The 118829-nt window shown below is 26.9% G+C and overlaps 6 protein-coding genes across 6 annotated transcripts in view; 3 read left to right on the forward strand and 3 right to left on the reverse strand.

The window, feature by feature from the left end:
* Positions 1-2985: 2985 nt before the first annotated feature.
* On the reverse strand, positions 2986-67392 carry LOC132803583 (putative F-box protein At3g58860). Its single transcript, XM_060816819.1, has 4 exons — positions 66924-67392; positions 66443-66670; positions 3133-3279; positions 2986-3011 (listed from the first exon to the last, which is right to left on the reverse strand). The coding sequence occupies exons 1-4, from the start codon at positions 67390-67392 to the stop codon at positions 2986-2988; spliced, it is 870 nt and encodes a 289-aa protein (XP_060672802.1).
* A 6667-nt stretch (positions 67393-74059) lies between these two features.
* Positions 74060-76442, forward strand: LOC107405905 (zinc finger protein CONSTANS-LIKE 2). The gene is made up of 2 exons (XM_016012995.4): positions 74060-74991; positions 75849-76442. The coding sequence occupies exons 1-2, from the start codon at positions 74185-74187 to the stop codon at positions 76206-76208; spliced, it is 1167 nt and encodes a 388-aa protein (XP_015868481.1). The 5' UTR covers positions 74060-74184; the 3' UTR covers positions 76209-76442.
* A 14066-nt stretch (positions 76443-90508) lies between these two features.
* LOC132803455 (protein GLUTAMINE DUMPER 5-like) lies at positions 90509-91535 on the forward strand. Its single transcript, XM_060816560.1, has one exon. The coding sequence runs from the start codon at positions 90818-90820 to the stop codon at positions 91178-91180; it is 363 nt and encodes a 120-aa protein (XP_060672543.1). The 5' UTR covers positions 90509-90817; the 3' UTR covers positions 91181-91535.
* A 17709-nt stretch (positions 91536-109244) lies between these two features.
* Positions 109245-111049, forward strand: LOC107406678 (protein SOB FIVE-LIKE 4). Its single transcript, XM_016013849.4, has one exon. The coding sequence runs from the start codon at positions 109931-109933 to the stop codon at positions 110276-110278; it is 348 nt and encodes a 115-aa protein (XP_015869335.2). The 5' UTR covers positions 109245-109930; the 3' UTR covers positions 110279-111049.
* Positions 111050-113343: 2294 nt separating this feature from the next.
* LOC107406679 (6-phosphogluconate dehydrogenase, decarboxylating 1) lies at positions 113344-116333 on the reverse strand. Its single transcript, XM_048471963.2, has 2 exons — positions 116174-116333; positions 113344-115172 (listed from the first exon to the last, which is right to left on the reverse strand). The coding sequence occupies exon 2, from the start codon at positions 115162-115164 to the stop codon at positions 113701-113703; it is 1464 nt and encodes a 487-aa protein (XP_048327920.2). The 5' UTR covers positions 115165-115172; positions 116174-116333; the 3' UTR covers positions 113344-113700.
* A 1162-nt stretch (positions 116334-117495) lies between these two features.
* Positions 117496-118829, reverse strand: part of LOC107409338 (probable galacturonosyltransferase 9) — a 2751-nt gene continuing 1417 nt past the window's right edge. The window contains exons 2-3 of the mRNA XM_016016773.4: positions 118261-118829; positions 117496-118030 (exon numbers count right to left, since the gene is read on the reverse strand). The exon at positions 118261-118829 is cut by the window's right edge and continues 670 nt beyond it. Of these exons, the coding sequence (XP_015872259.1) occupies positions 117755-118030; positions 118261-118829 (845 nt within the window). The 3' untranslated portion in view covers positions 117496-117754. The remainder of the gene's footprint in view (positions 118031-118260) is intronic.

Genomic DNA, 118829 nt, shown 5'->3' on the forward strand with positions numbered 1-118829 from the left:
AAGAAAAGCTCTTTAGGTAAACAAATAAAACACCGATAACATACAAAACTACATGGTAATAATTTAGAGCATGTCATATAAAAGAATAAAGCAAAAGGTCATCAAGTTATTTTCTCTCATGGACATGATCAAATCCAATTCCTCCAAATCATAGTTAACATAAGAGAGCTGCATTAGGAGGATAAGATGCTTTAAATTTTTTTTTTTTAAAAAAAAAGTAAACAACCAAGATATAGTAGCGTATTTAGACTTTGAATATATGAAACAACTTACATAATATATTAAACAATATGTGAACAGAACTATGATGCACATTATATGTGAGTCTACATAAATATGAATTTTGGGGACAAAGATATTGCACATGTGATATACATTATGAGCTAATTCACTTAGAATTTTGCTTTAGCTAGTTGATCGAGAATATGTCAATGTCACCATTCATATGACCTTGTAATGCAAATAAACAAAATAAAACTTCAAGTTAAATAGAATATACAATTAAAAAACCAAACAAAACATACAATTCTTCCAAAACTTCAATTTCTATTCTCCACAACTTAGTCTTCAATCTCCATACTTCTAGCATACAAAAAAACACAACATATAATTCTTCCAACATAAAAAATCCACATTCCTCAACATAAAAAATTCACATTCTTCCGTACTTCATCAAAAATAAAGACAAAATTAGGGAGAAAAATTTAGGCTATGTACCTTTGAAAATTTATGCCACTGCCCAAATTTAGTCAATCCTTCAATTAACTGGTTCTTCCTTTCTTCATATGTGAGCTTTTTTAAGTTGAACCTGTCAAACAAAGAAAGAGAGCAACTATCGTTAGATTCTTTGTTTATAAAAGGAAAAAACAAACAAAGAAAGTCATTCATGTAACCAAGTTACTAACTTTTTTTTTTCTAACGTTATATGATCAAACCTAGCTACAAAGAGAAACTAAAGGTAGTTTAATCTCAAATTAGAACAAAATAGAATAATTATAATATACATAGTATATATAACCAAAATTGCATATTATCAGTATAACTTAGCATTTAGCATATATAACCAAATTATCTCTAACATGCTCGTTATCTACATGTTAAGTTATACACAAAATGCATTTATTAAAGACATTGTATTAATTGCAAGTTCACAGATATTGGCATAAAAAAGTAAGTTGGAGCTCATTGTTTCTATACCAAAGAAAGAAGAATAAAATGAGGGGGATTAGACCCCCATAATCATTCATCACACCATCAACACATGTAACAAATCTAATATTGATGTTGAACTTCACCAGTAACAAAAAAACATGCATGACATTCTCCAATGGCCTTCCACGCCCATGTTCAATAAGAATTCGACTTTCGAAGGAGACAATTTCATTTCTTCGATCAAGAAACACATACTGTCTCCTATCTATACATATATATATATATATATATATATATATATATATATATATATGACAGATAAAAATAAGAATATCTAGGATTTGACTGTAAGGCATTTGAAGGTAAGCCTTTTAAATAGTAATTTTAGTAAAAAGCTCTCTACTTGTCGTATATATTCTGCTAGCATCTAAATAACAGTAAATTTCCAAGCATATCAAAGATAGATACCCAGCTAATAAAACATGGTTAATGAGATTATGATTAAAACATGGTCAAAGAGATTATGATAAGATAATATTAGAATGAGTATCCATTATTGGCATAGAAACATAATCAGATTGGACAATAGAGTTAATATATACACATATGCCTAGCTACTTCAAGTGTGTGTATAGATATATATGCATATGATATGGTAATCTAATGTAAGAAAAAGTAAAGTTGAACCAACTCACACATATAGAATAAAAACAAGGTAATATGTACATGTTTTGTTTTGCCAAGGTTTGAAATGGAAAAAAAAAAAAATCATAGCTTGCCCTAGCTAGACATAACAATATATTTTAGCTGAGAAATGAAGCTCTTTATGGAAAGCAAGATGCACTGAACAAGCAACAATTGTAACAGAAACACATTTACTCCTACATATATCTATATATTAATATTTAAAAGATATGTATGGATGTGGAATGAGAAAGTTTGACCATACAAGAGTCTTTCATGGCCCATATGCATTTGGTGAGGTTTACATCTTGCACATATCTATATATTATTCTTTCTGCAAAAAGAGAACAAAGATCGATCTAGAAAACTTTGACAATGTAGCTACATGGTAGCTTAACAGACACAAGGAATTTTGACTCACTAGTTCACAGTTGATCAAGATATTGGCAAATACCACATACGATCAAGAAAAGAGTACCTATAATCACATGAAAACCATGAAAGCCAGTTGCTAAGAAAAAGGTAGAACCATGAATACTATTCGAAATAGTGAAGGGTGCTTGATAATATTCCATTCCTTGAAAGCCAGTGAATACTAGAGCCAGTGAAACGGTAGCTACGGAATACTCCAGAAGGGAATTTTGCTTTACTTCCCTCAATCTTCACTTTACACCATGCCGACTCCCCTTTCATCATAAGGCGTGGAATAAGACCCGGGGGGAATCTCCATGGGACTCCAGAATTGCATCTATCATGGTACAATGAGGATGAGTTTTATCTCCAACAGAAAATCCATGAACTCTATTGTTAAGCTCGATCCAACTGTGCCCAGGACCCTTTTTCACTTCTAAGTCTCTCAGTCTCTTCCTCACTTCCATCTTCTCACTCCACTTCCAACACATATGTTAGGCAAAATTAAATATGCAGGTATTTGCTTAGGATTTAAACTAAATATCTTCTCTGCTAGACAACATTATATAATGTTAAGACATTCAAACACAAGACCAGATAACATTCAATAATTATCAACCTCATAAAAATTTAAACTTTAAGAAAACATATACATTTTAGCAAGAATGAAATAGTAAATGGGATTTTTGTTGTTTATTGTTGTCATTTTCTCTATTCATTACCATTATTATGGTTCTTTTAGTCTTTGCTCACAAAAATGGGGTCTGCAATCAAAAAATGAAATAGCAATAAAAGATTGAAACAAAAATTGTAAAGCCTTGAGAAAGTTCGACCAATAAGTGGTAGGTTTTGAATTTTTGATCAAAAAAGTGCAGGGAGGTGTACCATAAACGTTTATAGTGTCCTGGGGTGGTTCCTTATCAGATTTCTTCACTGTGAGATCAGCACAGACGACAGCATGAATTATCTTGTGTAATTCTTCAAGGTTATTTGCCTTAATTCCTCTTTCTCTGTACTCACCAAAGGATTTCACTGAAAAAAAAAAAAAGAAGAAGAGAAACCCAGTAAGAACTTCAAATATGATTTTGACAGATGCATACAAACAAACAATAGGTGGCTTTGAAAAGAGAAATAAAGAAATAATTACCAAAAGAAGAATTAAAAATAGAGAAGGATTACTAGGAGAAGGATCAAAGTTTGTGATAAATGAAAAATGAAGAACGTGAACAAACCCAACAAATAATCTCAAATAAACCTAACCCTTGAACTAAACCCAAAATTTACAACAAGATAAACTTACCAATGATTGAGAGAGAGAGAGACGGGATCACACCCAGAGAGAGAGAGAGAGAGAGAGAGAGAGAGAGAAGAGATCTTAGAGCTGTTTTGTCTTCCTTCTATTTTTCTTTTGATATTTGAAAAGGATAGTTTAGGAATATTGAAAAGTAAGAGGGTAAAAGAAAAAGATTGAGAATCAAGTGGGTAAATTTCCTTAAGGGTCTTCCAATAGGTGTCAGGACCCGTCCAAAATTCCTCACCGGAACCCTAGACAAGCCCTGATCCCAGGGAAACCCTACCGGACCCTCCAATGGAAAATCCGGCAGAACCTCCCCTAAGGGTTGGACTTACCACAAATTTCCTGCACTGAAAACACATTTCTATATTCATCCCCTTATTCCTCCCACTTTACTACAAGTTGATTCCACAAATTTACAGCACTCCAAATGAATAACAGTAAATCAGTGCATAATTAATACTAAATGTCCAATACAGTATACAGAGCATTATACAAATAAATATGAAATTAATACGATGACAGATAAAGAAGTAATACAAGATGGAGAGGAAAAAGGGAAGAAATGCTTCTTGGACTTTCAGCAACGAACTGAGACGTCGGGCTCGCCCCGAACGATCAACGTCTCCCAACCTGGACCTAGGGGAACGGAATTTAAAAACGTGAGATGCTAATCATCTCAGTGAGTGACCCTATCTACTGTACACCTTTAATATTTATAATATAACAAATAAAGAAATTTAATTAATACCAACAATTAATTAAATAAATAAATAATAATAACAATTGAAGTAATACTTTCTCTCAAAACCTTCACTATTCACTCCGTTGGAAATGTTCCCCTTTTAAAATATTTTCACAAAACCCGATATTCGTATTTCCCAAAAACCAAGGGATCCAATTAATTTAATAAACAATAGATAAATACCCCAAATATAAATAAAAGTAATAAATTATAATAAATAATTTTTGAACACTTTGGGATTTGAAATTTCTATCCGAAAATTTATACTTGATGCACCACACCATATATCAGTGATGCCCTCTGATACCCAGCATCCTGAGCACCGACTGGTGGGGAGGTTAAAGAGAGAAACTTGCATATGGCGCTTCGGCTTCCAGACAGCGCCGCTGCTGAAACCGTCATCCCGGCCAAGGAGGGGGGCGGCTATGTGCACTATATAAAACTTGCCTGCCCTCGGTCAAATGACAACTCACGGGAGACATAATAACTTGCGCGCTAAACCACATATATACCGGAACACCAATACTGTATGAGTGCGTCTAAAATAATTATTAAATCTCTTAATTATTATCGTACCGATTTTCCAAAAATCACCGTGGGAAATATATCAGTTTTCAATTTCACCATCCCACATATTTTCCTTTAACATACCCGGTACGAAACCATCGATAACAATATAAAAATAATTTTTTTCGTAACACAAAATCCATCAAATAATATTCCACGGGCATAATTATCAAATTTGAAACCACCAATTTAAACAAATAATTTCCTTAAAATATTTAAACCAATTATGCCCAAAAATAATATTAAAACCACATATGATTTATTATTGAAAATACCTTGCTCATGCGTAATAAATAAAATTAAATCATAATAAAATAATAATTTTTCACAATTATTATTAAATTGCACCACATGAGCATAATTTCAAATATCAATTATACACCAATTAAATATAATTAATTGCCCCAAAATATTTTTAAAGGTGGGTCACTCACCTGGAACAGGCAATTAAACCATGATCCACCATAGGATCAATTCCACAACGCACACGTGCTCCTAGAACAACGATTCACACACAGTCAAATAAATTAATATTTTATTCGGATAAATAATACCCGGTACCCGGGGAGTCTAACACAAACGTTAACCAAGATTGACAAATTATATACCGAATCGAAGCTTGAGTGACGAGGATCACGAATCCGGTCTTACTTCCCGGAGATCGGACCGGTGGTGGCCGGAATCTCGCCGGAAAGCTCTCGGCCTTTAGAGCCTTGATTCTCCCAAACCGTCGCGAATTGGAGAAAAAGGACACCGGATTTGGATTTAGGGGGTCGGAATTAGTGGGGAAGGATCAGCGGTGCAACTGGGTACTGGCCGGAATAGTGATTTCCGGCGAGCCGCCACGGTCATCGGCAACCATCGCCGGCGACGGCGCGTCCGGTGGCCAATGGCTGAGATTTTTGGGGGTTTTGTAGATCAAGGGGAGAGGGTTCCAACGGGACCGGCGGTGAGGTAAACGGAGGCCGGACAGCGAAGAAATCTGGGTTTGAAGATTTTCGGTCCTTCGCCGGAAAATACACCGATCCCAGCGCATTGAAGGTCCGGTGGCCGTGAAATTTGGTGGGCTGACCGAAAATGAGGAGGTGGTGAGGGGTGGCTGGCGCGTGTGGCTTGAAAATGGCCGGAAATGGGTCAAACGGCGGTGGCCGGTGGTGGAGGGGAAAAATCACCGTCGCCGGAAAACGCTCTGATCCGGGCGCGTCGCTGGTTGGTTGGCCGTGAGATTTGGGTGGTCAGTCGAAAATGGAGAGGCGCCCCTGCCTGGCCGGGGCGTGTGGCCCTCCGGTGGTAGGACGGTGGCCAACAGGTGGTGGCCAGTCGTTTCTCTCTCTAGCTCTCTCTCCTTCTCTCCTTCCCCCGCCGTTTTGCCAAAATAAAAGCCACCGTGGGTGACACTCTTCACCCACGTGGACCTCTCAGACGTCGACACGTGGTGTTTTCCTATTCATCGATTCAAAAATATTAAAATATTACGATAGTCGGAAAACTTCACACGTCCATAACTTTTTAACCAGATGTCCAATTAAGCATGCCACTAGTCTATGAACTCGTATCGACGAGCACTTTACAACCATACAAAAGTCAAAGCAAAATTCTACAACCATAAAAAGTCAACTCCCAGCACCTTTTGGACAATTTGAATCTCGACTTGTTTTGCCCATATCTTTCAAACCGTAGTTCCGTTTTCAACTTGCTACTAGTCTACGAACTCGTGCCAACGTGTACTTCATAATGGTACCTCAGTCAACCTAGAATTCCATCCGAGTCAAAAAGTCAACTTTTGACCCCTTGGTCAACGGTCAATGGTCACCCTTGGTCAAATTTGAGAAAATTCCAGTGTACTTCGGGATGGGATGTTACAATAGCGGTATTGGACCAAATTCCCCTTTCTGTTTTCATAAGAAAAAGTTTCGTGTTTCATGGATAAGGTTTAGATTGATTACAATGATATATTATCAATAATATATTTATCTATATATATATATATATGATATTTAATATATATTTTGATATATTTATTTAGTAGTTTTAGTATTATTTTTTTAATATTTTTATAACTAAGTTATCTATTTCTATCAAAATTTATTAAAGTCCATCAATGTCTATTAAAATTCACCATGAATGTTTATCAAAATCTTTTATAAAAGTTTGTTAAAATCCTCTATATTTCTGTAAACTTTATAAAAGTAAATAGAAGTTCACAAAACTCTAAAAAAGATATTCATTTAAAAAAAATTATAAAAACCATCGATCTAAAAAAACCTATAAAATCTAGATTGAATATATTTAATAAGTTAAAATTTTATAAAAATTAACATTATATAATTTATAAAAATAATAAGTGATTTACTTAAAAAAAATAGCCTATAAAAGTCATTAACTTAACACCAAAAGGAAAAATAAATAAATAAATAAAAATAAAAATAAAAATGTTTTAAAATCTAAAGTGGATACTGTCAATAAGCTAAAATATTAAAAAAAAAAAATACTATAATTTATGAAAATAATAGTTACCATATTTTTATAGATGTCATATATTTTTTTAATTGACATTATGTTGGCCAATATATCTCAAGGCAGTTTGCTTATTTTATCCTTTCCCATAGTGATAAAATTTTGCCTTCAAAAATAAAGATAAACAATTAGAATATGATGTAGCTTATACATTGTAATTTCTCAATGAAAGAATAGTTACTTCAAAAATATGCTAAAATTATATGTTTGAGCATATTGTGAACAAAATATGTACAAGAAAAGAGGAATATACAGCTCAAAAAGTGAATGGTCATGTGAGGGTAAACTTGTAAGTTTCGTGCCTAAGGAACCCTTTTATCTTTCAAACTTTATCAATTATGATATGGCACTTTCAAAATTTTATTGACATCTAAGTTTTTGTGTTTCATTAGCATTTATTATTAACAACAAGATGTAAATTTCCATTTCCAACCATTTGTTCATCCAGTTTCTATAAACTATCCAATATATTTGAAGGTATTATATAACATGGTTACAACTGCTTTAAATTAATTTTAATTTTCTTTTATATTTTTTAAATTTATACCAAATCATGAAATTTGGAAATATAATTTGTAATGTACGGTGTAACAATAACATTTGAAATAATTTATTCACTTTTCTAAACATAAAAAAAAAAAATCTTAAATATTTATGTTGTTTTTTTGGCTCAAATATTATATATATATATATGTTATTTAAAGGTTTGGCATAACAAATTACTAAACATATCAATATATAATATGCATCAAATAAATGAGAAAAAATGGAATTATATCATACTAATTAATTCTATTTTTGACCCAATTTTTATTTTTATAAGTTTTTGATTAAAATATTATTTAATAAAATAAACTAAAGTGATCTTATAAGTTTTCGAAGGCATTTCATAACACGGTTACAACTGCTTTAAATTAATTTTAATTTTCTTTTATATTTCTTAAATTTATACCCAATCATGAAATTTGGAAATATAATTTCTAATGTACAGTGTAACAATAACATTTGACATAATTTATTTACTTTTCTAAACATAAAAAAAAAATCTTAAATATTTATTTATTTTTTTTGCTCAAATATTATATATATATATATATATATATATATATATATATGTATTTTAAAGATTTGGCATAAAAAATTATTAAACATATCAATATATAATATGCATCAAATAAATGAGAAAAAAATGGAATTATATCATATTAATTAATTCTATTTTTGACCCAATTTTTATTTTTATAAGTTTTTGATTAAAATATTTAATAAAATAAAATAAAGTGATCTTATTTCATCATTTTGATTAAGCTTGCACAACTATGGAAGCTAGAGGAGAAGCGTAGAAAGTAGGAATCTTAGAGAGTTTGAGAGAATATAAGTATTTGTATTACTTATAGAAATATTGGATGTATTACAAATGAAGGCACATATCATAAGGATCTGCAATATTCTAAATATGTACATTTGCTATTTATCTAGTTAAAGTCAAGATTATTTTAGGCTTATAATCTCTAGCAATATATCAGATGAAGGCACATATCACACTTGTTATAATCTCTAACAATATATCAGATGAAGGCACATATCATACTTGTTATAATCTCTAACAATATATCAGGCACATATTACACTTGTTATAATCTCTAACAATATATCACAAGGACTATATGTGCCTTCAGACTATATGAAGACACATATCACACTTATTACAAATGAAGGCATATATCATAAGGATCTATAATATTTTGAATATGTACACTTATTATTTATCTACCTAAATTCAAGATTATTCTAAGCTTATAATCTCAAACAATATATCAGATAAAATATATATATATATATATATATATATATATATATATATATATATATATATATATATATATATCTGAATGTAGTATGAATTCAGGATAAGTCTGTTTACCCAGTTAGATAGATTTGAAGCTGTTTTAGAGTATCAGATTTTGTAAACACAGCATTTTGAAGGCCTATAGTGTATGGTCAGATCTGATAGTATTTAGTTGGTAAGAATTAAATCTTTAAATCCGGCATCTATTTGCAAATGCTTAACGTGGAGTTATGCATCTTTATAATTGGTTTCTTGTATAGACGAATTAATCTCAAATCCGTTCAGAACAACTTGTAATTATCTTTTGTAGCGTCTCACCATTAATGCCAACCAAAGTCAACTTGAGAATTGAAATCTTTTCTAATCCTGTGAATCCCTTAGGTAGCTCGATTTGACACCCATAAAGTTCCAAGTGTATTAGAATTGAACAGCTCCATATAGAATTTGAAAATTTGAAAGAAAGGTAGGGAATGATCTTAAAATATTTGAAAATCAATTTTTGTATTCCAGCTAAAAAATCTATAAACTATTGTTTGTACAATTATCTTGATAATGACTATCTTGTAAGATAATAACACCAATGTTATCTCTATCTTGTAGATAATAACATTAGTGTTATCTATATCTAATAGTTAGTCTTTATTTTTGTACTTAGCTCCCTTATAATTAATCTTTATCTTTATACTTAGCTTTTATCTTTGTAAGTCAATAAATATCTATATGTAGTAGTGACACACTTGTTATAATCTCTAACAATATATCACAAGGACGATATTAAAGGAATTACTGCACCAAATATGGAAGAACTCTTTTTTTGGCTTTTTTTTTTTTTTCACATTCTATGTCTAATAAACGTTAACATGTTTAAGTCTTTCATAGGTGTGTGATAGCAATCAACTTGCATTGGACACCTTGAAAGAATTTGTAAGAGTGGAGAGGAATTCAAAATTTAAAGTTTAAACATCTTACACTAGTGAAGGTGATCAATATCATTAGTGTTGATAGTTTTGAAGGTGATACTAATCACCTTCACTATTGTAAGATGTTTAAACTCTAAATTTTGAGTTCCATCCAATTTACACTTGTCATTTATCTATCTAAAGTCTAGATTATTTTAGATTTATCTATAAAATATTTATAAGAAATATTCTAGAGATGATTATTCTCAGGGATTCCATCCTAGAACCTTTTTGAAATAATCTTTATAAATATCTTGTAAATAAGCCTAGAACAATCTAGACTTTAGTTGGATATATGATAAGTATACATATCTAGAATATTATAGATGTTTGTGATATATGCCTTCATTTGTAACACATCTAAGAATTCTAACCTCTTTAGAATAATTAGGAATAATATACAAATGATTAATCCAAATATAGATTATTCATCCTATAAAAATGCAAAGGATTTAAATTCTTTAACAAACTCAAACTATCAAGTACTTAAATTATTTATCCTATTTTATATGGGTAATCATTTTAGTATTATGTTATTATGTACGAATGATATATGACTTTATATGTATAATATATACAATAATTTTCTCATCTAGATTCCTAGATAAAATTTTGTCCGAGATAACATGTATATTTAAAAAGATACAAATGTATATATTTTTTTTTTTCTTTTACACGTGTATCCTTCAAGAATATGTGTTATTCTCTGAACAAAAATTTATATAGGATTTCCACATAGGAGAAAAATCATATATATATAGAGGTATTTTTTTTAGAAAGTTTATTTTATTTATCTAATATACTGTCAACTTGGGTTTCCCTCACATGTTATTGGGCTTAGAATCAGCTGACTTATCACCAATAGTAAAGATTTTCTATAAATTCATGAATTTTGCATAGAAAATATTTTTAAAAAAAATGTATTTCCCATTCGTAGATAGCAATGTTTTTAACTCATTCAATGTCAAGGATGATCCCTACTACCTTCAAAGGGAGGTTGCTTATTCCATCAGAATTCTTATCCATTTTTCTTTCAAGATTTAAGGGAATTAATGTAACCACAGCTAGCTTTTTAAACATTCAAGAAAAATGAAAATATATAATCAACTTCGATACATGATGCACCAATTCAAAAATCAAGCATTACATTATTTCTCTCTATCCCTTTTCTTTACCCCAATGATTATCCCACACTAAACGCATAATAAGTGAAAGACCAAAAATCCAATTAAATAAAAAAGTACAAAAAGCAAATCCAAACCCCAAACCAAAAAGCAAAAAAGATTAAAAAGTTCTCCACTTTCAACAGCAATGGTTAATCACCAAAGAATCAACCAAACAAAACCCAAACCCAGATAATTTCTTGGAAACCCATTACAAACCTGCACTAAAGACTTAATCAATAAGAGACCAAAAATCCAATTAAATAAAAAAGTACAAAGAGTAAATACGAATCCTGTGAAGATATAATCCACAAATGCATCTTGCAAAGATCTGGTGTATGCATGAAGTCAACATTTGGAGAAGACTCGAGCTAATTCAATGGATAAGCTTCAGAAGAGCAAAACGCATCGTTTCATTTACTTGGAAATAAAGAAGGGCAAAGCAGTCATTTCCAGCATATTGTAACAGAATAACGGCATAAGTTGGACGACGTCGTTTTGAAGCTGGTGTGTAATATATATATGCACAGAACTCTTTCCTTTCGACAGAAGGAAAAACAGAAATAACAGAAACCAGTCTTTTTCAAGCTTGTGAATGAGAGAAGAGCTCCAAGATTCTTCTTTACCTTTTCTTTAATTGTATTCTTTTCTGAGTGAGAAATAATCTCTAAGTGAGATTGAGTGATTGTTGAAAGGGTGTATAATGGGGCTTTGGATTTTGGTGTGTATGTTTTCTATGTGAAAACCTGTGTGTATACAAGAAGGGATAGTTTGTGTAACTACTGCAAGATCAATAAGAGACCAGAAGCTCTCACCGGAGCAACGAGGACGTAGGTCATCTTGACCGAACCTCGATAAATTGTATTGTGTTTGTTTTGTTCTGATTTCCTAACAAATCCAAAACCAAAAAGCAGAAAAGACTTTAAAGTTCTCTATTTTCAACGGCAATGGTTAATCACCAAAGAATCAGCTTAACAAAACCTAAACCCAGATGATTTCTTGGAAACCCATTTCAAACCCGCAGGATCGAGCCAAACCCCAATGGTTTATCATCATTTATTTAGAGTCAATTAAACAAAGCGATTTCTTGGAAACTCATTTCAAACTCTGAAGACTTAATCCAAGCTCAAATCTAAAACACCAAAAAGATTATAAAGTTTCCCACTATCAACTATAATGGTTTATCGTCAATCATCGTTTTAAAGCATGAAATCCATTTGTAAAAGCAATTATTATTTTAGAAATAACATGAAATCCATTTTTCTAAGGAGGCAAGAGCAAAGGGGGAGAATAAAAGTATTACTTGGAATTGATCACGGTGGCGATTGATAGTGGGTATGAAACTCTAAAACCCTGAATTGATCACTGAGGTGGCTATCAAACTCTGATGTTACTCTGCAATTGCAAGCTAATACTACAAACCCAAGATTTCTTTTCCTAAAAAGAAACGAAATAAAGAATGTCAAACGTAGAAAGTTTGAGAGCTTTGAATGAAATCTAATGGGGGAGACAACCACAATGCTGACAGTATAAATATATATATATATATATATATATATATATATATATTTTTTTTTTTTTTTTTTGTTTACGTGCTCACTTGATTAGGAATGGGAATATAGATCATGACATGGTGACATGACTAAAAAACGATACGAAGTTAATAGATTTGAGTTTATTATAAATAGGTTTTGGATCAAATTCGGATCAACCCATTTAACATTATTATTAACATGTCAATTTCGGATTGACCCACTTAATCCGAAATTGACACAAAAATTGATCCGTTTTAATTAAATATGTCAATCTAATTCAATACAATTATAACTTGTTTAAATTATAACTTTAATATATTAAATTTTCCATTAATAAAACTTTAACTAATATTTTTTATTACTAAATTACAAATTTATTTAAAGTTGTATTATTAATTTTATTTTATTAATTAAAAAATTAAAATAATATTTGTTCACTTAAATATAATATGATAATACATGTATGGATATATGGACATTGAAAAAATAAAAATTAATATGCCTAAGAGTATTGAAGATGTAGAAAATTAAAAATATGATTATTAATAAAAAAAATTTATATTATTTTTAGAGAAGTAGTATTAAGTTTATTATCTGGGTAATATATATATATATATATATATATATATATATATGTATAATTAACTATTATATGAGATTATTATATTATCATATCATATGTTATATTATTATATATATGTAACTATAATTATATGATTTTACATATATATTTTAATTTTGAATTAATTAATGACTAATATTTTATATGAAATAATTAATTTAAAGAAGTTAATTTATTTAATTTGATAAATTTCGTGAAACGGATTAATTTTGTGTAAGTGGGTCAATATCGTGTAAATGGATTAATTTAGTATAAACAGATTAATTTCATGTAAAAAAAATCATGTTATCCAAATTGATCTATTTAATAAATGGATTATATAGATATCGAGTCAGGTTACCTGTTTGTTAAATGGATTGTATTTGAGTTGAAAATTTTTTATACGATTAATAAACGGATCCGAATTTGGATTGAGCAATTTTGACATAATTAATAAATGGATTGATATGAATACGATATACTGATAAGAATTACCACTTCTAGACTTTATATATGACTTGGAAGAATGTGCCAAAAAGAAATTTTTGAATGGGATTCTAATTGATGAAAACAAAAAAAAACAAAAAAAAAAGGGATTTTATTTCTAATAGATAAGACTTAGGGTTTTTTTGAAAACTAACCATCCCGTAAATGGTTTTTTGAAGAATAGAAAAAAAAAATTTTTTTTTAAAAAACTAGCCACCTTTTAGGACATCCGGACTAAAATATCCTTTATTACTATTTTTTTTTTTTTAATCTTTTTTCCCTACCAAAACACTTATTTTCTCTGCTTTCCCTTTCCCTTTCCTTTTTGAAACACAGCAAGGCCTTCGAACACACTAGGGCTTTAGCTTTCCCATTTGAAACATTCCATTCAAACACAGCTAAGGCTTTCCTTTCCCTTTTGAAATAGACCATTTGACCCTACTCACAATTCCTTTCCTCCTATCCATTATTGAGGTTGAAGAACCAACCTCTTCTTTCACTAGTCCAAACTACGAAGCTGAGGACCCAAAAATCTTCCTCCTTTTCCATTGTTGATGCTGCACAATCCAACTTCTTCAAAGGTTAGTTTCGCTCCCTTTTTCTTTTAGCCTTTCCCTTTCAAAATACACCATTCGACTCTACTCACAGTTCCTTTCTTTCGATTTGTTATTAAGGTTGTAGAAGCAACCTCTGCTTTCACAAGTCCAAACTAGGAAGCTCAGGACCTAGAAATCTTCCTCCTTTCCCGTTGTTTATGCTGTACAGTCCAACTTCTTCAAAGGTTAGTTTTGTTCTCTTATTATTATTATTATTTTTTTACCTTCACTTTAACATCTCCGCCTACTCCCTGTAAAAACTTTCAATTTGATTCCGCTTCTCAACTGGGTTTTTGTTTTCCTTATTATTCCCTCTTCATTTTTATACATTATGTACCAAAAAAGTGGTTTTTTTTTTTTGGGTTTTATAGGTTTGATAAGGAAAAAAGTTTTCTACATATAATAGATAATGAGACGTTGATGTCTATGTCTGATAAGGAGATCTCTAGCGTTGGCATTAATGGTGGTGATGGTGAAGGTGGTGGTGGGTGTGGAGGTGATGATGGTGATGAAGATGACGATGAGAGCGGTTGTGTTTGTGTCTGATATGGTTCTGAGGACATTTTGTTTTGGATAACATGCCTAAATATTTGATGTTGACTGTTTCATTTTATTGTCTAAGTTGGTGCCAATTACTCTCTCTAGTCTAGCCCACATGGTGATGATTTGAGGAAGGGATTTCATCAATGCTACGCATATATATCTGGGAAGTAGTGTGAATTGAGATGGTTAGGATGTTCTATAGGCATTTGGCATGTTCTTCTCCAAGTACCTGAATAAGTTTTTAGATGTGCAACTCATCATTTATAGTTGAAGCATATAGGTGAAGAAATCATTCCTTTACTCTCTACAGGCCCTTAGCAGATACCATAACTTGATTTTAAAAGCTTGATATGCATAATATTATTCTTGGTCCATGGATTTCTTTATTTCTAGTTCCAAGAAACCTTTTCTTGATTTTTGTGGGAGACAAAGCAAACACCTGTAGCTATTAATGAGATATTTTCTTGAGTATGAGAAGATTTTGATTGAGAAAATCACCATAAGAGTATCTTATAGAAAATTATTTCTGCTTGCTTAAGCATGTAAACTTTCTGGTTTAACAATGCAAGGAAGATCTAGTTGTTTACTAATTTTTTGGATAGCCTCTTGCTGCATATCTGCAATTATAATATGCATGTCTTTTATAAACTTAAGAGGCTATGCAAACAGGATGTCGTTTAGAAATTAACCTCTTTATGTTTCTGTGGCTTAAATTCAGATGTCGTTTAAAAATACATGTATAGAAAAAAGAGGTTACATAAGTTGCAAATATGGTTTTTGCTCTTAGAAAACTATTTGTATATAGGATTGTTGATCCTGTAATTCTAATTGGTTTTTCTGAATTAGTAACCTGTTCTAATTAAATTCGTGAATTGTAGCTGTATTATATCATTGAAATTGCTTGTCATTGTTGTGGTCAATACCTCTAGGGTCTAGCCTACACGTTTCCTTCTCTACTTTTCTGGGATTCATTAAGCATACATTGAAAAACATATAACTTGTTGGACTTCCTCTGGCCTTTCCTGCCAAGTGACACTGAGCTTCTCACAAGGTTCAAGATGATGCTTCCACTGTTTAATGAATTTTGCTTCAAGCTTAAAGATTCAATTATAGAAAACCATTTATTCAACAACAATGACAAAAAAAAGAAAAAAAAAAGAATAATGGACAATCATTAAATTTCTTGATGTGTTTTAGTTTAGGAGGGCATATAGAAAATGCACCAAAAATTACTGCAACAAGAAAAAGAAAAAAAAAAAAAAAAGGGAGTAGAGTTGGGCAGCAACCAAATAGCTAAAGAAAGTTCGAAAAATGTTTAGTTACATAAGCAATTTCAAAGATCCCTATATAAGAGCATAATATTACAAATGAAAAAGTCTCAAGTACAAGGATAAAACCAGAGAACATATTCTTACATCAACACTAAAACATTGAAATTCCTAATAATATTATTTACAATGTCATTTATCTTTTTATCTCTTATTCTCTTTCCCTGTTATAAAGAGTTCTGCTGAAACATATAATGAAGTTTAGCTTTTCATGCACATGCTATAACCTGTTTGAAGCCTTCCCTCATTATGTAGTGAAATGAAATTTAACTTTTCATGAATATGTTGATTGTTTTTGTGTCTTTATGGTAGCATGTTGCAAAGGATGGTTATAGATTTTTCGACTTCCTAGTACTAATCTTTTACTGTTAGTTCTTCATAAGCTGATTTTTGACAAATGACCATAGAGTACAGGAGGTGAGGAGTTGTCAATGAAATTGTCAGTTGCTCTTCGATGTTGTCTCTTTGGTGGTAAAAGTGGAGCCGATTATTCTCATTACACTGCAAAAGTGACCATAAAATTTCCTTTTCACATATGCATTTTTTCAATTGGAAATATGTATGAATTGTGTATTACATTTATTTTTCTACCCTTGTTGATCTTATATAGAGGTTGTTGTAATTTGTCTTCAGGAGCTGGAATTTCCCTTTCATCTTTAGTAGTTGTCGAAGGAAATATTTGTTGGGATCCTTAGTAATATTGATTTTCTATATTTTTCAACATTGGAGGAGCAAGTGATGGACTGAGCAGAAAATTGAAGCACAAAATTTGCCATCGTTAGAGTTACAAGTGTTTGCTGAGAAAATTACACACACACTTACAGAGATAGAGAAAGAGAGAGAGATATATATATATAAATAGATAGAGAAGCATTGGTGGCGGTTTGTCCCCCATTAATGTAAGTTGCTTCTTTGAACAAAACAAAAAAAAATATTGCAAATTAATTTCGCTTTAATGTAACGAGCTAATCTGAGAATTTTTATTTGTGCTGTATTGAATGGTTTTTCAGAATTATCGATAATTTCCATGATGGATTATTTTAGAGATGATAAGTCATCTCTTTATAAATTGCTCAATTTTGAACCTTTGTCATTATGAGCTATGCTTATAATATTGTGTTATTTGGTGTGACAGAAATGTTTGTGTTGCATGGTTAGAATGTGAAATGTGAAATTAAAACTATTATGAAGTTGTTTTTTTGTTTGAATTTAATGGGAGGTTTGAATGTGAAACCATAATGATTAATATGTGTTAGAACCATAGGTTATCCTTAGGAAGCAATGTCACATGCCCATGGTTGGTTTGTTGCCTAATGTATAATGTACACTAATATATAAAAGATATTGTAGCTTTCAAATCCACATATGCGCTAGTTCAAAAAGATTCTTTAGCCATTTTCATTAAAATTTTGCACAAATCTCGTTAGGTATATGTCATTTAAGTTCTGGAAAATTTTCCGCTTGGCGGAAAACTTTTCCTCCAGGAGGAAATTTTTTCCTCCAAGCGGAAATTTTTTCCTCCAAGCTTTCCTCGTGTCAGAAAAAATTCCTCCATATGTTATGCTTTGTTGTATTTGATTTGCAGATAAATGGATTCAGATTACCAACGAAGGTTTTGGGACTCGGAGATATCGAGGGTAAAGGTTAATTGTATCATTTATTTATGTGCCTTCTTTTATTTGTTGTGCTAACTGAAATCTTGTAATGTATTGACAGTTGTTGATTCCACTAAACAAGCGCAACATACATTGGCTTCTAGGGCACATGGACTTGAAAGAGCGTCGTATGACTGTATATGACTCAGATAAGGCTGGCAACCAAAACAGGGGAGAAATTTATTTCCAGAAATTATGCATTATGTTACCTTATTTACTGCGGTCTGCATCTTTTTATGAGCAGCGGACGGATCTTGTAGACTCTGTTGATGAGTTTACATGTGAATTGGCACAAAATTTCCCCCAGCAAAGTAACGGGTAAAGCCCCTTAATACATACATGTTTGTTGAATAAATATTAACTATTGAATATGGTTCTAATAATACTAATATATGTTATAATAATTGTTTTTTTGTAGTAGTGACTGTGGCATGTTTACACTCAAGACCATCGAGTTTTTACATGCTAGATTACCAATGAATTTCACACAAGATGACATAGAGTTCTTTAGGAGGAAGTATGCATATGTGGCTTACAACAAAGAACTAAGCACATGAGCTGGGTGGTGATGCATTTTTCTTTCCTTTTGTCATGTTTATAGATGCATATTCTTTATTATATTAGACTTTTAATTGTAAAGATAATGGTGGCTTATAATGTTCATTTAACAAAGATAACGATGTGTTATTGATGTAAGAATAACTAATTGACCTTATAGAAAATGTGCCATATTTATTTATTAGAATTCCATTATGCACAAACAACTTACGAGCTCAATTGCAGATTCTAAAAAATTTTCCGCTTGTCGGAAAATATTTCCTCTAGGCAGAAAACTTTTTCTCCTGGAGGAAAAATTTTCCTCCAGTCGAAAATCCTATATGGAGATCAATTGAACCCTCTGGATAATTTTCCACCAGGCGGAAAAGTTTTCCTCCAAGTGGAAATCATTTTCCTCTGGTTGGAAAATTTTTCCTTCAAGCGGAAATCGTTTTCCTCCTGTTGGAAAAAATCATTGAATAATTTTTACTCCTATCAGAAACTAATTTCCTCCACTTGGAAAATCAATTTCTAATAGATTATTTAAGTTAATAGTGGGGTAAAATAATTGAGAGTGGAGACAAATATTATAAAGATGAAGATGGATTTAACAAAAAATGTATTGTCATTTAAAATCAATAACCATTTTAAAGAAAAGAAAAAATGATATATATTTGTTTTTCTTTTCAAAATCATTTGGACATTTCATAAAATGAGATGTAAACTAAAGATTTAAAATCAACTCCAGAAAGCCTCTTTTCATTTGGGATTAAATTAAAAAAAAATATTGCTAAATAATCTTCTACCGTCGAGTAGAAAATATAATATCCAAGGTATGAACTAATTATCAAAACATATTAAACCATAACACTAAATTAAAACTTTCTAATTCGAAGCATAAGACAATGGATTCGTACATCTCTGCCTATAATGTCCAACACCACCGCATCGGCTACATATACGTCCAATAACATCTTCACCTTCGGATGGTATGCGTTGCATCCTCGGCCTACCAGCTCGCCTACGTGTCCATCTTGGTGGAAGAACAATACGACTTACCACATCATCCGGAGCATGCCACTATTTTTCATCTAACATAGGGTAAATGGACTTAGCATAAGCTGCACGATATGCATCCGCAGTATAGTAATGAGAACACATACCATAAGGAGCAATTTTGCGGTCTCTGCAAGCGGCAATACAACGATCACAAGGATATTGATCAAGATCGAAGACTTTGCATGAACATATTTTTTATTGGAGATTAACTGTACCCCTCAAACTCCCACCTTTCACAAGAAATTCATGCATATTAATGGCTTTCACACATAGTCCGATGGACTCCAAATTTTGTAGTTTGAGTTGCTCTTCCATATGGTCAATCACAGGGTTCGTCAATTTTGCAACTACAGTACGTCGCTCATAAAACCATCTTTGCAGTAAATCCCGTATGTGCTTAATTAATGCTACTATTGGCATCTTTCTAGCATCTAGCAAAATACCATTCAAGCTTCCTGCAATATTGGTGGTCATGATAGTGTATCTTCTACATGGAGAAAGAGAACGTGCCCACCTTGTAGGGTCACATGATCGAATGTACTGGGCAACCCTATTGTTTTTTGCCTCAATTTGCCCCATATAAAACTCAAAATCTTCAACCAAATATGCACTAGCTGCGAGCATGAAACATTGTATTAATGTTTCATCTCTCGCATGTCCATTTGCTTTAATATTTCTGCTTATATGGTACGTGCACAGCGCATGATATGCATTGGGAAAAACTTTGCGTAATGCCCTTTCAATAGCAGGGTGTGCATCACTCACAAACACCAAATCTGAAAAATCTCCAATGGCATCCTTGAGGTTTTGGAAAAACCATGTATATGCTTGCTCATTCTCTCCATCTCCAAAAGCCAAAGAATATATTTGCTTATTGCCATCCATGCCCGATGCAATATACATGTACCCTTTGTATTTCCCTTTCAATGTAGTCACATCAACAGCCAACACGGGTCTTACGTGGGATATAAATCCCCTAATGCTTGCTCCAATCGCCATAAAAAAATATACAAAATTGTTATTATCGTCTGTTTTGATACGTGTAAAAGTCCTAGGGTTCTTCGACACTAAATCATAATAGTAGGTAGGCAACTTAGCAAAATTCTCCTCTGTAGATCCATTAACACTGTTAAGTGCATACTCTTTACCTCTCCATGCTTTGTTGTAGCTTATATTCACCCCATATTTCTGCAAAAAATCATGTTGAATTTCTTTGGGTTTGTAAACACATACAATACCTTCATATTTAGATTTGATATATTACCCGATAACCGGATTACTTGCCTGCTTATGTTCTCGATGCACGATATCTAACGAGCAACTGTGTACATTATCAAAAATTCTCACAACAAATATTTTTCCATTTTTAAATGTGGTTGCACGTAGTCGCCATTTACAAGTATATTCTAAGCATACAATCTCATATCGTTGTGTAGTTGACCGTGTCACCTTGAACTCCTTATTTTCACGCATGCAATAGATACTTAATTTATTCTGTAAGTCACGTTTGTTGCGAAATAATTGTTCAACTACTATGCTCTTACAGCCAATGAACTTTGACAAAAATATGGCCATAGAACCACTTCTGTTGCTTGATGATATGTGGTCACTTGTAGCACGATGAACCCTAACATCATCAACTCCTTCATTGTTCATTTCAGGATGCATATCATTATCATTGTCCGATAACTCATGACCAAAATCTACATCATTATGATCAACATCATCCCCTACTGCATTGTAATTCTCATCATGATCAATATTATGCAACTGCTCATACTCCTCATCGTTAGGAAACCGTTCAGCATAGTCACCTCCAACATCAACTCCTTCGTGGATGTTAAATGATGTCCAGGCCCCACGAACATCAACTTGATCTCTAAACTGAGTTTTTTGAACTATAATTTCCTGAGATATAGCCTGAATAGGTTCAGTACTGGAAACTTGTGGTAGACGAACACCAATTGAAGGACAAGAAAAAGAATGAAGATTACTCCCACTATCCGAAGAAAAGGCTGTTTGATGAACATTTCTAGATACATGTTTAACTTTCGCAATCACCTCAACATACAATGGAGGCCGCATTATTGTCATCCCTCCATTCGACCATTCCTCACTTCTTGAAGAAAGCATTTCACATCCCTATCACAGCGTATTTCTGTAGGATCCAACTTTTCTGCACATCGTCTATATATCCATTTTACCTTTAGCAAATATTCATTTCGATCTATCTCAATAGAATTGAAAATCTCATCCTCTAACTCTGATTTTGTGCATCTCTTGCCAACAGAAACCATTATATTTTTACCATTTCGATATTCCTAATTACCACAATCATTTTGTACCAATGTTCCATTGTATAAAACGGCAATTACAATATCATCATCTTCTATTTTACTACAAAATTAAATGAATAACGTTAAACAAAATCAATAAATATATAAAAATTTGAATAATACTAAACAAACATATTAACTGTATAAAAAAGTTGATTCTGTTTTTTTTTGGGCCAAATATAGCTTTTTCCTACTAGCGGAAAATTGGCTAAAAATTAGCGGAAAACTTGCGAAAACTGACAAATTGGAGAAAAATTGCGGAAGTTCATCTTTTTCGCCAAATTTCCTCCGTTTTTACTGTTTTTCGCAATTTTTCAGTTTCACACAAATTTTCTCCTATTTTCAAACCATATGCCACCTAAATATCTTTAAATTCACATATAACATCTCATAAATTAATTTCTTGCATATCCATATTAAATAAAAAGCTTAAAAATTCCAAAACTAACAAAAAATACAAGAAAGAAGAGAAAAAACACGTATTTCCTCAGTTTCATCTAATAAGAAAATAGATAAAAAATTTACTTGAATTTAGTTTCAGATATGAAAAAATACAAGAAAATGAGAGTGAGAGGAGATGAGATGCAAAGAGTGTTTGTGGCCTGTTAGAGAAACCCTTGCACAAAACATGAACGGCTATGTAGAGAAAGAAGGAAAGAGTAAAAAAAACATATTGCATAATTTTCAATTTTGTCAAGAGTATTTTTGTCCCAAGATGGCTAGTTTTTTTTTTTTTTAAATTACTATTCTTCAAAAAACCATTTACAGGATGGCTAGTTTTCGAAAAAACCCTAAGACTTATTTGAGCTTCAAGGTCCAAAATTTCTTTAGTTGTCCAGCCCAATTATTTCGAGCTCAAGGTTCATTATTTATTATTAACGGTGTGATATGGATTTCTAAGACCAATTTCCTCTCTGGACCAAATATATAAGATTAGAATTTCGCCCACGTCACTTTTCCTTACAAGTTGAAATTCCATATTAACCTTTTATTCAACCTTATTTTATTTTATTTTATTTTATTATTGTTTTATTTTTTCTGGAAAAAACCACTTTGTGTTCAACCTTGGTATATAATCTTTCTAAACCAACCCCGCCATCGCACCCTCCCTTTACATTCTATTCTCATTTTTCATTGCCTATCCCTTTCTCTCTATGTTTTTTCTTTTCCTGTTAGGCTTTACTTCTTAAACCTCTCTGTTGTTTCCATATATACTATATGCATATATATATATATATATATATATATATATATATATATATATATATGTATATAATTGGTCTTTCATCAAGGATATATGGTTTTTTATCATGATCTAACTTATTGGTTCTTGGATTTTTTTAAAATGTTAAGATTTAAAAATATATTTGGGATTTGTATAAATCCTAATAAGATTGATTTTGCCCACTTAGAATTTTTGTATTTCATTACACTTATATAAAATCTTAATTACATTTTTAAATCTTAATCCTTCAAGATATCCAAAAGTTAATAAGTGAGGTCCTAATAAAATATCCATTAGAATCAAAGTTCAAACTTTTTGTATCGATAAAAATATTGAGAGTTCAAAATATAGAAATATCCATGTAAATATCGAAAATTATCAAATATCAATAAAAAATTATAAAAAATGATAAAAATTTGTTTTTAAAAATAAAATTTTTTATTAAAAGTTTAGGATTAGTTTATTTAATTAATTAATGATCAAATTGACTATTAAAATTGCAATAATATTGAATAGATATTATATTTCTCTTAATCATTCAATTTATAATAAGCATTAATAGTATAAAAATGTACTATTATTAATAAAGAATGCAAAAAAATGCACATTTCATAAAATTATTTATTAATTAAGATATATAGAACAATTATTATAATTATATTATATTTTATATATATTATTACAATACTATAAAAAAAAACTCCTAGGTGACTGATAATTGTTTGTATCTTTCTTATTCTCATTTTAAAATATAAAGTGTAAGAAATAATTATTAAATGATGCATCTTCTTGATAATTTTGTATGTAATTATTAACATATCATCGATATTGAAATTTTAAATCTTCATTTATAGAAAATATATTTCCTATATATCTTTCAGTTTTTGTTTACGTTTTAATTTTTATTTATTTTATAATATTTATACAAATATTAAGTTTACTATTGTAAAAAAAAATAATAATAAAAAAAGATAGGTAGGTAAACTTGTTACTTAAAATACTAATGTTTTGTAAGAATATGATATGTAAACTTGTCTAATATAATTTTAGACATTGTTTGTTAATTGTGAATTTTTTTTATTTTTATTTGCCTAATTATTGAAAGACAATTAAAATGTAAGAAATATATCAATAATATTAATTTGGCAAAAATTTTAACTAAACATCAATAATATTTATAAAAATTTTTGGTAAAAAAATTTAACCAAAAAAATAAATATTTTCAAAATTTCTATGAAAATTTATGATTTATGGAAATTATAGATTTTTAACGAAATTGTAAAGGATTTGATGTAAATATTATGATAAAAAGTTTCATGAAAATTATAGAAAAATATCGGATACTTCAGCTAATATTGTGGAAATTGTCATTGTTTCTATTTGGGAGTTAAATTTCTTTTTAATGTGTTAAAAAAATAAAAATTTCATGAAAAATTTTGATATTTTAAGCTATGATTAAAATATCCTGATAAGAAGTTGAATGTATATATATATATATATGTTGCAAGAAACTACCAAAAAAACATAATATTATATTACCACAAGAGCAAAACACATAGTATTATTGCACAAAATAATCTTTAGACTCTACACTTCATTTGCTTATGAGACTCACCAATTTACTCAAATCTCTTTCATTACCTACTTCTCATTCTTTTGTAGTCCACCTTTACACTTCTTCACTCTATCCCACTTTCTTTGCCCAAAAAAGAAAAAGAATTAATAAATAAATAAAAAAGATTGAATTTTTAAGTAAAAGCCAAAAAAATAAAAAAATAAATAAATCATTACTATATTTGACAATGATAACATAAACAATACAATGGTTGGTTTTCAATAAAATAAACAATGCAATTACCAAAAATGACATAAGAATCATCGAACACACTGTCAAATTTCCCAACTAATAGGGGTTTGGCGCCCGACGGGTGAAGGAAGGTCAGGCCATTCGGCCTCATCTACACACCATGTTTGGGGTCTACGTGCTTCCTCGGGGCTCAATCTCGCTCTCGAGGATGTGCCATTGTTATGAACTTGCACTCTCAACCTACGGTTCACAATTTATATAGGCCTTCAATCTTGGTGGCCCATTCACGGTTCATAGATCCGGCCCTCAGTTCAAAACCTAACTCTATTGGGCATACCATCTTGGGCCATCCAGGGGTTCAATAAGGGCCCATTCAATTCTCTACCAAAGTTCCTGACTTTTAGGCTGGGAGACTCAACTTCAAGACAGGGTGAATTTATTTTTTGCTAGCTAATGACCTCGAATAAATCCATTGTCTTTTAATTACCCTACAACCTTGAAAGTTTCAGTCTTAATCTTTCATTAGTAGTTGTTATTGTTCATAAGTCTTTTGCAAATTACTATCTTAATACACAAATTCTAATAATTTCTTTGGAAGAGAGATTTTTATCCAAGTCAAAGTTTAAATTTCAAATCTAAAATGTATTATCAATAATTCTACTATTGGACCAATATGTACGTAGTATTTTTAGAATGTGCAGAGGCTATATAAATTAGGAGCAAAAAGGTGCCCATGTTTGAAATTGGGCCCATAGGGTCCATCCTATCAAATTATAAACAATCCTTAAATATGGTAAATTTGATTTAATACTATATTATATTTATATTCGTGAATTGATGATTATAAGTATACAGTAAATTTCTTATTAAAACTGCCTGGATGGAAAATTATTAAAATATTCTTTACTAATTTTTAGATCTCTTTAAATATTGCAATTTAAAAATTTGTTTAGAATTATATGAATTTGATGAAATATTAAAATCCTCAAAAAATAAAATAAATTTTATCTAAACTTATATAAATTCCAAATGTATTTTTAAATATTAAATTTTGAAGAAATTGAAGGGTTTTCATGAAAAAAAATCCATGTTGCACAACATGCAAACATGGGACATCATCATGCATACCATGGTTAATGCCCTACAATGAAGCAGACAGCCACTCCTTTGGGGATACTTTTCATGTGATTGAAGCTGTGTGTTCTCTAATTGCAACCTGATGAATCATCAGTACGTTTGCTTTCCATCCATTTACGAACTTCTACAATTCTTAACAATTAATTATAGGGTAATTATGGGTATAATCAGTTCCTAACTATACCCATAATTTTTCATCATAGAAATTTTTTTCATTTTTTTGGTAATACTTTGATCTTTAAATTTCATTTTTTTCAGTGCAATTTAATCCTTAAACTATTTGTAAGTCTAATTTTTTAGCAGTTTTGAAATATGCACTACATTACTATAATAAAAAATAATAAAATTAAAAAATCAAACAACTCACAAGACCTTTATATGTTGCATCAAGCACACTGTTAGGACGCAGCCAAATTTACAATTTAAGGGTGGCTTGTAAAAAATAAAATAAAATGAATCTCAATAGTACTGAAATAATTTATTAATTCAAAAATAAAACCATTTAGGAGCAGACATATTAAATATTTAGTCTCAATATATATATAATTATCCTAATACATTAAGTTAAAAAAAAAACTATTTAAGTACTTAAGAAGTAATTTATAACTAATTCTTCAAAATTAAGATAAAGTAGAAATCAAGGTTTTAAATATCAAAATTTTTCTCAGAATTTCCATTTTTTAAAGAAGTCGAGATGAAATTTAGATTCCAAATGGAAACAAGTAGAATTTCTATAATATTAATTGAAATTATTTCGCTAAAGTTTCCATGAAAATTTTGGTTATACTATCCACATTTTCGATCAAAATACTCACATCAAATACTTAACAATTTGGTTAAAAAAATCCGTAATATCTATCAAAATTTTAGAAATTTTTATGTAAATTTTCAAAATTTCTATGAAAATTTTGGAAATATCTATGAAATTTTTTAAAAATTTTTTAATAAAAATTTAAAAATATTATTGATGTTTAATAAATTATTTTACCAAATTAACTTCAGGGATAATTTTTTTTATTACCTTTTTATTGTCTTTTAAGTATTTAATGATGTCAATATAACGGAGTGAATAAAATTTAATAATTTTGATAGATTCTATTCATTGATAAAATATATATATACTTTCTATACATTTTATATAAGATGGATTAATTAGAATCCTCTAATTACAAGTTAATAATTGATTATATGAAAATAAAAAATAATAACATAAAATAATAGCATGAAAATATAATATTATATAAAATTAATATTGATAATATTTAAATTAATAATATTAAGTAAATAAAAGGAAAAAAACTGATAGAATATATTATACTAAACATAAAAAATAACTATATTTAACATAAAATCTTTATAGTTGACATATTAATAATTACATTAAAAATTATTAAGCAAATACATATTTTAACAATTACTTTTCACATTTCGCATCTCAAAATAAGAACGTGGAAGAAACCAATATTTTTCAATTAACTAAGAGTTTTATGATTTTTGAGATTATATTTATGAAATATAATGCAATTGTAATAATTGTTTTATCTTAATTAATAAATAATTTTATCAAATATATACTCTTTTTTTTTTTTTTGCATATTTTTATCAAATAACAATTTATCTTACTTACTATAAATTAATTTGATCAAAAAAAATATAATACCTATTCAATATTTTTATAATTTTTATAATCAATTTGATAATTGATTGATTAAATAAGTTAATACTAAAGTTTCAATAAAAAATTTCATTTTTAAAATAAATTTTCATCATTTTTTGTGAATTTTTATCGATATTTGATATTTTCTGTTATTTTAATGGAAACTTCCATTATTTCCATCGATACCGAAATTTTGAACCTTAATAGAAATAATAATTGAAATCAGTTTTATATGGTATCTCAATTTATATTTCTCTGTGCCAGATATAGATAGAAATACATATTATATTTACTTTTCAACAATTTATATTTTGAAATTAATAACTAGCATTCATCCCCATGCAATGCATGGAATGTATAACCATAATAAATGATGTAATCATAATAGATGATATTAAATATAATCTATAATAATTAATTGTATTTGAAAATTTATTTAAAAATTTTATTGCTGATAAGTATATTTGAATTTTTTTTAATATATACTATAAAAGTTTGTTAAGAATCATAAATTTACTTCTACATATAGTACTATTCAACAATGAAATTAAAATTCAAAAATTACCTATATAAATTACCTATATAATTTTTTCCATCTATGGAATTTTTTATTTATGATGTAACCATAATAGATGATGTTAAATATAATCTACAATAATTAATTATATTTAAAAAATTTATTGCTAATAAGTATATTTGGATATATATATATTTTTTTCAATCTATACTATAAAAGTTTGATAGGAATTATAAATTTGACTTTTATATATAATAATATTCAATTATGAAATTCAAATTCAAAAATTACCTATATAATTTTTTCTATTTATAAAATTTTTCTATTTATTTTTTCTATCTATGATATTTAAATTTAAATTTAAATATATTTAAATAATATTTTCCATCTATAGAATTCAAATTCCAATTCAAATGTAGTTTTTGGTTCCTTGCAAATAATTAATTTTCATATATTAAATACTCATAATATAATTTAATTATTTATCATTATTATTATTATTATTTGTCTTATAAATATATTTTTACCTTATAAGATCAATTATTTATGGAGTTTAATTAAAAAATGTTTACCAATTTAATTTTTTTCACCTATAAAATTCAAATTCAAATCCAAATGTATATGATTTAATTTAAATTCAAATGTATTTATATAATATTTTCCATCCATGAAATTAAAATTAAAATTAAAATATATTTTTGATTCTTTGTAAATAATTAATTTTCTTATATGAAATCCTTATATTTAATTTGATCAGATAAAGAGTTCAATTTAAATGAAATAATAACATCCTCTATATCTCTTCCACATCTAATATATATATATATATATATATATATTAATTTAAGGAATCTTTCTTTTATATATATTTTGAAATATTTTTGACAAAATAATTATTTTCATTATATTATAACTTATTGTTTCTATTTATAATTATTTATATCATATATAGAATATTTTTAATACAAATAATCATTTTATTTTATTTTATGAACATGATTGCATTGGAAACTTTCATCCAAAGCGTCAACAATGTTAGTCTTCAACATAAAGTTTAGTTTGTATTTGTGTCTTGTGATCTTAAATTTGATATTGTTGAATCTAACTATAAAATTTTGCATTAAATACAATTGACATTCATGAATCAATAAATTGAAACGACGAACTAATGAACGCTTTATTGTAGCATGAATCCTTCCATCCTATAAATATTTATTAAAATTTTTAAACCTTAAACAAAAAAATAGATATATAATATTATTATATTATTATATATATAAGATTATATTGTATAATCTATATAATAATAATAAGTGCAATTATAATAATAATAATATATTTTATATAGTATATTATATACACATGCACGATATTTTATATATTATATATAATAATAAGTATAATTATAATAATAATAATAATATATTATATAGTATATTATATACACATGCACAATATTATATATAATATTATATTGTATAATATAAACACATAATAATAATAATAATAATAATAATAATAATAATAATATCAATAACATGTGATGAAAATTAAAAAAAAAAAAAACTGCTCATCCATTAATGCCATTTTAATGCTTCTAATTTCTGATTTGTCATTAAAGCATGGGACTTTCTAAAATCTTAAGACAAGAACTTTGAATGTCCACTGCATCGATGTAGATGATAAAATCGATCTGTCTGGACATATTGTCCAAAATAAAATAAAAATTTTATTGATGATAAATATATTTGATTGAATGATCGTATTGCTTTTTCTTGCATACCCTAGTCTGAATAATCTCCTACGTCTTTTCATTTTTATTTTTTTTCTTATCCATCATCTTGGAAAGGTTGATAGACAAAGGTGAATCAATAAGTAAGGATTCTTCTTCAGAAGCATTTTCTTCTTTTTTAAGAGTTTCTACATCATATCTTGATTCAGAGTCATCAATTTCTTCCAAAAATCCATAGCATGGCTCATGTACATGCTTATGATTAATATGATCATGTTTAGGATCCATAAAAAAAAAAAAATTGAGATTAAAGAATAAAAACTTAAACCCTAAAACAGAAATATGAGATAAATAAAAACTAACAAAATATTGAATATCAAAATTTTAAAAAACCAGAATGTGTCACTTACTAATTTATAACCAAATATGTTTAACTTATTTGACCAATAAAATCAAATCAAATATTAAATAATAGTACATACAAAGGAATATTCTCTAAATCTTTAATTATATATATGTTGTGTATGCACGGGCCTATATATTTAATTATGGTTACACAAATCCATAAATATATATTTGATAAATATTTTATTAAAAATTAATTATATATATATATATATATATATTTGAATATATTTACAAAAGGTAAGATAATGAATGATACATAATAAATAATAATAAATAAAATAAAAATATTTCAAAATTATTACCATATGTAATTAAAATATATCAAAATTTAATATTATATATATTTAGTTGTATTCATAAAAGATAAGATAATGAATAATAGATAATAAATAATAATAATAATAATAATAAATAAAATAAAAAAATGTATTTTTAGAGGGAATTTGAAAGAATGGTATGCTGACACGTGGCGCATATGATTCTTCTTTTATATATTATTAGAATTAGTCCCCGTGTGATGCACGGTATATATAATCGCAATAAATGATTTTAAAAAAATAATAATAACTTTTTAGATAATTAAAAAATAATATAACAAAAATTGAAATTGAGGAGGAAATATTAATTAATAATTATATATATGATTGATTGGAAGTTGAAAAATCACTTATTCCATTATCTATTTATATGTGAAAATGTTTAAAATTTGATAAGGACACAATATTGTTTGCAATGATAAATATAAATTTTTTTCAATTTATAAAATCAAACCATTGTTTCAAATTAAAATTTCTTCCTTTATTATTTAAATTAATTTGAAAAATAACCATGTATGGTTATAATCTTTTTTAATCTAAATATTGCAAACTTAGTCTTATTTATGTCCTCGTCCATTTAAAGAAAAAAAATATTTATTTTCAAAATAAATAATTAGTCTTATTCAAACTTCATTTGCTTCAAAAAATAATTATTGCTTTAAAAGAATATCATTTACCTTATTCAAATTTATTTATTACCTTCTATAAAATAAAAGTACAATTTATTTTGGCTTTTTTAATTCCATAATCAATTCTTAAATTTATTATTACTATTTAAAAATGGTAATTAGGTGTTTTACTTTTGCTTCCTTGTAATAATTAATTTTTCTATATTAAATTCTCATAACATAATTTAGTTATATTTATTATTATTATTTACCCTACAAATATATTTTTATCTTATAAAAGATAATTTATATATAGTTACATATATTTTAAGAAGATCAAATAAGAGATCAATTTTATTATTGAAATCTATTTATTATAACATTAAAATTTTATTTATTACATATCCAAATATATATGAGTATATAAAATCTAATTATTAATCACCATATATACTATTTTTTATTTTACAATAAAATAGAGATAACAAACCAACAAAGATATTAATATATAGATTATAAATTTTTTTAATTTTTTTATTCTTACTATCTTTTTTTTTTCTTTTTTTATTATTCCTTGTAAATAATTAAGTTTTGTATATTAAATTTTTATAATATAATCTAAGTATCTAATTACCTTTTATGTGGGTAGTGAATTATACACATAGGACTCTCATTGTAATTATATACGTCACTCGCTTTATTTCTATTTAATTTTCTAAATTCACCTGTATCTTATGTGCATACATACATACATACATACATGCATACATACACACACATAAATGACAATATTTTTATTTAATTTTCTAGATACACCTGCATTATATGCATACATACATACATACACATATACATAAATGATATAAATGAAAAAATTTCACTGTTTCTGAGATAGAGAATTTGAATTCAAATTTTTCGTTTTCAATACCAATATATACATATATATTTAGAGGTTTATAAGGTTGATTGATTAGTACGTACCAAATGGAAGTGATGATGGCTTATGTATCATATATTGCACTTGGTGAGAAACAATAAATTTCTTATGCATGAGGCCCTCCCAAATAAAGAAAGCAAGAATTGATGTTATGTATGAACAGGCCAATTTTAAATCTATAATGGGAAAAAATAAAAAATAAAAAATAAAAAATAAAATCAAACCTTTTAAGTTAAAAAGACTATATAAAGCCTATATAATTCATCTTTGTTCCTCATTAAAGATGAATTAATATTCAATAAAGAATCTTTCTCAAAAACCTTTTGTTCTTTTCAATAAGTTTACACAAACATATTTTCATTTAATGTTGTCAACTTCAACCAAAATTCTATGGCATGGTTCATCTTGATTCTCATGATTTAGATGATCATTATTACAATCCATTAAAAAAAAAATTTGAAATTAAATAATCAAAAATAAATAAATAAACTCTAATAACCAAAACAAAAATATGAAAGAATAAAAAATACCAAAATATTAAATATCAAAATTTTAAATAACTAGAATGTGCATTTACTAATTTATAACTAAATTTATTTGATTTATTTGGTAAATAAAATAAAAATAAAAAATTTGTTTTAAATATAAATCCTATTTTACCATGGTTAATAATTATACTTGAAAATGATATTTCAAATTTTTCAACTAATAAAATAAAAGTATATTATTTATGTAATTTTTTAATGTTCAAATAAGAAAATATCTTTATTATTTTCCATATAATCATATTTGTAAATTAAAAAATATTTAATACACTTTAATATTATATGGAAACTTTAATGTACGATATATATGGAGACGTTGAGAATTTAATGCGTATTATATATGGAGACTTTAATACACGTTATATATTTAATATATGTTTTAATGATTTTGAAGAAAATTTAAATGAATATTGTGATGACACGTGACCATTTTTTTATATTGCATTTTTGGATACTGACTTTTTTACTTTCATTTACTAATTTATAACCAAATATATTTGGCATATTTAGTAAATAAAATAAAATTAAAAAATTTATTTTGAATATAAATTATATTTTACCATGTTTAACAATTATATTTTGAAAATGATATATCAAATTTTTTCCACTAATAAAATAAAATTATATTATTTATGTAATTTTTTAATGTCCAAATAAAGAAATATCTTTATTATTTTCCATATAATCATATTTGTATATGAAAAAATATTTAATACACTTTAATATTATATGGAAACTTTAATACACATTATATATGGAGACGTGGAGACTTTAATGCATGTTATATATATAATACAGGCTATATATGTAGATACATTTTAATTTATTATTTTATAAATATAATATTATATTTTTATCATAATTATATATTTTAACATTTTTATCTCAATTAAGGTTTTCTTAATCAAACGTCATATATAATATAATATTATAATAATAATAAAAATATAATTTTGGATACAACCAATAAAAAGTAAAAAATCTCATACATTTTCAATTAATTATTTCAATTCGAAATCATATATATGTAGATGCACTTATATAATATAATATTATAATTAATAAAAGTATATATTTTTGAATACCAATTAAAAGCAAAAAATCCCATCCTCTTAAATAGTTGTTACTTTTAATACTGATTAATATTTTGATAGGGTTATAAATAATAAAGAGAAAAATAAGTATATTTTTTTAAAAGATTTTGGAGGGAAATTAAACAAATATTGTGATGACACGTGACAATTTTTTTATACTTACTCTTCTATTTTTGTATATTATATAGATATACGGTAACATGTAATATCATATTATATAATATTATAATAATAATAATAAAATATTTTTATGATATTATTTTTTTTTATTCAAATAAGAAGATATCTTTGTTAATTTCCATATAATCATATTTGTATATATAAAAATGATTAAAATATATTTAATTAAGAAAAGTATATATATGCAAATATATTTTATGTATTTGACTTATTTGGTAAATAAGATAAAATCAAATATTTTATTTATTTTATTTTAAAATTGTTTCCATATGTAATTTTATCAATATTTTGATGGTTATGGATAGTTATATCAAAAACCAGTTTTATATATATTTGGTTATATTCATAAAAAGTAAGATAATAAATAAATAAATAATAATAAATAAAATAAAAATAAAAAATATATTTTTAGAGGGAATTTGAAAGAAGAATATGCTGACACGTGGTGTATATGGCTTTTCTTTTATATATTATATAGATATTATATTTTTGTCATAATTATACATTTTAATATTTTTGTTCCAGTTAAGGTTTTTTTAATTAAACGTTATATATAATATAATATTAAAATAATAAAAAAATATAATTTTGGGTAATCTCATACATTTTCAATTAATTATTTCAATTCAAAATCATATATCTGTAGATGCAATTATATAGTATATAATATTATAATAATAAAAATATATATTTTTGGATACAACCAATTAAAAGCAAAAAAATCTCATCCTCTTAAATAGTGGTTATTTTTAATACTGATTAATATTTTGATAGGGTTATAAATAATAACGAGAAAAAGAAGTCTATTTTTTTAAAAGATTTTGGAGGGAAATTTAAACGAATACTGTGATGACACGTAACAATTTTGTTATACTTACTCTTCTCTTTTTATATATTATATAGATATGCGGTAACATGTAATATTATATTATATAATATTATAATAATAATAATAAAATATTATATTTTATGATATTATTTTTTTATATTCAAATAAAAAGATATCTTTGTTAATTTCCATGTAATCATATTTGTATATGTAAAAATGATTAAAATATATTTAATTAAGGAAATTATATACATGCAAATATATTTTATGTATTTGACTTATTTGATAAATAAGATAAAATTAAATATTTTATTTATTTTAAAATTGTTATCATATGTAATTTTATCAATATTTTGATAGTTATGGATAGTTATATTAAAAATTAATTATATATATTTGATTATATTCATAAAAAGTAAGATAATAAATAAATAAATAATAATAAAAAATAAAAATAAAAAATATATTTTTGGAGGAAATTTTAAAAAAATATGCTGACACGTAGCGTATACGATTTTTTTTTTATATATTATATAGATATTATATTTTTGTCATAATTATACATTTTAGCATTTTTGTTTCAATTAAGGTTTTTCTTAATTAAACGTCATATATAATATAATATTAAAATAATAAAAAAATATAATTTTGGGTACAACCAATAAAAAGTAAAAAATCTCATACCCTTTTAATTAATTATTTCAATTCAGAATCATATATATGTAGATGCAATTATATAGTATATAATATTATAATAATAAAAATCTATATTTTTGGATACAACCAATCAAAAGCAAAAAAATCTCATCCTCTTAAATAGTGGTTATTCTTAATACTGATTAATATTTTGATAGGATTATAAATAATAATGAGAAAAAGAAGTATATTTTTTTAAAAAATTTTGGAGGGAAATTTAAACAAATACTGTGATGACACGTGACAATTTTATTATACTTACTCTTCTATTTTTATATATTATATAGATATGCGGTAACATGTAATATTATATTATATAATATTATAATAATAATGATAAAATATTATATTTTATGATATTATTTTTTTATATTCAAATAAAAAGATATTTTTGTTAATTTCTATATAATCATATTTGTATATGTAAAAATGATTAAAATATATTTCAATTAATACAAATTTTTTTTGGATTTTCCTATAAATTTGATAAATCCAAAACAAAATCAATTTATGCAATATATATATCTATATATATATAAGCCAATTACCATGATGTTATATAAAACGTCAAGTGAACATCAACAATTCAAATTAAAATAGGTAAATCTCACCACCTTTAAATTATTATGGCTTTGCATACTATTTGGCATTAAACCGTCGCTTTTTCACATTATTTATTTATTTTTGTTTTTTAATTTTTCTGCAAACACTTTCTTTCTTTTTATTTATTTGTTTTTTAATTATTTATTGGTTTCTTCCACATTTTATATAAGATGGATTAATTAGAATCCTCTAATTACAAGTTAATAATTGATTATATGAAAATAAAAAATAATAACATAAAATAATAGCATGAAAATATAATATTATATAAAATTAATATTGATAATATTTAAATTAATAATATTAAGTAAATAAAAGGAAAAAAACTGATAGAATATATTATACTAAACATAAAAAATAACTATATTTAACATAAAATCTTTATAGTTGACATATTAATAATTACATTAAAAATTATTAAGCAAATACATATTTTAACAATTACTTTTCACATTTCGCATCTCAAAATAAGAACGTGGAAGAAACCAATATTTTTCAATTAACTAAGAGTTTTATGATTTTTGAGATTATATTTATGAAATATAATGCAATTGTAATAATTGTTTTATCTTAATTAATAAATAATTTTATCAAATATATACTCTTTTTTTTTTTTTTGCATATTTTTATCAAATAACAATTTATCTTACTTACTATAAATTAATTTGATCAAAAAAAATATAATACCTATTCAATATTTTTATAATTTTTATAATCAATTTGATAATTGATTGATTAAATAAGTTAATACTAAAGTTTCAATAAAAAATTTCATTTTTAAAATAAATTTTCATCATTTTTTGTGAATTTTTATCGATATTTGATATTTTCTGTTATTTTAATGGAAACTTCCATTATTTCCATCGATACCGAAATTTTGAACCTTAATAGAAATAATAATTGAAATCAGTTTTATGTGGTATCTCAATTTATATTTCTCTGTGCCAGATATAGATAGAAATACATATTATATTTACTTTTCAACAATTTATATTTTGAAATTAATAACTAGCATTCATCCCCATGCAATGCATGGAATGTATAACCATAATAAATGATGTAATCATAATAGATGATATTAAATATAATCTATAATAATTAATTATATTTGAAAATTTATTTAAAAATTTTATTGCTGATAAGTATATTTGAATTTTTTTTAATATATACTATAAAAGTTTGTTAAGAATCATAAATTTACTTCTACATATAGTACTATTCAACAATGAAATTAAAATTCAAAAATTACCTATATAAATTACCTATATAATTTTTTCCATCTATGGAATTTTTTATTTATGATGTAACCATAATAGATGATGTTAAATATAATCTACAATAATTAATTATATTTAAAAAATTTATTGCTAATAAGTATATTTGGATATATATATATTTTTTTCAATCTATACTATAAAAGTTTGATAGGAATTATAAATTTGACTTTTATATATAATAATATTCAATTATGAAATTCAAATTCAAAAATTACCTATATAATTTTTTCTATTTATAAAATTTTTCTATTTATTTTTTCTATCTATGATATTTAAATTTAAATTTAAATATATTTAAATAATATTTTCCATCTATAGAATTCAAATTCCAATTCAAATGTAGTTTTTGGTTCCTTGCAAATAATTAATTTTCATATATTAAATACTCATAATATAATTTAATTATTTATCATTATTATTATTATTATTTGTCTTATAAATATATTTTTACCTTATAAGATCAATTATTTATGGAGTTTAATTAAAAAATGTTTACCAATTTAATTTTTTTCACCTATAAAATTCAAATTCAAATCCAAATGTATATGATTTAATTTAAATTCAAATGTATTTATATAATATTTTCCATCCATGAAATTAAAATTAAAATTAAAATATATTTTTGATTCTTTGTAAATAATTAATTTTCTTATATGAAATCCTTATATTTAATTTGATCAGATAAAGAGTTCAATTTAAATGAAATAATAACATCCTCTATATCTCTTCCACATCTAATATATATATATATATATATATATATTAATTTAAGGAATCTTTCTTTTATATATATTTTGAAATATTTTTGACAAAATAATTATTTTCATTATATTATAACTTATTGTTTCTATTTATAATTATTTATATCATATATAGAATATTTTTAATACAAATAATCATTTTATTTTATTTTATGAACATGATTGCATTGGAAACTTTCATCCAAAGCGTCAACAATGTTAGTCTTCAACATAAAGTTTAGTTTGTATTTGTGTCTTGTGATCTTAAATTTGATATTGTTGAATCTAACTATAAAATTTTGCATTAAATACAATTGACATTCATGAATCAATAAATTGAAACGACGAACTAATGAACGCTTTATTGTAGCATGAATCCTTCCATCCTATAAATATTTATTAAAATTTTTAAACCTTAAACAAAAAAATAGATATATAATATTATTATATTATTATATATATAAGATTATATTGTATAATCTATATAATAATAATAAGTGCAATTATAATAATAATAATATATTTTATATAGTATATTATATACACATGCACGATATTTTATATATTATATATAATAATAAGTATAATTATAATAATAATAATAATATATTATATAGTATATTATATACACATGCACAATATTATATATAATATTATATTGTATAATATAAACACATAATAATAATAATAATAATAATAATAATAATAATAATAATATCAATAACATGTGATGAAAATTAAAAAAAAAAAAAACTGCTCATCCATTAATGCCATTTTAATGCTTCTAATTTCTGATTTGTCATTAAAGCATGGGACTTTCTAAAATCTTAAGACAAGAACTTTGAATGTCCACTGCATCGATGTAGATGATAAAATCGATCTGTCTGGACATATTGTCCAAAATAAAATAAAAATTTTATTGATGATAAATATATTTGATTGAATGATCGTATTGCTTTTTCTTGCATACCCTAGTCTGAATAATCTCCTACGTCTTTTCATTTTTATTTTTTTTCTTATCCATCATCTTGGAAAGGTTGATAGACAAAGGTGAATCAATAAGTAAGGATTCTTCTTCAGAAGCATTTTCTTCTTTTTTAAGAGTTTCTACATCATATCTTGATTCAGAGTCATCAATTTCTTCCAAAAATCCATAGCATGGCTCATGTACATGCTTATGATTAATATGATCATGTTTAGGATCCATAAAAAAAAAAAAAATTGAGATTAAAGAATAAAAACTTAAACCCTAAAACAGAAATATGAGATAAATAAAAACTAACAAAATATTGAATATCAAAATTTTAAAAAACCAGAATGTGTCACTTACTAATTTATAACCAAATATGTTTAACTTATTTGACCAATAAAATCAAATCAAATATTAAATAATAGTACATACAAAGGAATATTCTCTAAATCTTTAATTATATATATGTTGTGTATGCACGGGCCTATATATTTAATTATGGTTACACAAATCCATAAATATATATTTGATAAATATTTTATTAAAAATTAATTATATATATATATATATATATATATATTTGAATATATTTACAAAAGGTAAGATAATGAATGATACATAATAAATAATAATAAATAAAATAAAAATATTTCAAAATTATTACCATATGTAATTAAAATATATCAAAATTTAATATTATATATATTTAGTTGTATTCATAAAAGATAAGATAATGAATAATAGATAATAAATAATAATAATAATAATAATAAATAAAATAAAAAAATGTATTTTTAGAGGGAATTTGAAAGAATGGTATGCTGACACGTGGCGCATATGATTCTTCTTTTATATATTATTAGAATTAGTCCCCGTGTGATGCACGGTATATATAATCGCAATAAATGATTTTAAAAAAATAATAATAACTTTTTAGATAATTAAAAAATAATATAACAAAAATTGAAATTGAGGAGGAAATATTAATTAATAATTATATATATGATTGATTGGAAGTTGAAAAATCACTTATTCCATTATCTATTTATATGTGAAAATGTTTAAAATTTGATAAGGACACAATATTGTTTGCAATGATAAATATAAATTTTTTTCAATTTATAAAATCAAACCATTGTTTCAAATTAAAATTTCTTCCTTTATTATTTAAATTAATTTGAAAAATAACCATGTATGGTTATAATCTTTTTTAATCTAAATATTGCAAACTTAGTCTTATTTATGTCCTCGTCCATTTAAAGAAAAAAAATATTTATTTTCAAAATAAATAATTAGTCTTATTCAAACTTCATTTGCTTCAAAAAATAATTATTGCTTTAAAAGAATATCATTTACCTTATTCAAATTTATTTATTACCTTCTATAAAATAAAAGTACAATTTATTTTGGCTTTTTTAATTCCATAATCAATTCTTAAATTTATTATTACTATTTAAAAATGGTAATTAGGTGTTTTACTTTTGCTTCCTTGTAATAATTAATTTTTCTATATTAAATTCTCATAACATAATTTAGTTATATTTATTATTATTATTTACCCTACAAATATATTTTTATCTTATAAAAGATAATTTATATATAGTTACATATATTTTAAGAAGATCAAATAAGAGATCAATTTTATTATTGAAATCTATTTATTATAACATTAAAATTTTATTTATTACATATCCAAATATATATGAGTATATAAAATCTAATTATTAATCGCCATATATACTATTTTTTATTTTACAATAAAATAGAGATAACAAACCAACAAAGATATTAATATATAGATTATAAATTTTTTTAATTTTTTTATTCTTACTATCTTTTTTTTTCTTTTTTTATTATTCCTTGTAAATAATTAAGTTTTGTATATTAAATTTTTATAATATAATCTAAGTATCTAATTACCTTTTATGTGGGTAGTGAATTATACACATAGGACTCTCATTGTAATTATATACGTCACTCGCTTTATTTCTATTTAATTTTCTAAATTCACCTGTATCTTATGTGCATACATACATACATACATACATGCATACATACACACACATAAATGACAATATTTTTATTTAATTTTCTAGATACACCTGCATTATATGCATACATACATACATACACATATACATAAATGATATAAATGAAAAAATTTCACTGTTTCTGAGATAGAGAATTTGAATTCAAATTTTTCGTTTTCAATACCAATATATACATATATATTTAGAGGTTTATAAGGTTGATTGATTAGTACGTACCAAATGGAAGTGATGATGGCTTATGTATCATATATTGCACTTGGTGAGAAACAATAAATTTCTTATGCATGAGGCCCTCCCAAATAAAGAAAGCAAGAATTGATGTTATGTATGAACAGGCCAATTTTAAATCTATAATGGGAAAAAATAAAAAATAAAAAATAAAAAATAAAATCAAACCTTTTAAGTTAAAAAGACTATATAAAGCCTATATAATTCATCTTTGTTCCTCATTAAAGATGAATTAATATTCAATAAAGAATCTTTCTCAAAAACCTTTTGTTCTTTTCAATAAGTTTACACAAACATATTTTCATTTAATGTTGTCAACTTCAACCAAAATTCTATGGCATGGTTCATCTTGATTCTCATGATTTAGATGATCATTATTACAATCCATTAAAAAAAAAATTTGAAATTAAATAATCAAAAATAAATAAATAAACTCTAATAACCAAAACAAAAATATGAAAGAATAAAAAATACCAAAATATTAAATATCAAAATTTTAAATAACTAGAATGTGCATTTACTAATTTATAACTAAATTTATTTGATTTATTTGGTAAATAAAATAAAAATAAAAAATTTGTTTTAAATATAAATCCTATTTTACCATGGTTAATAATTATACTTGAAAATGATATTTCAAATTTTTCAACTAATAAAATAAAAGTATATTATTTATGTAATTTTTTAATGTTCAAATAAGAAAATATCTTTATTATTTTCCATATAATCATATTTGTAAATTAAAAAATATTTAATACACTTTAATATTATATGGAAACTTTAATGTACGATATATATGGAGACGTTGAGAATTTAATGCGTATTATATATGGAGACTTTAATACACGTTATATATTTAATATATGTTTTAATGATTTTGAAGAAAATTTAAATGAATATTGTGATGACACGTGACCATTTTTTTATATTGCATTTTTGGATACTGACTTTTTTACTTTCATTTACTAATTTATAACCAAATATATTTGGCATATTTAGTAAATAAAATAAAATTAAAAAATTTATTTTGAATATAAATTATATTTTACCATGTTTAACAATTATATTTTGAAAATGATATATCAAATTTTTTCCACTAATAAAATAAAATTATATTATTTATGTAATTTTTTAATGTCCAAATAAAGAAATATCTTTATTATTTTCCATATAATCATATTTGTATATGAAAAAATATTTAATACACTTTAATATTATATGGAAACTTTAATACACATTATATATGGAGACGTGGAGACTTTAATGCATGTTATATATATAATACAGGCTATATATGTAGATACATTTTAATTTATTATTTTATAAATATAATATTATATTTTTATCATAATTATATATTTTAACATTTTTATCTCAATTAAGGTTTTCTTAATCAAACGTCATATATAATATAATATTATAATAATAATAAAAATATAATTTTGGATACAACCAATAAAAAGTAAAAAATCTCATACATTTTCAATTAATTATTTCAATTCGAAATCATATATATGTAGATGCACTTATATAATATAATATTATAATTAATAAAAGTATATATTTTTGAATACCAATTAAAAGCAAAAAATCCCATCCTCTTAAATAGTTGTTACTTTTAATACTGATTAATATTTTGATAGGGTTATAAATAATAAAGAGAAAAATAAGTATATTTTTTTAAAAGATTTTGGAGGGAAATTAAACAAATATTGTGATGACACGTGACAATTTTTTTATACTTACTCTTCTATTTTTGTATATTATATAGATATACGGTAACATGTAATATCATATTATATAATATTATAATAATAATAATAAAATATTTTTATGATATTATTTTTTTTTATTCAAATAAGAAGATATCTTTGTTAATTTCCATATAATCATATTTGTATATATAAAAATGATTAAAATATATTTAATTAAGAAAAGTATATATATGCAAATATATTTTATGTATTTGACTTATTTGGTAAATAAGATAAAATCAAATATTTTATTTATTTTATTTTAAAATTGTTTCCATATGTAATTTTATCAATATTTTGATGGTTATGGATAGTTATATCAAAAACCAGTTTTATATATATTTGGTTATATTCATAAAAAGTAAGATAATAAATAAATAAATAATAATAAATAAAATAAAAATAAAAAATATATTTTTAGAGGGAATTTGAAAGAAGAATATGCTGACACGTGGTGTATATGGCTTTTCTTTTATATATTATATAGATATTATATTTTTGTCATAATTATACATTTTAATATTTTTGTTCCAGTTAAGGTTTTTTTAATTAAACGTTATATATAATATAATATTAAAATAATAAAAAAATATAATTTTGGGTAATCTCATACATTTTCAATTAATTATTTCAATTCAAAATCATATATCTGTAGATGCAATTATATAGTATATAATATTATAATAATAAAAATATATATTTTTGGATACAACCAATTAAAAGCAAAAAAATCTCATCCTCTTAAATAGTGGTTATTTTTAATACTGATTAATATTTTGATAGGGTTATAAATAATAACGAGAAAAAGAAGTCTATTTTTTTAAAAGATTTTGGAGGGAAATTTAAACGAATACTGTGATGACACGTAACAATTTTGTTATACTTACTCTTCTCTTTTTATATATTATATAGATATGCGGTAACATGTAATATTATATTATATAATATTATAATAATAATAATAAAATATTATATTTTATGATATTATTTTTTTATATTCAAATAAAAAGATATCTTTGTTAATTTCCATGTAATCATATTTGTATATGTAAAAATGATTAAAATATATTTAATTAAGGAAATTATATACATGCAAATATATTTTATGTATTTGACTTATTTGATAAATAAGATAAAATTAAATATTTTATTTATTTTAAAATTGTTATCATATGTAATTTTATCAATATTTTGATAGTTATGGATAGTTATATTAAAAATTAATTATATATATTTGATTATATTCATAAAAAGTAAGATAATAAATAAATAAATAATAATAAAAAATAAAAATAAAAAATATATTTTTGGAGGAAATTTTAAAAAAATATGCTGACACGTAGCGTATACGATTTTTTTTTTATATATTATATAGATATTATATTTTTGTCATAATTATACATTTTAGCATTTTTGTTTCAATTAAGGTTTTTCTTAATTAAACGTCATATATAATATAATATTAAAATAATAAAACAATATAATTTTGGGTACAACCAATAAAAAGTAAAAAATCTCATACCCTTTTAATTAATTATTTCAATTCAGAATCATATATATGTAGATGCAATTATATAGTATATAATATTATAATAATAAAAATCTATATTTTTGGATACAACCAATCAAAAGCAAAAAAATCTCATCCTCTTAAATAGTGGTTATTCTTAATACTGATTAATATTTTGATAGGATTATAAATAATAATGAGAAAAAGAAGTATATTTTTTTAAAAAATTTTGGAGGGAAATTTAAACAAATACTGTGATGACACGTGACAATTTTATTATACTTACTCTTCTATTTTTATATATTATATAGATATGCGGTAACATGTAATATTATATTATATAATATTATAATAATAATGATAAAATATTATATTTTATGATATTATTTTTTTATATTCAAATAAAAAGATATTTTTGTTAATTTCTATATAATCATATTTGTATATGTAAAAATGATTAAAATATATTTCAATTAATACAAATTTTTTTTGGATTTTCCTATAAATTTGATAAATCCAAAACAAAATCAATTTATGCAATATATATATCTATATATATATAAGCCAATTACCATGATGTTATATAAAACGTCAAGTGAACATCAACAATTCAAATTAAAATAGGTAAATCTCACCACCTTTAAATTATTATGGCTTTGCATACTATTTGGCATTAAACCGTCGCTTTTTCACATTATTTATTTATTTTTGTTTTTTAATTTTTCTGCAAACACTTTCTTTCTTTTTATTTATTTGTTTTTTAATTATTTATTGGTTTCTTCCACATTTTATATAAGATGGATTAATTAGAATCCTCTAATTACAAGTTAATAATTGATTATATGAAAATAAAAAATAATAACATAAAATAATAGCATGAAAATATAATATTATATAAAATTAATATTGATAATATTTAAATTAATAATATTAAGTAAATAAAAGGAAAAAAACTGATAGAATATATTATACTAAACATAAAAAATAACTATATTTAACATAAAATCTTTATAGTTGACATATTAATAATTACATTAAAAATTATTAAGCAAATACATATTTTAACAATTACTTTTCACATTTCGCATCTCAAAATAAGAACGTGGAAGAAACCAATATTTTTCAATTAACTAAGAGTTTTATGATTTTTGAGATTATATTTATGAAATATAATGCAATTGTAATAATTGTTTTATCTTAATTAATAAATAATTTTATCAAATATATACTCTTTTTTTTTTTTTTGCATATTTTTATCAAATAACAATTTATCTTACTTACTATAAATTAATTTGATCAAAAAAAATATAATACCTATTCAATATTTTTATAATTTTTATAATCAATTTGATAATTGATTGATTAAATAAGTTAATACTAAAGTTTCAATAAAAAATTTCATTTTTAAAATAAATTTTCATCATTTTTTGTGAATTTTTATCGATATTTGATATTTTCTGTTATTTTAATGGAAACTTCCATTATTTCTATCGATACCGAAATTTTGAACCTTAATAGAAATAATAATTGAAATCAGTTTTATGTGGTATCTCAATTTATATTTCTCTGTGCCAGATATAGATAGAAATACATATTATATTTACTTTTCAACAATTTATATTTTGAAATTAATTACTAGCATTCATCCCCATGCAATGCATGGAATGTATAACCATAATAAATGATGTAATCATAATAGATGATATTAAATATAATCTATAATAATTAATTATATTTGAAAATTTATTTAAAAATTTTATTGCTGATAAGTATATTTGAATTTTTTTTAATATATACTATAAAAGTTTGTTAAGAATCATAAATTTACTTCTACATATAGTACTATTCAACAATGAAATTAAAATTCAAAAATTACCTATATAAATTACCTATATAATTTTTTCCATCTATGGAATTTTTTATTTATGATGTAACCATAATAGATGATGTTAAATATAATCTACAATAATTAATTATATTTAAAAAATTTATTGCTAATAAGTATATTTGGATATATATATATTTTTTTCAATCTATACTATAAAAGTTTGATAGGAATTATAAATTTGACTTTTATATATAATAATATTCAATTATGAAATTCAAATTCAAAAATTACCTATATAATTTTTTCTATTTATAAAATTTTTCTATTTATTTTTTCTATCTATGATATTTAAATTTAAATTTAAATATATTTAAATAATATTTTCCATCTATAGAATTCAAATTCCAATTCAAATGTAGTTTTTGGTTCCTTGCAAATAATTAATTTTCATATATTAAATACTCATAATATAATTTAATTATTTATCATTATTATTATTATTATTTGTCTTATAAATATATTTTTACCTTATAAGATCAATTATTTATGGAGTTTAATTAAAAAATGTTTACCAATTTAATTTTTTTCACCTATAAAATTCAAATTCAAATCCAAATGTATATGATTTAATTTAAATTCAAATGTATTTATATAATATTTTCCATCCATGAAATTAAAATTAAAATTAAAATATATTTTTGATTCTTTGTAAATAATTAATTTTCTTATATGAAATCCTTATATTTAATTTGATAAGATAAAGAGTTCAATTTAAATGAAATAATAACATCCTCTATATCTCTTCCACATCTAATATATATATATATATATATATATATATTAATTTAAGGAATCTTTCTTTTATATATATTTTGAAATATTTTTGACAAAATAATTATTTTCATTATATTATAACTTATTGTTTCTATTTATAATTATTTATATCATATATAGAATATTTTTAATACAAATAATCATTTTATTTTATTTTATGAACATGATTGCATTGGAAACTTTCATCCAAAGCGTCAACAATGTTAGTCTTCAACATAAAGTTTAGTTTGTATTTGTGTCTTGTGATCTTAAATTTGATATTGTTGAATCTAACTATAAAATTTTGCATTAAATACAATTGACATTCATGAATCAATAAATTGAAACGACGAACTAATGAACGCTTTATTGTAGCATGAATCCTTCCATCCTATAAATATTTATTAAAATTTTTAAACCTTAAACAAAAAAATAGATATATAATATTATTATATTATTATATATATAAGATTATATTGTATAATCTATATAATAATAATAAGTGCAATTATAATAATAATAATATATTTTATATAGTATATTATATACACATGCACGATATTTTATATATTATATATAATAATAAGTATAATTATAATAATAATAATAATATATTATATAGTATATTATATACACATGCACAATATTATATATAATATTATATTGTATAATATAAACACATAATAATAATAATAATAATAATAATAATAATAATAATATCAATAACATGTGATGAAAATTAAAAAAAAAAAAAACTGCTCATCCATTAATGCCATTTTAATGCTTCTAATTTCTGATTTGTCATTAAAGCATGGGACTTTCTAAAATCTTAAGACAAGAACTTTGAATGTCCACTGCATCGATGTAGATGATAAAATCGATCTGTCTGGACATATTGTCCAAAATAAAATAAAAATTTTATTGATGATAAATATATTTGATTGAATGATCGTATTGCTTTTTCTTGCATACCCTAGTCTGAATAATCTCCTACGTCTTTTCATTTTTATTTTTTTTCTTATCCATCATCTTGGAAAGGTTGATAGACAAAGGTGAATCAATAAGTAAGGATTCTTCTTCAGAAGCATTTTCTTCTTTTTTAAGAGTTTCTACATCATATCTTGATTCAGAGTCATCAATTTCTTCCAAAAATCCATAGCATGGCTCATGTACATGCTTATGATTAATATGATCATGTTTAGGATCCATAAAAAAAAAAAAATTGAGATTAAAGAATAAAAACTTAAACCCTAAAACAGAAATATGAGATAAATAAAAACTAACAAAATATTGAATATCAAAATTTTAAAAAACCAGAATGTGTCACTTACTAATTTATAACCAAATATGTTTAACTTATTTGACCAATAAAATCAAATCAAATATTAAATAATAGTACATACAAAGGAATATTCTCTAAATCTTTAATTATATATATGTTGTGTATGCACGGGCCTATATATTTAATTATGGTTACACAAATCCATAAATATATATTTGATAAATATTTTATTAAAAATTAATTATATATATATATATATATATTTGAATATATTTACAAAAGGTAAGATAATGAATGATACATAATAAATAATAATAAATAAAATAAAAATATTTCAAAATTATTACCATATGTAATTAAAATATATCAAAATTTAATATTATATATATTTAGTTGTATTCATAAAAGATAAGATAATGAATAATAGATAATAAATAATAATAATAATAATAATAAATAAAATAAAAAAATGTATTTTTAGAGGGAATTTGAAAGAATGGTATGCTGACACGTGGCGCATATGATTCTTCTTTTATATATTATTAGAATTAGTCCCCGTGTGATGCACGGTATATATAATCGCAATAAATGATTTTAAAAAAATAATAATAACTTTTTAGATAATTAAAAAATAATATAACAAAAATTGAAATTGAGGAGGAAATATTAATTAATAATTATATATATGATTGATTGGAAGTTGAAAAATCACTTATTCCATTATCTATTTATATGTGAAAATGTTTAAAATTTGATAAGGACACAATATTGTTTGCAATGATAAATATAAATTTTTTTCAATTTATAAAATCAAACCATTGTTTCAAATTAAAATTTCTTCCTTTATTATTTAAATTAATTTGAAAAATAACCATGTATGGTTATAATCTTTTTTAATCTAAATATTGCAAACTTAGTCTTATTTATGTCCTCGTCCATTTAAAGAAAAAAAATATTTATTTTCAAAATAAATAATTAGTCTTATTCAAACTTCATTTGCTTCAAAAAATAATTATTGCTTTAAAAGAATATCATTTACCTTATTCAAATTTATTTATTACCTTCTATAAAATAAAAGTACAATTTATTTTGGCTTTTTTAATTCCATAATCAATTCTTAAATTTATTATTACTATTTAAAAATGGTAATTAGGTGTTTTACTTTTGCTTCCTTGTAATAATTAATTTTTCTATATTAAATTCTCATAACATAATTTAGTTATATTTATTATTATTATTTACCCTACAAATATATTTTTATCTTATAAAAGATAATTTATATATAGTTACATATATTTTAAGAAGATCAAATAAGAGATCAATTTTATTATTGAAATCTATTTATTATAACATTAAAATTTTATTTATTACATATCCAAATATATATGAGTATATAAAATCTAATTATTAATCGCCATATATACTATTTTTTATTTTACAATAAAATAGAGATAACAAACCAACAAAGATATTAATATATAGATTATAAATTTTTTTAATTTTTTTATTCTTACTATCTTTTTTTTTTCTTTTTTTATTATTCCTTGTAAATAATTAAGTTTTGTATATTAAATTTTTATAATATAATCTAAGTATCTAATTACCTTTTATGTGGGTAGTGAATTATACACATAGGACTCTCATTGTAATTATATACGTCACTCGCTTTATTTCTATTTAATTTTCTAAATTCACCTGTATCTTATGTGCATACATACATACATACATACATGCATACATACACACACATAAATGACAATATTTTTATTTAATTTTCTAGATACACCTGCATTATATGCATACATACATACATACACATATACATAAATGATATAAATGAAAAAATTTCACTGTTTCTGAGATAGAGAATTTGAATTCAAATTTTTCGTTTTCAATACCAATATATACATATATATTTAGAGGTTTATAAGGTTGATTGATTAGTACGTACCAAATGGAAGTGATGATGGCTTATGTATCATATATTGCACTTGGTGAGAAACAATAAATTTCTTATGCATGAGGCCCTCCCAAATAAAGAAAGCAAGAATTGATGTTATGTATGAACAGGCCAATTTTAAATCTATAATGGGAAAAAATAAAAAATAAAAAATAAAAAATAAAATCAAACCTTTTAAGTTAAAAAGACTATATAAAGCCTATATAATTCATCTTTGTTCCTCATTAAAGATGAATTAATATTCAATAAAGAATCTTTCTCAAAAACCTTTTGTTCTTTTCAATAAGTTTACACAAACATATTTTCATTTAATGTTGTCAACTTCAACCAAAATTCTATGGCATGGTTCATCTTGATTCTCATGATTTAGATGATCATTATTACAATCCATTAAAAAAAAAATTTGAAATTAAATAATCAAAAATAAATAAATAAACTCTAATAACCAAAACAAAAATATGAAAGAATAAAAAATACCAAAATATTAAATATCAAAATTTTAAATAACTAGAATGTGCATTTACTAATTTATAACTAAATTTATTTGATTTATTTGGTAAATAAAATAAAAATAAAAAATTTGTTTTAAATATAAATCCTATTTTACCATGGTTAATAATTATACTTGAAAATGATATTTCAAATTTTTCAACTAATAAAATAAAAGTATATTATTTATGTAATTTTTTAATGTTCAAATAAGAAAATATCTTTATTATTTTCCATATAATCATATTTGTAAATTAAAAAATATTTAATACACTTTAATATTATATGGAAACTTTAATGTACGATATATATGGAGACGTTGAGAATTTAATGCGTATTATATATGGAGACTTTAATACACGTTATATATTTAATATATGTTTTAATGATTTTGAAGAAAATTTAAATGAATATTGTGATGACACGTGACCATTTTTTTATATTGCATTTTTGGATACTGACTTTTTTACTTTCATTTACTAATTTATAACCAAATATATTTGGCATATTTAGTAAATAAAATAAAATTAAAAAATTTATTTTGAATATAAATTATATTTTACCATGTTTAACAATTATATTTTGAAAATGATATATCAAATTTTTTCCACTAATAAAATAAAATTATATTATTTATGTAATTTTTTAATGTCCAAATAAAGAAATATCTTTATTATTTTCCATATAATCATATTTGTATATGAAAAAATATTTAATACACTTTAATATTATATGGAAACTTTAATACACATTATATATGGAGACGTGGAGACTTTAATGCATATTATATATATAATACAGGCTATATATGTAGATACATTTTAATTTATTATTTTATAAATATAATATTATATTTTTATCATAATTATATATTTTAACATTTTTATCTCAATTAAGGTTTTCTTAATCAAACGTCATATATAATATAATATTATAATAATAATAAAAATATAATTTTGGATACAACCAATAAAAAGTAAAAAATCTCATACATTTTCAATTAATTATTTCAATTCGAAATCATATATATGTAGATGCACTTATATAATATAATATTATAATTAATAAAAGTATATATTTTTGAATACCAATTAAAAGCAAAAAATCCCATCCTCTTAAATAGTTGTTACTTTTAATACTGATTAATATTTTGATAGGGTTATAAATAATAAAGAGAAAAATAAGTATATTTTTTTAAAAGATTTTGGAGGGAAATTAAACAAATATTGTGATGACACGTGACAATTTTTTTATACTTACTCTTCTATTTTTGTATATTATATAGATATACGGTAACATGTAATATCATATTATATAATATTATAATAATAATAATAAAATATTTTTATGATATTATTTTTTTTTTATTCAAATAAGAAGATATCTTTGTTAATTTCCATATAATCATATTTGTATATATAAAAATGATTAAAATATATTTAATTAAGAAAAGTATATATATGCAAATATATTTTATGTATTTGACTTATTTGGTAAATAAGATAAAATCAAATATTTTATTTATTTTATTTTAAAATTGTTTCCATATGTAATTTTATCAATATTTTGATGGTTATGGATAGTTATATCAAAAACCAGTTTTATATATATTTGGTTATATTCATAAAAAGTAAGATAATAAATAAATAAATAATAATAAATAAAATAAAAATAAAAAATATATTTTTAGAGGGAATTTGAAAGAAGAATATGCTGACACGTGGTGTATATGGCTTTTCTTTTATATATTATATAGATATTATATTTTTGTCATAATTATACATTTTAATATTTTTGTTCCAATTAAGGTTTTTTTAATTAAACGTTATATATAATATAATATTAAAATAATAAAAAAATATAATTTTGGGTAATCTCATACATTTTCAATTAATTATTTCAATTCAAAATCATATATCTGTAGATGCAATTATATAGTATATAATATTATAATAATAAAAATATATATTTTTGGATACAACCAATTAAAAGCAAAAAAATCTCATCCTCTTAAATAGTGGTTATTTTTAATACTGATTAATATTTTGATAGGGTTATAAATAATAACGAGAAAAAGAAGTCTATTTTTTTAAAAGATTTTGGAGGGAAATTTAAACGAATACTGTGATGACACGTAACAATTTTGTTATACTTACTCTTCTCTTTTTATATATTATATAGATATGCGGTAACATGTAATATTATATTATATAATATTATAATAATAATAATAAAATATTATATTTTATGATATTATTTTTTTATATTCAAATAAAAAGATATCTTTGTTAATTTCCATGTAATCATATTTGTATATGTAAAAATGATTAAAATATATTTAATTAAGGAAATTATATACATGCAAATATATTTTATGTATTTGACTTATTTGATAAATAAGATAAAATTAAATATTTTATTTATTTTAAAATTGTTATCATATGTAATTTTATCAATATTTTGATAGTTATGGATAGTTATATTAAAAATTAATTATATATATTTGATTATATTCATAAAAAGTAAGATAATAAATAAATAAATAATAATAAAAAATAAAAAATAAAAAATATATTTTTGGAGGAAATTTTAAAAAAATATGCTGACACGTAGCGTATACGATTTTTTTTTTATATATTATATAGATATTATATTTTTGTCATAATTATACATTTTAGCATTTTTGTTTCAATTAAGGTTTTTCTTAATTAAACGTCATATATAATATAATATTAAAATAATAAAAAAATATAATTTTGGGTACAACCAATAAAAAGTAAAAAATCTCATACCCTTTTAATTAATTATTTCAATTCAGAATCATATATATGTAGATGCAATTATATAGTATATAATATTATAATAATAAAAATCTATATTTTTGGATACAACCAATCAAAAGCAAAAAAATCTCATCCTCTTAAATAGTGGTTATTCTTAATACTGATTAATATTTTGATAGGATTATAAATAATAATGAGAAAAAGAAGTATATTTTTTTAAAAAATTTTGGAGGGAAATTTAAACAAATACTGTGATGACACGTGACAATTTTATTATACTTACTCTTCTATTTTTATATATTATATAGATATGCGGTAACATGTAATATTATATTATATAATATTATAATAATAATAATAAAATATTATATTTTATGATATTATTTTTTTATATTCAAATAAAAAGATATTTTTGTTAATTTCTATATAATCATATTTGTATATGTAAAAATGATTAAAATATATTTCAATTAATACAAATTTTTTTTGGATTTTCCTATAAATTTGATAAATCCAAAACAAAATCAATTTATGCAATATATATATCTATATATATATAAGCCAATTACCATGATGTTATATAAAACGTCAAGTGAACATCAACAATTCAAATTAAAATAGGTAAATCTCACCACCTTTAAATTATTATGGCTTTGCATACTATTTGGCATTAAACCGTCGCTTTTTCACATTATTTATTTATTTTTGTTTTTTAATTTTTCTGCAAACACTTTCTTTCTTTTTATTTATTTGTTTTTTAATTATTTATTGGTTTCTTCCACATTTTATATAAGATGGATTAATTAGAATCCTCTAATTACAAGTTAATAATTGATTATATGAAAATAAAAAATAATAACATAAAATAATAGCATGAAAATATAATATTATATAAAATTAATATTGATAATATTTAAATTAATAATATTAAGTAAATAAAAGGAAAAAAACTGATAGAATATATTATACTAAACATAAAAAATAACTATATTTAACATAAAATCTTTATAGTTGACATATTAATAATTACATTAAAAATTATTAAGCAAATACATATTTTAACAATTACTTTTCACATTTCGCATCTCAAAATAAGAACGTGGAAGAAACCAATATTTTTCAATTAACTAAGAGTTTTATGATTTTTAAGATTATATTTATGAAATATAATGCAATTGTAATAATTGTTTTATCTTAATTAATAAATAATTTTATCAAATATATACTCTTTTTTTTTTTTTTGCATATTTTTATCAAATAACAATTTATCTTACTTACTATAAATTAATTTGATCAAAAAAAATATAATACCTATTCAATATTTTTATAATTTTTATAATCAATTTGATAATTGATTGATTAAATAAGTTAATACTAAAGTTTCAATAAAAAATTTCATTTTTAAAATAAATTTTCATCATTTTTTGTGAATTTTTATCGATATTTGATATTTTCTGTTATTTTAATGGAAACTTCCATTATTTCCATCGATACCGAAATTTTGAACCTTAATAGAAATAATAATTGAAATCAGTTTTATGTGGTATCTCAATTTATATTTCTCTGTGCCAGATATAGATAGAAATACATATTATATTTACTTTTCAACAATTTATATTTTGAAATTAATAACTAGCATTCATCCCCATGCAATGCATGGAATGTATAACCATAATAAATGATGTAATCATAATAGATGATATTAAATATAATCTATAATAATTAATTATATTTGAAAATTTATTTAAAAATTTTATTGCTGATAAGTATATTTGAATTTTTTTTAATATATACTATAAAAGTTTGTTAAGAATCATAAATTTACTTCTACATATAGTACTATTCAACAATGAAATTAAAATTCAAAAATTACCTATATAAATTACCTATATAATTTTTTCCATCTATGGAATTTTTTATTTATGATGTAACCATAATAGATGATGTTAAATATAATCTACAATAATTAATTATATTTAAAAAATTTATTGCTAATAAGTATATTTGGATATATATATATTTTTTTCAATCTATACTATAAAAGTTTGATAGGAATTATAAATTTGACTTTTATATATAATAATATTCAATTATGAAATTCAAATTCAAAAATTACCTATATAATTTTTTCTATTTATAAAATTTTTCTATTTATTTTTTCTATCTATGATATTTAAATTTAAATTTAAATATATTTAAATAATATTTTCCATCTATAGAATTCAAATTCCAATTCAAATGTAGTTTTTGGTTCCTTGCAAATAATTAATTTTCATATATTAAATACTCATAATATAATTTAATTATTTATCATTATTATTATTATTATTTGTCTTATAAATATATTTTTACCTTATAAGATCAATTATTTATGGAGTTTAATTAAAAAATGTTTACCAATTTAATTTTTTTCACCTATAAAATTCAAATTCAAATCCAAATGTATATGATTTAATTTAAATTCAAATGTATTTATATAATATTTTCCATCCATGAAATTAAAATTAAAATTAAAATATATTTTTGATTCTTTGTAAATAATTAATTTTCTTATATGAAATCCTTATATTTAATTTGATAAGATAAAGAGTTCAATTTAAATGAAATAATAACATCCTCTATATCTCTTCCACATCTAATATATATATATATATATATATATTAATTTAAGGAATCTTTCTTTTATATATATTTTGAAATATTTTTGACAAAATAATTATTTTCATTATATTATAACTTATTGTTTCTATTTATAATTATTTATATCATATATAGAATATTTTTAATACAAATAATCATTTTATTTTATTTTATGAACATGATTGCATTGGAAACTTTCATCCAAAGCGTCAACAATGTTAGTCTTCAACATAAAGTTTAGTTTGTATTTGTGTCTTGTGATCTTAAATTTGATATTGTTGAATCTAACTATAAAATTTTGCATTAAATACAATTGACATTCATGAATCAATAAATTGAAACGACGAACTAATGAACGCTTTATTGTAGCATGAATCCTTCCATCCTATAAATATTTATTAAAATTTTTAAACCTTAAACAAAAAAATAGATATATAATATTATTATATTATTATATATATAAGATTATATTGTATAATCTATATAATAATAATAAGTGCAATTATAATAATAATAATATATTTTATATAGTATATTATATACACATGCACGATATTTTATATATTATATATAATAATAAGTATAATTATAATAATAATAATAATATATTATATAGTATATTATATACACATGCACAATATTATATATAATATTATATTGTATAATATAAACACATAATAATAATAATAATAATAATAATAATAATAATAATAATATCAATAACATGTGATGAAAATTAAAAAAAAAAAAAACTGCTCATTTTAATGCTTCTAATTTCTGATTTGTCATTAAAGCATGGGACTTTCTAAAATCTTAAGACAAGAACTTTGAATGTCCACTGCATCGATGTAGATGATAAAATCGATCTGTCTGGACATATTGTCCAAAATAAAATAAAAATTTTATTGATGATAAATATATTTGATTGAATGATCGTATTGCTTTTTCTTGCATACCCTAGTCTGAATAATCTCCTACGTCTTTTCATTTTTATTTTTTTTCTTATCCATCATCTTGGAAAGGTTGATAGACAAAGGTGAATCAATAAGTAAGGATTCTTCTTCAGAAGCATTTTCTTCTTTTTTAAGAGTTTCTACATCATATCTTGATTCAGAGTCATCAATTTCTTCCAAAAATCCATAGCATGGCTCATGTACATGCTTATGATTAATATGATCATGTTTAGGATCCATAAAAAAAAAAAAAATTGAGATTAAAGAATAAAAACTTAAACCCTAAAACAGAAATATGAGATAAATAAAAACTAACAAAATATTGAATATCAAAATTTTAAAAAACCAGAATGTGTCACTTACTAATTTATAACCAAATATGTTTAACTTATTTGACCAATAAAATCAAATCAAATATTAAATAATAGTACATACAAAGGAATATTCTCTAAATCTTTAATTATATATATGTTGTGTATGCACGGGCCTATATATTTAATTATGGTTACACAAATCCATAAATATATATTTGATAAATATTTTATTAAAAATTAATTATATATATATATATATATATATATATTTGAATATATTTACAAAAGGTAAGATAATGAATGATACATAATAAATAATAATAAATAAAATAAAAATATTTCAAAATTATTACCATATGTAATTAAAATATATCAAAATTTAATATTATATATATTTAGTTGTATTCATAAAAGATAAGATAATGAATAATAGATAATAAATAATAATAATAATAATAATAAATAAAATAAAAAAATGTATTTTTAGAGGGAATTTGAAAGAATGGTATGCTGACACGTGGCGCATATGATTCTTCTTTTATATATTATTAGAATTAGTCCCCGTGTGATGCACGGTATATATAATCGCAATAAATGATTTTAAAAAAATAATAATAACTTTTTAGATAATTAAAAAATAATATAACAAAAATTGAAATTGAGGAGGAAATATTAATTAATAATTATATATATGATTGATTGGAAGTTGAAAAATCACTTATTCCATTATCTATTTATATGTGAAAATGTTTAAAATTTGATAAGGACACAATATTGTTTGCAATGATAAATATAAATTTTTTTCAATTTATAAAATCAAACCATTGTTTCAAATTAAAATTTCTTCCTTTATTATTTAAATTAATTTGAAAAATAACCATGTATGGTTATAATCTTTTTTAATCTAAATATTGCAAACTTAGTCTTATTTATGTCCTCGTCCATTTAAAGAAAAAAAATATTTATTTTCAAAATAAATAATTAGTCTTATTCAAACTTCATTTGCTTCAAAAAATAATTATTGCTTTAAAAGAATATCATTTACCTTATTCAAATTTATTTATTACCTTCTATAAAATAAAAGTACAATTTATTTTGGCTTTTTTAATTCCATAATCAATTCTTAAATTTATTATTACTATTTAAAAATGGTAATTAGGTGTTTTACTTTTGCTTCCTTGTAATAATTAATTTTTCTATATTAAATTCTCATAACATAATTTAGTTATATTTATTATTATTATTTACCCTACAAATATATTTTTATCTTATAAAAGATAATTTATATATAGTTACATATATTTTAAGAAGATCAAATAAGAGATCAATTTTATTATTGAAATCTATTTATTATAACATTAAAATTTTATTTATTACATATCCAAATATATATGAGTATATAAAATCTAATTATTAATCGCCATATATACTATTTTTTATTTTACAATAAAATAGAGATAACAAACCAACAAAGATATTAATATATAGATTATAAATTTTTTTAATTTTTTTATTCTTACTATCTTTTTTTTTTCTTTTTTTATTATTCCTTGTAAATAATTAAGTTTTGTATATTAAATTTTTATAATATAATCTAAGTATCTAATTACCTTTTATGTGGGTAGTGAATTATACACATAGGACTCTCATTGTAATTATATACGTCACTCGCTTTATTTCTATTTAATTTTCTAAATTCACCTGTATCTTATGTGCATACATACATACATACATACATGCATACATACACACACATAAATGACAATATTTTTATTTAATTTTCTAGATACACCTGCATTATATGCATACATACATACATACACATATACATAAATGATATAAATGAAAAAATTTCACTGTTTCTGAGATAGAGAATTTGAATTCAAATTTTTCGTTTTCAATACCAATATATACATATATATTTAGAGGTTTATAAGGTTGATTGATTAGTACGTACCAAATGGAAGTGATGATGGCTTATGTATCATATATTGCACTTGGTGAGAAACAATAAATTTCTTATGCATGAGGCCCTCCCAAATAAAGAAAGCAAGAATTGATGTTATGTATGAACAGGCCAATTTTAAATCTATAATGGGAAAAAATAAAAAATAAAAAATAAAAAATAAAATCAAACCTTTTAAGTTAAAAAGACTATATAAAGCCTATATAATTCATCTTTGTTCCTCATTAAAGATGAATTAATATTCAATAAAGAATCTTTCTCAAAAACCTTTTGTTCTTTTCAATAAGTTTACACAAACATATTTTCATTTAATGTTGTCAACTTCAACCAAAATTCTATGGCATGGTTCATCTTGATTCTCATGATTTAGATGATCATTATTACAATCCATTAAAAAAAAAATTTGAAATTAAATAATCAAAAATAAATAAATAAACTCTAATAACCAAAACAAAAATATGAAAGAATAAAAAATACCAAAATATTAAATATCAAAATTTTAAATAACTAGAATGTGCATTTACTAATTTATAACTAAATTTATTTGATTTATTTGGTAAATAAAATAAAAATAAAAAATTTGTTTTAAATATAAATCCTATTTTACCATGGTTAATAATTATACTTGAAAATGATATTTCAAATTTTTCAACTAATAAAATAAAAGTATATTATTTATGTAATTTTTTAATGTTCAAATAAGAAAATATCTTTATTATTTTCCATATAATCATATTTGTAAATTAAAAAATATTTAATACACTTTAATATTATATGGAAACTTTAATGTACGATATATATGGAGACGTTGAGAATTTAATGCGTATTATATATGGAGACTTTAATACACGTTATATATTTAATATATGTTTTAATGATTTTGAAGAAAATTTAAATGAATATTGTGATGACACGTGACCATTTTTTTATATTGCATTTTTGGATACTGACTTTTTTACTTTCATTTACTAATTTATAACCAAATATATTTGGCATATTTAGTAAATAAAATAAAATTAAAAAATTTATTTTGAATATAAATTATATTTTACCATGTTTAACAATTATATTTTGAAAATGATATATCAAATTTTTTCCACTAATAAAATAAAATTATATTATTTATGTAATTTTTTAATGTCCAAATAAAGAAATATCTTTATTATTTTCCATATAATCATATTTGTATATGAAAAAATATTTAATACACTTTAATATTATATGGAAACTTTAATACACATTATATATGGAGACGTGGAGACTTTAATGCATGTTATATATATAATACAGGCTATATATGTAGATACATTTTAATTTATTATTTTATAAATATAATATTATATTTTTATCATAATTATATATTTTAACATTTTTATCTCAATTAAGGTTTTCTTAATCAAACGTCATATATAATATAATATTATAATAATAATAAAAATATAATTTTGGATACAACCAATAAAAAGTAAAAAATCTCATACATTTTCAATTAATTATTTCAATTCGAAATCATATATATGTAGATGCGCTTATATAATATAATATTATAATTAATAAAAGTATATATTTTTGAATACCAATTAAAAGCAAAAAATCCCATCCTCTTAAATAGTTGTTACTTTTAATACTGATTAATATTTTGATAGGGTTATAAATAATAAAGAGAAAAATAAGTATATTTTTTTAAAAGATTTTGGAGGGAAATTAAACAAATATTGTGATGACACGTGACAATTTTTTTATACTTACTCTTCTATTTTTGTATATTATATAGATATACGGTAACATGTAATATCATATTATATAATATTATAATAATAATAATAAAATATTTTTATGATATTATTTTTTTTTTATTCAAATAAGAAGATATCTTTGTTAATTTCCATATAATCATATTTGTATATATAAAAATGATTAAAATATATTTAATTAAGAAAAGTATATATATGCAAATATATTTTATGTATTTGACTTATTTGGTAAATAAGATAAAATCAAATATTTTATTTATTTTATTTTAAAATTGTTTCCATATGTAATTTTATCAATATTTTGATGGTTATGGATAGTTATATCAAAAACCAGTTTTATATATATTTGGTTATATTCATAAAAAGTAAGATAATAAATAAATAAATAATAATAAATAAAATAAAAATAAAAAATATATTTTTAGAGGGAATTTGAAAGAAGAATATGCTGACACGTGGTGTATATGGCTTTTCTTTTATATATTATATAGATATTATATTTTTGTCATAATTATACATTTTAATATTTTTGTTCCAGTTAAGGTTTTTTTAATTAAACGTTATATATAATATAATATTAAAATAATAAAAAAATATAATTTTGGGTAATCTCATACATTTTCAATTAATTATTTCAATTCAAAATCATATATCTGTAGATGCAATTATATAGTATATAATATTATAATAATAAAAATATATATTTTTGGATACAACCAATTAAAAGCAAAAAAATCTCATCCTCTTAAATAGTGGTTATTTTTAATACTGATTAATATTTTGATAGGGTTATAAATAATAACGAGAAAAAGAAGTCTATTTTTTTAAAAGATTTTGGAGGGAAATTTAAACGAATACTGTGATGACACGTAACAATTTTGTTATACTTACTCTTATCTTTTTATATATTATATAGATATGCGGTAACATGTAATATTATATTATATAATATTATAATAATAATAATAAAATATTATATTTTATGATATTATTTTTTTATATTCAAATAAAAAGATATCTTTGTTAATTTCCATGTAATCATATTTGTATATGTAAAAATGATTAAAATATATTTAATTAAGGAAATTATATACATGCAAATATATTTTATGTATTTGACTTATTTGATAAATAAGATAAAATTAAATATTTTATTTATTTTAAAATTGTTATCATATGTAATTTTATCAATATTTTGATAGTTATGGATAGTTATATTAAAAATTAATTATATATATTTGATTATATTCATAAAAAGTAAGATAATAAATAAATAAATAATAATAAATAAAAAAAATAAAAAATATATTTTTGGAGGAAATTTAAAAAAAATATGCTGACACGTAGCGCATACAATTTTTTTTTTATATATTATATAGATATTATATTTTTGTCATAATTATACATTTTAGCATTTTTGTTTCAATTAAGGTTTTTCTTAATTAAACGTCATATATAATATAATATTAAAATAATAAAAAAATATAATTTTGGGTACAACCAATAAAAAGTAAAAAATCTCATACCCTTTTAATTAATTATTTCAATTCAGAATCATATATATGTAGATGCAATTATATAGTATATAATATTATAATAATAAAAATCTATATTTTTGGATACAACCAATCAAAAGCAAAAAAATCTCATCCTCTTAAATAGTGGTTATTCTTAATACTGATTAATATTTTGATAGGATTATAAATAATAATGAGAAAAAGAAGTATATTTTTTTAAAAAATTTTGGAGGGAAATTTAAACAAATACTGTGATGACACGTGACAATTTTATTATACTTACTCTTCTATTTTTATATATTATATAGATATGCGGTAACATGTAATATTATATTATATAATATTATAATAATAATAATAAAATATTATATTTTATGATATTATTTTTTTATATTCAAATAAAAAGATATTTTTGTTAATTTCTATATAATCATATTTGTATATGTAAAAATGATTAAAATATATTTCAATTAATACAAAATTTTTTTGGATTTTCCTATAAATTTGATAAATCCAAAACAAAATCAATTTATGCAATATATATATCTATATATATATAAGCCAATTACCATGATGTTATATAAAACGTCAAGTGAACATCAACAATTCAAATTAAAATAGGTAAATCTCACCACCTTTAAATTATTATGGCTTTGCATACTATTTGGCATTAAACCGTCGCTTTTTCACATTATTTATTTATTTTTGTTTTTTAATTTTTCTGCAAACACTTTCTTTCTTTTTATTTATTTATTTTTTTTCCTGTGAATAATCTTTTAAGTTTCATCTGAAATCTAAGTCTAATTGTTTTAGGATTTTAAATTTTTTTTTTCCATTTCTTGAAAATTTTATTTGTGAAAAAGAAAAAATTGTAAAGATGATGGTGAGGAATGTGGTGATGTTATGCTGTGTGTGACGGTTATTGATCCCGTTGTTCTTTACACCAACCATCTTGGTAGCTTTCGAAGCTCCTCTTCCTATAAGCAACCTCTTCTTGTTGTTGCTTTTGCTTTATTTTTGGTGTGAGCGGAAAGGGAATTTTGGCAATTTTTCTCACATAAGGAAGCTTTAAATCTGAATCATCCGTGCCTATGGTTTTGAATTTAATGACTATAATTTTTTGTATGTTTTTGGATGGTATCATTTTTATATGGTCAGACCTGATAGCATAAAAATTCTATATATAGATACATATGATAAAAAATAAAAAATAAAAAATAATCCTGGATCATGGACTAAAATAAACTCTGCAAAAAGTTTACATAAAACTCTTTTATCACCCTGATCAAATTAAACTTCAATTTTATCACCCTGCTGAATACTGTTCTGAAGTCTACCAAAAACAGAAAAAAGAGAATACTATTCTGAAGACATTAATTCTTCACTACTAAGTATTACAAATAGTGTTGGTTATAGTTAAACCCTTGGCATTTTGGACCAGGAGATGCTGCAAACTGCTCCTTTCGTAAGAATCATCGAAGTTGTCCATTTCAACTTCTACAATGAAATGTCGCCAACATTTTATATGAGGTGATGCACAGCAAGACACATTCTCTTCTTTGACTGCAGCCTTGTTATGCAACTGCATATATTTAAGTTAAACTGTTAGTTCACATATTCGACAAAAATAAACAATTGAATCAGAGAATTAACTTTCCAATTTCAACAAATCAATCATGATCAAATATTTCTATAGCTTCAGCCCAAGAAATCTATCTGCAACACTAATAAATTTTATGAAGTTTAAAACAATACAATATAATTAAAAAAAAGCCATATTATAAAATAAATAAAAAAATAAAAAAACCATATTATTAAAAAAAAAAAAAAACATACCTTTAAATTTAAGGATTTCAAATATCTAAGATTACGATCGTCACGTAATATAATAGAAATAGTTTCCGGACAAGGAACAAGCCAAAACAACCCATCAACCAGCAGCACAATACTGTGTGTTCTGTTCCATGTCACTTCTACCTTCAGATGCTTGAGATCGTATAATGGAGGAATTATGGTCTCTCTTAATTTATCAGGATAAATCAATACCTTTCAAAAGTTTTTTTTTTTAAAAAAAAAAAAATCATGATCAGTCAGTTTTTGAATAATGAGAAAGACGAAAATTAAGCCAACAAAATTCATAGTAAATAACAAATCACAATACTTTTAGCTACATACACCAAATAGTTTATCAATTAATATGGCAAACGAGATGACAATATTATTATTCTATTGGTTTAAGGAAATTAATATTATCTAAAATATACACAAGTAAACTCTTAATAATAAGGTGAAATTTAATAAGATAACACGGCATTTTATCCCATCAGTTGGTAAACAACTTAATAATAAATAAATAAATAAATAAATAAAAAAAACATAGTAAAGTGGATAGCATAATAAAGTGGATAGTAGGTTTTTACCTCAGGAGAGATTTCATCCACAAGCAATCTTGCAGAATGATCAAAGCTTCAGAGGAAATCCCTAAAATTTCAAAGATAGGAATCGTCGATATTGGGTGATTGATCCAACAATAGTTGGGCATGAAACCTACAATTAGAGACGAGTACTGGAGGTGAAGACGGTAAATCACCACTGTAAGTAAATGAAACTAAATTTGGAACTTCAATCTCCAATTTAGACAAATTGTAGCATTCGAGCAACTTCAAGCTTGTTAGCTTCCTAGCGAAAAACTCAATATTTTGCAAAAAATTTCACGATTCCAGTTCCAAATGCTCGAGGTAACGAAATCTAGATATATTGTCACCAATCCATTTGTCTGTTACACGAGCACTTCTCAGTATCAAATTCTTGAGATATTTACTACTACAGCTGATGTTGAGAGCACCTTCAATAGTTTTTTCTATTAGAGTTTATGTGTCATTGATTTTTGAAAGTATTCATGTTTATATGACATTTTTTCTATTTAATAGATAATGTTTTAGATACTTTCTCGATAATGGATTCTGTTTAAAATGTTCTAAAATACCAATGTGTAATTTTTTATTTTAAAATTATATCTAATTAAAAAAATCAAAAATCTAGGCAGAAGTTATTTTTCTTTTAACAAAAATCAATAAAAATAAATAAAATACTGACTTAAAATATCTAACAGAGTTCTCAGAAGTAGACAGTGTCCGTCACAGTTTTTATTAGACAATGTCCATCACAGTTTTTATTTATTTTATTGCCACATCAAAACCATTGGAGAAGATTTTTTTAAAACATTATCTATTTATATGATGTAGTAAAAGATTTTTAAATAGACAGAGACCCATTGAAGATGATATGATGATATTACAATTACAATCCTCTAAATCAAACTCCAAAGATTCAAGTTTTGGCGCTGTAATGTTAATACTCTCTAGCTCTCCACAATTATCCAAAACCAGAGCTTTCAGATTATTATGATCGCTACTTATACAAATATTCTTCAGCCTTGGATGGTAATCCAGTTTGAGAGTCTCAAGCAAGTTCAGCCCGGAAACATGGTCTTGAAACCACTCGTCGGTAACAAAGACTGATTTCTTAATCTCTAAGAATTTTGGAAGCTTGAAAGTGTCGAGAGTGAGCGATATTTCGCAACTTTGCTAGTTCTAACTCATCAGATGACGAGTGTGAAAAGGATTCAAGACAAACCTGCAGATGGATGTTAATCCTAATCAGTTGGAGACAAGAATCCAATACTACATGCTTGAGTTTATCACCGCACAAGGTAACGGATTTGAGACCCTAGCAGCAACTGAGATTGATATCCTCAACCAATGGACAATCCAAAACCAAACTACTTCCATCCCCCTCCAACCCCAAATCAAACCCATAAATCTTCAACCTTGTCAAGTGTTGAGAGGAAAACAATGCTTTTGGCAAGGTGCAAGAGCTGAAATTCCCATTCAGATCGAGCTCTTTGATTTTGTTGTGTAATGAAAATTGTACAATCTTAGAAACCAGAATATTACTAATTATTGGACCAGAAAAACTCAACCTCTCAAAACAACAACAACAACAATTAGTATCGTTACTATTACTAAGGAATTCAAGAGACTTGTCCACAAAATCAAGGAATGATTTCTGATTACCAAACTTTCTGGAGTTTTTCTTGAATGACAAGAAATTGAAATCGAGTATTGGCGTGGATATTTTCAGTGCAGAGAAGAACTTCTTGGAAGCCAAACTGAAACGGGTTGCATCCTCCATGGTAAGGAGGGACATGATGGTGACGATCTTCGCTTCAGGCAACTCTGAGATCAGATCCATATCGGTTTTCTCTTCTACCATCTTTTTTTTTTTTTCCCCAAAACCTGGACTCATCAACTAATCGCAATCTAATTTACTCCATCACATAATATATATATATATATATATATATATATATATATACATATATATACAGTCTGTCTATGGTGCGGACGGTCCTCATGCGGACTACAATATTGGTGACGGTTTTTCATAGTATTGGTGACGATTTTCTAAGAAACCGTCGTTAATACTATGAAAAATTGTCACTAATACTGCGGTTCTTATGCGGACCGTCATCACCATAGAATTTCCGCATATATATATATATATATATATATATGGTAATAATATGCTTTTTTTAGTTTATGGTAATTAAAAGGATTAAAACAATTTTATCTACATTGTTCCAATTAGATTAGGAAACCATTATTTAAAAAAATTAGGAAACCCTCCAAAATAATAATAAAATTATGGTTAAATAGCATTTATGATAATAATAATATAGTTATGACTATCTAATTGTTTTCAATTTTTTATTTTGCTTGAAATAAATAAAAATGTATATATTATAGAATTTGATGAATTTTAATGGAATTTCATATTTTATAGAAGTTTATGAATTTTTATGGAACTTTATAATATAAAACTTGTAAGAATCTTTTAAAAATCTTTTGAATTGGGGCAGAATTTCAGGAGGAAAATTTTATTTATGTTTTGCCTTTTGGGGTCTGCTTCAAAAGAAAACAAGGCCTTTTCTCTATTCACGGGGTGTTTCACAGCAAGTTCTTCGCTTTCTGAATTTTTTTAACGAAGATTTCTCATGCTTCTAGATTTCTTTCTGAATAAAACACTACTGGAATTGCCTGAAGTCTTTTTATTTTTATTTTTATTTTTAATTTTCCAATAATTATAGCAACAGTGAAGTCGGTGAAAAATCCGATTAAATCCATACAAATTCATTAATTTTTAAAATTCTTTAAAGTTAATAATTTTTTTTGAATTCTTTATATTTTTATAAGAATTCAATGAACGTATATGTATTTTTTTTAGTGGTACATTTTAAAGAAATTATTATATTATTTATACTGCTTAAAATAATATCATTTACATATTTTTCTTTTTCTGTTATAATTTTCAAAATTTAAATGATTAAGTTGCAATTAATGTATTAAGTTGAAATATTCTTAATAAAGCAGGTAGTTTTAGTAGTTAAGCATCTTTATTTATTTTCATGAGAGCACAGGTTTGAATTACATAAAATATGAAAGATTTCGGATAGTTTGTAAATTAGATGATTTGTTATCCCCATAAAAGTCCAGGTTTGAGTTATACAAAATGAGAGAATTTTAAATAATTTGTAAATTAAGCTTTGTTTGAAAAAAAAAAAAAATCTCTAAAATAAAACTTTTTTTTTTTTAATGAATATCTCTAAAATAAAGCTTGAACAATATGAATTGGATAACATGCCAATAACTTACGAATTTTAACTATGAGGCCGGAGACAATAACAAGCTTCTGACGGAACAGCCCAACTGCTTGGGGTTCATGGTCAAGTATTGTATACACTCTACTGGCTACAGATTAATATGGTCCATCATGCCTCAACTATCAACTACAAAGCCGTGCCGCGCAAACGGCCTGCATTTTTTATGTTTTCGGCTTAAGTTTTTTTCTTTGACAGGTACACTTAAAAAAAAAAAAATTATTACATTATTTGCACCTTTCAGAATAATATTATCCTCGTATGCTAGTTATAATTTTCGTATACTAGTTATAATTTTCAAAATGTAATGGCTTAAATTGAAATTAATGCGTTGAGATGAAAAATTCCTTAAAATAAAACTTTTTTTTTTTATGTGAATATTTCTAAAATAAAACGTAGACTATACGAATGGGACAGTATACCAAAAACACTTACGAATTTCTACTAATGTGGTTAGAGCTTCAGGCCGGATACATAATAAGCTTATGAGTTCTGACAATACAGCCAATGGTCAAATATGGCGAACACCCTACCGTTTCCAGATTAATAAACTTTATATAAGCATTTTATACAAATTTTTTTTTAAAAAAATGTATTTCAGAAATACTATTTATTTCCTTTTTATTTTTATTTTAATGGGAACTCATGAATTTTGAGTCTTTTGATAGAGTCTCAATTGTTTAATTTCTAGAAATTTTTAATAAAATTTACTATTAGGGTCATACAGATCCCTTACAGAAGTTCAAACTAAGTAGAAATAATAATTGAAATCAACTTGGTTGTGGTTTCTCAATTTATATTTCTCCCTGCCGGATATAGTAAATTTACTTCCCAACAATTTATGCTCTGAAAATTAATAGAATTTAATATGACATCAAAATTGAAATTTGTAAATTAATTTAAATTTTCAAAATGGTAATTTAACGCTCCCAAGTCTCTGGCTAGAAAATTAGTGTTAAGTAAAAGGTAATTTTCAATCAAGTAGCATAAGAGACTGCATAACAGATATATATATATATATATATATATATACTAGGCATGATCAATGGGCTTCGCATCTTCACCCTAAGTAATAATAACATTAAAAATAGGGATATTAACATAAATACATTTTAAATTATACAATTATTTTTTCTAGCATTTCACACCTTGAAATTCCAATTTTCTTTTATCGTTGCACTCTTCTAATTCTAATAGATTTATCATATGATTGACATATAGAACGTAATTTTATATTGTTTTGAGTGTAAAATACAAAATTTTCAAATATAATATTTTAAATAATAACTATTTAATTTTTATAAAATTTAAATAATAATTTGTACATATTTTAAAATTCTAAATAAATAAAAAACATAAACACCCATAAAAAACATAAATTATTTATAAAATCTAAAAAAATTGAAAATTATTATTACAAGATATATTACTTTTATTTATTACATGTACTCTTTTATATTTATATTTATTATTTTGGAAAATGATACTACTTTTTTATAAAATTTTTATTTTTCCAAATAAAATAATTTAATGCATTTTCAAATTTTTTTTATTGGTCTTTATTTATTTATTCTTTTAAGATATCTACTTATGTAAAGATTTTTATTTTTATTTTTGAAAAATCAAATTTATAAATTTTTTGTTTTATTTTACAAACTTATTTGAAATATAATAGTATTATTTACTATTTTTTTTTTGTATTTTAATTAATTTTTTATTTAAAAAATTTTGCATTTTACATTCTAAATTATATAGAATTGCACTTTACATTCTTATTTTTTTACCATATTGGCCAGCCATATGATATGTTTGTTAAAAAGTTAACCCAAAAAAAAAAAAAAGGAAGTGCAACAGTGTAAGGAAAAGTAAAGTTTAGAGTGCACAATACCAATGCATGTATAGCTTAAGGTACATTGGTCGCAATATTCCTTAAAACCATATATTAATGATAAATTTTAATTAAATTACAAGATTAATATAATTTTTTTTTGGATTTTCCTATAAATGACCTAAATCCAAAACAAACTCAATTTATGCAATAGATACATAAAAAAAAATAAAAAATAAAAAAGCCAATTACCATGATGTTATATGAAATGTCAAGTGAGCATTAGTAATCCAAATTAAATAAGGTAAATGTCGTTGTGCTTAAATTATTATTGCTTTACATATTATGTAGCATTATTTAAATTAAACCAAGATTGAATTGGGGGTTTTATACATTCTTTAGGACACTAGTAATGGAATATTAGGTATTACATTTTAATTTTAATATTGTAACATCTTAATAGTGAAGCTCATTTTCTCAATTTACTTTAGTTTTAAGTTGTTTATGATTAACGACAATAACTATATTGGTTATTTATTTGGCTTATAATTTGTCCTTTTTTTTCTTATTTTATATTAATTTGATCATTCTTCTTGAAAATTATTTTAGCTACTGCCAAGATTATCTTCCTTAACCTACTCAACCATATAATATATTTTCCACTGTTTTTTATGTGAGTTTTCTAAAATATTCTTCTTTATTAAAGGTTTAATAGATTTCAAATAAATGATGTTAAATTATTCAAAACACATTAATCAAACAATATTAAGTTATTCACTACATATTAAGCAAACAATATAAATATATTGAGATTATAAGAACTTAGCATACTTTTGACCTTTATTTTTTTTTTTTCCTAATGATAGAAAATATATAACTATAATCATTCATTCATATGTAATATAATTTATATTCATGAATTATTTAATTGTTTTAAACTATCCTCCTTAATCAGTTGAATCATATGAAGTGAAATAAAATATATATATATATATATACTTCTTATATATATTGTAGATATTAAAGCATTGTAGCAAAATATAAATGGAGTTGGATAAATGCACGAGGCATCAAGAGAATCGGCATCACTAACAAACACTCTCTTGATAAAGGTCAACCCACATTCAGATAAGACATTCGTATGTATGTATGTGTGTGTGTGTATATATATATAATGCGATTAAATAAAAAGACTTAAAAAGCATATTATATCTATTTTAAAATCACAAATATGAAAGGCAATCATGTAAAAGCAAATTAATTAATTAGAAAGTAAGTAAAACATAATTACTTAAAAATTATATCATATCCATTTTAAACCACAAATATAAAAAGTAAATTTGTAAAATTAACACTAACCAATTATTATACAAGTTAAAAAAATAACACTACATAGGTATCCACTGAGGCTCTCTCCAAGTTTGACAATTCTATCTTATCCACTGAGGCTCTCTCCAAGTTTGACAATTTTCTGGCCTAGCCTTTTTAACCCCTCTCTCTCTATCTATTTATCTGTCTTATATATATATATAGACAGAGAGATCAGGTGGCTTGGAAAACTCCTTCCATCGTTGTATATGCAACATGACAAATATGGAGATATAAACAGGGATGGCCAAGGGCAGTAATATACAGTATTCTCCGTGTGTATATGTAAAGTATACAATTGAATAATTAGTTGAGTTTTCTGAATGCGGTAGTCAAAGACAAGGCAATTAGAAATTGGAAATTTGCAATTTGATGGGATATAATACTATTAATGGCACGGCCAAAAACTCACTGTCAGGGTAAGCTAGCTAGGGCCATCATCAACCGTCAACCACATATATACATATATATCCACACACACAGTGACAGACACAATTCCCGAGCTGGAGTTGGAGTCGGGCCCACAAACCCATGAATATGTGACGGGATCAGATTAACTTCCTTGGAGTCTCTCCAACTTGTGGTTGAGCTGCGTCCTCATCCACATTCCTTGTTCGCTGGCATTTTTCTATTGGCTGCTTGAATTTTGCTCATGCTTTGTCCGACTCAGCATCTCCTGTGTCCGTGGAGGGTCTCAATGGGTCCACGTATGCAATGGACTGTGACACTTTTGAGCCTATCAAGGGTGCAAAGTCTATTCCCAAAAAAAATAAAAATGTATGGGTACAAAGTCCCAACCCAAAAAACAAAAGAGTACGGTACAAAGTCCGCGAGTTGATGATGATTATGATGAATTTGCATTAAGATCAGCTAACTATATATTGCAATATCGCACTCAAACTAATCTAACTTAATGCTACTTTTGTGAATTAGTCCTCAGAATATAACAAATACAAAATTAATTATTTTCTAGTTACACTAAAGTGACTAGACAGAGCAAAATGAATCAGCATGCTTGTGCCGTATATCTAAGTATAAATTTAAATAAGCAAATTATATTGATTTGACTTCATATTCATGGTACTTATATAATAATTATAACCTTAATTTGTCATTTAGTAGTTTTTTTTTTTATATTAGAATTGAAAGATTCAAACTTTAAACCTTTACAACAAAAAGCTAATATATATATATATAATGAAATATCTATGGAAACTTATGTCATGTTTTATATCATATGATACATATTTCTTTGGCTAAAAAAAAAAACAAAAATCATATGATACATATTCTATATATTATTATGATATATTTTTCCTTAACGTGAATTTTATTTAATTTAAAATGTTAATACACAATCACATCATACAATAAATAATATATATATTGTAATGGATTGAATATGGTATGTGTATGAAGGTTACTTGATGAGTAGTAGTGAAAAGACAGTTGCATGATGATCACATGCAGAGGGATGTAGAAGTTGGTTTTTTCTCTCTGTCTACCAAAAATGGCAAAATCACACGACCATATACGCCCATAAACATAGCCCAAGTGCATCGCCATTCACGGGGACCATCACCACCATTTCAAATTTCCATACGACACGTGTACATCCGAATCTTTAGAAATACACAAAGTGGACCCCCTTATCATGTACTATTCTGGAAAAAGTGCCCCATGAGAAAAACGCGAGTGGTTCAGCAGACTATACACAGGCGAGTGAGAGGGGTTATAAGTGGACATCCACTGCAATAAAAATGGTTCCAAAAGCGAAAACAAAGCAGTGAAAGGGGTAGGGACCCAGTGTGGGGACCACTGATGCAAACCCCTAAAAACATAACCAACCACAAAGATAACGTAACAACTTTTCCGTGCCACTAACTTCTGCCACGTGTCACACCATGGATTCTTTTCCAAGCCCTCTAAGACGAGCTCTTCTCCCTCCCCCCCCACCCCCACCTTACTGCTATTGTCTACTACAGTTAGACCCCTGCTAGAGCTCCCAGCACTCACAAAAAAAAAAAAAAAAAAAAAAAAAACTTTTCGACTTTCAAAACTCGGTCGCTCATAAATATTAAACAAACGTGAAAGAAATATAAAACAAACAAACAAACAAACAAACAAAAAAATGATGGAGGAGGAGAGCAGCGACGCCGGAGCCAGTGGATGGGCACGTGTATGCGACACGTGCCGCTCCGCGGCATGCACCGTCTACTGCCGTGCTGACTCGGCATACCTCTGCACCGGCTGCGATGCGAGAATCCACGCCGCCAACCGAGTGGCTTCACGCCATGAGCGTGTCTGGGTCTGCGAGGCCTGCGAGCGCGCTCCAGCCGCTTTCCTATGCAAAGCCGACGCCGCTTCACTCTGCACCGCCTGCGACGCCGATATCCACTCCGCCAACCCCCTCGCCCGCCGCCACCACCGCGTTCCGATTCTACCCATCTCCGGCTGCCTGTACGGACCTCCGGCTACCAACCCCAGTGGAAGTCTTACGGCTACCGCCGCCGGTGGTGATACCGCGGATGGGTTTTTAGGAGACGAGACGATCGATGAGGAGGATGAGGATGAAGCGGCGTCGTGGTTGTTGCTGAATCCGGTGAAGAACAGCAACGGCAACAACAACAACAACAATCACGGAAATGGGTTTTTGTTCGGCGGGGATGCGGATGAGTATTTGGACTTCGCGGAGTACAATTCTTGCGGTGACAACCAGTTCGCCGATCCGTACAACCAGCAACAACAACAAAAGCAGCAGCACCAACAGCATTACGTTGTGCCGCAGCAGAAGAACTATGGAGGGGGTGATAGTATTGTGCCGGTTCAGTATGGTGAAGGGAAAACCCACCAGCTGCAACAACAGGGCTACCAATTAGGATTGGAGTATGAATCTTCAAAAGCTGCACACAGTTATAATGGCTCTACTAGTTACAGTGTAAGTTTTCTATATCATTTACTTTCTATAAATTTTAGTGGAAATTAATTCTTTATAGAAATCTGTTTATTTGGTTTTGTTTGGAATCCTGATAGTTGTGCGTTATTTTCCTGTGTGCTGACATGTTAGGTACTCTGTTTTCACAAATGCTCATTTGGGTCATTAAATTTCTTTATTATATACAGATTAAAGAGGCTTGTCTCAATATGGGTATTTTCAATAGCTTCAGTTTAAGCTCATGAAAATGCTTCATGTGGGTATTTAGAATTTCTAAACATTCATTAAACATATTATGTTCTAATTTTGGATATTAGTCTGGCCAAGTCAAGCTTTTGTACTTGTTTTTACCATGAATTTTGAGGCTTTTTCTTTGTACCTGATAGAGGCTAAATGTTTAAATCCTATCAAGTTTGCGTACTGCATGACGATCATGTAGTACAACTATGTACACATGTTAAAATCTGAGAGGTATCTTATGATATTTTTTTTTTATTTTTTATTCTGCACTTTATTAGCTCTTTTTTCATCTTTTCATTACCTTTCTACTTTAAAGGGCTGGAATCCAGCCGTAGACTTGTCTTAAAGTTTTTCTTTTTCTTTACCTTTTCTGCCTGGTCACATATAGACACCATCATTTTACACACCATCCCATTGCAGTGAATAACTTAAGCTGCTTTAGATTAAGTTCTGATTTCATAGTGATTAAATTTTAATTTAGATGCTTTTAGGGAAGTGAAACGTAGTTACAAAGACAAACTAATCAAACTGAATGAACATTTCAGGGTGGTCTGTGTCTATTTTTTATCATTATTCTAGCTTAATCTAATTGTGTCTTTTTCTTTGATTATGCACATTAGGTCTCTGTTTCGTCTATGGATGTTGGTGTTGTACCGGACTCGACCATGAGTGATATATCAATTTCACACCCAAGACCTCCCAAAGGAACAATTGACCTTTTCTCTGGACCTCCTATTCAGATGCCATCCCAACTTACTCCGATGGACAGGGAGGCCAGGGTTCTAAGATACAGAGAGAAGAAGAAGACAAGGAAGTTTGAGAAGACAATAAGGTATGCCTCAAGGAAGGCTTATGCAGAGACTAGACCCAGGATCAAAGGCCGTTTTGCTAAACGAACCGATGTAGAGGTTGAAGTGGAACAGATGTTTTCCACTGCATTAATGGCAGAAACTGGATATGGAATTGTACCGTCATTTTAAAAGCCAGTGACAACAGCAGAAGAAGAAGATTTCTACTAGTTTCTTAGTTGTCACTGTCACGCTATTACTGATACTGCATGTTTTCCAATTTTAAGTTCTCTAAATCAATGAAGTATATGCCTGATAATTTTTGTATATCTGTCTTTTATTTATTTATTTTTCTTTAATGCAACTCCTACTATTTGTAAATGCATATATACATTTTCAATTGAAAATTAATCCTTTGAAGTATAACTCAATTTTCCTTGGGATACCATTTTGTGTTGGTATAATTCTAACTCTTATAGTTGGCTGCAAATATGAAGGACAGCATTTTTGTTCTGCATTCTATCCCCAAGAAAAGAGAAAAAGAGTGCTGATTCATGTGCATACATCCTATGTATCGAACCCACTATTTTTGGGAATTTTAAGATTACTCCTTCAAGGATATCCTCTGATGCAAATAAAAATAAATAAATAAATTCAATGCTACTTTTTTAGCAAGTTGGGAACTGGCATATGCATATAAAGTAGTCATTGTCGTTGTTGTTGTTTCTATATAGTTTCTGAACTGCCATATCCTTCATTTCCATTATAAAGATAGAAGAGCAAACCAGTTGATTTTAAGATAATTTGAAGAGCTTGAGATACTTTCGAGTTAACCAGTTGATTTTAAGATAATTTGAAGAGCTTGAGATACTTTCGAGTTTATGCTATAAAATCATCCATAGAAAGGGGAAGTAACACTCTCACTTATTTCCACTATAATATTCCTCTGGGAGGCTGCTGCTTTCCAGAATATGTAGAGTTGTCATCCATATCTTAGTCATCTAAGCTCCTCCAAAACCTTCATTGCAGGAATCTTACCAACTTTAGAATCATATGTGTGTGTGTATAGATTATAAAAGTTTAATATCTACATTTTATCCTAGCAAAGCAATATCTTTTGAATTTTTCCATAGAGAGAGAAAAAAGAAAAAGAAAAAAGACTATTTTTGGAATGGGATATGAGTTTATATTAATAGCTCTCATGAAAAAAGGGCTACAATTGGTTTGCAGTGTTCAATGTAGAGCAGAATGCAAAGTTTGTGAGAAAAAAGTGGTAGGAAAAAAAAAAAAAAAAAGAGGAGAATTAGAAATGAACAGGCATAAAAAAAAAAAAAAAAAAAAAAGGGAGAATTAGAAATGAAGAGGCATAATATTTGGCTGTGATTCTAGATATGTGATGTATGCTTTGAGGCTGTGACTATGAAAATCAATCAGAACCCATAATCTTTTTTTCACTTTAAAGTCCAGGTTCTCACTGATCCCTGCCGGGACCCTGAAGTATCCATCTCTGCAATGCCATTTGTCAGGTATCAGTTCTTTTCCTCCACTCAACTCTGCAACTGTCAAAGCCATGTAAGAACACACTCACACCTACTTTCTCACGCCCACATCCACAGCCACACACACACACACACACACACACACACACACACACAAGTAGAGGATCGAGGTTTAGAATCTTATTTACATTATAGTGTGATACCATTCCACCAGTGACATCAAATCCTTGTATTTTTTTTATATGTGACCAAAAAAAAAAAAAAAAAAAAAGACATTGGTTATATAGATATACTCTTCTGAATGCTTATGAGAAAAGCATACTAATTTGCCTTTGCTTATGTCTTCTTGGAAGCAAAAAAATATCTTGTTATCTTGTTCTAAAGCAGAATGAGATGAATAAAGATATGATTTTATAGATTTATATGTGTTTTTAAGACAATATCATAAAAGATTGGAACAGAGAATAAAAAAGGTAGAGTTTATGGAGTTGGTCAAGTAATAGTTCACTAACCCGGAATAAAAAAAAAAGAAAATGAAAAAAAGAAGAGTAATAGGCGGTTAATGAAAAAAAGAAGAGTAATAGGCAGTTTAACGAAAAAAAGAAGAGTAATAGGCAGTCTATGTACTTTCAGAGAAACAATGCACAAAAAGGCTCAGCAACAAAGGGAAAGTAATAGGCACTTTTTCCTTGTCAGTCATGAATCAGCTGGCTTTTGTCAACATCTTAGACACAGTCAGCGGAATCTTGTTTTATTTGTCACACCTATAATTCCAGCAAAGATATTTGCATATGATTACCACCTGAAAAGTAAATTCAAAGCCCCATTTGTGGTTATTTTCCACTATAGTATTAGTTCTCAAAATGCCAAATTAAGATGATATGAACTTGTCAGAGAAAAAGATCTGTTAATCTCATCAAAATTACTTTACTAGCAAGTTATCAAGAATAATCACTCAAATAGCCAATTAAAATAAAATAAAATAAAATAAAGAGAAACCATTAATGGATTAGTGAAAATTAGAGAAGGCTATGCTTGATAATTTAGGACCAGTGTTTTACGGTCTTCATTATCATCTGTTCCATCACATGTAGATATATTCCTCATCCATATCAACCTTATCCTGAGGTCTTCAAATCAATCAAACCCTCGTGGGAAAATTCCATCAGGGTTAGAGTAATTTTGGTTTTCTGTCTTTCTGAAAGAATATTCATTGACCTTGACCATCTTCAAGAAGTATAGAGCTTATTTTGATTTAATGCCTTATAACAGGTAAAGAAAACATACAAAGAAGATCTGCCTAACAGTAGCTTCTGCTTGTCAGCCTTCAAGGAAATTTCTTAATGATTCGTTATGGAATTTTTGAAATAATTAAAACAGTGTAGTTGTTATTAATAGGGTGACGATATTTTCTGAAAGCAGGTTGCACTTTTTTACACTTTTTTACTTTATTTTTTTCTGAATGTATGATATGTAAAGCACAAAGTTCAGCCACATAAAGTGGAAGGATATCTGGAGGTTATTGCATCTCTAAAGCTTGATAACCTTAGGTTTGCTCTGAATATCAGACAAGCATGCATGGTGAACCAAACATTACACTTGAGCCTCCCAAGCTGATCCTTTGGGCCCTCCAAATATCAATTTCTGCTCTGTAATATGTTGAGCATCAGTGGTTTTCCTTCACTCATCACTCAGATTCCTAAGGTGGGTTAGCCAGGAAAGAATTTGTCATATAATCTTCAAAGAAAACCTCATATATTGGTCCCATTTGATCATTCAAAAGAACTTGATCCTTATCCACAAGCTATGAATTTATTTCATCTAATTGATAGATCGTATGCTTTTCTTCCCATTAAATTATATATATGCTCGTGCTTTTCGAACTTTTGGGATCGTGCAAATAAAGAGTAAGAATGTCCACAAAAATACTAATGACAAACTGAATCGAAGATTCAGTCTCAACTAGCAGTGCTCAAAATATATACTGCACTCTTCCACTCTTTTTCCAAAAGTTATGCATGTGGGGAAGAACAATGTTTCTACCACAGACAAATTAAGAAGTGGAATTCTGAAGAGTTTTCGTTAGATTCTCAAAGTATTACATCGCAAGAAGGATTCTAGCACTTTGGAGCCTTTTAGTAGAGGACCATTTTTTCCTCACTAAACATTGGCCTCAGTGGCATTCATTCACCTAACATGTCCCTCTCTACCCACCACCACCAAATTGGCTAGTCTTGTTTGCTCTTGTAACAGCTCAGCGAGCCTCATTCTCTCTCCCGAAAAAAAAAAAAAAAAAAAAATCTCATTAAAACAAATATAAGACCATTTAACCATCCAGATATTTCAGAAACCATTTCAACGGTGTGAAAATCATGTCCAAATTCTTATAAACAGTGTGTAGACAACAAAGATCTTTTATATAAACTCTGTCTAATGCACCCAAAATGTTAACTAAAGTTCTTCTAATTAATAATATTTTCAATGAGGTTGAATTTAATCAACCTAATAAAAAGTACATAGAGAAGCTGTTTACCTTTAAAATCTTCCTCTTGGTTTTAGCATTGGAACTTTTATCAATTTAGGTTTCAGATGGAAAAAGGGAAGGAAACGTCATAAAGGTTCAAAAAGAGAAGCAAAGTGTATCTCCTAGTAGTGATCTGTAAAGAAAAGCCGAGTGCACTTTTTCCACTTTTCCGTATAAAAAGAGCCAACGAAAGGAAAGGACAAAAAATAAAAAATAAAAAATAAATGAAAAAATAAACCAAGTAAAAAGAAAAAGGATATGCCAAAGGCTTTTATAAAAGCTAATGGCTTATGTTGTCCAAGTAGCACAAAAAGCACCTACTATACCTTTCTCTCTGGCTTATAATGACAAAAGTGATTCAAGCATAGCCAAGTTTTTCCAACCTTTTTTCTTTTCAACTGAACCACGACTCCATTGAGTATCAATTCCTGCTCTCTCATTTGGCAAGCTGAGACCTCATTTTCATTGTATCTGTATCAATTCCTGCTCTCTCATTTGGCTAGCTGAGACCTCATTCTCACTGTATCTGCTGAGTAAGCATATATATATGGGAGAGCTTTTCAGCCACATGTTCATCGTATGATATAATAAGGAGGTGATGATGACCTATTAAGGATATCCAAGTTATGTCAGCAATGTTGATTATCATATAGCAAAAATAAATTATCAATCAAATTTAAAAATGTCCAAATAATCCTTTATAACAATTATTTGTGGATCATATGTAAACCTAATGAGTTGTTATTCGGTAATTGGTGTTTATTTAAAAGCAATCAAACAATATTTAAATAAGGTTGCATTGTTTAGATGGTATATTTTATCAAATAGAATACCTTTGTTATAAAGTCCTTATTGCATGTTTACTATATTAAAAAATTATATATATAATCTATTTTTCATGGAGACATCTTAATAATATATAAATAATTTTGTATACATAATTTTAATAAATTATATATATGAATTTTTGTTATAAAAATATATTTGTCCTTTTAAAATGTGAGCACCTAACATCAAATAATATAAGTACCTAAACTATGAAAGGAATATGTACGTATATAACAATTATCATATTAGGATACTTTGATAGTATAGGATAGAGAGCTTTGACTCATTGCTGGAAACAGAAACTCAAAATTCTTTCATGCATCAATGGTAGCTAATAGGAGGATGATTTTTATCCCAGCGTTGAAAGACACTAATGGGGTCTGGATGGAGACTAGAGAAAAAATTGGATCACTTTTGATTAATGAATTTTCGAGTCTTTTTAAGGCCGACGATTTAAGAAGAAGTGAAAGACTTGGAGATTTCATCTCATTTGTGTTTCTTGGGAAGAAGCTGAACATATGGAAGCTATCCCGACGGAGGCTGAAATCTAGAATGTAGTAAGGAGTGTGCACCTCAGCAAGGCCCCTGGACCTGATGGAATGCCAGCTTTATTCTTCCGAAAAAAATGGAGTATAGTGGGTTACGATGTAGTTAAGATGGTCTAGAATGTGTTTCAATTTGGGCTCCTCCCGAGGGACATCAATAGGTCATTCGTAGTACTGAACCCTCAAATGAACGGTGCATTCGAGTTCAAGCATCTCCATCCGATCAGTCTATGCAACACTGTATACAAAATTATCTCAAAACTCATCTCTAACGGAATCAAGCCTTTATTGGACAAATTGATTTTCAACCGATCAGCATTCGTGCTAGGAAGTTGGATTGGGGAAGATGCCATTTTGGCGAGTGAGTGGTGTATTCCATGAACCATAAAAAAGGAGTTAGAAGGATTGTAGGTATCAAAGTGGACATGCAAAAGGCATATAGCAGGGTGGATTGGGTTGTACTCACACGAATTCTTACTCTTTTTGGCTTTCCTGACAGAAGCGTGAAGTTGATCTTAACTGCATCTTTTCAACATTTATGGACCCTTTATCCCCATTCCTCTTCATTATTATGTCGGAACTCTTCTCTAGGATGCTTCTAAAATGGGAAAGCGACCAGAAAATTAATGATGTTAAATAAGGCAAATACTCTCCCTCAATCTCTCACCTATTATTTGCGGATGATATTCAAATCTTTTGCAGAGCCAATGTGGGGGAGGTCAAAAATGCTCTTAGGTGTCTCCATCTATATTACAAATGGACGGGACAAATGATCAACTTTGAAAAATCTGGTTGCTTCTTCTTGCGGAATGTCCTAGGAAGAACTAAAGCAGTAATTAAAAGCTGTCTTGGGATGAAAGAGCTTGATAAAAAGGCAAAGCATCTAGGAATCCCTCTCTTTGTGGAGGAAATAAGCTGATAGCTTTCGAAGATCTCAGAAGAAAGGTGGAGATGAGATTCCAAGGTTGTCTCAGACAGGCAGGGCCACCTTTATCAGGCCTGTGGCTACATCTATAGTTGTATATTTGATGTCAATTTCCTTTTTCCTGAAAGATGGTGTAACAGCTTTGAAAAACTAGCTAGAGCTTTCCTTTGGTGAAATGAGACCAAAAATTCAGGAGGTTTCATTCTTGTGCCTTGGAGGAAGGTGTGTTAACCAAAATCAAAAGGAGGACTCGGGGATTAAAAGGCTTTGGAATTTCAATAGAGTTTTGATAGCAAAACTTGGTTGGAACCTTTCTACCGAAGAGAACAAGTTTTGTGTGAAAGTCCTTAAGGCCAAATATTTCCCTACTCTACCTTTATGAAGAGTAGGAAGAAGATTGGATGCTTCTGGTTGTGGTCTGAAGTGTTAAAGGCCAAGCCTCTTCTAGCCAAAGGCCTTTGTTTTAGAGCAGGGAAAGGGGATTCTGTGAATTTCTAGAAAGACCCTTGGGTATCAAACAACCTTGATTTCTCGCCTAGGCCAAAGTACCCTTGTGCCCCTAGTAGTTTTGGTATGGTTAGCCCCTTGAAGTTGAGAAATGGTGTAACACCCCGTCCCAAAGTACAACGGAAGTTTTCCAACTTTGACTGAGGTTGACCGTTGACCGTTGACTTTGACCGTTGACCAAGGGGTTAAAAGTTGACTTTTTGACTTGAATGGAATTCTAGGTTGACTAAGGTACCGTTACGAAGTACACGTTGGCACGAGTTCATAGACTAGTAGCACGTCAAAAACGGAGCTACGGTTTGAAAGTTATGAGCAAAACAAGTTGAGGTCCAAATTGTCCAAGGGGTGCCGGAGTTGACTTTTTATTCATGCAAAGTTGAGCTTTGAATCATGCATGGTTGTGAAGTACTAGTCGATACGAGTCCGTAGACTAGCGGCACGTCTGATTTGGACATGTGGTTTGAAAGTTATGAACCTGTAGAGTTTTTCAAATACTGTATTATTTTAATATTATTTTTAAACGTGTAACAATGTGTCACGTGTGACTTAATAAATGTAACCATGTGTCACCATGGTGAGATGCCACATGTCAACCATGTTTAATATCATATTATTTTATTATTATTTTAAATAATAATATTATTTTTTAATATTATTTAATTAATTTTAATTTATTTCTTTTTTTTCTTTTCCCCTGCGCGGGAAAAAAAGGGACCCAGCCCCGATCCTTCTCTTCTTCTTCCTCCTTCTTCTTCCTTCTCCTTCATTTTTCTCCCTCCGGCCGTCTCTCTCTCTCCCTTGTTTTTATTTCTCCGGCCACCATAAGCTACATGCGCCGGCCACCGTCCAAGACCACACGGCGACGAGCTCACCAGCCAAATTTGGCGACCGGCCGGCCGGTGACGCGCCCAGATCGGGCCGGTGAAGTTGGCGGCGGCGGCTTGAAATTTTCCGGCGATTCCGCCGTATTTCGGCCAACTCAGTCCAAATTGCCACCCTTTTCCCCCTATTTTGGGTCCTCTAAGCTCAAATATGGCCTCCGATTTCCAAAATTCAAAGTGGTTTGCGAGATACGAGGAGATCAAGATCGGCCGAAGCTTTGCGGCCAAATTCCGGCCACCACCGGCGGAATTGGGGTCAATGGAGACCGGTAATGCGATCCTCGTTCCATAAGCTTCGATTCGGTATATTATTCGAAAATTTTGGATAACATTTGTATTTAACCCCTGGATACCTGGTATTATTTACTCGAATAAAATATTAATTTATTTGACTGTGTGTGAATTGTGTTCTAGGAGTACGGGTGAGTCGTGGAATTGATCCCATGGAGGATCTTAGGTTAATTGCGTGCTCCAGGTGAGTGACCCACCTTCAAAAATATTTTTGGGCAATTAATTATATTTATGATGTGTTAATTTGATATCTGGAATTTATGCTCATGTGGCGTATTTTAAATATAATCGGGAAAAAATATTATTTTATATATATATTTACCCATTAATGCTAAACGAAATTTTGGGTTGTTAAGAAATTCCCGATTATTATTTTATTGTGATTTAATTATATTTATTACACATGAGCAAGGTATTTTCATAAATTAATTGTGTCTGGATTTTTATATTATTTTTGGGCATAATTGGTTTAAATATTTTGTGAAAATATTTGTTTAATTTGGTGGTTTAATTTTATAATTATGCCCTTGGTATATTATTTGTTGGACCTCGTGTTACGAGAAAAATTATTATTTTACTGTTGTCGATGGTTTCGTACCAGGTTTGTTAAAGGAAAATATGTGGGATGGTAAATTTAAAAATTTGTATATTTCCCACGGTAATTTTGGAAAATCGGTACGGTTATGATTAATTTAATAATTATTTTAGACTCACTCATACAGTATTGGTGTTCTGGTGTATATGTGGTTAGCGCGCAAGTTATTATGTCTCCCGTGAGTTGCCATTGGACCGTGGGCAGGCAGGTTTGATATAGTGCACATAGCCGCCCCTCTCCTTGGCCGGGATGACGGTTTCAGCAGCGGTACTGTCGGGACGCCGAAGTGCCGTTTGCAAGTTTCTCTCTTTAATCTCCCCGCCAGTCGGTGCTCGGGACGCTGGGTATCAGTAGGCATCACTGGTATATGGTATGATGCGTCAAGTGTAAATTTTCAAATAAAATTTCAAACCCCAAAGTGTTCAAAAATTATTTATTATAATTTATTACATTTTATTTATATTTGGGGTATTTATTTATGTGTTGTTTATTAAATTAATGATTCCTTGGTTTTGGGCATTCGAATAATCAGGTTTTGGTGAAATTGTTTTAAAAGGGGAACATTTCCAATGAAGCGAATAGTGACGGTTTTGAGAGAAAGTATTACCTTCAAATGTTTATTTATTTATTTATTTATTTAATTGTTCGGTATTGATTACTTAAATCCCTTTAATTGTTATATTATTAATATTAAAAGTGATCAGTAGATAGGGTCACTCACTGAGATGATTAGCATCTCATGTTTTTAAATTCCGTTCCCCTAAGTCCAGGTTGGGAGACGTTGATCGTCTGGGGCGAGCTCAACGTCTCAGTTCGTTGCTGAAAGTCCAAGAAGTATTTATTCCTTTTTTCCTCTCCATCTTGTATTACTTCTTTATTTGTCATCGTATTAATTTCATATTTATTGTAAAATGCTCTGTATACTGTATTGGACGTGTAGTTATTATTTATGCACTGGATTACTGTTGTTCATTCGAAGTGCTATAAATTTGTGGAATCAATTTATAGTATTGTGGGAGGAATAAGGGGATGAATATAGAAGTACGTTTTCAGTGCAGGAAATTTTTGGTTAGTCCTACCCTTAGGGGAGGTGCTGCCGGATTTTCCGTTGGAAGGTTCGGTGGTATTTTCCTGGGATCAGGACTTGTCTAGTGTTCCGGAGAGGAATCTTGGTCGGGTCCTGACAAATGGGGATTGGAATGAGGATTGCCTATCCAATCTCTTCGACCAAGTAACTATTGAGAACATTAAAAGTATGTTCTGGGCTAAAAACGTTCTTAATGACAAACTTATACGGGTGGGAAACCAAGTCAGGTTCTTTTAGTGTAAGATTCGCCTATAGCTTGGATGAGGGGGAAGTAGGTAATGAGGAGGTCTGGTAGAAGTACATGTGGAGGACCCAAATTCATAAAAGGACAAAGTTCTTCCTATGGAAACTCGCAAACTTTGGTCTTCCAGTGATGTCAAACCTTGTATCCAGAGGCATCGAGGTGGAGTGTGATAGGCGCGTGCATGGTTGTGAGAGTATTGAAAGTGAAGTGCATGTTTCTTTCAATGTGAAGTGGCGAAAAGGCTATGATTTGCTAGTCAATGGTGTATTAGATAGGAGAATTTGGACTATATTGATTTACCTTCCTATCTAAAATGCTTAGTGGAGTCGATGGGAGTGCTCCAGTCCACCCGAATGACAAGGAGAGTTTCTTCCTATTCAGTGCTATCATTTTAAAGCATTTGTGATGGTTTCAAAACAAAATTGTGCACAAGGAATCCATTGGAAGTGCATAACTTTCTCTGACGATGATAATGAACAGGTGTAAATAGTTTGAAGAGATTAACGAGTCCCGATTGTGGAGGGGATGGAAAAGAGCTCCGACGTGAATGGGGAGAGCCATCAGTTCTGGAGCAGGCCATCTTCTAGCGTCATAAAAATTAATTCCGATGCAGCAATGGGCAAAAATTGTAGTTTCTTGGCTGTAGTAGTCTGAAATGATAAAGGGGAGTTGCTACACATTCATGCTTTCAAAGCAAACATCTCCATTCCTGAAGTACCGAAGATGGAGGCGATACTAAAGGCCATGCAGATTACAGCTACGTACGGTTGGAACAACATGTGCATTGAATCTGATGCTTTTACAATGATAAAAAAATCTAACTAATAGAGAGACGAGCTCCCTGCATTGGACCACTGAGTACTTAGTTAAAGACATCTTTCTACTTGTTTCCAATTTTGCTAATATTTCTTTTTTTTGGGCTCCTAGGAAGGCCAATAGCATTGTGCACTTACTAGTGGGCAACAAATAACTATTTCTTTGGCCTTGTGGATCTTAATTGTTTGCTCAGTTCTCTTTTGTTGTATTTGATTCGAGAAAGTGACACTGAGATAGTTACTTGAATTGGGGCTTTGTTTTCTTATCCTCTCTTTTGGTTTCAATGAATTCCCAATTTCAGCAAAAATAAATAAACAAATAAATTTTTTTTCTTCCAATTTTTAAAATCCTTATGTTTTGTATGGAACAAATTAAGTACTCTTTAAGAGTAGCAGGTTAATGTTATTATGATAATGGCATAGCCAGACTATGCATTGTGATTGATATAAACATACAGATTGGAAAAATAAAAATAAACTAAATAAAATAACAACATTGTAATTCAAGAGGGAAAAAAAAAGGGGAAATGTGTTAGTCATGGTTGGGCCTACGGCTCAAAGGATTGATCCATGCCCACTTCACTCTTGTAATTGCTGCAAAACTAAACGGGCCCAAAAAGAGAAACGAGAAAAGCCAGAAATGATATTACCCTTCACTATCCGAGATGCGCCACCGTCTAAACTGTATACACCCACCAAATAGTAAATCATCAAAAAAAACAGTGTCCCTCCTTTTCTATATTGAATTTTTTAATTCTTTGTTCAAAGAAAGAAACAAAAATAAAAAGAAACCAGTAGGCCACCGAGGCAACAATTGGAGGGCCACCTACGATGTAAATATGCAAACAAAAAAATAATAGAGTAGTATTCATATGATCTCTTATTCTAGATGATGGCGCTAAGATTGAAAGATTAATTGGGCAACAGCTTAATCATATGATGTACAAATCTTGGTTGACAAGGATGAGCAATATTGGTACTCATAGGACTCATAGGCCCTAAAACAAAATCTTTTTTTTCTTCTTTTTTTTTTCTTTTTTTAAATGCCGACCACCCACCCCCACTTGCTTTAAAAGCTAACCCCACAATTAAGTACTTTTTTCTCATTCATAATCCCAAAATCTACCTACTGCCCCATTTAATTTCCATCCTCTTACTTGTATGTCTCATTCAAATGAGATTAAATAATGCATTTTGCCAACAAATTTCCCAATATTTATACCACCTAATTTTGCCATGTTAATTGATTGTGCCCACCAAAATTACTAATTAATTTGCTTAAATAATCTAAATGGTATGGGGCAGAAACAATCATATGATCTTGATCATTGAATCTGGTCTAGGGTGGGTACTATAGCTCAATTTAATGCTTCAGCACCAGTAATGTTCATACATGATCATGTTAGAACTAAATAATAATATTCTCAACAGCTTTCATTTAACAGGGCTAAGGATTTGTGAAGAATATATATTCGTTCATAATTAACAGAAAGTTTGTGTCTTTATATATATATATATATAGTTATTTTAGTTTTATAAAGATTAATTTGCTGCAGTATTAATTAAACTAATTTTGTGTGGAATATATATAAATTAGCTGGAGTGGTTCTTCATTAAATGATGATGACTTGGGAAAATAAATAAACAAAAGCTCTTCAATTTTACATATTATTTTCAGTCTTAAGCCTTAATGCCAGTTGGTCATTCACAGCGTTTTATTTATTTATTTATTTATTTTTGTCGTATCTTACACTTTGTTGATGGAGTTGGGCAGTCTTTTGACGACATGTTAATATTTAATTAATTTCAGCAATGTGTGGCACTGTGGCTTTAAGTGGATTGATTTGCAGCCATTAGTTTGTTATAGCTTATTTGCTGTTTATCCAGAATTAATCAGCTTTACATTACAGCCTTTTTACCAATGTTATCTATCTCTTTTGTGTTTGGTAAAATCAATGTTATCCACATCTTAATATTTCATAGCACGCCTACTGGTATATATTTAATTACTTTTTGGATTGTATCTCTTTTCTAACTTAAAACTTTTTTTATCGCAGAAGATAGTTTTTTTTTTTTTTTTTTTAATGGTAAACTGGAAAAAGAGTTTTTTTTTTTTTTTTTTATAAATTGGAAAAAAAATTTTAACACCGAATCAATAACTGTTAATATTATTATTTGGTTTGTTCCAAAAGAACACCTTATGATATAGTTAATTATTAAAATTTTAAACAGAAAGACTAATATTAAAGTTTTCATTACAAGTCCGTTTAAGTAAAGTACGATTCTATAAATTATCAGCAATGGAACATGAAAGCTTCGAAAAAAAAAAAGAAGGAATTGATCAGTTTGTTCAATGCTTGAATTTGATGATAAGGAATTTGGGATAGACAAATATATTTGTATCGTTTATTTGTGTGTCACTTAGTATATAAGTAAAATTAAATTTCCTTCGGAAAATATGAAACTACCTAACAAATTAAATATGAGTAAATTAATTAGGTAAGCGTCCTTATTTTTAATGGATAGTCATGCTTTCATTTTCAGCCTGCAGCAGCTACATATATTATGAATTAAATTATCCTTACCAAGGATTTGCTTTAATAACAGAAATTAAAAGCTTATTTTATTTATTTTGTTGATGTTGATCTTAATCAAGTCGAGAAAGTTATAACATTACCATGAGTATTCTTTTTTTTTTTTCTTTTTCTTTTTCTTTTTCTGATTAGAGAATACATATGCAAGAAGTTTTGTTTTTGATTAATTAAGGATACAACTCCTCTATTAGGAATAAATTAAGAATAAATTAAAGGAAAAGCCCGAAGACAAAGCTTGCTGGAATTTCATTTTTCTTGTTCCATGGATTAATTTAAATGAGAATTTCTAGGGAATTAATACTCGAACTGAAGAACACGTTAAGTGGGCCCCAAATTGTGATAAGGACAAGCCTTCCATGGGATAAATTCATATTCACTATTCTTCTTTTTTCCTGTGGTTGCTTCGTCAATATCCAAGAATTAATAAAAGAATATCTAATTTTGAAATTATTATATTGTCCTGATATATAATTACAGTGCCATATATAACTCTTATTATATATCTTAGTAGATATAATTGGTATCTTTAACATTACTAAAAAAAATTATATATAATATTATAATAAATATTATGAATTCATTTTTTCCAACCTTCATTTTACAAGAAGTGAGAGATTAATTTGGATCTCTAAATATTCTATCCATATTTTATTTGTCATCATTAATATTGTGTCATGTTACTTAAAAATATTAATATTAAAGAAATAAAAGAATAAAGTAAAAAACAAAAATTGTTTTTTCTAGAATGGATGAAATTCTATCAACGTTAGGATAGAATTGGAGATTAAGAAAAAAAAAAAAAAAAAAAAAGAAAAAAAAAGGACAAAATCTTTGGACAAGAGGAGACTATGCAAAAAAGTTAAAAGTCCACAAGGAGATTTGAGAGTACTTGACCAAGTCTTCATTTTTTTTTTTTTTTATTTGTTTTTTGGAAGTTGAGTACTTGGCCAAGTCTAGCTTGCAATATTACTAAATTATAATGCTCCTGACCATCAATAAAATGGACGTAACATGACCTTTTCTTTTGAAAAAGGGTTTTCATTTCATTTTTATCTTATTCAATTAAATCATTTTGATATAATATATATATATATATATAAGACATGTTGTTAATTACAGTAATACCCAAATTTCAGAATTTAAGGAGGGCATGTATTTCCTAAAACTGGCCCAAACGAACCAAATCGATGAAACTTCAGAAACAGACAATGCCCGAAGTATCACCCAAAATAGAAGCAAACACTTTGCTACCTTTAACAACCAAAAGGGCATGAGAGGCCACAATTTGTAACTTTCTCAAGCAACTTCCTTGTTCTCATGATCCACTCATCATCACTCTACTATACTTTCAAGACCTATATATATATATATATAAACCACTATCAAACCCAATTCCATTACCATTGTATTTTGGTAACCAAAGAACATAGAGAAAAATCAAAGAGATTAAAAAAAAAAAAAAAAAAATGAGGCATCGAAACAACTCCTCGGCCACCGCCACCGCCCCGACAACGAGCACAGATGCCGCCGGAATGGACAACTGGAACTCTCCAATTCCATACCTGTTTGGGGGGCTAGCTCTGATGTTGGGTCTCATTGCGATGGCATTGATAATTCTTGCTTGCTCCTACCGTAAACCTTCCTTCAGCTCAGCCACTACTTCCGGTGGTGCTGCCGATGACGATCCTGGTCACCGTAAATCTTCAGCCAAACAAGTTGATGTGGTTGTGGATTCAGAGCCTAACACTGTTGTCATCTTGGCTGGCCAAGCCAACCCAACTCACTTGGCCAACCCTGTCTCTTCCACTCAACATGTCCAACCAGTTTGAATATTCATCAAATTAATTAATTGATTACCTCATGATCATATAACCAAAAAAATAAAAAAATAAAAAAAATTGTTGGTTATATCATTAAAATATATACTAATTCATTTCCATTTATTTTGTCTTTCTAGAATGTAATAGTTTCTTTCTTTATTATTTTGTTTTTGAGATAGCTAGTTTAGGTAGCTAGCCAGACTATGTTTCTATTTATGTTGGATGTTTGAAGGTTGCGAGAATATGTAAACTATTACGATGAGCATAAATAGATCTTATTTTTAGAAACTGCTTGTGTAATCTTGTTATGCAGCCTTTCTTTTCTAATTGTATTCCTTTAGATATTGGATTTAACCCGAATTAATATTGTTACACTTACATGCGTGACCAAATAAAAGAGACAAATGATCTCTTTCGTTTCATTTCTCTGCCATATAATTTGCAATTATATAATTAACTTAATTATGCTGTATAAATTCCTTTGAAGCAAGCAAATTACAAGTCTGCCACCCAGTCGTCTCCTGGACAGTTGAGACCTTTAAGTGGTGTTTTGTGCAATGGATCATCATAAATTTCTATGAATGTGATTCGGAGAAAGGCATATATATACGTTTATTGGATAAGATAACGTTTTAACAAAATTAATGATCCTTGAGCTTAGTAATTTTTGTTTGGTGGTGCTCTATAATCAATCCATTTCTTTGTGTGCAATTTATTTCATTAATTTCCTGATAACCAAAAAAAAAAAAAAAAAAAAAGGGTTTCCATTACGTAGGAATTTATGAAGGTGTTGGAACAAATAATAAAACCTGTGCTTTAAAATAACAATCCAATTTTTACAATATTAATTAAAGTGGAAAATCTGAAGTGTCTTAAAAATCAAGCTACATACATGTGTCCAGCATATTCCAAATATATATATATATATATATATTTATATATATTATGTTGAAAGTAGTGTCCCTTTTTTTTCTTCCTTTTGGTGTTTCTTGTTTGCTTAGCTTAACAAGAAAAATAAATATTCTGACATGAAGTGTTAAAACTGGAGATCAAAACCCATATAAATATATATACACACATATATATATATATATATATACATAAAGAAAGAGAGAAAGAGAGATGGGCGAATATGAACCATGCAAGAATCTTATAGCTAGACAGACAAGGATAAAGTGATATCCAGTTGTCCATTACTTCAAGTAGAAGTAATATATATATATATATATTTATATATATCCATCTTAATTAAAATTGAAAAAGCAAAAAAGGGTTTTATTTTTTATTTTTTATTTTTTATTTTTGGCTGATCAAAATATTTGTAGTTGGAGGTTACTTATAAGGCAAATTATTGGTTTGTTATTTTATTTATCCTCTTTTTTTGGGGCAGGATATCTCAATTCAATCTCATGGTAAAGATGGATTGTCAATTAGCTAGAAGTTTGGTTGTGCAAATATGTCATGGAAAATTGAAACAAGAAGTGCGAAAAAGGGAAAGTGATTTGTCCATTAAAACGTAAACTGGGAAGCAAGGACAAGTTCTACTCGGGCCACATATTACTAATAGTTACACTATATATATATACATGAAAATTGCCTTGGGATTCATATGTCACTATTCACACTTTTGGGTCAAATCAGCTGTCGGCTGATGATGATCATCATAAACTCTTTGGCATTTTGATTAGTTGATTTTTTTTTATCCTCTTTCTTGGCTGTTGCTGAATACATTGTATGTAGGTTCATGATCTTAGTCAAACATATAGAGGCCCATAATCATATTTGGTAAAAGTGGTTTTGAAAAAGTTTGATATTTTATAATCCCATTAGTGCAAAACATGGATCTTTAACTTACATATAATCAACAAAGAGCCAAGTAGATGGGCGTTCGCTGTTGTTTAATTTCCTTCAATTAACAACTTATATAATCAAAGAAAGTAAATCTTGCCAGTCGCGATGATTGAAAATTTAATAATATAACTATGATCATATGTTGAGATACGTTTTATATATATATATATATATATACATAAAAAAAAATTGTAAGATTTTTGACGTACAAATTTTTTTAATATCCATATAGTTTAGATTTGTTATGCTATTATCAGTAATTAATTATCAATAACCGTAATTACTAATTAAATATATTAGATTAATGGTATTATATTGGTGACAGAATGTTTTTGAGTGATAAATAGCCAACTAATTAAATTTGACAAATTGGATGGATATTGTGTTGGATTGGGTTACCAGACGTGGCGTCTCGGACATGTATATTTGGGGTGGAGTGTTTTTTCCTTTTTTTTTTTTTTTTTTTTTGGGGTGAATATTGGGGTGGAGGAGTGTTTTTTTTTTTTTTTATAAACTGGGGTGGAGGAGTGTTACTGCTTATAGTGGGAGACTTAGAAAATATGAATGGTGCAGCGTAAAGGTGTGCATGCTGAAAGAGTAAAAAAAAAGAAAAAAAAAGGCGATTTTTTCCAAGATTTGGCAAATTAGTCTAAAAGGAAGTGCATTTCCACATCATCCTCTTTAATCAGTGGGAGACAGTACAAATCATCGTCCCCACCATCTTCTTTCTTTTGTTTCCCTTATAAACTCAAGCTTTTTTTTTTTCAAAAACAAATATATATTTTTTTTTGTTATTTTTATTCACATTTATGTTGATCTTCTCATTCAAAATCCAATGCACAAGTTGACCAAACTTGATATATATCTATATATATTACCAATATATATATATATGTGTATATATATATATATATATCTAGTTGAGGTGTTTGGTGGCGCCGCGTAATATAATCCGTGTATCCAATTAATGGCTATATATGAAACATTCTCTTTTTCAAACTGGTTCATACCAGTTTATCTTGGAAACAATAATTATAATAATGTATGGATAGAAACGAAGGTTTTTATATTACCCTTCTATAATTTTAGTATGTTATTAGACTCAAATAATTTAAGATTATATTTTTAAATATTAGTATATTTTAATCAATACAAAAGTTAATAATTAAAATCTTTACAGTATATTTGAGTAATGATAAAATTAATGGGAAATTAATTTTTTTATAAAAATAATGATTTTATTTTATTTGGATATTTATTATAAGGTTAAAAATTGTGTGGGTCCAAAAAATTAAATTCCGACCAATATAGGAAAATATGTGGAAAAATTGTTTTCATCTATAACAATGTCATTTTGAAAATTTCAGATAAAATAATTTTAAATTTTTTTAAAATACATATTTATCCTTAATTTATTATCAAATATTAAATTTAATTACTTACAAGTTCCAACTTCCTTATTACTCACTAAACATACCAAGAAAAAAATTAATTATCAAAAAACTAAATCCTAGAAAGAAAACTAAATCTTGAAAATCAGTTTCCCTTTCAATTTTGACACTTTTTAAACGGAATCTATAGTAACTCACCAAGATGAACATCCTAATAAAAGAATAACTATATATTATATATGGGCATATGACAAATATGACAATCAATGAATCTAGACAGTTAGTTCTATCTTTGTCCCCTGTGTAGGATATTTGTTTAATATATCACACAATTTATGTCTCTAATCAATTTTTTGATGAATTTAGCAACAATTATATTCAATTTATTTTTGCTTGAACACATTCGAGCTGCAAGTTGTTGTAATGGATGATTAGAAGTAGAACATCCCAGTTTTGTGTTTTTAAAAAATTAAGCATTGTTTAAGTGTACGTGTCTAAACAAGATAAAATTGGTAATTTGCCCCAAAAAAAACAAAACATTTTTTTTGTTTTCAGATGGCTGCTTTGAAATAGGAGTATTTAATTTAAATTTAGATTTTCCCGAAGACTTAATATTTATCTACATTTGATAACTCAAATAGATAATATCATTTTTTCGTTGCCGTGATTCTAAATTTTACACACTCAGATATTGACAGACCAATAAAAAGAGAAGAAATTGTTTACCAAAAAAGAAACTAAGCAAGTGATAGTTGTAAGTAAAAACAAATTTCTGAGTAAGTACCCTTTTTTCAAATTATTTCAGAAGTAAACTCTCAATGTATTGCTCAATTGTAGTAAAGATCATTAAAATGTGAATGGTTTCATTCCACTAAAATGTGAATATTTACCCAATTAAGAGGCAGTTCATTAATATCTTGAACTGAAATTGCATATAACATATGGAAAGCGTGTAGTTTTTGGTGATCTAATGACTGAAGAAAATGGGAAGAATAAATAAATATATAGCATTATTATTTGGATGAGATAGTTGGAAAACTATGTATGTTTGTCATTGTCGGGTAAATTTGCAAATCATTTTCAACGTGTGCAAAAATAATGCAATATTCAGGCCTAATACACGCACATGGATGAAGCTTTGCCACTTGGCAACAGATTAATTTCATGTTGTATATATATATATATATATATATGTTTCCGGATTAATTAATTGGGAAATAATACTATAGGAATATAATTGAGGCCGCGCTATAGAGTGCTTGGAATTTTCCTTTTTTGTTATGCTTGGAATTTAATGTGATAAAGAAAACAAACGCACTAACAGATCTAACAATGTGAGAGCAAAGAGAGGAAGATATTGGTGGGGGAAAGGAGGAGGGGCAAGAGTCAAAATTTATAAATTTCGATAGCCAAAATGCCTCCCCACTAAATAATTTTTTATGTTGAATAGATGCTTAATTTTAATTTAATTAATTAATATCCAAAAATTATGTATTTATGTTTGATTGACTCCTCCATTTGTATCAAACTCAATAAATTTTCCAGCCTCCCAACATTCCTAATGCCAGAATCCCCCTATGCACACAACTTTTCTAGACTAAGAAAAAACATGAACATAAATATGAAATATTAAATAGTCTAATTAATTTTGTCAAAAAAAAAAAGAAAAAAAAAAGAAAAAAAAAAGTCTAATTAGTTTATGCGTTTCCGAGCTGTCGCATATGTTGCGAGCCTCCATCCTGTGTGCCAAACACTTTGAAACAGCTCTGAATGACTTCTCGTTTTGTCAAAAAGATGAAATAATTAATAATTCTATGGTTTATAAATATATACGGAAATTTTATGGTGAGGATGGTCCGCATGAGAACCGCAGTATTAGTGATGATTTTTTATAGTATTAATGACGATTTTTTAGAATATCATTACTAATACTATGAAAAACTGTCACCAATACTGTGTCCGTATGAGAACCGTCCGCACCATAAATGGACTGTAGATATATATATATATATATAGAGAGAGAGAGAGAAAGAGTTTAGAGTTTAATATTGTTCAAGTTGAATCACATGGAACTTTTTAAATGTTAATCTTGGTGCGGTTAAATTTTTGGCATTATGTCAAACCCATGTGGAAACTTTTTTACTTTGAACAAACCTTTTAATTAATATTGTAAGTGGGTTTGAAAGATTAAGAGAAGTGCATTTCATTCTTACATCGTTGAAATTTTTAACCCATCAAGTCTATCTATTTCTTTTGTTTTTTCAACGAGACCTTATACATGGTGATGTTGGCGAAATACTGGAGAAAGAATTTAAGAATCCCACAAACATAAAAACAAACACAAACACAAATAATAAATTAATAGTACGTCCAGAAACAAAACATGACCAAAAAAAAATATATATATATATATATATATTATTATTATTTCTATGTCCGCTACAACTGCTAATAACGATAACATAACATATACAATACATTGATTATATTTCAAGACTGCCTAACCAACAATAACAATAATAATAGCCTTATAATTTGAGAAATTGAAATTAATCAACATTCTTTATATAAAATTATAGAATATATATATATATATATATATATTGGATTGCCAAAGTAGCTTTGTGTATATAAAATAGTAGCTTCATAGGGCCTATCAAGATGAGTGATCGATGGCTTATGTATGTTTGATGTATTTGATAAAAAGATCAGATTTGCAGATCTTACAGTGAAATTATACGTATAAAATTATATATGTCTGCCACTACTCAAGGCTAAGTGGAAAACATTTAGTTTCCTTTCAATTAATTAAATTTTCCATGTGCGTTATTAAAAATCGAAACAAAAAGAAAAATAATTAAAAAATAGCACCTACTTTTTTGTTTACCCCCCATGTTTCATATTTTGAACAAAATCTATAATATGGTTTACAATCATTCTAAAATATTTATAGCCAGTGCAAGTACTGTGTTACTATTGATCAGTACTGAAAAAGCAAAGATTATCCATTTACATACATGCATTCCCATCTACCAAAAGTCCAAAACCATCGAACTCCACCGACTCACTATCATCCCCACATATCAGACACATTATCCTTTTTTTTTTTTTAATAATTAATTGTATTTTAGCATTTTAAGTTTTTAGAATCGTAGGATTTAAATATTAAACTTCAAATTTGTAGTATTTGAATTTTAAAGTTTTAACTTTTATGCAAATTAATCCAATTACAAATGGACTATTAATGGCCATCCATGTGCAATGCACATATTATCTTTTAATTATACTTTTGTATTCTTAGTTTTTAGATTTATGCGATCTAAATCCTTAACTTCTTACCATATAATTTAGATTTCCAACTTTTTGAATTGCACCATTTACGATTTTGATTTTTCAAATAATATAATTTATAAATTAAGTAATATTTATGAAAAATAATTCATAATCAGTTGTACAAAAAGTATAAATAGGTTTAAATTCTATTTAAAAACATTTTAGCAAAAAAAATATATTTTTCCAATAAAGAAATTTTAATTAAAAATTTAAATAAATATTTTTTGGTGAACATGTTTAAATTAATATTTTTACTTTAATTTAAATTCTAAATATAATAAAATAACCATAAAATAATAAGGATAAAAAAATCAATAAAAGCATTTCTGGTAAGAAAATAATAATAGAATATAAATGATAAAATATTTATAATTATTACAAGTCATTAAAAAAAAAAAAGTAGTTTTCTTTTCTAAACTCCTTGAGGCAAAGAGAAAAAATAATTATTTCAACTATATATTCTTTTAATAAATTTATAAATATTTTATCTTTTTTTTTAATCTATTTTTTTTAACCCAAAAATGTTTTTATATATTGATTTTTTATTCTTATTTTTTTATGGTTAATTTTATATTATAAAATTTTACATGAAAATAAAAGTATTAATTTAAACTTATTCATCAAAAAAGTTATTCAAATTGCTAATTAAATTTTCTCTTTATACACTTTCTAATAAGTACTACTTTATTTATAAACTATATCATCTGAAAATATATAGGAGATGATAATTTTTAGAGGTGATTAAAATTTCCTTTTTTGCGTTTTGTTTTTGTTTCTTTTATATATATATATATATACATTGTTATTATTATTATTATTATTTGATTATTTTTTTTTTTGGAAAAATATTTGTTTATTACTAAAATGCTTTTAAATAGAATTTAAACCTATTTATACAATTTTGTAGTAATGATTATTAATTATTTTTTAATAAGTATTATTTTATTTATAAATTATATTATCTAAATAATTGACACAATTTACAAAATTGAAAGTCTGAATTGCACATTAAGAAATTGGAGACCTAAATAGTACAAACTTAAAAGTTAAGAGTACTAAAATGTAATTAAAAGAAATCACATGCATTGTCAGTGGATGGTCGGAACTATCCATTTACAATTGGGTCAATTAGCACAAAATTTGAACCTTTAGAATTCAAATCCCAAATTTTAAAATTTAAGGTCTAAATCACACATTCTTAAAAGTTCAGGATATTAGAATGTAATTAATTATAATTTTTAATTTAATATGTATAAGGGTTTACTGCCATTGGTATTCTAAAATTTTAGGATTATGCGATTCAAATTATAAAGTTTGAAATTGTTTGAATTAAACTTTAAAATTTCAAATTAATCAAATTAATTAACATAATTTATTTTTTAGCCAAATTTTTTTTTAAAAAAATTAGAAATATTTTTAAATTTTTTTTTTATATTTATAGTTTCTTATTTGGAAACTTCTATCCAATTCTATATTATTTAAACTCCAAAAAATTAAATATTTATGTAACTAAAATTAGACTAAAAATAAAAATTTTAAATAAAATTGGAATTTTATAAATAAAATAAAATAATTTTAACAGACCAAAAATAAATAATAACTTTTAATTCGCAAACCATAAAAAAAATATATAAAAACTAGACCAAAAATAAAAATAAATTTTAAGAATTTTACTAGGAATGAAACCATAGAAAAATAAAAAATAAAATGAATTCTTTTTACTTAAAAATATAAGGATCTAAAAATAACAAAAATAAATTATTAAACCAAATAAAAAATAAATAAAATAAAATCAATAATAATAAATTTATTTTTATTTTTTACATTAGACCAAAATAATAAAAAAATCATAAAATTAAAATTTATTTTTATTTTTTGTCTAATTTTTATTTCTTTATTGGTTGTTCATAAAAATATATTACAAATTTTCATCTAATAAAAATATTTTATTAGAGCAAAAATTTCAATTTTAGTTTTATTTTTATTTTTGCTTAAGTTTTATTTTTCTAATTTTGGTCTAATTTTTTTTTATGGTTTAGACATAAAAAAGTTATTATTAAGTTTTAGTCTAATAAAACTATTTTATTTAATTTTTGGTTTAACAATTTTTTTTTATTAGATCAAAATTTTCAATTTTTTTTTTCTAATTCTAGGTCCAAATATTTTTTTAAATGATTTCAATTCAAATAAAACAAGAATGAAGAGAATTTTTTAAATAAAAAACCATAAATATAAAATAACAAAATAAGAGATTTATTTTTAAATTTTTTTTTTTTTTACTAAAAGATGAATTATGGCATTAGCATAACTTTAGCATGATGATATCATCTAAGGGTAAAATTAAAACCGTTAGTTAATTTGGCTGATTTGCAACAAATATGAAATATCTAGACTTAATTCATGGGATGTCAAATTTTAGGTATTGATTCGCATAATTTAAAATTTAAAGGTACCAACAAGCACCATGAAAAGTGAACATCCTTAAGAAACTATTTAAATTTCAACATGATATAAAGATTCCACTTATAATGATTACCAATGGTGACTAATATTCTTAATTATAATCCTTTCAATTCCTTAATTGTTATAATTTATTTACAATCAAGCCCTTTCATCTTCTTAAAACTATTATAATATAATAATAAAAATGGTTTAAAGGCCAAAATGTATCAAATATGAAATTTAAGGATCAAAGTGTTGAAAAATTTTTAAAAATTAAAGATTAAATTTAAAAAAGCTTAATATTTGAGACGGCATATATGAAAGCCTTCTATTAAACAATCTGTGTGCATATGATTTTTGTCGATGGGCAGAATTGGGATAAGGTGACGTCACTTCTGATGGGCCCCTTGTTATCGGACCAAAACAGTAGGAGGCATATATGAACTGTCAACGAAACAACGCTTTAAAATTCATTCCATTTCTGTGTGTGTATGATTTACATCATTTATGGTGCTGAAGTTTTCTGATTTGCTTACTAATTAATTTATTTATTTTTTCTCTGTAATGACATATTATCCTTGACTTAAATATCAAATCAATATAAACACACTTAATCAACAATACTTGTCCCACTATGTACTCATATATATATATATATATAAATATATATATTTGGAACTTTGGATAAAAAAATCTTACATCAACAAATTGATCCAAACACAGATTAAAATATAAAGATGGGTTTTCCTTCTTAATTTCTAATGTTTAATTTATAATTTCTAAAATTTAGAGACCAAAAGTGCATGTGATGAGTTCATCATATTTTATGAACGGCTCCACTTCTGAACACCCATCAAGTCACTTCTGTGATGATGGAGTATTTTGGCATCTTACAAAAGCACACAAGAGAATCTTCCTCTTAAACCCAAAGGGCATTAGAGTCATTCAAAAATGTCCTAATCAAAACATGTTGATGATTTCCCCCTATAAATTCATGAACCACCAACCTCAATGTCATTGCAGAACCACCCCCTCTAACCAAAAAAAGCACCAAAACCCTTATAATATTAATCCACACCACACCCAGCACACCCAATTAAAATGAGGCCAACCACCACTACCACCACCACTAACATGGCCAGCGCCACCGCCAGATTTCATATATGGAAATCTCCATTGCCTTACCTCTTCGGCGGCCTTGGTGCAATGCTCTTACTCATCACCGTCGCCTTGATCATCCTTGTTTGCTCGTACCGCAAACGTTCTGCTTCCGGTATGGTGTCATCAGATGAAGAAAAACCGCCGAGACCCATGAATGTTATGGTTGATACAGAGCCAAAGATCGTTGTCATAATGGCCGGAGATGATAAGCCTACCTGCTTGGCTACACCAGCCACTTCTTCTTCGGTTTGTTCTTGTCATGAGCAAGTTTGATCCCAATTGGGAAATTTTTGGTTCCCATATATATATTTTTGATAGAAAATTATTACATAGTTTAATCTATAGTTCTCTCTTTCTCTGTCCCATCTTGTGTACTTTTTGTCTTTCTTATCTGCTTTGGTACCTCCGGGAATGTGTAAATTGAAGAGTACTAATTTCATTTGTTTTTGAGCAATAATCCTGATTTATCTATTGATTACGTGTGCCGCAAACAGAGGTTTAATTCATTTTTACTATGTAGACTTATTCTTCCTTTCTCTCGTCACATTTGTAATATAGTCCACATATAGCTAGCTATAGCTAGATAATATTCGATTCGTTTATGTTCTTCTTGTAACTTTTAACATGCTAACCATATACGGAGATGGAGTCTATAGACTCTAGACCTTTTGTGGGTCATCGAAATTATTGATTAATTATCTAATAATAATACCAACTCCATGAGATAAATATATTTATCAGCTTAATTAATTACCAAGCGCAAGCCTATGACTAGTTGTTAGTCTCTTTCTTTTCAGTACATCCAAGATTCATGAAAGTTATTGATAAAAAAAAAACCAAAAAAAGATTCATGAATGCTTCAGTATAATAAAAGCAACCAAAGCCAAATTAATTATTGTATTAAATTGTTTGAACAGAGCAAGCACATTCTTTTTCTTATGTATACAACTTTGTAACCCTCAGATGGACATCTTAAAAGAAATCTCAATTTTAACTAAATTTTATATTTATAAATTGATATAAATATATATAGGATGTGCAATTCCCATCGAGATATCTCAAAATATATAATTATATTATTATGTTTCTTTGGATCGCATGCATTCGCAAAACATTGAGCGAGACAATGAAATATTTAACAATCCATCCATCTCTACGTACCTTACATATCTGTTTTAACACACCACGTTACATACATATATATATATATATATATATATATATATAGAGAGAGAGAGAGAGAGAGAGAGAGGGAGAGTTTTGCTATGGTGCATATATTATGACAGTTTTATAGAAATGAATATGTCATTTCAACTGCTTTAGAGCAAAAAAGATTTTAATCAATTTTTAAAAAGTTGAATTAACCACTAGATGGATCACAATATACATATATATACACACATATTGACATATATATATATATATATATATATATAATTTTCATATGTTGTAAATATAGTTTTTATATTATATTAAAAATCCATTTAATGTGATAATTACTAAAGTTTATCGATTATTCAACTATATTTTTTATTTTAAATTATTAATTAATAAAGGTCATATTTTAGCATTTGACATGTTAGTACATTTTTATTATATGTTAACAAATAATCCAGGATTTTTATATATTTTTATCGTACAAATATTTTGAAAAATAATGGTTTTTGAAAAAATCTTCATCAATATTTGTGTTTGTGATAATATTAATGATTGTTTTTTTAAAAACCGTCGTCTTTATAAATGTCCATACAATAATAAAATTAAAATATCTGCATCATAAACAGACTCATATATATATATATATATATATATATATCGAAACTCTCTCATTGCATATACAATAAACTTTCAGTACTCAAAACAAATAAATTTTGGTAAGAGAGAGAGTTGGTTGTATATGATTTAAATAAAACTTTCGCTACAAAAAATTACATTTTAGTTACAAATAATTTTGCGGGCAAAAATTACAAGTACACAACAATTAACAGAGCATTTATCATGGAAACTTGATCTTTTTTTCGTCTTAAACATATGCTATATTTCCAATTACTAGTTCTTACAACATATAACATTTGATTGCCAACGAAATGTTATAAATTGTTTTGACAATAAAAAACATATTGTCACAGTAAATATTTGTCAAACATATCACAACATATATTTCGTTCCTTAAGTGTGTTGTAACACATATAATTTGTTTATATATTTTGATTGGATAGCTTTGGCCAGAGCTATGAGTACACGAAGTTCCAATTCCCATATTGATAAGTCCCATTACCCACTTCAGGTCCTCCATGAAATTTTGTATTTGGTCGGAAAAGTGTGGAAAATGAATTAGTCACAATTTATTTTTTCACTGAGTTTCAATTCCAATATTATAAGTCCCATTACCCACTTCAGTTTCTCCATGAAATTATGTATTTGGACAGAAAAGGGTGGAAGATTAAGAAGTCCATAGATGATATAGATCATTACAAGCTAGCCCAGCATTCATTCTTCCAACTGAAAAGAACTAATTAGAAAAGGAAAAGCACCAGGACCTGGAAGCGAAGGGTTATGGTCAATGATACTTAGCCTTAAGATCATTAGTTTCCACATATCCAAAAGTCATACACATATATAGTATTTAAATTATAGCAAAAGTTTATTAAAAAAATAAAAAAAATGTCACTCCCACATAATGCCATTGGACAAAAGAGCATCTAGAGCATGTCAAAAAAATACACTTTTTGTTTTTCCAATCTCCCCCCTTAATTTCTAGGAAACCTCACTTGTACAACAATTCATTAGCCACCCGCTATTTGGTTTTAGATTCCAATAAACCAAAAAGGAAAAAAGTTAATTTTGTTTTAGAATATGGTTTAGTGGACCTACGCGGCGGCTTGGAAATGAAACAAAAGAGAGAAAAGGAGTATTAACAATGATCATATAGTTGAAAGACTTATACATGAAAAAATGTGTATTTGGCACTGTTTGTAATGGCGAACATCTCTGCTTGGCCTATTTTTCAAAACACATCCCGTGCGTACAAAAAGTGGTCATGGTGGGTTTTTTTTTTTTTTTCTTTTTTGATAAAAGTGGTCATGGTGCTTTGGAATGTGGATATGTACCAAAGGATATTCCAGGTCTAATCAGTCTTAAACACTGTGTGATGGACAACTCTTATGATCATCTCAGTTTCTTTGCTGTTTCCAACTTGTAACCCTACTTTTTTTATTTTTTATTTTTTATTTTTTGCCGCTAAGCTTTTTTTTTTTTTTTTTTTTTGGTATGCCCCTGGCAGCCCCTTCCTCATCCCCCCCCCCCCCCCCCCCCCCACAAAAGACTTGAATCCAGTTTTCACTGGTCGGGCTGTGGTGAGCTAACCATTGAGCTCCCACGCGAATCTCTTTTTGCCGCTAAGCATGAACATTATAAACCCACATATAGATAGATATATATATATATATATATATATTAATGTCTTCAAGTAGATTGGGTTGATTACCAAATATTTTGTCACATTTTGGTTGATGCAAATGATGTCTCAGTTATTCACTGAAAAAAAATAAAAAAAAAAATTATGTCTCAGTTAGACAGACTAGAACTTCTAGACATCAGGAAAACATTTTACGATCTCAGCCAAAGAAAAAAACAAAAGGAAAACATTTTATCTTACTAAATTAATTTATTAGTTTAAAACTAAAAGGAACAGAGATTATACATCCCCTTACACCTCATTATTTCACAGAAGTACCTTAAAATAAAAAGGGTGATTTTTCAACTTTCTGGATTCACTCATGCCTCTTTCATTTTATTGGGGATGGGTTAATTTTTTTATTTTTTATTTTTTTTTTTTGGGAACAACTTTTAATAAAGGGTCAGGATGACTACTGATAATCCTTAAATTCTAGATTCAAAGTCAGGTAATAAAATTTCACCTCCCCAATTTATTAAAAATATATATATATATATATATATATAGTTTCTGATTTTATGTCCAATTTTTAAGTTATAATATTGATGCATTTGCTCACCCAGACAAATAATAATTAAAAAAAAAATAAAATGATATCATATATAATAACTAAATGAAAAAATTTTTTTAGACTTTAGAGTTTAATCACTTATTGGGCTGATTTGAAACCGTTATCATTCAAATCAGCCCAAATTGGAAGTTGGGCTAGGCTTAGCTCAACATCCAAACAAATCCTAATCGTACAATGGATTCTTGAAGATAATGATTGTGGGGGTGCTGAGGTGGTTGGGCCCCCACAAAAGGAGACAAAAACGAGGTGGGTCCATGTGTTGGGATTAAATGTCAAAAAGAAATCAACCCAAACCAAATCCAACCCAAGTTGCACACCTTGTGATCCTTTGCTCAAGGCTGTAACCCAATAACCAACCATTTCATTTTCTAATATTCTTTTCTTTTCTTTCCTTTCATTTTTATTTGTTACTTTTTAAATAAACCCAAAAAGCGAATTGAATTCATCGCTTTCTTCTATAAAATTATCACTCAAATTTAAATGTAACCTGACCTTGCTTCGAAGAAAGCAGGTCAACCACTTTATTTGCTTACCCCAAAAAATAAAAAAATAAAATAAAAACAAAGCCAACCACTTTAGTCACATTTTCTCCCTTTCTTTTTTAATCTATCTTTGGGAAAATCCATGTCAAGAATCAAATGGGAATTTATTTTTTGTTATTTTCATGGGTTTCTATTGTTTTGTTTAATTAACTACTTTTTTTTTTTAGAAAATAGGGGAAGCAGTTCGGATTAGGCATTGTTTTTTTATATGTAATTTAAATAACATGTAAAAAGAGATAAACTACGTAAATAGATTAGCAAGTATAATACATATATGTATCTTTTTTCTCACTACAATTTGTCAAAGTTACAAGTTTATAATTCTATGTTTGAATTAATTTTTTAAATACTTTTTACCCTAAAGATTATAATGATAATCACTAAAAACATGTTATCGTGTACTTGTCACAATGATATTATTGCAAATGCAAAGTCAAGAGCCAAGGAATCTGAGACACGGAAAGCATTGCTATTTTGTAACGTGGAATTAATGCAAATATATTATATATACAAAAATACTATTACGGGAAAAAGTAGTAAATTATTCAAGTTATTGTATAGTTGTAGATCATGTAAATCATGTATATTTGACGATTTTAAATAATTATCATCCATGATTTTAAACGGTTATTGTCTATAATTTCAAATAGCTATCACCACATTATATATTTCAACTTTGCTTACATTTCAAATAGCTATCACCACATTATATAGGTTTCAACTTTGCTTATAATAATAATTCTAATTATACATATATAAAAATTTGGAGGAATGATAGAAAGAGAAAAAGACATTTGACTGTGCACTAAACCGGATCGTGTACAATTGAATATGGTGAGCCGCCCTACTAATGATCATCCACTTATAATTCTAAAGACAAAAAAGAGATATAAACAGATATTACACCTTCAGAAAACAAAGAGGAAAAAGAAAAAATAAAATTACTGAGAATATGTTAATAATATATAACACTTTTGAGTCTTTGACAGCTTAATTATTTTATATCTTTTATTTATTTTTTTTGGTTCTCAGTGAATGAAATAAGGCAGATATTTGGCAAGTTTAATTCCCCCATAATTAGTTACTATAGGTATCTCAGCAACCAAAAAAAATAAAATAAAATAGTTACCATAGGTAAAGATGTCATGGAATGTGCATGTTTTATTTTTTTGAAAAAAACAAAAATGTGCATGTTTAAATTGTCCATACATATAACACTTTCTCTAGAGAAAGGCTGAGTAAGGTCGACAAAAGCAGTGAAGACACAATCTTTGGAATGATTAGCAGCAGGAAAATATGTAGAGGGTCGGTTGAATGTTTCTCGTTTTGACTGGTCAATTGTAAATAAATACATGTTACATGGGAAACAGCTTCGTTTCATTATTTGCCTTTTTATTTTTTTAATTTTTTCCCTACTAATAGAAAAATGAAGATGTTTAGCAAAAATGATAAAATATAGGCATGGATGATCCCATAGAGGAAGAGCATATATATCCAATTTGCATATGATCATATTAATGTTCGACTCCACTTGAACTAACAAGAGAGGCACACGGGGAAGAACTTAGATTTGTTTAATAAATAAACTACTCTCATAATGCAGTTATGATAGATTTCTATGATAATTAGAGGGTTTTTAAAATAATTTTATTATTTTCACTATTAATGATGATCATTAATTTATGTGATAAGATTTAATTAGAACATTTACTTTTATTTTTTTATATTAAAATTTTGAAAGTTAATTTTTTAATAATAACTATTTAAATTACCATTTGATATATATGTTTTACTGATGATAGTTTAACAATTGTGATAAATAGCATTTTCTTTTATAAATAGGAAAACAAAACATATTTATTTAATTTTTAGTAAGATGAGACAAGGCATATATTTTAAATTGTTAATAAAATAAGTTGGGATGAGATTTGAAATAGGTGATTGGCTTAAAGGGTATAAATGGTTTGTGACTTCCATCTACCTCCTGATTAAAAAGAATAAATAAATAATAAATATGCTTCATCTACCTATCACATGATTTCCTCCCACATATGTAACTTAATAACTAAAATTGAAATTGTTTTTGCAAATAATAATAATAATAATAATAATAATAATAATAATAATAATAATAGAATATTATTAATCACTACCAGAAGTTTATAATTTTTGAAGTTTTTAGAAAGTTTATTTTTTGCACAAATAAAATATAAGTATTTCATTAAATATATTTATAAATTTTAAAATTTCAGCTTTTGACAAATTAAGATACTAATAAAAGAGATTTCATACAGAAACCACCAACTCAACCTGATGTGATTCCAACTCTCTCCCCCACGCTGTCTCTCTCTCTCTGTCTTTCTCTCTCTCTCTCTCTCTCTCTCTCTATATATATATATATATATATCCTCGTATAAAAGGGCAAAAAAAACAGGCAGACTGGCAGAGATGCTGAAAACGCCTAAATATAAGGATGAAACTCTATAGAGCATGCATGAAACTGGACATGTTTTATATTAAATAAAGAATAGAGGCATGCTTCATGAATTTTTCTCTATCCTCCAATGGCTTTTGGACAAACAAACATAGCTTAACACAAATTAGGAAAGCTTTGAAGCGTTAAATAAATCTAGAGGTAAAGAATTCCCAGCTAACACAAACACTTTTTACATATGGAAAACTATATACCTGAAATTACCAGATAGTTTCTTAAGTTTGTGACTTGGGACACGTCCAATAATGATTGGCTGGATTAAAGTTTTTCTTTATTTGCTGTTTTCCAATATTATATAATAAACCCCATATCTATGTATATGTATTATTATATATTATTGGGAAAAAAGCAAGTTTGTATAATAGAATTGTTACCTGAGCAGCAAAATGACAGTGGCCAGCTTTCTGAATAGATAGAGAAAACAAACAGCAAATATAAGAAAATGACAGCAGAAAAGGATAATGACATCAGGTAGATATGGTAGCCTAGCTAGCTAGCCTCCACAATCCGGATCTACAGGGCACTCAAGCTCAAGAACCCCATTGGTTTCTCTGCGCTTTTTGTCTTAGAAAGCTAAAACCAAACAGAATAGAGGGTATGAAATGGGTGGGAGTGGTCATGTTCTGACATAGTTGGGGATATGGCCATGGGGTGGCATGGCATGTTATTGTAGTGACATCACACATAATTATAAGAATATGAAAGATGTATATATATATATATATATATAACCAGTCTCTTATTTACATAAGGCTTTTTCTTTTCTTTTTTTTCATTTGATTATCCTATAACATATAATCAAAGATCTTCTGTATAAATATTTATCTAAAATTCATAGATTAGGGATCGATTGATATATATATATATATATATATATTATATTTATTGAATGTTATCAGAAAATACATATTAAATGCCTAAACACTTTAAGCGCTACTATTAGCATTTATAGGAAATTAAACATCCAATAGGAAGCATTTATAAGAAATTAACATCCTATGTAAACTGTTTGACGTGGCTCAAAGATGTTTTCTATATGTATAGATGGTGAAAACTAATTGAACAGGTTGAAGAAAAATTGGCTTTTTACTTTTCGCCCCACCTGGTTGTTTGTCTTCTTCACAAGAAGCCACTTGCTCATTTAAGTTGACAAATTACAAAGTAAAAAACAATTTGCATATAATATATTTTCTATTTATATTCTTTTTATGAAGAGCAACAACCCCATTTGTTTTTATATTTTAGATTGTTTATTACTTTTTTTTTTTTTTCCTCCAAATGAACTTTCTTGCTGTTTAGACGCATGATTCACATAAACATATTATTGTTTAATATATTTTCAAGTCATATATATACAGCAGCTAGTCCTCTATGCTAAATTAGAGCTGTACTAATTCTAATAGCAGAATCAAGCATACGTGTTAAGCTTTCATTCTTCCTCATCTTGTTCCTCTCTCTCTCTCTCTCTCTCTCTCTCACACACACACACACACACACACCCAACCCCAGAACACCTCATGGGAACAGAAGAATGTAGCAGCAGTGAATCTGGGTGGACGATGTATATTGCTTCTCCAGTGGAAGAAGATGATGCAGAATGCAGTAGTTATGGTGATGACAATGATGCCAAGAGCAAGAAGCGCGTTACCTATCAAACTTATGCTGCAAATGAAGAAGATTTTGGCAGCGATGATTCAATGGCTTCTGATGCATCATCTGGTCCTAGTTATCAGCAATATTACCATGGACGCTCTCACTGTAAAGAAAGTCATGGCAAGAAGGATAAGAAGCAGTCTACAAACAAGAACAACACAAACAAGAAAGAGAAGAAAAGTAGTGGTGAAAAGAACACCAAAAGAAAATGAATTAAAATCCGGTCCTGTGTGTAACAGTTCATTTTGACAAACATGTTAAAAAGGAGAGCAACAAAGAAAGATGCAAAAATGTACAATTAAAATATAAAGTGTATGTTCTTCTTCCTCTGCATATTCATATATTCCCTGAAGAATGAAAACATATTGCTTCAAGTAAATTTTTTTTTTTTCCCTTCTTTGGTTCTCTTCACCAAAATGACATTATATGTTGAAGCTTCATTGTCCATGACTTTATTTTTGTTGTTAGGTTCTTGTTTTTCCAAATCATCTCACTTCTCTGAACAATTAAAATAACTCATGCTTTCAGAATATAAGAGAAACATCAACAAACAAATCAACAATAAGAAATTTAATTTTAGGTTTTGTTAATATAGACACTCTGCTAAGTTCATAACCTTAGTAATGATGAAGAAGATAAACAACATATGAACTTAGGTGATTAGTGATGTATATTACCCAGAGAAGTACAGTTTCCAAAAGGTCTCCGTAGAAAAAATTAAATTTGCATTTTAATTATAAAAGATGCAAGAAAATAAAATTCTTCCCCAGTATTATTTTTCTTATGTTGATGTGTTGATAATAATCCATGAAGCAACAGGTGTATGTTGTGCTGTAAAGAAGAAAGATGAGCATAGAAAGACAAATGCCAACTATGAGGAGCAACAAAAAGACTAAAAATTTTAAAGTTAGTGAACAGAACATTATTGGGGTGGCTTGTAATTATATCCTGATATCCTGCAATGAGGGTATGCAAATGCAACAGCGAGGCAAAGACAAGTATGTGGTTGTATTTTCAAGTTTAAACAACATATAGTGCACCACATGCATGTCAAAAAAAAAAAAATAAATAAAAAATCTAACTTTTAATGCCAATCAAATCAAATATATATATATATATATATATTCAGAAAAATATTAACAATATTCTGCTCATAATACGAACAGAGGAATAAACAAAAAGATAAGATAGGTATTAGCATGCTTTATGGTACAAAACAGAAATGTAACCTTGCATAGAAAGAGCCTCAGCAATTGACCTCAATCATTCTACAATCTTAATTGCCAAGATTCATCTAGGTTCTCTGCATGTAGAGAAAGTTATAAAGTCTGACTTGTACAGGTGGACGTCCTCTATATTAGATTTGTCTTATATTCTCGCAGTTATGGTTTTATTCTATTTTAGTGTTCTCTCAAGAGGAATATATAATGCATATAATAATATATGACTCACTCCTTTCTAGATACTTAGATACTGCTCTTAGTATATGACAAGTAGAAGAATAATGGCTGTACTTCTAGAAGTAAAATAGAACTAACCCAGATGTGATGAGATATGCAGTAATTTTAAGATGGAAGTAAGAAAATCTGTGTGTCAGCCATTTGAGTCTGGAGAGCACAGCATCATCATCATCCTGACTGGTGTAATTCAACTGCAAGAAGTTTTTTTTAACTCCTTGGTGCTTTCAGTGGGGATCCAAACAGAGCATCAAACATGTTTGTCGACCTGCTATCGATTTTCTACGCTAAACAAAAAACTGATCCTGAACGTACCCACCAAAAGGGTTTTCTTTTCCCCACTAAAAGCCAATGAGAGTTCGGTGACATGCTGTGATTGGCGTCAATTAAAGTGTATTTGACATTTCTAAGATTTGACAGGCATAGTACAATTCCATAGAAAAGTTCAACAAACTATTCAGGCTAATCTAAAGGCCTACAGCACATTTTCCATGTCTTTGGTAGATTATTCGATTCATATAATTAGACCAAAGAAGATGATTACATGAATAACAATCCGACAATCTGAATTTAAGACATTTGATGGGACCGTCGTACAAGTTCGGCCAGCTTTTGTTAAAATTTTAATTTTTTTTTTTTTTTAATTTATCTCGTTCTCTTATCCAACCTGGTTGTCAGACACACAAAGTTTTAATAAATTTATATTGACAACCATAAAGTTTTAGTAAATTTATATTGTCATAGTTTAAATTTTTGAAATTATTAATAATTTAAAATAGTATAATTGGCCATTCTTTTTTCGTCTTCACAATAAACGATGTGAATTTATAACTTTTATGTTTCAATTAGATACCAATTGCTTGGATGCGTTTGAAAGCTTCAAGATAATTTGCAGGGAAAAAAAAAAAAAAAAACTTTCTAGATTTTCTTTTGTGTCTCCGTAACAAATGGTCCATTTATTGATGGGTTAATGATGGAAATTGTAGCAATGTGTGGTGGATTCACAATCCATTTTCTTGATTTGATTTAATAGTTTAAGTTTTCCCAATTAATGATAATTTTATATTGTCAAACTTAGTGTACTTTTTATCCGTTACCTACACAATTTTAATCCTCTATAGACTGCTTTAGTTTCCCCAACTTCCTTAAGGTTCATTCACCATCTGTGGATTCTTCAATTTTTTACTTTTTTTTTTTCCCCCCAACTGCAACCTCAATAGCTCTTCCACTTTCCCTTCATCTTATTAATTTGCCAAAAGAAAGAGGCAAAAAAATAAACATAAAAAAATAAAAAAAAATCATTTTCTAGTTGTGGGATGCTAGATGTCATTGTTAGAAGGTATATAAAGAAGAAAAGTGGAAACTAAAAACAAAAAACAGAGGAAGAGTACAGAAATAGATTTTGAAAATGAAAAGAGGGTCAACAAACACTTGCTAGAAAAAAAGAACTGGAAGAAGTAAAAAATTAAATTAAATTAATAAACTTTGACAGATGATGCATTCTGGTATTTAAAAAATATGAGAATTGATAAAAAGTATATTCTTAACAATGTTTGACAGCTAGCTTTTTATCATCGGTCTCTGGTTGTAAAAGAGAGCAAGAGAAGTAAAACATTAAACTTTTAACAAAACAAACTTGCCAGCTGGCATATTTTGGTTGGACGGTCACACAGGCTGACGTGGTGTGACCGTCAATTCCAACTTCTTCTGCAAGCATAGAGTGATGGATACTCAGCAACAAGGACCCATCAATTGGGCCAAAAATTATGTTTAGCAACAATAATCAAACACTAGACAAGTAGAAAACCGCACCAAACAAATAAAATTAAAAAGAGTTTTTTTCATGATAATTTCCATCTTCAAATGTTACATTGTACAGCACCACACCCCAACACAAAATAACAAAGATCTTCCAAAACCATAAATGGGGCATTTGACTGAATCAATATAACCCTAAAAGCAAATGGCAGTACAAAAAGCAAGAGATCAGCTAAAGCACAATCAAAACAAGCAAAACTAGGATAAACTCTATCAATCAAGGGAAATCTGAAAAATTTATTTCTTATAAATTTTCACCAAGTCGAATTGGCTGTAAGATCTGCCAGCATCAAGTCTTGGTGCAGAAATTATTAGGAGAAAGGAGAGGTTCGATTAAGTAGAATGCTGGGAAAACAGATTTAGTCCTTTAACTGTTTAGCAATCTTGAACCACTCAGTGTGGAAAGATCCTTCTACATCAATTCTTTCATATGTATGGGCACCAAAGTAATCTCTTTGAGCTTGGACCAGATTAGCAGGCAATCTTGCCCTTCTGTAAGTGTCAAAATAAGCAAGACTGGATGACATACCGGGGGTGCTAATACCTGAGTTTATAGCAAGGCATACAACTCTTCGCCAGGCAGACTGCCGGTCGATGATCTCCTTTGCAAATTCTACGTCCACAAGAAGGTTTGCAAGATCAGGATTTCTATCATATGCCTTCTTGATTCTGTCAAGGAAAATGGCTCTAATGATGCAACCTCCCTTCCAAATCCTAGCCAATTCTCCCAACTTTAAGTCCCACCCTTTCTCAATGCTCTTAGCACGGATCAGATTCATCCCTTGTGCATAACTACATATCTTGGATGCATAAAGAGCCTGCCTCACATCATCGATCAATTTTGCCTTGTCAACCTCCTGGTCAGCTAAGATATCACCAAAGCCACCAGATTTGAAGACTTTGGCAGCTTCAACTCTTTCCTCCTTTAAGCCGCTAAGGAATCTTGCATCCAAAGAAGATGCAATTGTAGGAGCTGCAACTGACAGTTCAGCAGCCTGTTGTACAGTCCATTTACCAGTACCCTTCATGCCAGTTTTGTCCAGAACTTTGTCAACCAAATACCCATCGCCCTTGTCATCCTTAATTCCAAAAATATCTCCAGTGATCTCAATCAAGAAGCTAAGAAGTTCCCCCTTGTTCCATTCAGAGAAAACATTTTGCAGTTCCTCATTTGACAACTTTCCAACTGATTTGAGAACATCATAAGCCTCTGCTATCAACTGCATATCACCATATTCAATCCCATTGTGAACCATCTTAACAAAGTTACCAGAGCCTCCTTTGCCAATATAAGTCACACAGGGGCCACTGTCAACTTGTGCTGCCACCTTTAGAAGAATGTCTTCAATGTATTTATAAGCCTCAAAGGATCCACCAGGCATCAAAGAGGGTCCATTTCGAGCACCCTCTTCACCACCTGAAACTCCCATTCCAAGGTAAAGAAGACCCAATTCAGCCGTGGCTTTCGCTCTCCTCTCAGTGTTTTCATACCACTCATTACCACCATCAATTATACAGTCCCCTTTCTCCAAGTAAGCAGAGAGGGTCTTTATAGTTTGGTCAACAGGAGCCCCGGCCTTGACAAGCATGATTACAACCCTAGGTTTCTGAATTGAATTGACAAAAGATTCAGGATCATGGAAGCCAAATACAGGAAGATTACCCTCCTGCTTAGCTCGCTCAACAGTCTCATCAACTTTGGAGGTAGTTCTATTATATACGGAAATGGGGAATCCTTTTTCTGCAATGTTGAGGGCCAAATTCTGGCCCATGACAGCCAAACCAGCAAGGCCTATTCTCGTAGGTTTTGAGGGTGCTGCCATCTTTCTCCCTGCGCAACATTAAGCATCGTTAATGTGACCAAATTCAAATACCGTAATAAAAGAGCCATAACCTTATTAGGGTGACACAACTAATTAATTTCTTTAAGAATAAAACTTAAGATGTTATATGAGAAAGCAATACAGAAGTTAATAACGATTCATAGAAGAACGGTATTCCAATTCCCATATCAAAACATTCCATACATTTTGAACATCAGCATTGTGTCAAAAATGTCAAACAGATTAAACATTAACTAAGCCTATTAAATTTAGAAAAAGTGGTAACTTCCAGGATTTTTACTAAAAGTAACCATCTAAAATACAGAGATGATCCTTCAGGTTAAATCAATTACACAATTTCCCTGATTTTAAGCCGACCTATCACGGTCATACTAAAAATTTAAAATGAAAACATCAGACTAAGATTCTGTTAAAAGAATCAGAAGGAAATGACTAGACTTTTAAACAAGAAATTGATTCAACATGATTAGATCTTACATGTCTCAGACTTATCAACCTAAAGTAACGAATGCAACGAAAGCATGAATCCAACATTTCTTTTTCTGTTTTTTTGGTTAATATGAATCCAACATATTTGTAACAATACAAAGTGTACATGTTGAATCGAAATTTTCAAAACCAGATTAAGCAGCAATATTATACGCAAATATGAACACCCAAATAAAATAACAAAAATAAAAAAACAATAAAAAAAAAATTACGAAAGCAAGTGATATAAGTGATATCTTTACAACTAGCAATATATAAAAATCCAAACTCAGATCAGCAAATCAAGTCCCGGAACGCCAAATGCTTAAACTTGTATACCCACAAATATGGGCCGGGGTGGGGGAAGGAAACTTTATAAACACAAAAGTTCAAAATTTTAATTTTGTCATAGAATCAAATATGCTTTATTTCCATTTTACTATTTCTTTGGCAAACACCTACAGCATGACAATATATGAAACATCGAAGAACCCAGAAAGCAAAAGTATCAAAATCTAACCTGAAAGTTCTCTTTTCCGATGAACTTGTTAAGAAAATGAAGCAAAAAGCCAGGAAATCAGAGATCTGGGTGCCACAGAGGAAAAAAAGGATTTTTTTTTTTTGAAAAAAAAAGCGAAAAGGATAAAAAAAGATTCCAAAAAAAAAAAAAAAACAAACGAATATCGCTCACCAATTACCAAAAACAATTTGGGGACTTTAAAACCTTTAAAGCGGGTCAAAGTTGGCAACAGCTTTGGTAGGTGGAGGTGGCCAAGCCGTCGATGAAGATTGATGGGGTTAGGTGGTGAATCCCTTACCATTATTATACTCAGCACTGTACGCCTTCATATTTGCCATGTAATACTATATGGGCCCACACCATTCTGATGACCTGGACTTTTTCTTGTTTTTTCCTCTCTTTCTTTTGTTCATTTTCTCCCCCATAAGACTTTCTTAATTCTGACTAATCTCTATTTTTTACCTAAATTGACTACTATCTTTTTTGTTTTTTGGTAAAAGTAAAATTAAACTAATGTTAGATGGATACTAACTCTTACTACTTTCTTTAAAAAAGAACAAAAAAAATGCTTTCTTGCTTGTCAAAAAGCATAAGCATAAGAAAATGTCAAACTCTTGCTTAAAATTTCTTTTGCATATATAAATTGCAGTACTCTTATGAAAAACTATGAAGAATATATGTAAGGATTGAATTCTTGAATATTTGTGAGGCATTGATATTGGACAACCTAAAACCTTGCTTGGGTTCTTGGCCGCCCTCTCTCTTTACCCAAAAAAAAAAAAAACAAAAAAAAAAAAAAAACAAAAACAAGAAAGAAAAGCAAAAACACAAACAAGGGCAACTTGGCAGGGTAGGTGGAGCACACAAAAGCATAAAATGTGGTTTGAAAATAATTTTTAATGAAGCGTAGCATCTATTGCTTTATTGCATTCTACTCAACCTCATCAAGTCACAATCTAGTCACAATCTGGGTGCCATTTCAAAACTACCCTTTCTCGTTTCACTTTATTTTTGGAAACTCTCTCATATTCTATTACAAACATCATCCCACATAATCATATTTTGAGTTCCATCCACCCAAATAATTCAAGTTCTTTCCTTCTTATCAAGCTAATATGGAAAGTCTATGCCAGCGAGCAGCAATTACAATCTTTTAGCTTGTCTGAAACATTAATATTGATAAACTTTACATGTTAGCATTAGGATGCGTCAAGAACACTGATATATGAAACAGAAGCAAAGCAAGTTCGGAGAAAATATGATAGTTACAAACAATCATCAAACAATGCAATCAGAAAAAAACTGTTGTGCAGACCAAGAACTTAAAACCAAATAATTCATTGTCATGTGTACATTACTCAATGTCAGTTGTTTACAATCCATAATTGAGATCAACGGAGAGAACATTGAAAGAAGAATTATCAGACACCATTTCCACCAAAAAAATATATATCAATGAGCTTCGCTCAAAGGATTTTTAAGGGTCTAAAACGTGTGAGAATGCATAAAACATGATGAATGCTTGCCGGGAACTTGTTTTCTGCACTACCTGATCAATGAGAAACAGTAAAATGTAGTTGTCTATAAGCCAAAATTGCACATCTGCACGAATTCCATATCATTGTCGACATATTTAGTCCAGAGATTCTTGTACTGGTTCATGGCGATATCAAGCCACGGTTTCATATTTCCATTGTAATGAATGACAGCAGCATTGTTAATTTCATCCATGCTAATACCGGGATTGTACCCGAGCCCAAGTACATGCCAAGATTTGTCCAATGACTTTGTTGTCGAGTAGAAGGTGATCAGGCCAGCCGGAAGAGTTCCCAGTTTCCACAACATCTGGTCGTTATTCTGATCACAAATTCATGAAATAAGAACATTTACATGCTATTTGATAACAAAACATATTAGTAACAAATTAGTAACTTACATACAGCAGTTACAAACCCAAACCTAATGACACTTTCTTTTTTCTATTTTTCTAGTAAGAAAAATAACTTTAATATGCTAATTAGACAATATATCTATTTTATTATTAACCAAGCATAAACAACTTTGAACACAAAAGATGGTATACTTACCAAGTTCTGCCAGTAATGGTATTGCTCTGTACATTTCTCACGCCTCCAAGCATCAAGATCAAATATATTCATCCCAAAAGCCCAAGCACAAGACTTGGGGTTGAACCTCTCCCTGATTAACGGATGCGAGAAATTCAAGTACTGGACATATCGATGGAAGGAACCGAAACAGGTTTCAACAGCCCCATTTACCTTCCCATCCAGATCAATCGTCCACAACCCTGTCAAGTCTTTCTGAACAACAACATCATCATCCAAGAACAGAATCTTGTGCAATTTGGGATACATCTCTGGCAAATAGAATCGAAGGTGATTCAACATCGACAAGTACTTGGGGTTCTTAAATTTCATGCTGTGTGGATCCTTGGTTGCATTCTCTGCCTGATTCTCAAAGTAAAACTTCTGCAGATTTGCTAACTCAAGTTGCCTTAATACTGGAACATAAGATGAATTCAAGAAAGGATAATCCTCCACTGCCTTCAACTCGATATGGGCACCCCCTTCCACTGGTCTCATCCTGAACCAAACCTTCATTGCTGCAATATTCATCCTATCCGTAACAACATGGA

This window comes from Ziziphus jujuba, chromosome 4, assembly GCF_031755915.1.
Source record: "Ziziphus jujuba cultivar Dongzao chromosome 4, ASM3175591v1".
Classification (NCBI taxonomy): Eukaryota; Viridiplantae; Streptophyta; class Magnoliopsida; order Rosales; family Rhamnaceae; genus Ziziphus; species Ziziphus jujuba.

Coding starts and splice junctions, on each gene's coding strand:
- LOC132803583 (XM_060816819.1), bottom strand. CDS start 67,392: ATGGATCTGATCTCAGAGTTGCCTGAAGCGAAGATCGTCACCATCATG. Junction 66,671..66,923: donor GGGGTTGGAGGGGGATGGAA/GTAGTTTGGTTT, acceptor CAAAATTCTTAG/AGATTAAGAAATCAGTCTTT. Junction 3,012..3,132: donor GGACACTATAAACGTTTATG/GTACACCTCCCT, acceptor TTTTGATTGCAG/ACCCCATTTTTGTGAGCAAA.
- LOC107405905 (XM_016012995.4), top strand. CDS start 74,185: ATGATGGAGGAGGAGAGCAGCGACGCCGGAGCCAGTGGATGGGCACGT. Junction 74,992..75,848: donor ATGGCTCTACTAGTTACAGT/GTAAGTTTTCTA, acceptor TATGCACATTAG/GTCTCTGTTTCGTCTATGGA.
- LOC132803455 (XM_060816560.1), top strand. CDS start 90,818: ATGAGGCATCGAAACAACTCCTCGGCCACCGCCACCGCCCCGACAACG.
- LOC107406678 (XM_016013849.4), top strand. CDS start 109,931: ATGGGAACAGAAGAATGTAGCAGCAGTGAATCTGGGTGGACGATGTAT.
- LOC107406679 (XM_048471963.2), bottom strand. CDS start 115,164: ATGGCAGCACCCTCAAAACCTACGAGAATAGGCCTTGCTGGTTTGGCT.